General features: G+C 51.5%; 1 protein-coding gene across 2 annotated transcripts; it reads right to left on the bottom strand.

Annotated features, from left to right (window-relative positions):
* Positions 1 to 62,629: 62,629 nt before the first annotated feature.
* Positions 62,630 to 125,877, bottom strand: Fbln2 (fibulin 2). 2 transcript variants are annotated; one of them, XM_050160318.1, is made up of 18 exons: positions 125,782 to 125,877; positions 103,385 to 104,676; positions 85,736 to 85,847; positions 83,012 to 83,141; positions 80,991 to 81,171; positions 78,438 to 78,647; positions 77,850 to 77,963; positions 77,157 to 77,258; positions 75,198 to 75,338; positions 71,565 to 71,699; positions 70,212 to 70,349; positions 68,541 to 68,684; positions 68,299 to 68,427; positions 67,986 to 68,111; positions 66,310 to 66,426; positions 65,785 to 65,913; positions 64,579 to 64,702; positions 62,630 to 63,455 (listed from the first exon to the last, which is right to left on the bottom strand). In XM_050160318.1, exons 1-18 carry the CDS (start codon positions 125,817 to 125,819, stop codon positions 63,098 to 63,100), a joined length of 3,720 nt encoding a protein of 1,239 aa, XP_050016275.1. In that variant the 5' UTR covers positions 125,820 to 125,877; the 3' UTR covers positions 62,630 to 63,097. The 2 variants fall into 2 exon arrangements, with proteins under 2 accessions (XP_050016275.1, XP_050016276.1); XM_050160319.1 differs by lacking the exon at positions 75,198 to 75,338.
* Between the last annotated feature and the right edge of the window lie 16,883 nt (positions 125,878 to 142,760).

Here is a 142,760-nt window from a genome sequence, read left to right as displayed (position 1 = left end):
GGGAGGCGGGGAGGAGGCGGAAATCTTTTTTTTTCAATAAAAAATTATATTTAAAAAAAAAAAGAAATGAGGCATAGGCCCCAGATTGCAGAACCTGATGGCTGACAAGACAGATTACCAGACAACGGATAACTTGCGGGTGGAAGCAGAGAGGCACAGAGACGTGCTGTGACTTTGTTGCAGAGATATTTGGTCTCGCACGGTGGTTTGATAGCTAAAAGGTGTTTTCCAGAGTGGAATGAATTAGCAGACAGGAGATTCAGACAGAGAGGGTGACAAACAGAACAAGCAGGCAGAGGAGTCTGGGAAATGAGTTCCTGCTGACTGGGGAAGGTAGATCACTAAAGATGGAAGCCACGGAGAGACGTGGGCTTGCAGAGTCTCAGGCAATCCCTGGCCTCTACTCCCCACTCTGTGGTGTACAGATATGATAGTGGAGTTGGCTCCTGTGGGAAATGAAAGGTACTGAGTGAACCAGAGACTTCCTACCAGTGGGCAGCCACGGCACTTCCAGCTGCTGGAGGGCTGAAGGGAGGGAGCCATGCTCGGGACATGGAACCCTGATTCAAGGGCAGATAAGAGGTGCCACCCACAGTAGACTGTGCTCTCATACATCAGCGTAGACAGAAGTTTCTGTCCTTCCTGATCCTGCAGCTGTTCCATCCCAAAGAAACACACAGAGGCTTATATTAATTATAAACTGTTTGGCCTATTAGCTCAGGCTTATTACTAACTAGCTCTTACAATTTAAATTAACCCATGATTCTTATCTACATTTAGCCACGTGGCTTTCTCAGTGCAGCATTCTCATCTTGCTTCCTGTGTTTGGTAGGTGACTGCGTCTCTGCCTTTCTTCGCAGAATTCTCCTAGCTTGGTCACCCTGCCTACACTTCCTGCCTGGCTACTGGCCAATCAGAATTTTATTAAACCAATACAAGTCATAAATTTTCACAGTGTACAAGAGCATTCTCCCACAGCACATCAGTTATCAAGGTAATTCCACACAGACATGCCTGTTGACCAATCTGATCTAGGCAATCACTCAGTTGAGAGTCCCTTCTCAGGTGACTCTAGGCTGTGTCACCTTGACAAAACTAACCAGTAACATAAAAAGGAGTTCCAAGGTCATTGGGGTGGCCTTTGAGCTAGCTTAAGGGATCACAGATGTCACTCGTTGCTTGCCATAACCTCTCCAGTCATGGTCACAGACAACTGTCCTCACTCCAATACCACACCCAGGCATGGTAACAGTCAAGCCAAGAAGAAAGGAAGACCTTGATCCACACATACCCTTTTCTAGAGAAAATCACACCCAGGAGCCCCCAGAAGTCTTCCCCTTAAACCTTCTAGGACAACCAAAGTTACACACCTCTCCATGGGTCAGACTTGGTCAAGGGATGTGAGGCTCCTCAGATCAGCCAAATGCAATCTGAACCTGTCCCCTGAGTTAAGCACTACACTGTCACAACTAATTCTTGAAATAGGAAAGACCAAATATTTCTACTGTTAACATTCTAAATGTTTTTTTAAAAAAGCAACCTCCTTCCTCACATTGTGTCTCTGACCTTGTGTGTTTCTCTTATCAGTCTCAACTCCAGCAGTCAGATTTTTTTCTAGAGAATTAGCTCTATGGACCCCCAGTCACTCTTCTCAGGCACACATCTATCAGCTCTGCCTGCACATCTGGGCACTTGGCATGTGACCCCAGGGAGAGATGGTTGGGTGCCAGCACCCTGGACCCATACTTGATGGTTCCAAGTCACCAAGAGCCAGAATCCCACCAGGAAACAGAAACCACTGTAATGTAACCTATAGGGACTGGACCAGCTAGGTAAGGAAGAGCTGGAGACCAATTTCTCTTGGCAGTCAAGGGAAAGTTGCCTTGGGAGCTACCTTGTAGTAGTGGGCCCCAGAGAGGACAGGCCCTGCTTCCGGATGCATCATGGAGAAGGTGGGAGAGTGGCAAATATTCTAGGCAAAGAGCAGCAGAGCTCAGAAACAGAGAACGAGCATTCGCAGCACCGGAGTGAGAAGCGAGGCAGGGCAATGCTGTGCCTGCCACCTCCTCATGGCAGACTCTCAAGCTGGGCACGCTCTGAGATGAAGAGGAAAAGAAAAGCAGGAGAACCTGTGGTACATATGTATGTCCCCACACACAGGGGTGGGGAGGAGGGGAAGGAGAGCCTATGTGCCCCCACACAAAGGTAGAGAGTTCATGGTACATATGTGTCCACACAGAGGTGGAGAGGCTAGGCCTTGGCACGGCTGTCCACTTCCCGTGCCATGACCTCACTCTCTGTGCCTCAGCGCCTGGTCTCTGGGTGAAAGCCACAGACGCACCCAGCACAAAGGATCATGGTGAGGCTTGTGTGTTTGTAGCATTTTAAACACAATCACTCTCTGATTCAGGGCAACAGGCATCAACTGGTCTTCATTCCTAGTAAATGTTCTCAGCCTTACCCATGCAATGAGCCCTGTGCCAGGGCTGTGAGAACAGGAAGAAGCCTCTAAGTCTATGTATATATTATTTATACATGTACATTTCTATATCATACACGTGTATCACATATTATATACACATACAATATAGACATAATAGTTTGGTATATGTACATTATATATTATTATGTTAAAATATTATAAACATATAATGTATTATGCACATATATGCATGCATATAATATGTATTTAATATATGTGCATACTTTAAGCCAGGTATATATTATAATACCTTTGTCAGGTATTAACAACTCCTTGTCATGAGCCTGAGCCAAACAAATATAATTTGAAGTGATTTATTGAAAGAATTGAGAAGTGTTAACAAGCTAGAAGAAGCCAAGACCTGGCCATCCGAGGGAACCCAAACAGAATACCTCCCCTTTCTGTCTCCATTTGGGGCTTCCCCTTCTTCTGGAAAGTTGCATGGAGCACAGCCACTTAGGCCTATCTTCTGGAATCTGCACACATTGCTGAAATCAACACAAGGGATGAGAAAAGCTACTGGCTATCCACTCAATATAGACAATTTGTTACACGTGAATGAAAACCATCCCGAAAGATTATTGTCTAAGATCACAATAATGTCAGAAAATATGCAAATACAGATTACCTAGGAATCCCCAGAAGGTGTCAGAAACTCAGCCCTAGACCTAAGTGTACTGCAAGATGGTGGAAATTTTAGCAGTAGCCCAGTATGGAGACGTTTCATAATCATGGGTAGGTATAGTTAATGTTGCAAAGGTGTTTGTTGAACCCTAAATACGATTCTAAACAAAGGTCCAACAAATTTACCTAGTGATTCTGACAGACTAATTTTAAACTCTGTTTGGGAAGGAGGAGGAAGAGGAGAAGGAGAAGAAGATTAGAGCAATGTGATTAAGAAAAGCTGTAAAACACAAGATCAGCAAAACTCAGCTGTGCTTCCATACAGCACAGCGAGCAACTGGGGTGCAAGACAGCAGAGCTGGGGCTCCAGCACCAGACACTGCATTTCCATAGCATGTGCCAGGGTGGGGTTCTAGTGCCCTTACCTCCCAAATACAGGAATTCTAGAGACAATTCTGATTATAAAAGAACCAAAAAGAATAAGCCACAACAAGAACAGGTCACACAGAGATACCATGAACAGACGGTGTTGAAGCTCGCACCCTGGGAACTGCAAACCACTGGAAAAAGACAGCCTGTGGCCATAAAGCAAACCGGTGCTGTCACCATGGCAACAAAGCCAGCTGCTTCAATACAATCCAGATAAAAATATCTGGTTGTGTCTTTTGCACAAATTGACAAGCTGATTCTAAAATTCCTGAGAATGCCTAGTGCGATCCTGAAAAGGAACCAGTCTGGAAAGTTTTAAGACACATCTCCAGTGACAGGTGAGTGTGGGGCCCATACAGCAACCTGGGGCAGAATAGGAAAGCTCTGTATCTGTCACCAACGGGCTTCTAGCAAGGACACTGAGACAGTCTGGTGACAAAGGAGCATGCTCTTACAACTGCTCTTAGAACACTGCCATCCACACTGCAAACCAACAGACGTGGAACCAACTTCACATCACATATGAAAATGAAGTCAGAATGGAGCAACGCTGTAAGTGTGTGAGTTAAATAGAACCCCTAAGAAGAACATTCTAGAGAAGGGCTGTAATCTGGGGTTAGGAAAGAGCTGCTTGACCACAGGTTACCCAAGGATAACTTCAATAAATTAAACTTGATCAAAATCACAAACTTGTGCCTTTAAGATCTGAGCCACAAGCATTTACCTGATGGAGGGCTAGTATCTAAAACAGAGAACTCTCACAACTCCACAGAAAAGTAATGAAAAAACAACCAAAATAAAATGTAAAACAGTTTGAAGAGAAATTTCTCCAAGAAAGATAAACCAATGGCCAATAAACACATGCAAAGATACATGGCACGGCATTAGCCATGAATCCAAAGCACACCGAGACACAGCACACCCACAAGGGCAACTGTCATCCCAGACGGACAATAGCATGCGCTGCCCAGGATGTGGGAATAAGAACCTCACACTCTCCTTGCAGCAGCACGAAGCGGTACAGCCTCCACAGAAAGGCCAGGCAGCCCCTCAAAGCTTAAAGTTGCCACATGACCCAGCAAATGCACTACTTGCTACTCACTCCAGAGAACCAAAGACCTAGGCTCATACAAAAGCATGCACAGAAGTGTTCAGCACACCACTGTTCTCAACAACCAAAAGGTGCAAACAAGTCACATGTCCATCCCCTGATGAATGGTGGATTTACACAATGAAATGTTATGTAGATGTGATTGCTAGGGGCAATGAGGATTGTCACTAATAGCGGGGTTACTTTCAGAGAGAAAGTTCTCTATAGCTATAGCGATGCTTACAACATAAATGGGATTATACAATTCAAAATATGCTGAATGGAATGTGGAGTGTATCACCATAAAAAAAAAACAGAGAAAAAAAGATACGAATCTATGAATGAATAAAAGCCAAGAGCCAAGATGTGCCGGAAGACGAGCCAGGCTTGCCTTGCCAGTCACCAAGATGTCCTCTCTCACTCATCGAGTCTCAAGACAAGTACTGGGCTCCTTGCAAGCTTGATGCCACTACCATGCTACTGTGCATATCACTCAGTTAGTGAGGGGCCCCTTGAAAACACCACTGGTGACATTCCACAGATGTTTGCAGGTATCTCCACTCCCTGACCTACAAGGTGATAAATCATTCTGTCAGAGGTGCAGGGATATTAAAGCCCAGCCCCAGACATCTAACAGGCTAAGGACACCCAACATGCTGGGTGTAGGCAATATGCTGTAGCTAGCTGGTCCCAGAGCTGTCTCTGAGGTGCAGGGATATTAAAGCCCAGCCCCAGACATCTAACAGGCTAAGGACGTCCAACATGCAAGGCTGTAGCTAGCTGGTCCCAGAGCTGTCTCTAAGTGTGCTCCTTGGGCTCTCTGCTCTCTGGGAGACGCAGGGAAGGCAGCAGGGCCCTGGCCCCACTCGGAGTACCTGTGTCTTGGGTGTAGTGTGAGCTGCGGGCTTGCTTTTCGTCCCGCCCAGCTCCCGAACAGCTAGCTTATGCTCCGAAATAACAACACACGAACTGTATTCTTTTAAACACTGTTTGGCCCATTAGCTCTAGCCCTTACTGGCTAATTCTGATATCCCGATCAACCCATCTCTAATAAACTGTGTAGCACCGGTCTTACCGGGAAAGATTCAGCATGTCTGACCTGGCAGCATGCTTCATCGCGTGCGTCTGCCCGGGAGAGGGGAGCATGGCCTCTGTCTGAGGCATCTTACCTCACTTCCTCTTCCTCCCAGCATTCTGTTCTGTTTACTCCACCCACCTATGTTCTAAGCTATGAGGCCAAGCAGTTTGTTTATTACTTAACCAATGAAATCAACAGATTGATATATGACACTCCCACATCACTTGGGTTCTCCATAGGACTTTCTGCGAAGTGCTGCTGAGGTTATCACAGAGAGCTGGACAGTCAGGGTGGCTCTAGATACTGCAGGTGCATCTCCTAGGGGGACCATAAAAGAAGAGGGGTGCACCTGGATGTCTTAAAGACATGGAGTTGAGATCTGCATTTCTCTAACATGCTGAAGCCATGAGGGTTCACTTGACCTTTAAAATTCTAAGAGAAGATTCACTGGGTACTGGTAGCCATGGGATAGGTACCTAGACTAAAGGGCCATCGAGGTTCTTCTGGAGTTGGGGGCTGGCCCCTACAGGATGCCACCTTTGTCCTCCTGAGGGAGTGAGAGCAGTAGAGTTTGAATTCATGTCTATTTTTCAGACATACCTGGCCAAATGTTGTTCTACTTTGATGATGTCACAAAAGGACTTGAATCACTGGATTCTGCCAGTCACCTCGGGGTGATGGGATGCAGGAGCCATGGCCTTAGGCTGATTCCCAGGGCACTTTGTTGTGGAGACATCAGTTAGAGCACACACTTTGTACTTTTACCCCAGTCATATTTATTCTGACAGCTTAATGGACCTCCCACAGCGAACTGCCAGGACTTCTCCAATGCAGAGCCCTCCAAAAGACTGAAGTCCCACAGTCCTGGGTCCTAGGTCCTGAATCCCATGCTCTGCTCATGTTCTGTATTGGCAGTTCCCATCATGGGATCTCCAGAATGTTTCTTCACCTGATTACAACAACCTACAGCATCCTACTGAGAAGGGTGTTCTCAAAGACAGGCCTCTCAGCCCAGAGACTCAGCCCAGAGGTGCTCTGGCCAGGGGTCTACTAATGTCAGATGGCGGAGGTCTGCTCTGCAGGGCTTCGCTGTAAGGTTCATCACCTTTGGCTGTTTGTGGAGTCATTCTTTCACTGTCCAAAAGCCAGGCAGTTACAGGCTCTGGCACCAGACCTGTGTGAAGACAGAGGCCGCTCCACTTCACTTCAAGGCCCTGGGCACGTATTTAGCAAGCTAATCAGTACCATTTTGCTCTGATCTGGTGGAGTAAATCTTTCCTTTCTGACCTGAATTTAAGGTCCTGGAGGAAATACTTGGCGTGTTCTCAAACCACGAGCACTCAGAGCGGTGTTGATGACAGAGGACAACCACCCTGCCAGTCGGGTCTTGGTGGGGCTAGACCTCAGCTTTCAGCCTCTGACACCCCAGCACCTCCAGCCTCCCTGCACACTGTGGGGTTGACTCTGAGCACAGGAATCAGGCTGCTCACTTTCTCCATTCTGTCTGCCCACTGAGACCCAAGCTCCCGGCATACGTCAGCCCGGGGAAGGTGGCAGAGGGGCCTGCCTGGTGTGACTTTCCCACTGGCCACTTCAGCCCCACTCTGGGGGAAGAAGCAACTCTGAAGGTGCCAGGCTTGGCTCTCATTGGCCCTTCCACAGTGCCCTGAGGACTCAGGGTGACTCCAGATAAAACTTGCTGTATCCCTCTGGCCTGAAATGTCTCCACCAGCTCAGGGTCTGGGGTGCAGCCTAGTGGTAGAGCATGTGCCCGGCATAGCATGCATGAGGGCCTCTGTTCAGTACCTAACACCACAAGAAAGGGCAGAGAGAGGAAAGAAAAGAAAAGCCCCTCCACCCTTTTTAGAGGTGGAGATAACACCTCTGTGATATAGATTGTCACCGTCACAATTTTGCAGGCAGACCTTGGATGACTTACCAGCCAGTCTGCTCTCCCCATGCCTGACCACGAATACCCCAAACGCTGCTACCCTCAGGAGGGTCTGAGAGCTGCTGTCTCGTCTCCACACTCAGCTTTGTGAATAAATTTCTCTTTCTGTGATGGTTTGGCGCACATCCCCAGCCACACTTCACAAATGAGAAAGCTATAGCCCAGAGAGATGTGGCAGCTTCCCCAAGGACACACAGTGAAAGCGACGCAAAAGCAGCCTGGGTGCTGAGATCCACGGCCCATGCCGCTTTCTCTGCACCGGAAACCATCAGCTCACTGAGTGCTGGGCTTCCAGATGGCATGTCAGAGGCTGTGCAGGAACCGCTGTGTGAAGGAACTGCACACGTGAACACGAATGTGTTTGTGAATGTCTCCGTCTTTCTCCCTCTCTGTATGTTCCATATACCCTACAAAGATAAGTGATCAGTATTTACCACTGAAGAAGTAAATACAAACAACTTTGAAAACTAATACATGCTTTATAAATGAAATGAATAAATTATAGGAGTGGGTTCTAGATCTTTTCTTCCCCCTAAGGACCTATTATGTCCATCTTCTGTAGCTATGATAGAGCACTTGAAACTGGGTAACTTATAAAGAAGCTCACAGTTCTAAAGCTGCAAGTCCAAGAATGCAAGGCAACACCCGGTGGTGACCCTGTGCTGTGCTACACAACACAGCAGGAAGCAGAAAAACAGGTGAAGGCATTGAAAAGAACAAAGCCCAATGAGTAGCCTCCTCTCAAAACAAGCCATTATCATGGTTACTAACCCAGTCCTATGAGGATGTCATTAATCCCTCCCAAGCCACCGCCTCACAATGTCCCACCACCTCTCAACCCACTTACACACACCTTCAAAAGGACCATATTCAAACCACACTATGCTACCAAATGCTGGACCTCGCTGGTCAAAGGAACTGCTGTGGGGTACAGTGAGGAAGGCGAGGACACTGACTTCTGAGCCTCGGGGTCATTTCAGATGGTGTAAATGGGTGCAGGTGGGAGAACAGCGCATGGCCCTGTCACAAAGCGCTCTGGATTAAATTCAGAGCCTATTATTTATTGCCTTGCTGCATTGCCCCTCAACACACCTAGTCATTCATTCCCCTCATTTCTACTGGGACCCATAGCCTCAGGCAGTCCTTGGAGACCCAAAGGGCCACCCAGCCCTGGAGTAACCCATGGTGACAGATTCCAACTCAGGTAGTGGCTAGACAAAGAAAGAGTCTCCATCAGAGCCAGGCCATTGCAGTGGGGTCCATGTAGGCTTCCTGGAGGCGAGGACCCTTGCAAGAGCCTCCTGGGCAGCAACACCTTCAGCCGAGACAGGAGAGCCAGTGAGGCAAGCCGGCTGGGTTAGCAGCATGCACCCACTGTGTGGTGGGCACTACTTGATGTGCAGCCAGTGGGGAGGCAAGCCGGCTAGGTTAGCAGCGTGCACCCACTGTGTGGTGGGCTCTGCTTGAGGTGCTAAGAGCACTGCAGTGAACCAGTCAGACAGCAGCCTCTGAACTCACGAGGCTGACAGCCTGGTGGGGTGGGGGAGACAATAATCAGTAAAATATATGGTGGGTAAGAAGATGATGAGCTAACAAGAAAAACAAGCTGAAGCAGGGCAGGTGGGCAGCGAGTCCTGGAGGCTTTGGAGTGCATTCCCGAGGAGGGAGCGTCCATACCAGGAAGTGGAGGAGATCCATCTAGAGGCACAGACAGGGGGGGACAATACTCATGCGAGGGCCCGGGGTGATCATGGGATGTTGGGCACTCCGGGAGAAGCATTGTGGCCAGAAGGCGGGTGGACACTAACAGGTCCGGGCTGATGACGTATGCCTGTCGGCCATCGTGAGCACTGTGTCTTCTTCCTCACAGAAGTGGGAGCAGTGAGGATGCCGAGCAGAGGGGACAGCTGTGTGCTTTCGGACTGTGGAAGAAGGGACAGAGCAGGGAAGATGGACGAGGAAGCTGGGTCAGAAGCTCAGGTAGAGCTGCAGGCTGGGACCAAGAGCAGGGAGGCTCCTGTGTGCCTCGCTCACCCTTCCCCAACCTTCCTTTTGCCTGTGCCCAGGCAGTGTTAACTCACAAAACCCTGCCAGCTGCCCCCAGGAAAGGCCCAGGCTAGCGGAAAGAGACGTTCAGAGCCCGCCAACCCTGCAATTAGTGATAAGATGGATTCTTCCCCCTGACAGGCGCAGGAGATACAGGGCCTGTTATTACCAGGCTAATTACAGCGTCTAGGCTGAGGAGCGCCCTGCGAGAGGAACAACCTCGGCCTGTGTAGCGAGCGCGAGCGCTCGTGGCCCTCCTCCCTCTCGCTCTTCCACAGAGACATTCAGCAGGCCTGGAATCAGTACTCAGACTCTCTCGGGGGGCTCCAAGACCGCTTTTGCTTTCTTCAGAGCTTGATCTGGTTCCCTGTATCTTAAATGCCCAGCAGGCACCACGGGAAGGCTGAGTGACCCTGAATGTGGCCGTTCTTGCAAGGCCTCTGTTCCCTAGCCCCACACCAAGTCTGAATCCCACTGACACCTAGTGCTAGTGAAAAGCCATCAGCTTATTGGCTGTCCCCAGCACGTCTTGGTGCTTGATTAGGTGACATGTGTTATAGCCTCAGTTTCCCAGGGCTAAATTGATATTCCCCAGGCACACAACATGAAGCATCTACCCTCCTACTATGTGTTGACACTGAGAAACCACTAATGTGTGGCTCTTTTTACATCACAGAGGCCTTAGTGAAGGGAGGCCCATTGATGAGTGCCTACTGTGTGTTTCATTCTTAATAGGCACATGAAGATCTTCTTAGAACCCACCTTGATAAAGAGAAGGAGGTGCCTGTCCAAGTGTCACCACCATGCGTGTGTGTTACTAAAACCTAATGGACCATTGCTGAGTCAACTGTGTGAGCGTTGAGCAGGTGATAACTTTGGGTCCAAGTACTCATGAGACAGGCTGGGATGTTCAATAACTTTGACATAGCAGATAATCCTTTTCTTTTGTCCTGATCATTGCACAGGAAAATTCCCATTTGTTACTTGTCTGTCTCTGGCGCCCCCCCCCCCCCCCCCCCCCGCAATACTGGTCCCGCCACCTACTAACCAAGAAGATAACAGCGAGGCCCAGAGACAGAGGAGCTGGCTAGCAAACACCATCACAGCCTAGCTGCTTCTAAGATCTGCTAGTGCCACTTCTCACGCATCACAGGACGAGCTGCTGGGTGTTTGCATGCACGGCTGTGTGCGTTTTAAGACAGTTTATCAAGTCTGCATTTGCTAAGAAGAAGACGTGCTTAGAAGAAGGTTGAGCACAAAGCAAGGACGGCACAGGGCAGGCCAGGGACACATGGGTGGTGACGCCCAGATGATCTCTACAGCTCCAAGTCTGATGGTATTTCCTGAGCTGTCACCTGCTCCAGTCTCTGCCACTGAGGCTTGCCATGCCCCTGTAGGGCCCCCTCCTCGGCAAAAAGGGAAGCGCTGGCCACGGTGGGTGTCTGCGGACCTGGGTCCCTGCCAGGTGTCATGCTGAGTGAGATGTCAGTGTACTTGGCTCTGTGAGGCTGATGGGCTAATGAGGGGGCACCTGACAGCCCTGAAGACCTGACATGTCTATTCTCAGGAAACAGAACATCTGGTTCTTGGCCCAGCCTTCTCCTCACCATCTGCCAGCCCCCTCAATGGCCTGGCAGGGTCCACCTGACAGATCGCCCTCCTGATATCTTTATTATGGCTTTGAAAAGTCTCCATGGGGGCTCCTGACCCCATCCTCTCCTGGAGAAATGCTCCCCGAGGCACTGCGATGTCAGTCAGGTTAGGAGCATGATACCACCAATGCTTCCTGGGCAGACGCTCCCTGTCACTGAGCCTGCTCCATAAATAACAGCCAGGCTCCTGGAGAGGTCCCACTGGGCCAGGAGGTGCAGATGCTCACAGGACACAGCTCAGGGCGGCATCTCTCCATTTCCTGACAGAGGTCAGCCCCTGAGATGAGTTGCAGGAAGTAATGATTTCCGAAAACAAGCCCCAAGTCGATTCAAGCCGCGTGGGCTGGGCCTACCGTGATCTTCATTAGTCCCTAACTTGCCCTACTCAGACGCTCTCAAAATGACCACATACAAGCTATGGTTCACTTGCTCATTCCTTGAGTGCACATTCGTTTATAGAACAAATGACCCTGTTTGTCCAAGAAAAATCACGTCATGAAAGCAAGACTGGAGGAGGGCGTGTTAGAGAAAGCGCAAGTGTTGGCTCCACACCTGGATCAGAGCAGCAGCAGGAGCCACTCCTGATGTGCAGGGGTGAATACAGAATGGAACAAGGACCAGGAGGGAGAGGCCACTGGCACTTCTGTTACATTTTGAATGGCCTCGTCTGTAAAGTCCAGGATTACCTGGGCAAGATTCCAGCCTTTCCCCTACTCCACCCACACCCAGAAGCCCGAGTGGCAGAATGCTACCGCTGAGAGAGAGGCGTGGAGTGTTCTGAACTGGAGTGGCTGCACCGGCCCTGGCTATGGAACTCTGAGCATAGGCTAACCCACATACCCCAGGGTTCCCTTAGCAGCGGTGGCTGGAAAATCAGCCTGAGAAAGACTGCACCTGCACTGAGCATGTGCAGACCTTCCTCCTTGTCATTATCCACACAATGCGGCGTAACAGCCATTTAGCAGCATCTCTCCATGTCATTATCGCTACACAATGCAGGGAGCAGCACTTACCATAGCATGTGTACTGCAGCGGCATTGTAAGCAGTCTAGCATGCCCTTGAACAAAGGGGTGTGTGGCTTACAAGCAAAAGCCACACTACTTCACAGAAGTAGCAAGGTGGTTAAGTGGGCCTCATGCTGTGACGGTAAAAATCCAGGGTCCCAATAAAGGTGCTCGTTAACTGTCACCTCCCTGGTCCTTTTTATGTTATCACCCACAGTTTGCGTCTCCTTTGTGCAGATGGGGTCCAGAGACACAGTGGTGATCTCAGGACTGGAGCCAGAGCTGAGCTTCATCTTAGTCCCAGGGGTCAAAGACACCTCTCACGTTGCACAGGAAGCTGGCACTTGCCTGTGTAAAGGTTAGAAGTTCATTGGAGTAAGGGAGGTTGAGCATGTGCCACAACTTGCTGGCTGCAGGTAGCTGCTATAGCCCGTCATGCTTCCTGTAATCACAGGCTATCATTACTGACACCTTGCCCCCCGATGGCACATCACACACGCTGTGGGCATGCTAAGTTATATAACGCTGCGCAGGCAGCCTGGGTTCTGCATCTGCGCTCACCCAACTGCAGGTAAACTACTCTTTAAAAAACTGCTCTCTGCCCTGAGCACACGTGGACTTCTTGTCAGCACTCCCTGATCAATACAGCAGAGCCACAATCTGCCAGTCCTTTACCTCGCATTGCAAGCTCCGAGACACCTGGGCTTGCTAGCAAGCGTGTGGAAGGACCATCAGAGCTTCTGTGCAAAGACCTCTCATTATAGGAGGGGCCTGAGCAGCTGTGGGTTTGGAATCCCTGGAGGATCCTGAAGCCAACACTTCACAGACAGAGGGAATGACCATGCAATAAAAACATAGGAGGGGATCTGGAGAAGGGACTGCAGTTAAGAGCACTTGCTGCTCTCCAGAGGACCTGAGTTTCACAACTGCCTGTGACTCCAGCTCCAGGAAATCAGATGCACCCTTCTAGCCTCTGAAGTATACACACACACACACACACACACACACACACACACACACAGAGGGAGAGAGAGAGAGAGATAGAGAGAGATGCATACACCTAAATAAAATAAAAAAAATAAGGGCTAGAGAGAGGGCTAAGAGCACTTTCTGTTCTTACAGAGAACCCAGCGTTGGTTCCCAGCACCAACTTGGTAGCTTTCACCTGTCCATAACTCCAGTTCCAGGGGCTCTGACATCCTCCTTTGACCTCTGCAGGTACCAGGCACGCACATAATATGCTTACACACATACAGGCAAAACAATCAAGCACGCACATAGTTACTTACACACATGGAAGCAAAACACTCATACACACAAAAAAACTTTTAAAAATTATGAAATAAAATAACTATTTAAAAACGAAATGCTGTCAGAATGAATGAATGCATACGATGTTATACTCATGCTGCATTTGGGGAGACATTTCATTCATTGTTTTAAGTAGTGGCTGCTGCTCCCAGCGCTTTCAGCCTGCCCCTATGCTGTTTCTTCATTGGAGGACCTGTTGGCTTATATAGGATATTCTATAGTAGATCTGTGGTTTCCAAAATAATAGGGAAGTCAGTCACTTTTGCTCACTCCTGGCTCAAAACAAACAAACAACCCGGAATAGGTAGTTAGACAGAGCTGAGTCTCCTTTCCACAAGATGTCCCTATCTGTTCCTGGGTCCTCAAGCTTCCATAAGGGGCCATATATAAGGTGTTCTGAGGTGGCAGGCCTCCACACTCACTCACGGCTCCATCTGGGCTGTGCCTAGCATGATGGTGCCCATGCGGCATGTCCCATGTGGCAGGAAGAACACATAGGTCCTGCACTGGCAGTTTCCCTTCACAGAGAGTCAAACAACAAAACCCAGAGACCGTGTGAAGCAGAGCCAGGGAGACCCCTCTTAGATAGGGTGGTGAAGAAGACATTCGGAGCAGGCAGCAGCTGGGGCACAATCTGCTATGGCTTGCATCTGGACTGCCCGCAAAGGCCCTTGTGCTGAGGGTTTCATCCCCAGCTTGGTACCCTAGAAGGGAGAGAGACCTGTGAGAGGCGGGATCTAGTAGAAGAAGGTGAGGTCACAGGATATGCTCTGGGCGGAGTCTGGGAGGACACGGACCCTGGTGTCTTCCTCTCCTTTTCCTTCATCTGAGCCATTAGAAAAACAGGCTTTCCCCGCCATACACTGTCAGACCACAGGCCTAAAAGCAACTGAACCAACTGACCAGAAGCCTGAAACTCTAACATTGAAAGGCAAATGAAAACTCGTGTTGTGGGAAAGGAGCACAGGCAAAGGTCCTGAGGCTCCAAGAGAGACCAACATGGGAAGAGCCGAACATAGAAGTGGCAGCGGATGGGTGTTGGGATGATGGGCATTACTGGACACTGAGAGTCAAGTCAAGGTCTGTGCTGTGTGTCTTCCATTCAAAGAGACCCTTCCTTGCCTTATGTCTTCTCCCAAGTCTGGAGGAAGTTCCCTGGGCTGCCCAAGGAGGCGTCTTTTCTCACGCCAAACTGAAACTGCCTAAGGATTCACCCACCACACTCCTGGGCCTTGGCTTGATTCTAAAGTAATACCCCTGTCCCTACGGTGTCACACAGCCCCACTCCTGCTTATCGAGTATCACACAGACCCACCCCTGCCCTTACAGTGTCACACAGCACTGCCTCTGACCCTGTGATGTCACAGAGCACCGCCTCTGACCCTGTGATGTCACAGAGCACCGCCTCTGACCCTGTGATGTCACATAGACTGCCTCTGACCCTGTGATGTCACAGAGCTCCACCTCTGACCCTGTGATGTCACAGAGCTCCACCTCTGACCCTGTGATGTCACACAGCACGGCCTCTGCTCCTAGAGTACTGTTATTGGCTTAGTTGTGTCTTTGGAAGAGAGAATGGCACCTTGAGCAACCCCCAGTCTAAGTGCAGTGTGTAATAGACAAGAAAACAAATTTCAGTAGGAAATAAACATTGAGGCAACCTGAACCATCCTGACTCTAAAGGTACTCTGTGCAGCCAGCACCAGCAGTAGCAGAATACAGCACCCTGTGCTCCAGAACAGTCTACCCAATTACTGAACAAGAGGCTTTGTCTCCTACTTATCCATTTATTTTTGATACAATCTCACTATGTAGCACAGGCTGACCTCAAGCTCATAACCCTCCTGTCTCAGTCTATCAAATGCCACAGGCCTGTGTCACCATGTTTGGCTTTGCTGGATGACTTTTAAGCCAATTGGACACAGAGAGGATACCACCACGACATGAAGTGAGCAGCTTTGCCAACCACACACCTCCATCATGATGTGTTACGGAAAGTAAAGGGCCGGTGCTCTGTTGTGGGAAAGCCGCTTGATCATTCCAGCCACTTGGCAGCTCAGACCCAAAATAACCACACAGAAGCTGTATTAATTAAATCACTACTTGGCCCATTAGCTCTAGCTTCTTATTGGCTAGCTCTTACATATTAATTTAACTCATCTCCATTAATCTGTGTATCACCTCGTGGCTGTAGCTTTCAGGGTAAAGTTCTGTCCAGTGTCTGTCTCTGGCAGGGCTACATGGCTTCTAATGACTCTGCCCTTCTTTCTCCCAGCATTCAGTTTAGTTTTCCCTGCCTAGCTCTGTTCTACCCTATCAGGCCAAGCCAGTTTCTTTATTAACCAATGGTATCCACAGCATACAGAGGGAAATCCCACATCAGTGACCTAGGCTGCAACTTGCAAAACTTTCAAACATGTGAGCCAAATAATTCTTTTCTCATTTTAAGGTGATATGCTCAGTGATAGTGATCCAAGCTGAATGAATACACAGAGTTACTCTATAATCTGAAATGTTCAGCAAACTATAGGGTATGAAAAGAATTATAAAGTACGAGCTACATTCTGGGGAAAAAAAACCAACTTGATAGAAATAGTTGGGTATCCCTGGCATTAGCTTAGATGAAAATAAAATAAAACTTCAAAGAGAATATTAGAAATATATCTAAATAAAGTATATTTAAAGAACTAAAGAAGTGTATGACAATAATGAATAAATAGAAATGGATATTGATTAGGAGATATGAATTACTTTTTAAGAAAAAAAAAAACAAAATGAGGTTCTTTAGTTGGAAAATGTAGCAAATGAAACTGAAATGACTGTATGAGTTTAACAGCTGATTGGGACAACACATAAAAGAACCAGTCAGTATGGAGAGAGAACAGGAGAGCACTCCAGAACTGAGCACACAAAGACAGAGAGAAATGAACAGCATCTCAGAGGCCAGTGGGCATGTAGAAAGAGTCAATCAGTACAAACAGAAGAGGCTGAGAAAATGAGGACAAAATAGCCAAAAGAACCGAAGAACAAACACACTACATAACCAAAGAGCTCAGCCTCCCACTGGAAGTGGCCAAAGAGACCCACACAGATAGACATCATCAAACTCTTGTGACCTAAAGAGAAAAATCTTAATGCAACAAGAAGGGATTGTTCTGTATTCAGACAATGCTTGGCTTCTCCCCAGAAACAGGAGACCATGAGGGGCAGGAGCCACAGCCAAGTGATGGAAACAGAAAGCTGCCAGCCAAGACTTCTATATCCAGCAAAACTATCCTCCAACATTTAAGTCAAAATAGAAATACTCCCAGGTAAACATAAACCCAGAGAGCTCATGGCTGGCTGATTTGCCTTAGAAGAAGCTCTGTAAGGGGCCTTTTGGGCTAAAAGAAATGATTTCGGAAATTACTAACCCCCACAGGAAGCAATAAGAAAACAGCAAAAAGGTTAAAAAAAATTAATAACTTACGACAAATATGTAGTTCTTATTTCTTTTTTCACTTTCCTTTTAGTTCTGAGGGTAGAACCTGGACCTGTGCATGCTAGACAAGAGCTGCCACTGAGTCACCTCTCATTTCTTTCTTTAACACCATCAAAGAATATATTACTGTATAAAGCAATCATTAGGGCCATTGAGACACTTCATGGGTAAAGAAAGGCAGTTACCGCCCAGGCCTGATGGCCTGAGTTGGACCCCTAGAACAGTAGAAGGAGAGAATCATCTTCACAAAACTGCACCCTTGACCTCCACACATGTGTGCTTATACTCACACAAGTGCAGTACACATACAACATTACTATTGTTATATTATAATAATAACAATAATAAATTCACTACCATAACACTGTACTGTTTGTCTTAGGACATACACCAAATCATGAGTACAAAGTGTAATATATAGAGAAACTCTTATGTGAATTATATGGAAATATTAATGTAAAGGGGGAGAAAGAAACAAATCTCTGTGGGAACAAAGTTTGTGTTTTCCCAGAGTTAAGCTGAAGTGAATTGTGGTCATTTGAAGATGCATGCTGAAATTCATTAAGCAGCAATTAAGAAAACAACTTCAAGGGACTGGGGAGATGACTCTGTGGATAAATTACTTCCTAGACAAGTAGAATGACTGGAGTTTTTCTCCCCAGAACCCACATAAAAACCAGGCTGGCATGCCAGCTCTCTGTAATCCCCAAGTTTGGGAGGCAGAAACAAGAAGGCTGGTTCACTAGAGAAGCTAGAATTGGCAAACTGTGGGTTCAGAAAGAGACCTTGTCTCAGTGATACGGTGGAGAGCAATGGAGGAAGACATCTGACATCAGCTTCAGGCTTCCACACACATGTACTCCCACACCCACGCAAACACACATATATTCACGCACACACACACACACACACACACACATTCAGGAAAAGAAAGAAAAGCTTAAAATGGGAAAACTCAATAGAGACATTAAAATAGTACACCAACAAAAATAAAATAAAATAAAACAAACTGCCTAACACAAATGAAAGCCGTCAAGAAAAACGCAAACCAATGAGACTGAGGGGCTGGAGAGATGGCTCAGTGTCAACCTGTTCCTCTTGCAGAGGATGTGGCTTGGACTCTCAGCACTCACTTGGTGGCTCACAACCACTTTTCAGCACCACTTCCAAGGGATCCAAGCCCTCTTCTGACCTCCACAGTCACTGCATATATGTTGTACACAGACACACACGTAGGCAAGATATTAGCACACATTTAACTTTTTTAATTTCATGAAACTAGCAAAGTGGCAAACTTAACCCCAGATGCATTAGTAATTACACGGAATGAGAGTCTAAACGCCAGACACAAAGACTGTGGGACTGACAGGAAAAGAGAACCTCAAAAGAAGACACACAGGCTTTGGAGGACAGGGCCAGGAAAAAGCCACACTATAGGTGTAGAGCCACAAAGCAGAGAAGTTTCATCTTTGTATCAGAAAAAAATAAACTCTATGGCAATAAATGTTACCAGAGTGAAAAGTGAACATATCAGGATAACACAATCAGTGGCTACAGAAAAAGATACAATAATTACAAATGTGTAGACACTAAGCAAGAGCTTCAAGATATAAAAAGCAAAAATAAAAATGACAAAGTCAGAAGAAAAATAGACAATTTTACAATAATAGTTGGAGACAAAATAGCATTAGAAGCAAATAAAAACATTTTTGAAGACAGATGGGTCAGTCTTTCAGGAAGATATAGCAGCTATAAACATAGTTGCTTCTAACAGCCCAAAATACAAAGTGGGCACAAAGAGAGAAGGACAAGTCATCAATGGCCTGGGGACTAAGAGAATAACATCATAAACTAATAGACGTACAATAGCAGAAGACTCCTCCAAACAGCAAGGAATACCCCTCAGGAAAGAATTGTCAACTGGACGATAAACCAAATCTCAAAACATTCTGGAAACTGAAGTCTTACAACTTTTCTTTTCTAACCATGAAGAAATTAACAGCAGAGGGATCTGGGAAGTCCCCAACCACTCAGGAATTAAGCAGCACACTATCTTCTTGTCTTTCTAGGAACAGTTCTGGAGAACAATCGGCACAACTGTCAGCAACCTATGCCACCAAAGTAGGTGATTTAGAGAAAACAGACAAGTTACCAACAGACAACGGTGACCAGAGAAAACTGTAGTAGCATACACATAGCAACATCTGTGTCAACGTTACTAGTGATTCCAGCAGACATGTCCAACTTTTGATTCAGCAATGTCATATTGTCTACACAGCTCAGCCTCAGGATCCAGAAATCAAGTTTCAGTAAAACAAACCTCACAATGTTTTAAGCTGTTTGCGGTGTTGTGTTGGTCTGAGTTTATAGTTTCTCTTGGGCATGAGCAGCCCACAGCCAAGAGCTGGTAGAAGCTGTGGCTATCTTGGTTTCCCAAAACACATACTACAATGTCTGCCTGTGGTGAAGTTGAATACATTCCTCTGTAAGGCTCCACCCTCATCAGGGCTCCACCCTCAGCAAGGCTCCACCCTCAGCAAGGCTCCGCCCTCTGCAAGGCTCCGCCCTCTGCAAGGCTCCGCCCTCTGCAAGGCTCCGCCCTCTGCAAGGTTCCACCCTCTGCAAGGCTCCACCCTCAGCAAGGCTCCGCCCTCAGCAAGGCTCCACACTCTGCAAGGCTCCGCCCTCAGCAAGGCTCCGCCCTCAGCAAGGCTCCATCCTTACAGGACAGAAATGAGCAGCAAGTAAAGGGACTACGAAAGAGAAACTCTTCACACAGTACAAAATGGAGAAAAACCATTATACTCTCAAAGTGCAGGTGAACTGCTGCTTCATATTTAAAAAAAAATAGCATTAAGGCCCTGAAAGGTCAGACTAAACACCCCAGCTACAAACCTTAAGGTCCAAGGGACAGCATGGCGCTGAGTTCTATGGGTTTTCTTGTTGTTTCACCAATCTCAGACTGGGTAGTTCTGTTTTTGGTGCTATGAGAAAACAGTTTCACCAGAAAAACTTGGGGAGGAGAGAGTTTGTTTCAGCCTAAAGTTTACAGTTTATCATCAAGGAAAGCAAGGCAAGAACTCAGAGCAGGAGCCTGAAGCAGAAAGGTGGAAGACTACTTGCTGGCTCATTCAACTAGCTCTCTTATTCATCACAGGGCCACATACCCACGGATGGCGTTGCCCATAGTACCTGAGCCCTCCCACATCCATCAGCCTCACTTTAGAGGTAGAAAAAATTCTATGGCATTGCAGAATAGCAGTTCTCAATGAATGGGGATATTTAAGACAATTATTAAATACATGACAGAGAATTAAAAAAAAAACTTTAAGAGGATGAGAGAAATGGCTCAGCAGTTAAAAGCACTTGTTGCTCTTGTAGAGGACCTGGGTTCAGTTTCCAGCAATGGCTCACTACTATTGGTAATTTCAGTTCCAAGGGGATCTGACATGATCTTCTGACTTTCTTGGGCACCAGGCACACAGGTGATACACACACACACACATACATACACATGCACATATATACATGAAATAAAAATTTTAAAGCATATGAAGAAATAAGTTTTCTACACTACTCATAATGGGAAACTGTGAATACTAGTAGACTGTTAAATTGTGTCTGTACAATACACTATCTAGAGAAGCTACACACAAAAAGCTTAAGAACACAAAACAAAACCAAGATATAGTAAAGCACATTACAAAAAATATAATTCCAATAATTGTTCAAATGACCCAAAGGAATATAAGTTAAAAGAAATGGAGGAAAAAAAGAAAGTAGACAGAAAATGAGATGGCAGATTGTGCCTTTACCTATCAATAATAAATTATATCAACTATAAAGCATGGCATTGGGTGTAAGTTAAAAGATCTGCACAGTGAACACAAACACTGAACAACTGTATGCTTTCTACAAGAAACTCACTCCAATAGTAAGAATGCAGGTTGACTTAATACAAGATGTTGCAGGACAGGCGCTAGTTAGTTCCTGGCCACTTAGCCCCAAAAAACCTCTTGTTCATTCTGGCTGTCCAGAACCAAAATAACCACACAGAAACTGTATTAATTAAATCACTGCCTGGCTCATTAGCTCTAGCTTCTTATTGACTAATTCTTACATCTTAATTTGACCCATTTCTATTAATCTGCATATCACCACGAGGTTGTGGCCTACCAGCAAAGATTCAACACATCTACCTCTGGTCGTGGATCCATAGTGTCTCTTTCCACCCTTCTTTTTCCCAGCATTCATTCAGTTCTGTCTTCCCTGCCTACCTAAGTTCTGCCCTATCAATAGGCCAAGGCAGTTTCTTTATTCATTAATGGTAATCACAGCACACAGAGGGGACTCCCACATCAACAAGAGAATGAGGAAAATCCAGTACACAAAGATTGATAGAAAGGAAGTACCAAGCAAAAGACTTGTCACAGAACTATGCTAATCAAGACTATGGTGCACCGGTGACACACAGCATACAAAACAAAGCAATAGAATGGAGAACTCCAAAACAGACTGACTATGAATAAATGATCTCTGAAAAATAGGCAGATTCATCATCATCCCAACAAAGGTGCTAGACAGAGCAACTAGACCTAATTACAGATCTTATACAAAACTCAATCCAAAGCTGGCCTAGAATATAGCACTTTACTACCACAATGTCCTGGGTTCAATTCCAACACAACAAAAATTATAATAATCAACTCAAAGTTGGAAAATAGATCCGACAGTGAAGTGCCCACTGCACAGCATGAGACCTGATACTCATTTGATAACTAACTCTTTGGCCGCCAAGGCATGAGGACTGGAGTTCAAATACATAGAGCTCATGCAAGTGTGAGGGGGACACGTGTACCCACCTGTAATTCCAGTGCTCAGAAGGCAGGAATAGGAGAGCCTCAGAGCAAGCTGGGAAGCTATCTTAGTTGTATCAAACAGCTCTGAGTTGAGAGACCCAGCCTCAAAGTATAAAGTGGAGCAATTGAGAAAGACTCCTGATGTTGAACTTGGGCCCACATACTCCACACACATACACATACTAAAATAATAATTCATACTACTACTACTAATAAATTCAAAATAGGTGCCAAGTACACAAAGGTGAGCACCTCAGGTTCTACTCCTAGGTAGGCATGCCCATAGCAAAGCAGAGAAGGACACCCGACACCCTCTGCTGTAGGCAGTTGGCAGGCACCTTGTCTGATTACACTGTTGATCAGCCTGAGTGCCACAGTCAGGTGCTCTGGCTCTTGCCACCATCACCTCTCCCCGTGAAACAAATGGATCCTTCAGGCCCCTCACTATTTCTGGTGAGGCCCATGTCAGAGACCCTTATGAGTCAATAGAAACATCAATGCTATCGCCTGACAGAGGCGACACTTCTTTTGTAAGTGAACATAGGAGTGAACTTCCCATGTACACTGCTGTTTACACGCGACTGCCAACATGGGTCTCTCTGACACTGACATGATATATGTTTTGCTTGATGGCACTAACCGCAGTTAAATGGATTCTACACTACAGGACCCCATTGGGAAGAAATAACATTCTAAAGCACATTCTCACGAGAACGCTCCCACTCGTGAAAGTGGTAGTGATACCCAGCCTGAGCAACATCAGAGCAACCTGACACCTTCATATCATCCCAGCTCTCTAGCGCTGGATTGCCGAGAAGTGGAAACGGACAGTAAAGGACTCAAAAAAATAATAATTTTTAAAGGCTTGATGGATCAAGAGAACCCAGATGAACAGCTGAACAGACCTTGGAAGATACACAAGATAAGAATAAGCTTTGAAGGAAAAGCAAATAGCACTTTTGGAAATGAGAAGGTAAATGACAATGAAACTTCTCCCAGAACCCTTAGCAACAGGTCAAGTAGTGAGAAGAGCAATGAGCTTCAGATGGGCATCAGAGAGACTGCTTACCCAGGAGAACAAGGATCCAAATGTCTGAAATACTATCACAAGACTGAGAAATCAGAGGTCATGGGTTTAAAAAATAAAATAAAACCCATAATTAACATGGAGTAGAATGAAATGTAAGTCTAAAAACCAAGCAGGATAATGAAACAAACAGTTCTTTGAAAAGATAAAATGAATAAACTTTACCTAGATTAACCTGGAGAAGAGAAAAAAGTCCAGATAAAAATAGATATGGAAAAGGAGACATCATAAGAGATACCCAAGAATTCAAGGAGGCATCAAAGATAATCTTAGAAAAACTACACAAAACAAATTAGAAAACCTAGAATAAATGCACAGATTTATGGACACAAATGATCTCCCGAAATTGAAATAAGATATTTTTTTAAAAACCTGAACAGATGAATAACAATGAGCTTGAACAATAATAAAGTCTCCCATTGCAGAGAAGCCAATATCTAGATAGCTTCTCTGGTGAATTTTAGCAAACTTGGTGTGTGTGTGGGGAGGTCAGAGGTCAACATTTAGTGTCTTCATCAGTCACTCCCCATCTTGCTTTTTGAGACGGGATTTCCCACTGCCTGGAGCTCACCATTCAGCTAAACCACGAACTCCAGGGATCTGCCTGTCTCTGCCTCCCCATGTCTGGGGTTACAATTTCTTATGTGGGTGCCCTTGTACTTTCAGAGAGTGCTTTACTAATGGAACTATTATCCAGGTCCTCAACGAACTCTTAAAGAAGTAACATGATGCTTTTCAGAGCATTCTGTAGAATAGAAAGGAAGGAAGCCTTTTCAAGACTCCTTTTGCGAGGACAGTTAATCCCATTACCCAAACTGGAGGACACAACAACAGCAAAATACAACTATAGACCAATATCCCCGGTGAACAAAGACACAGAAATCTCTTTTTAAAAAAAATACTCATGGATCAAACTCAGTGGCTCATGCAGAGAATCACCCACGATCCAATAGGTTCCTTCACAGGGATGAAAACATGTTTCAACATAACATGCCATCTTAATAGGAGGACAAAAATGATTTGATGATCTGAACAAATGGAGGGAAAGCATCTGGCTTTTTATCACACCCTGTGTAATTAAAACCCCGACCAGAGTAGATGAAGGTAGGTTGGGTCTTAGCACAGAGAGGGGAATGAAGATGAACCCACTGCTGTCGTCATCAGGAAAGCCTGCATGTGTTTCCTCCAGCATCAGGAGCAAGAGCAGAGTGAGCTTGCCCTGCTCTTCCATAGACTACTGCAGGTTCTACCCTGGGCCGTGAGATAAGGTGAAGAAGAAAAGACTTGCAAACTGGAGGGAGCAATCAAATTAGTCATGGCAGATCAGGAAACAGAAGCCAAGCAGGGTGCGAACCTAACGACCTGTTCTCACTCCCTCCAGTGAGGCCCTTCCTCCATGGGGCTCCATATCCCAAAACAGCACCACCAGCTGGGAGCCAAGCATCCAAACACATGAGCCTGTGGGGAACCTTTGACATCCAAGCCCTAACCGTAGGGTTTAAAAATGAAAAATAAAAATGCTACTGGTGAAATGGCTCAGTGGTTAAGAGCACCTGATGCTCTTCCCGAGATCCTGCATCTGATTCCATGAGCCCACATAGCATCACAACTGCCTCTGCCCGTGACTCCAGCTCCAGGAAGATCCAGTGCCTGTGGCCTCCATGGGCTCCAGGATTCGTGGGCACACAGACACCATACATACACATAGTTTAAAAAAATAAGATACAAGAATTAAAAACAAAATCATATGTAGAGGTTAAGAACAGAAGGTAAGGCAACAATTCATCAGTATGATAACAAAAAATATAAAAGTGTATACACCTAACTGAGCCCCAACTACACAGCAGAAAAACTGACAGACTTGAAGATGAGAGCAGGCAACGGAGCCTACACAGCTGTAAATTACAACATGCTGCTTTCAGTAATGTCTCCGGCAACCAGGCAGGGGATCAAAAGGGAAGCAGTGGGGTGGAGAGGACTGTAAATTAAATAGACCCCATAACTCTCCAGAGCCCCACCCAGTGGCGGAATGTACAGGGGACATTCCATGAAAGACTGTGTGTGGCAAGCCAGAGGAGGCCAGCTCAAGACATTTGAACAGAGAGGAACAATGGGATGGAGTACGATGACATTCCAGTGAGGGAAACTGAGGAAGGGCACAGATGCGTGGGTATCAGACAACACTTCTTACTACGCAGCGAAGCAGAGAGGAAATTGGAAAAACACTTCGAACGAGTGAAAACGGAGATGTGATATACCAAACTTCTCAGATTCAGAAGGGAAAAACAAAAGACCAATTTGTTATACTCAGAAAAAGAAAAGGGGGCATCACTTTGTCCTCAGAGAAATAAAATGGAATACTTAAAGCGACTGTATGCCATCAACTAGACAGGCTACATGAAGCAGGTGAAAACTGGGGCAAGGGAAGAAACTGAGCCAGGTCAGAGAAGAGTACAAACATTCTCAAACAGAGGCTGTCGCTACTGTCCCCAGGCTACAGACAGGGCCTGGGAAACGAGGTCTTATCCAGGACCTGCCACAGCTAGACTGATAATTTTAATATGCTCTCCTTCTTTCCAGCCATAGGTCCCCGGATCCTTAAATGCTGCGATGGTTGGATGAGGCGGGATTTGGATCTAGTGGTGCAATGGCCGGCTGTGCTGGAGGCTGAGCTGTGAGGAAGGAAGGTGAGTGCCTCTCCAAGGCTGCTCTGTCCCTGTGGTCTTTTCCCAGCGCAGCTTCCCCGGGATGCTTAGCTGTTCCTAACATCCAGGATATTCCCAAACGGGGAGAGGCAGGCCTTGAGTTCAGGACCAAGGGACATTAGGGCAGGCAAGAAGTGGCTGCAGAACCATGTCCTGGGTGTCTTGCTTGAAAGGAAGTGGTGACATATTGCTCTCCCTGACACTTAAAAAAGAAGCTGGCCAAGAGCAAGGTTAAGTGACACAAGCCTGCTATGGGTGGTGTGTGTTTGTCACAGCCAAGTGCCTTTACCTGGAAGAAGATATCCCATACATAAAGCTGCTATTTGTGGCCATTGAACAGTAAGTAGCCATGGCTTCAGGGAGCAGCCAGGTGGCGGGACACCAGCTGGAGACTGACTTTACTCACACCTATTAAACTTTTGATTTCTGAACCCTGTGATCATAGCTCAGATCCAAAGAAAAATTAAATGAGAAAATAAATTTGAAATTAAGACAAGCGTAAAATAAATTAGAGCGATGCCCACTCCTCCAGCAGAAGTCTCAACTGTGGCGCCTGACTGACGGAGGCTGAGCAGCCACCAGCCGACCAGAGGCTGCTGCCCCTGAGGCACTGATTGTGGCAGTGGGCTGGATTCCTGGGCACTCAGCCCACTTCCCACCCTCCACCATTAGTCTGCTCCCAGCAGGTGCCAGGAACAGCTCACTCGGCCCATGGCACCCCCATCAACGCACAATGTCCTGCCTGTCCCCAGGGCCCAGCCAAGTCAGACCAGCCCATTGCCAGACACTCCTCTCAGACCCCAGGGCTCAAGGCTGGACCAAAAGTTAGGCCTGAAGATACGAGCTGCCTGGAGTTGGTGTGTGATATGCAGACCCCCTGAGGCTGCCAATCCACTGGGAGTCTGTTTTGCCATGGTCACCCCTAGGAAGAATGGTCAACATACTGCATCCTCCTTCTGTACAGTCACAGACCTCCGCACATACCCTATTGGCTTTGCCTGTGCAGCAGCCCAGTGAGGGGTCGCATGCTTCACCTCCCATGCTGCTTTCCAGATGAACGCATTCAGAGGCAAGTGAAGCAGCTTGCCTCTGTGGTATGCATTTAAAATGGTGGTCTGGATTTGAACCCAGGCCCCATATGCTAGAGGCCAGAGTCGAACACTACACATCCAGGTAAGGAACCACAGCTCTACCGCCTATGGTCTCAGTCCTTGGGCACTACAGTGAGCCCTAAAGCCCAGAGCGAGAAGAGCCATATAAATTCACATGAGATCCGCAGGAGGTGGGAGTCCTCAGGAAAGAACCCACCATCCTGGCATGTTCCCTGCCGTCTTCCCACCCGACCCCAGTCCCTGGTTCTGCTCACACCAGGCCTCACTCACATGGTTCCAGCTTCACCTAGAACACACACCTTCTTCTGTTGGAGACCACATGCCTCTCTTCCAACAGATGCTCACAGAGAGGGGGTCCTGTGGGCTGTAACTGTTTGGATCCAGGATGTCTACTGTGTGCCCCAGAGCTGAAGGGTGAGTCCCCAAGCAACAATTCTCAGAGGTGAATATTTGGGGAAGGGATTGGATCACTATTCTAATCCACGAATGGGCTCATAACCTGACGGGCTACCTACTGGGAGGTGAGGATCCTAGTTACTGTAGAATCTGAACCTAGTTGGAAGCAGTAAGAGGACAGAAGTCTCTACCTCTGAGACTCAGCCTACTCTGTCTTTCCTTCCTGTCCTGGTTATAGACACAAGATGCTGACCAGCCCTTCCATCCACAGATTCCCCAGAACACACCTCAGGATCACACCTTTTCCTCTTCTCCTGCAGGCAGGGGCGGGGCCGATGCAGCTGTGGGCAGAAAGGTCCCCAGGGAGTGCAGAGCTGGCACTTAAGCAAGTTCCAGATGGCCGCACTCTGGACAAGCCCAGCAGTAGCACCCATAGCCTCATCTGCTTGTCTCCCCAACTAGAGTGCTGCCCCAGGTCTGCCCTCTGCCTATTCTGCTTGCCTTAGGACATCCACGGCCCAGGGTTCAATTGGTACCAGACTTCAAGGGTCCTGGAACCCCAGGAGAAGCCTACTTTCACAGGAGCACAGTGAGAAACATGGAGGTACATGCTAAGGAGTAGAAACCCATAGCTGTGTGAAGAGACAGGGAAGCCAGGCCCAAGGGACCAGGACTGCACCAGGGCACAGACAATAGAAAGACAGCCTAAAGGAAGGAGCAATAACTTGGGCAGAGAAAGGGCTGACCAGAGTCAGGGAGGGTACCTATGACCCCAAAGAGCTCTGCCCTGACACCCCTCCCCCAGACAGGCCATAGGAGAGCAAGCAACAGTCAACACAGCAGCTGGGAACAACCTTCAGGGGTTCAGGATTGGAGTCAAATCCTTCTCGTTAGCTGTCTACCTTTGGGCACTGTCCTCTGCCTCAGTTTCTTCATCCACAAAATGGAGCTGAAAGGAAGTAAAATGTAATCACGGCAGAGCACTGGGTCTAACACATAGTAGGCCTCCTGCAAGTTCATGCTGGTTCTTATTTATGGAATTCCATGTTCTAGGACTGAATGAATGATTGGGGTGGGTGGAGCAGGCTGAGGCAAGCCCCTCAGGCAGATGGGGGCCCAGGAGTCTCAGGCTTTCTCTAGGAATGACCATTACAGCTTAAGTACTGAGTCTACTCACTCACCAGCTCCAACAAGATACCGAGCCAATCCATACCCAGTGTAGGTGGCTCAGCTGGTATTTGAATATGAGAGAGTAGGCCAATAAGATGAGGCCCTGTGCACATACACAGAATGTGTGTTCAGAACAGTATACACAGAGAGGTGCATGGTCATGGAATACATACACACACACGCAAGCACACATGCAGGCACAAAACCCAACCTCTCTCCAAGAGGAACAACCCAAAGTCCCATGTAGCCATGGCATAGTCTGATTCCTATGCTGTAGAGGCTATGTGTTTGTTGCCCTTTATACACATGACACACACACACATACACACACACACACACACACCAGGAGATGACAGTGGGACAGGGTCATGGAGCTCAGTGAAACTCCCATTAAAGAAAAGGAGAAATGGCAACCATCCAACAGCAAGTGGCACACAGTACAGGACAACCTTGTGGGTGCACAGAGGTTCCCACCCTGATAGCAAAGGCTACCCCCAGGTTCTACACGTGCCTTGAAGCCTGCATCCATGGCTTTGTTTAAGTTTTTCTTTCTTGAATGTTCTTCTATGGCCATGGTCAATGGATTAGGGCATGCTGCCCTCTTGGGGTGCTATGGGCTTCCTGGTCTGGATACATGAAGGCCAACAGGACAGTTTAAGCTTTGTTCAAAGATTCTCCTCAGAGCAGAATCACCATTTCTTTTCTGATGCAACTCACGACTCACCTAAGTTTCTCATCTATTTGCATCCGGTCTATTCTGCAAGCCATCAATTGTACCTATGGGTCTTTCCTTGACTGTCAAGCCCTGTGTGTTTCTTCCCTGTTTCCTTGCCTCCCTACCTCTTCCTCTCAATTTCTTCACGACAGTCCTAAGGCCACATCATGGAGGGAGATGCCTTGTTCTCACTGCAGACGGAGAGTCTTCAATTTCATTTCCTATTAAACCAGGCCCAGAAGGGACTGGCTTTTCCATCCCTAAGAACTCCTTCCCTGCTCTTTCTGTTTCTTCTTCGGACCAACTGTTACCCTGTCTAGCTCTGCTCTTCCCAACGGTGCTGACACTCAGCTCGCTCTCCGTCAGCCTTTCCTGGAGCTGCAGGCTCTGTGCCCTGTGCTCTGTCTCCAGTTCTCTTGGGCAACTCTTTTCCCAAACCTGCTACCACCTTCTAACACGGGCCACAACATTCCAAAGACTCCGCTCTCAGTTCCCCTCACACTGTGCTACCACACAGCATAGCTTGTAGAGGGACTTTTGGTAGACTCGCTTCTGAGTGAGCAAGGGAGCCGTCACTTCAGTAATAAACAGCCTCACACCTCCCACTCCTCGCGACACAGGCCTGTTTCTTAATCTTGTCACTTAGAGGTGGATTGGCCAAGGCGTCCTCCATGCAGTTACCCTGGGCCTGAGTTCCTCTTGTTTACATCACCTTGACACCATCCAGGCGGAGGTGGAGTCAGGCCACAGATGTGCAGGAGGGCACCTTTCCAGGACAGACTCAGGAGCAGCTGGCAGCAGCAGTACCACCGCTGTCCATGGTCATGTGACCAGATGTCATACCACGCATGAGCCCAAGTCCTACCTCTCTGCAGGGAGGCGTTCAGATCTCAGATTTAGGTCTAACCTCAGCCCCTGCTGTTTCTATCCTGAGACCTCCACCCAGGGGATGAGAGTCCAGGCACACCCAACCTCCAGCCCTCTAGTCCACCTTTGAGATTTCTTCAGCCACAGCAGAAAGGTCAAGTCCCTGCCCTGTGCCTGGCACAGCCTCTTCCCAACATACCTCACCTGGGACCAAGCACATCAGACCCGTGGCTGTGTGTCTAGCCTGGCACAGACCAGGGCCGAGTGTTAAAGAGACTCTGACAGGTACGCTGGCCAGGACCTGGATTCCCTGAAGCTGGTTGTTGTTTCTACACTTCTTACTGCTTGGAAGGTGTCCCAGGACCCTCTTGTCTTCTATTTCTCGTCCTTGCCCTGGCTATGGTTGTCACAACCATCTCTAGAAGAGAAGAACCTGGAACATCTCACATGTCACTCTAATGCTGTCTCCTGGGTATGACACAGCAGACCTGAGCCACACTGACAAGATACAGGGGCAAACCTGATAGGACTAGGAAGGTCGTTCAGCCCATGAGCACTTGGCCCAGGAGTAGTGGGGACCTTCTATTCTTGAGGAACAATCCTGAGGCACCCACCACACTTCTCTGAGGGGACCTGGCAGGTGCAAGCCCTCACTCCACACAGCAGTGACTAGCTCAGGAGTACCTTCATGGATCAACCTCCTCCCCAGTCCCGACTCTCCCTTACTTCTACTTCTGGCTCCTAAACAAACAGGCAGGTCGTAAGCCCTTGCTGCCAGGGACACTTTCCTGAGTGTAAAGCTTAGGAGTCCCCTGAATCTGACCTGCTCACAAGGACCTACATGCAAGTCAGTTACCACTACAAAGATCATAAGGCTGTGGGTCCCCAAAACCACTGACCTGCTCAATCCCAACTTGATACAGGGCCGTGGTTTGAAATGTCCTTCTCATCCAGAAGCTGCCAACCGTGGGAACTGTGCCATGTGTCTATCCCATGAGGAAAAAGGACCAGATCCTCTTGTCACCCAGGGCTCCAGACCCACAGTGTCCCCAGCTCAGCCTCCACTTCCTTCTCTCCTTACTGTCCCCACCAACACTCTAAGACAAGTTATGGTCTGATAGGCAGCTAAATTGCAGCCCTCGAAAGCTCAGCTAAGACTGTATCTGGAGACAGGATCTTTGTGGAGTAGCTGAACTAAAGCAAGGTCATTAGCACAGCCCCTCATGCTGGTGGTGTCTGAAGAGAGAGGAGGACAGCAGCTGCCAGCCACAGGGAGTGACCTCAGAAGATGCCATCTTGGAGGGCATCTTGGTTTCCGACGCCTGCCCCGTGGATCTCTGAGGAACAGGTCTCTGTGCTGTGGTGTCATATTAGCCTGAGTAAACGGCGCACTCTTCCATACTTTGTCCCCATCTCTGGGCCAGGCATGCAAGCCCTGCCATGCTCAGGGGTTTGTTTCTCACTGGCTTCCCTACTCAGCTGCAGAATAAGTGTCCGCCTCCCATGCATAGATGAGAAGTACCACACTCCCTCACAGGAGAGGTGAGATAACGTAGAGCCCACAGTGGGTCTAGAACAAAGGAATCCGCCCTAAGAGCCTTGCATCCAAAGGACATTCTGGCTGAGGGGCTGATTTGGAACCACCCTCCCAGGCTGCCTAGCCCCACATATTCAGCCCTATGTGGGGATCCTCAGAGCCATCCCAGGCCAGCCTGCAAAGAGCCCTGCTCAGCCACAGCTGTGCTGCCCAGCACAGCTTTTACCTCTACCAATGTGACTCAGATCAGACCCCTTTTATCCTGTCCTGTTGATTGAGAGACAAGGCGCTCACTGTGTCAGCAGGCCTATTCTGGGAGAATCCAGAAAACTTAATGGATATGCAAATTGATGCAAATGAACCAGTTTGAAGCAGAGAGCGTTTCCCTTGACACCCTTTGAGAGCTGTGCTAGTGAATAAGGGAAATGCTTGTGAGTGGCAAGGCGACCCGTTGGCATGGAAACAGGGCTGCCAAGATGCCTAGGAGACTTCAGTCAACCCCAGAACCAACTATGAGAAGCATCCCCTCTCAGCAATCCTGCTCACACTTGAGTCCCCACTTGACTGGAGAGGGCTCTGGACGCTGGAGATAAGCTTCGCCCCTGAGCCCTGAGTGCAGACTCATGACATGTGAGCCCTAGAAAGCTCAGCTGGGGAGCCCTGGAGGTCACATCCTTCCCAGTCTGGAGAACGTCTAAATTTCCGGGCCGCCATCACAGGAATTCAACCGGAAGGTACTGACTGCCCTTCCCATCCTTGGACAGGGACCAGTAGGGACAGGGACCTGGTCCAAGAGGTTTACTCCACCGCGTCCAGGCTAAGGCCAGCAAGAGTAAACTCCTAACAAGTATTCCCCTCTTCCCGAGAAAGGGCCCTTCTATTAACTCCATCCATATAGCTTGGTGGGCTATTTTTATTTGTGTTCTGGGTGAAATAAAACAAGTTAAAGCAGAGCATGAAATCTGAGGATTCCACCTTAAGGGGAAAAAAAATTCCCCCTTGCAATAACAATTCTCTAGAGCCGGTGCGCTACCCACTACCGCGTGAAGCCCTCCCCTCCAAGACAAGTCCGAACGCTTCGGCGTTATGAAAACTCGGAGGACTGCCATGCCACCGAAAATTTATGACCCCCAAATCATTCCTAAAAGACAGTGCACATTCCCCCCTGCGGACCACCTTCTAGTACAACCAGCTCCTCTCTAAGTGAGCCAACAGGACCACAGCTGCCACGTCAGACACATTCAGGCCGCCTGAGGCATCTGTTCTGTGGGGCCAGGAACATTCTGTCTGTGCACATCTGCCTAGCGACAGCGTTATAAAGCCCTGGAGTGTCCCCTTCCACCCCTTAGAAACCGCAGTCACCTCCACCCTCAAAGACACAGAGAAGATCTCGGTTCCAAACTCAAGCCCTCCAGCTCCCCACCTCCAGTGTGGGTGCTGAGGTGACTGCCCTCACACCGTCCTCTGTCCTCTGAGAACCGCCTTTGCCTTTGAAGACAATGAACCAGGGCACACCTCGGCTAAAAGGAAACTTCTAGAGTGCGTGACTCCCTGAGCTTTGGGGATGTGGCAGTGCAGGAAAACTCCTCGGTCCACGCAGGGGTGGAGCTCTAGACCGGCCCCCGAGTCTTCGCGAATCCGGGGGGGGGGGGGGGCTCTCACACAGCAGGCCTAAGGCATTCGAATCCAGATCCAACCTCGTCAAGCACCCGACTGCCCCAACCCGGGAACACATTCAAGACAGCCTATCTATCAACCCAAAAGGAAGGCCATTACAGCAGTCACGTCCTTTAGTGCCAACGTAGCTCCAGAGACAGAGTTCATGGTTTGGTCCCAGTTTTCTTACCCTCGGTCCCTCTGGCCGCCCCGCCCCCTCGCTGTAAACTGACTGCTACTCTTTGTCTCCTTTGGAAAGAGCCATTCCCAGGCCACGCCTATTTCTGGACCTTGCAGGTCCTCTTAGGGCCCATCCTTCCCTTCCTGGCTCCCCAAGCAACAGCTACATAACAGGCACTTCCCTGCCGGAGCTCCCTAGATGCCATAACCACCTGCCCCAGGCTTAAAGCGGCAACACCAGCGGAAATGGGGCCTGAGAGGTCACCCAGGCCAAAGGCAAAGCGCCAAAATGAGGGCTTTACCCTGCCTCAGTCCGACTTCTCAGTCCCTCTCCCCCATGTCTACAGCCTCCACCTGAGAAGCATGAGGGTGGGTCCCTGACCTCACCAAGCTCAGCTGCAGATAACCAGGCCACTGCCTCACAGACAGTCGGCCAAGGCTTGTGCCGGGTCCTCTTTCACACACATTCTCCAATTCACTCTGAGGCTCAGAGATGCTACATAACTTGCCCAAGGTCACACAGCAGGTAAGGAAGGATTCCAATGAGGTTTACCTCAGGTGAATTAGGGGTCACAATCCAGGCAACTCAGGGCCAGGTGGAGTGCACTGGCGGGGGAAAGGGGACACAGAGCATGCCCTCTATGCAAGAGAACCACTCCCCATCTCCGTCTGCCATTTACAGATGGAGACGCTGGGATGACCATGGTTTCTGGTTCTTCAAGAGAAGGTAGAGGGGCTGGGGTGTGGCTCTGTGATGGAGGGCTTGCCCAGTAGCCACAAAGCTCCAGGTGCCAGCCCAGAAGCAAAACAGACAGTGTAAAGCTGAACCTTAATAGGTAAAGCCACATACAGGAAGAAAACCTGCAGGTTGACTGGGCTCTAGGGCTGCCTGCTACATGGGGCTTGGGAGTCTTCGAATTTGAGAGGGTGAGCATGCAGCCCCCCACAGATGAGGAAACTGAGGCCCATGAAAACTGACTCCTGGCTGAGCCCCTCAGCAAAAACACATGAGAATAGCCAATGCATTCTCTCTTGGCTCCTAGCCCAGGTACACAGACTGTGGGGCAGCTTCAAAGGGATACCAAGGGCTGAGGCTCCCAGCCTCTCTGGGTGACTGCGACCAACTAATGTCTCGATGTATCCATCTGCAAAATGGGGAAGAACTTAAATGAGAAGGGTTCCCTCATGGGGACAATGAGGGATAATGAGTGTGAATAAATGAATGTCCCTAAAAGCGTAAGAGGCGTTCCCCCATTCCTGCACGGAGATGACTGGGCTGCCAGACTAGAATAGACCCCATGCCATAGCCTTCAGCTCTACAATGTGCCAAGGGACTTGATGCTCTGTGATTCTCTCCGAGGCTCCACCAGTGGCCAGAGACCGGGGCCAGTGGCATCTCAGGCTGTGCACTGCCAGCCCCCAACCCTCTGGGCTGCCACCACAGCATAAGCTCATTCCCTGTCCTTTTGAAGTTCAAAGAATGGGCCTCACCCCTCCAAAGCAGGCAGTAAATTAGGTAGGAGAAAAGAACCTGTCCATCCCGACTGAGTTATGGCAGCTGCGGCGAGACAGCCCTCACCCTCTAGGCCGGCAGCCCCACCCTCACCTGCCCCTTCTGCCCCTTTCCTGGACCTGCCCAGCCCCTCCATCCCCTGCCAGCCCAGGACCCTAGAGCATGTGGCTAAAGGCCCCACCGGACCCATCCTCCAACCCCATCTTTTACAGGATTGGTTGCTGGCTCCTTCATTCTCTATCGAGGAGTTAAGTCAGCACTCGCTTCCATAGCACTGGTGTTGTGGGGGTTCACTCCTGCACCCGGCTTTCTCTTCTCCCTCTGGGTCATAGGCCTCCACCCTAAGATGTTTCTGCATAGATGGGGAGAGAGCAACAATTGTCTCGGGGGCTCTCTGTGTCTCAGAGCTGTCTAGGGAGGTGGAGGGCTTGCAGGTGAGGATGCACACGCGTGCTTTATACATAGGTGCAGTAAGAAGGTCTGGGACAAGAGTGTGCACGTGTGGGCAGATGAGAAGTGTGGCTGCCTGTGATATCCGTGCAGAAGCAAGCAGCCTCTGAGGCAAAGGGAGGGAGGGAGCATCTGTGGGTGCACACACAGATGGACAGAGGTCAGTGTGTGGGTGCTACAGAAAGGAAATGTTCAGGAACTTCCAAGTGAGGGAGCATGAGAGATGGGGAGATGCTCAAAGCACTTGCTGTGCACTCAGGAGGACCTGAGTCCAGATCCCCAGCACCCACCACAGGAGTGCACACCTGTGATTCCAGCTCTAGGATCACAGATCTTCAGATCTTCCTAATCTCTTCCAGTCTAGCCCACTGGGGAGCTCTGAGTTTAGCGACAGACTTTGCTGAAAGAAATAGGAAGGTAGAAAGCAATAAAAGGCCCAGGACATCAACCTCTGGCCTCCACATATGTGCACATATATATTACATGTGCCCCTGCCTTCACGTGTGCACACATACTAACAGGACATAGAGAACAGGAGATGAAATGAAAGTTGCGGGAAAGAGTGTGGGTGCCATGTGTGTGCAGGAGCCGTGTGATGGGAGTTTTGTGAGACTCTGATTGGAAGGTCAGCTGGTATCAGGGCGTGAGAGTCCGTGTGTGGCAACGGTGTGCCAAAGATGGAAGACCGGTAGAGAGCTGGTCACCAGCATGACCAGCGTCTAGTGTTCATGTCTGAATGGGGCTACTGCCTGGACAGTGTCTCTAGACACCCCAGTGCCCAGACTCCAGTGAACCCTAGATGGGACTCGGTGGCATGGGTCTCATGGGCAGGCCAAATCTCTAGGGCATTGTTCCTCATTCTCAGCCGAGTGATTTCCAAGAAATAATAGGCAGGTGAATGGTTACCCTGCCCTGCCAGGCCCCTCCCAAGGCAATAATTGCGTTTCTGGTGGTACATTCTTAATCAGGGCCCCTCACCCAGGCCAGGAAGTGGTAAACTCAGGTTCAGACATTTTGAAACCATCTATCTGTCTGCTGCCCGCTGCTTGCAGCCTGCAACCTGGGACCAATCTCAGCTGTGGATAGCCAGGAAGGAATTTAAATCAAAAGCCAGTCTTTGGGGGCACCCCCTAGATAACCACTGTTCAGTGGCTACTCTGCAGAAATGCAGGGGAACCCCCTGCAGGGTCATCCCTCTCCATCTTCGCTCTGAACCTATTTCTTGCTCAGTAAATGGACCGATACTCCTACCTTCTGATGGAGGTTGAGCACTCAGGATGGTGGCTGTGAAATGCTGATCCCCGGGCCCATGGTGACTACAGTGTGGTCCAGGGTCAAGCTCTAGCCCCCCTAGTGAGAGGATGTTCCTGGAGACATCACCCTAGTAATCCGTCTGGCTGTTGTCCATGCAACAGCCATGCTTCTCTCTGCTATCAGGACTCTCGTTTTTCAGCACACAGTCCCAGCGGATGCCTGACACTAGGCACGCACAAATAGTGATGTTCCTCTTGTGATCATCTGTCTGTCGCTGGCTAAGGAGTGACCATGAGGGATTGTGCTGGAGGCTTCTGGGAACAGGTGTCTACCCAGATAACAGAAGAGTACTGAGAAAACCCCTTTGCACCCCATTCTTGCACTTCCTAGTTTGAGTCTATGTGGTGGTTGCTGCTTGGAAATCTTTTTGAGACCAAGAATCAAACCTAAAAAGGAACAGTAAACATGCTGAGGAAACTCCACCAGAGGATGGGAAATACTGGGTCCCTGGTGTCTTTGTTGAGCCCCCAAGCCCTCATATCCCATTCACTTCCTGATTCTGTAAGGTAAAAGTCAATGCCCTTGGTGCATGGGCTCCCACCGATTCCAAATAACACATTCAAGGACACGCCAGCATTCACCGGATGGTGGGACACAGAAATGCCCCCCCAAGTTTCTTACCAGTGTGCTGATAACGGGGGCAAGGGTAGCACTGTACCCTGGCACGGGAGGACAGATGCAAGCCAGGCTGTGGGTGTGAAGGGGTGAAGAAGGAGCCACCCACTCAGTATGGAGTCTGGACATTGAGGAATGTCTGTGCTGGAGGGTAAATTTGAGTGGGAGACAGGTTAGCAAGAGAGACTGGAGGTGGGGAGGCCAGGGAGGATGAAGAGGAGAGCCTCTGGGCCAGCTGAGGGGAAGAGAGGAGAGCCAAGAGCTGAGGAGCCGCAGAAGAAAATGAACAGTCCAAAGAGGACTGACGGGGCAGTGAGCAGCCATTGTCTCAACGCTCTACAGCCTCCCAGCGACACCCCCCATTCCTGCCGTCCATGTTCTAAGTGCCAGAGAAGCCTCAGATAACCCCCACCATGCCCCATCATTCTCTGAGTAAGACGCCAAACTTCCCAGCTGCCTTTGATGCCCTGAAGATCTGTGAGCACCCCACCACTGCCACCTCTCCAACCCTCCCCCCTGCAGAGTCTCAGCCGTTTGGCCTTCCCATACCAAGCCCACCTGAGTGCCTTTGCACCTGCTGTCCCCACTGTTGGAAATGCATTCCCTTCAAGAGTCCCCAAGTTCCACCCCTCATTCCTCAAGCCTGTTGGTGAGGTCTTGGCTGCTTTCCTTCACTCTGCCAAGTTTTTTTCCACGGCGTAGACACGAGGTCCATCATGCACATGTGTCCACTCAAGTACTCCATGAAGGCAAGACTCTGTCCTGGACACCTGTGTCCAGTAGCCTAAAGCAAGTGATTGGGGCTCACAGATTGAATGCATATATGATACTCCAAGGGCTGTAAGGACTGCCGAAAGTCCTGGGTCTCACAGTGAACCCAAACTCTGGACGATGCCCAGGTGGCAGCAATGTGTGACTTGGCTCTTGAGAAGTCTGTCCATGAATGGGGGAAAAAAAGGGGGGTTTAAGTTTTGCTTTCAGGTGCAGGACAGCTGAGTGTGTTGGAAGGGCAAGTCCAGGAGAAGGAACTGATAGAGTGGTCCAGAGGAGATGGATGAAGAAGGGGGTCCCGCTGTGGGATAGGTGGGCCTGCAGCACCCTTGGAGATGGGGATGGGTTGTAGGATTTACATAAGGTGTCCCTGGCACGGGTGAGGCACATGCAGACACAAGGGTCATCCAGAGAGGACTGGGGGGTGGGGGCATAGACTTCAGGAGCAGGAGCGATCACAGTGCAATTGGCCAACAGGCATCGAGAGCCACTCTACACCAAGAACTGAAGAAAATTCCACTTGTGACAGTCAAAAATCAGTGCCATGAAACACCCGTGTCTCTGGGAACAGTGACAATCACACCAGCTCTGGTGTCTCTCCTTTTATAATTTGTGGACAGTATGATGATCAAAGCCCAAACTGCAGATGGACTTTTAAAGCTGTGCCGACAGCGAGGTGTGACTGCGCATGCGCACANCCTCCCTCCCTCCCTCTCTCTCTCTCTCTCTCTCTCTCTCTCTCTCTCTCTCTCTCTCTCTCGCCAGACTCTACAAAAGCTGGGCTCAGGTGGCTCCAGCAGACTGTCAGGGTCATGGACTCCACACCGCCTCGCCTGACTCTGCTTTCTTCCTGGTGTTCCATGTTCTAAGACAGCTGCAGAGTTCCAGCCATCACATCCGCATCCTAGCTAGAAAGAACAGCAAATATGAAAACAAAGCTTTTAACAAAAAGATCCTACGAGAAGCCCTTCTAGCAACTTCTGCTTAGAACTCACTGGGCAGCACTGATCTGCCGCTTACAGCCGGAAGGCTGAGCAATGTAATCGTTTACCTGTGCATGTGGCAGCTCAGACCAAACCTGAGCCCCAGTCCTGAGATGCAGGAACTGGGCAGGGATGCAGGGAACACAGATGTCTGCCCGTACCCTGCAGGGCCCAGGCAGCCCAAGGAGAGTATCCATCTGATCTGTGCTTGGTCTTCAGTTTCCAGAGCAGGACCGGGCACACAGCTGCTTCAACAAATATTGATTGCTCCAGAGGAGCTATGCGCCTCTTGTATGGAAAGGGTGTCGTCATCCCTATTTGTGTGCAAACTAGACAGCCATGCAGCCACCCTGCTTATCATGTTCCCTCTCAGGGTAGGGACGGGATCATGGCCACACAGCAGATCAGGGCCAAGATGAGAACCTGGGTATTCAGAGATACATCTCAGAGGAAACCTGGTGGGGCCCAAAGGTGTCTCTGGCATGGGCCACTCTTTCCTGAGATACTGAAATCTCACCACTGACCGTGGACTTAGCCATGACTCACAGCGCTGCTGGAAGGCTGGGTAGATGAAGAGAATAATTAATAGCTTTCGACCAAATTCAGGGTGAAACTGGCAAACAATGAACTTGAGGCGGGAGGGGGTTTGTTTCCCACTAATAGTCCGTCTCTGTGGGTCACGGCATTGTCGGTGCGGCTTTCCCAGTGGACCATGAAGACCTGCACATGCCCAGAAGATGTAATCCCTTAATAAGTGCCCAAGAAGCCCCGTGCTGGCGCCCTGACAAGTTGCCACCCGAATCCCAAGAAGAGTTTCAGCCCCCAGAGAGGAATCAAAGTCCCCGTTATTAAAATGGGTTATTTATGGCTTACGGCAAGTCCTCCAGACCCCTGACAGCTCCGGAATGAGCTCAGAAATGAACGCTTTGATATTATCACGGTCAATCCATCTCCCAGGTTCCTTACTCCTTGTTCATGGTTTCTGTGTTTTTATTCCCCCGAAAGGCATGCAAGGAAGAGGAATTTCATTCAGAGCACAAATGAATAGTGGGGACCTCACTAGTTCCCTCCTCAAACTGCCCTCTGATCAGAACCCTCTCATGAAAGCACAGATGACGTCCTCCAGGGAAGGTGGCCAGGGGACAACTGGACAGCTCCAGGAGACCACCTCCTTTCTCAGAGGCTTAACAGGACAGGACCCTATCCACCTCCCAGCAGCCTGTCCCGACTGAGTTCCCTCCCAGAAGCCCTTGGGCCCAGTGTCTGCCACTGCACAGGGCTGTAGTCAAGAACACAGTGTCTGGCCCACTTCTTTTAGTGGTCAGATTCCTGTGTACTTCTTACTTGTCCACTGATGACAGGTGACCATAGGCCCTAGGAACCTCTGAACCTGAGGTCAGACTGGGTGTAGGGAGCCTCAGCAGGGGAATTCCAGGGTTGGGAGGTAGACTGAGGCACTTGGCTACACTGAAGCCTTGCAAACACTGTGGGATGGTGGCAGTCTGTCTACACTCAGGCTGCCCCTTCAGGCTGTGAACATTGACCAGGCCGTGCAAGAGTTTTGAGCCAACCACAAGGTGACCCTGGGCCTCAATTTCCCCACAGGATTGTTTGGACACAAAGGGTTCTAACTTGAAGAAAGAAGGTGTGAAGGCACTGGCACTTCCCCAGGAGCCTGTGTCTTTTGCTAGTGTTGCCTCCCAGTTGCCCCAGACTTCTCTTCCTCCCATGGAAAGCAAGATGGCCACCAGGTGTAGCACTCTCAGGAAGGGCCCTCACTGGTCTGTCTTAGTCACGTGATTGTCCCAAGTACCCAGTCACTAGGTCCAGCCAAGGCAGGCTCTTCTCTAACTGACCATGTTGGTCACATGTGCCCTGAAGCATGGAGTGACAATTCTCTTGTCTTCCCCTCATCTAAACAGTGATCTTCCCTCAGAAGACAAAGTGGGAGGCGATGTTGGGCTGCCTGATCCCAGCTTCAGGAGGCTGAGGAGGGGAATTGGACTTCTAGGCCTGACTGAGTTACAAAGTGAGACCCTGCCTCAGAAAAAAACAAAAGGGAGGGAGGAGGGTAAGAAGGAAGGGATGGAAGAAAGGGGAGAGGAAAGAGAGAGAGGAGGGAGGAAGAGGGGGGAAGAAAGTGAAGAGAAGGAAGGAGTGGGGGGAGGGAGGCAAAGTAGGTGTTGGTCAAATCCACTAGAGGCCCAGGACTTGCAACACGCTAGCACATACATGCACCTGACACCTGAGGCCGGGGGCATTCACCTCCTTTGAGGGATTAGGGTGGACCAGCCCCACTCACCTGTTGCCTTTCCATCCTCTTACAAGAACATGCTGTGTACTGCCTCAGGTCTCCATCTGGCCGTGTTACCACCAGTGCCAGCTGGATGGTGAACCATATGACCTCATGCATAGCTGCTCTAGGTAGCTCTTGAGGCTTAGTATTGGAGTCTATGCCAACAACAGGCTGAAGTTGGGGACTGCCCTACCCTTTCCTTTCCCACAGTCACCAACGTCACCCTGTCTTACACCTCACTCCTGTCTTGGCCAGCAGTATGTCCATCTTGCTTTTCATCCCCCTGGGTGGATGCTTATTGTCCGTGCGAGCTCCCACTTGGTGGGTCCTCCTTGCAATAGTGCCTGCTTCTACAACAGTCCCCAACCTTCTACTAAACATCTGGATACATGCATGCATGTGTGCACAGATGGGTGGGGTATGGATGCATGGCATGCATGGACAGGTGGATAGAGGTATTGGGTGCATGCATGAATGCATGGGTGGATTCACCAGTAGATCCATACACAGGTAGATAGGTGGGTGAATGAGTGCATATAGGTGGGTGGGTAGGTAGGAGTGATGGTGGAGAGACAGAAGATGAATCCATTAGTGGGTACATGACCATATCGATGGAAAACATGTCTTCCAAAGTAGCCCATTTCTCTCCCAGAGACTAGGACTGGAGAAAAGCCCTACTCAGCCAGAGCTACTCCCTCCTCCAGTCAGACCATATGCAGAGAGAATCCCAGCCACAGGCTTGCCCGCCTCTCCCAGTCACAACCATATTGCAGCAGCCCTACAAATGCTTGTGTCTGGGCCTCTGAAGCCAAGTAGTCCAATTCTTCCCAATGATCATCCCTCCCAATGGTTCTCCTTCCCAATGCTCCTCCCTCCTAGTGCTCCTCCCAATGCTCCTCCCTCCCAGTGCTCCTCCCTCCCAATGCTCCACCCTCCCAGTGCTCCTCCCTCCCAGTGCTCCACCCTCCCAGTGCTCCTCCCTCCCAGTGCTCCTCATTAAAGGATATCTCTTGCTCAGCTGCCCCCTCTAAAAACAACCACAGACAGCACCTGTCTTGTCTCTAGGGTGTAGCTGCAGCATTTAGGGGATCTAGAGATTCAAGGGTGGAAGTAGTGATCCGCTCCCTCCCAGTGGGCTCTGTGCCTTAGTAATAAAACCTGAGGGCATTTTCTTCTCTGGGCTACTGAGCACTCAGCACGGAGTCAATCTTCCCCTGCTTGCCATGTGCCACTTGCAGTGTCAAAGCCTACATTATTTCCATTTCTTTGTCTTCATAGGTTTCCTGCCAGTGTGACAAGGCCATTCCATGGCTTCAGATCATGCCCTTCTTAGACAAGCTGTCTTCTCCCAGCCTTGAGCACAGAAGAGGTTCAGCTTCCCTGGGAGGGGGACAGTTCAGTGACTCAGCCTCAGTTCCTTACCAGCCTCTACTTCTCTCCTCAACCTGGGCTTCAGCTCCCCACCGACCAGAAGTTTCCAGAGACTCAGCCGTATGCCCCAGTCCTCCAATCCAGTGAACCATTGACAGATGGAGAGAACCAAGTGTGTATTGTGCCTTATGAGTAAGAGTGAGGTCTCTGTAGATGGGCTTGCCCCAAGCTGTCTCGGAACACAGAAGACTAATTACAGCCATCACACGCCCGAGTTCCTAGTCAGAGCACAGCAGATTCCACACAAGGACTTTCCGCGCTAACCCATGAGTTCTGCGGCCTCTCAGGAGAGTAGTTTGCCTAGATGTAAATGGGAAAGGAAAAGTTCTCCTTCCTAGTCATGCAATCATCATGAAGTCAAAATGAAGTCACTAAATGGGCTCAGAAGACAGGACTCCAGTCCCCTGCTGCACACCGGACCCATGCCTCCATCCTTTACCACACGCATTCTTTAAAGTTTTTCCCGTTGTACAGCTGGGGAAACTGAGGTTCAGAGAGGGATGTGAGTCTGTCATTGCTCTGTTGACTAAGAGAGTAGCAGTGTCCACCCTCTGCTCTGCTTCCAAGTCCCTTCTGAGCTGCTTCCAAGTCCACAGGCAGCCCAATTTTCTTTTCCAGGAACCAGCCCTGGCTGCAAACAGCCATAGTGAAGGGAGCCTTCCTGCTAACTCTGCAGGAGAGACCACAGCTGACTGTCAGCCAATGCCCAGTCTGATCTTCCTCCTCACTCCATTCCCAATGGTATCATGCTGTGATGACCACTGGTAGGGTAAGGAAGAGCTGTGGGCAGGATGGGGTCACTAAAGCTGGGTTGCCTGGAAAACCTGGAAAGTCCAGGCACAAAGGACCAGGCTGTGTGGCTTGGAGGGAAGGGAAAAGAGGCCGGATTTGAGTGGAGGCTCCATCCTCCACCAGAAGGGCTCAGGGCAGTAGGTAAGGACAGTGGGTCTGTTGACTTCCCATGGGCTCCTAGCTGAGCAGGAGCTGGCCTGTGGGTTGATGTGCTGGGATGTGGAGCAGGAAGACAAGGGTGCTTCGGTTGCTGCCAAGAGGTATTGATTCCAGGCAGTAGGCACTTTGCTGGGGCCCAGCCAAGAGATGAGGTCATGAAGGACAGGACGGTGACTCCGGGGGTGGTGGTGTCCCAGCCGATGACGTGATTGCCAGCCATGAGGAGTCTGCCTGGAAGACAGAACCTCTCCTTCCTTCTCCTTGGCAGCCTCCTCTCCGTACCCCAGCATGTCAGGGAGAAGGCCCGTTGGGCCTGTCTTCAGGATGTGTGAACCTGGTGAGTGATCAACTCTTTGGGTTTCTAGGGGTACCCCACAGCTCCAAGAATGCCTCCAATATTGACTTTGGGCTGTTCCCACCGTGACTATTGGCAGCTCCCAAATACCACACATAGCTGCCTCAGTTTCCCCACCTTGTACTTAGGTATAGAAGGCAGCCTTCTTCCCAGCTCCACCTAGACTGTCTCTGTGTGAGTAGGCAGTGGCATGTTAGAGCCTGGCTTTGCCACAGAGGGGCTGTGTGTGAGGTATGTTGTCTTTCTGCTCTGTGTCTAGCTTCACCACGAGGTGGGAACTTCTCTACACAGGGCCTGACAGTTGGCAGGACCCTAGAGACAGGACTGGGATGTCATCTTGTCGTATGTCCTGTAGGTTCCAATTTGTCCTTCTAGATCCAAGTTTTAAGGCTCCATTTCCTGAGCCTCAGTTTCAACCGGGGATCCTATTGCTGGGAACCTAGAGGGATGCTGCTCAGGGTGAAGCTTGGCATGGGTCCTGGCACACAAGGGCACTGTTCCCTTCGTTGCTGTCAGCATCCCGGCAGACCCCACACCTGCCCCTTGCTCTGTTCAACCCAAGGCAACGTGGCCCCCATCCTCAAGAGTATGGGTACTGTATCAACAGAGAAGAGTCTCAGGGGACCAACTCCAGAGCCACGTGACCAGAGCAATGGGCACCCACCAGTGTTAGACCCCCTCCCAGCTACAGAACCACAAAGCCACGTGTATCCATAACTCTATCTCTACCTCTGCTCAGGGACAGAAGCGGGGCATCTGTGTTGCAGGGTGTGGTGTCTATACTCCAAGGCTTGGCATTTAGGCTACAGTGTTTGAGTCTACGCTCCAGCACTAAGCACCTACGTTATGGGGGTTGTATCTACGCTATACAGCTGGTGTCTACACTGTCTTTCTGGATGCCTGTACTGCAGGACTATACCACAATCTCAGCCAATGTGGGGAAGGGGTTGGTAGTCTTTGAGGCAAGAACGGAGAAGAGGAGGCCTGAGTAGGAACTGTGGCTTCAGGGAAGCCTCTGGGCCCCAGGAGAGAGATGCGTGGCCTGGAGGTCCATGGTGTTACTTCCATGGTCTCAGGTCCTACCACCACCCCCCTTCTGCCGGCATGTTCCACCTTCTCTTCCCTGCCTCCAACTTTGACACACCAGGCAAAGCTGCCACAGGGCCTTTGCACAAGCTGTGCTCTGGAACACCTTGATCCAAGGCTTGATTGCCCTCCTTTCGTCTCACAGGTCTCTGCTCTGTGCCTTCCCAGAAAGCCCCTGGCCAGTGAGTCACTGGCAACCTCTGGCGTCACCCTACTTCACTTCCTGCTTAGTGATGTGCTCAGAGCCCACACTAGAGTCTTACACAGAACGTGGACCTTAGAATGAGAGCTTAGCTCCCATGCAAACAACTGCCCCTTCCCACTCACCCAGGTGGCCCATGGCAGCCGATTCCCTACAGCCCAGGTTCCATGTAGAGCCTGCCCTCTAGAGTCTTCATAGAGCAAGGCTCCATCCACAGTTCAGGCATTCCTGGGTGCCCCTCCTGTGCCCCAGGCAGGCTGAAGATCAGTGGATTTCACGAGAAACAGAAGGAGCAGCCCGTGGCTAGGGAGGCTACCATCAAGGGGACTGCCATCCCCAGAAGGGGGGGGGGTCCCAGTGCTGCGTGGGGCCTTGCTCCTCAGTCTGTATAGCTTGTTTGCTGGTTTAGGGAACCTAGAACATGGCAGCTTGTACCAGTCCATTCCTCCCACCCCAGTCTACGCAGAAAGGCCTGGGGTTGCATTCTGTCAGAGTCCCATGCAGGCTCCAGCCCTGTCCTCCACTTCAGGTGGCACTGGACCTTCAATCTTGCATCTAGGAGTGACCTGTGATCAACCCTCCAAACACTAGGATGTAAGCAAAAGCGCCCCGCTGGCTTCCAGGAGTGTTTCTAGGGATATAACTGATACCTCCACTTGGCTCCTTTTCCTCTTGTCCTCCTTTGACCTGCTAATGTAGAACATGAAGGACTGAAAACCTGGCGGCCGCGTTGGGCATCCTCCTTGGTTTGGTAGAACCAGCAGCTAGAAGGAAGCCGGTTCCCTCTGCCCAGCTCGTGCTGGAAAGTTTTAATATGAGAAAGATAGCATTGCTGTCTTGTTTATGCCACTGGGACTCCCTTTCGCAGCCCAGCTCTCCACTGCATGGAGGGTTCCAAGAGATCCAAGTTAGATGTTGTCTTGCGTGCAGCCAGACAGTGACCCAGGGCAGAGCCAGGCAAAACTGGAGCACCTGTCTTGTCCTGTTCTGTTGAGTCACAAGGCCCTGTTCCCTTGGCTAGCCCCCTCCTCCTTCATGCCCATTAGGGTCCTGTGGCCATCACAAGGCCCAGGTTCAGCCAAAGGAATGGTCAGTCTGAGCAAAGCTCTGCCCCCCCCCCTTTGTCCTTTGTGTCTTACTGGCTAAGCTACTGACACAGACCCACCAAAACTGGGCACCCCTGACTCCTGATTCACCCTTCAATACAGCCTCAGAACAAAAGTTGTCAGGATGCTCTCTTCTTGCCACATGGTCACCCAGATGCTGCTCCAACCCTTTAGGGGCAAGGTTACCTACTCTGGTCCACCCAGTGCTGCTGAGCTGGCACAAGGAAGCTGGTCCACACTCCAGACTGGACTCAGCTTCCTGCCTTGGGCTCTTGGTTCAACTCTAGCCTGACCCCATCACCATCCCGGACCAAGACCAGGATTCCCTAAGGCTGGACTTCTCTCCTCTAGGCTCTGGGCACCTGCTGATGTGACTTCTGTATCCTGAGAGTGAGCTCCACCTCCATTTTTGGGGTGCCAAAGTTTGGTGGAGGGTTTCAGAGGCTCCCTTGTTCCCCAAAGGAAAGAAGAAGCCAATCGCTGAAACCTGGCTATGGCCATGCAGTGTTCCAGGCTCCTCATCCTCACCTGCTTTATTTCCTCACCAGGCTCCTGTGGGGTCAACCTAGCTTACAGATAAGGGCCCCGAGGCCTGGAAAAGCCAGAAGAGGGGCAACTGCCCAGCCTGGCTCGTCCCCCACCCCACCCCTGCCTCTCGGCCCTCCCAGCACTGTCCCGGTTGGGACAAGACTCCGACTTGCAGGAGAGATTAGGACTAAGGAGAAAGAACGCTGTCCTGGCCCCGCGCATGCCCTGAGTATTTAAATTCTTTTTCATAATTATCTCAGATAGTAATTACTGCAGAAGCAGATGCGCTTATCTCAGACAAGAAGCCACCTGCCTTCCCATTTTTGTCAAAAGTGGAAACTGACATTATTTTTGCGATTTGCTTCAATGGCTGTTTTCACTGTAAATACCACCTTCACCACAAGGAAAATAACCCTGGAGACATAGGGGGTGTCCAAGGCTTGGGGCTATTACACTAATCCAGCTGTGGGCCTTGCTCAAGGGCTGGAGGAGAGAGGGGAACAAGCTTCCGCAAAAAGTACGGCTGAGGTTCACTCCCAGGGGAAAGGTTGAGCACCCCTCTCTCACCACACCTCCCCTCCCCCTGCCCCAGGGCTGCTTCCCTCTGGAATCCACCCCCACACCCACCACAGACATCAGTGTCCTGGACCTTGAAAGAACTGGCTTCCATGAGAAGTTCTCATAGCTCTCAGGAGGATGTCCCTTCAAGGGTCTGGCACTCAGAGCTCTCTCTTCTCTCAGGGCCTCACACAGGAGATTTCAGTATCGGAAAGGGACAGCATGAGAACCTTCCACCAAGGGAAAGTCCTGCGCCTGGGCAGGATGATCTGCTTACAGGAATCAGATGGGACTCCCAGGCCTGGAGCTGGCGCCCTCTCTGGTCCCCGGTGTCCCCTCTGTCAAATGGGCAGCCCTGGAGGACCTTGACCACCTGTCCTAATGAGAACCTGATGAACAAATCATCCCTCCTGGCAAGCTTTCGGCATGAACATCTGAACATGGGTCACTTTCTGCTCTCAGCCCCAGGTCACAAATGACTTCACTATCGTAACTGCCAAGAGCTACAGCCTACATGCTGGGTACCTAGCGGGCACTGTGCAATAGTAGCATTGATCTCGCCCCCAAGTCCCACAGTATAGGTCCGTTCTCATCCCGGTGTTTCACTTGAGGAAAAGACTCAGACCAGACGAGTTGCCCACAGTCACAAAGCAAACCTGCGAAAGCGCTGTGACTTCCCGATTGCTCCCATTTCCCAGGTGGAGGGACCGAGGTTCGGAGAGATGCCCCTCGGGGGAAGTACAGGCGCAGCATCGAGTACAGAGGGTGCCCTGCGGTGTTCAGCCTGGCTTTTGGAAGAGTCCCGCTGGGCTACCACCTGTACCTTCTCACAGCTGTGTCTTCTGCTGCCCCCGTGTGATCAAAAAGGGTTGACCCGGCTTCCAGTTGTGAAAGCTGACGGTTTGCAAGAGTGTTGCTGGGTGTGCCTGCCGTGGTCAGAAGGCAAGTGTGCACGGGAGCACAGCCCTGCCTGCCCTGCAGTCCTTCTCAGTTACTACTGACTCCCCATAGGCAAACCACTTCCCATCCTTTGTCCTAGCAGATCTGTCTAGGACAGTCTTCCCTGACCTTTTATTTCTTTCTAACAGGGTCCCCCAGCCCTACCCATTGCTCATCTTCATAGTTGTCACCATTTAAGATCATGATGTGGATGTATCGGTTTTCCACGTGCAGAAATGAACCTGGTGTAGGTACCTCACAGTCGACTCTGGCTGGGATCTCTTCCTCCTACACGCCTCTGGACCGCAAACCTGAGCTGGTTCAGCTGCAGGCCCTCTTTCATACACAGTGTGTCAGGCAACGGGCCGCAAGCCCCGCATCCCGCCCTGCAGTCCTTACTCTGAAGGCACAGTTCACTAGCACACGCTTGCTGCGGGATGCTACCCGCCACACCTGCACTCGGGTAGGCAGCTTACAAAGGGGCGTGGACTGTACGGATCAGGGGGACAACCAGGTACACCAAGGATGGCTGTCTTTTCTGGGACAAAGAGAATGGCCTAGCACTGAATTTGCCTCCCAAATCAACCTAGTGGAGCTTTTCATTGGTCTTGTCTTCCCACAAGGAGAAGAGTTTGATCCAAATGTCTTTCGGGTCTCGTAAGCACCTGCCAGGACACAGTGCCACCTGCTCAGCGACCTGTTTTTCTGTGCACCAAATCGCCAGACCCAGCAGTCAACTGCGCTGTGGTGGTCGGGAACATGTATCTGGGAGTGCTCTAGGTTTCCCCGTTGCAACCCTGTGCGATCTCTACTCGTACCAATCTCGTCTCACAAGGCAGGAAACCAGTCACAAACTTGCTTAAGTCTCACAGCTGAGAAAGAGCAGAACCGAGAGATCGGAACCCTTGCTGGGCGGGGCAGTGAGCTGCAGGGTCCGCATCCTGCAATGTACTGAAACCCAGGGCGTGCCAGCCTTGTGTTCTGGAGCCGAGATCTGCTGTCAGCAGAGCGTGTGACCTCCGGGTGGAAAGTTTTAGGGCCTGCGCTTCAGCTCTCTGCGAACCAGCGCTGAGCACCCCAGCACCTGTGCGTTCTGCGGTTGCGCTCACTGAAGGGACAGCGATACTCGCAGCGCCCCCTGGCGGCGTCCCGCACCTTCGGCGGTGATGGCCTTGGAGACCGTCCTAGCTGTGCCAGTCAAAGGCGGGTGGCCACGCGAGGGACCAGCACTCGCCAGCTGAGCCTGGCCACCTGCTGTTGGAGGCCGAGCTCATTTATGAAAGTCCTTGCGTGCCTTCCCGGTGGCTCCGGGCCAGGCTGCAGGTTAACGCCCGGGGTCAGCAGAAATACTGCGGCCCCTCTCAGTCGGCCGTGCGCAGCTGTCCCGTCCTGGGTTGTGGGGCCCGAAGAGGGACCCGAGGATGTCCACCTGTGGCCACGCTGAGGACTGCGATGCGCACCCGCCGGGCCCACATCCTGTCCTCGTGGGCGCTAGCGAGTAGCGGCGCCCAGCCTGCTTATCACCATAGAGATGAGCCAGGAAAAGCCAGGGCCAGGGGAATGGAAAAGGGAGGAGTCCCGGCCCTAAGGCCACGTGAGTTGGGAGTATGCCCCTAGGTCGAGTGCCCTGGGGCCTGATCTTCCGGCTCCACTGCCTGTCCTCCAGAGCTTCACAAGTTGGTGACCCAAACAACACTTTGGGGAGGAGCTGGGGGAAAAGTACAGCCAGAATGACGCCCGCCCCCTTCCCACCCGCACCCCCCTCCTCAGCCACTGGTCCCTACATAGTCAGACCTCAGGCAGCTGGGGAGGAGATAGCCAAAGGCAGGCCCCCGGTCTAACAAAGGGCTGGATGCTGTCTAAGCTCGAGCCAAGCCTGTTTCCATGGTAACCCTTTTCTAGGATAAAGCAAAGGCTCCGTTCCCCCAACATGATGTTACTGGCTGTGAGAAGGGGAGCCCTGCATTAGAACGCGGACGGGGAAACTGAGTCTTGGGGAGAGATAGGAGCGCCCTGAAAATATCCCCCTTATCCCAGACACCCAGTTTTGCCCACCATAAGTCAGTCCATCACACCACAACACCTGTTTCCTAGAGCCCCCATTATTTCATACGGAGGACAGGAATACTGTTCGTAAGTGAACAGACTCTGAGAAAGCTACATTTCTCTAAGAAGACAAGAGTGCAAGGTGGTGGGGGAGTCTTCATAGAAAGACCTGGTGGTCTGCGAGGGCCTACCTGAGAAAGACATGGAGAAGCAGGGAGGGAGGGGCCTCGCGAACATCGAGAAACAGCATTTGGGGCGGAGGCAGTGGTCCCTGGCCACGACAGCAAGGGGGATATGAAGGCAAGGGGAGAGTGAGTTAGAGAGGTGCGCTCCAGGGAACCGTAGGACACCAAGGTGGGCCAAGGCTGCTTAGCAAGGGCTATGTCTACAGAAGCAAGACTCCTACAGAGGCTCAGCAGGAGGCACACTGGGGCACTGGAGGCAGGGCAAGAGAAGCAGGGCAGTGGTTAGGCCAGAGTAGTCAGGGCCACATACAAATGACCCACACGGTTGGATGGGTAGGAATAGGGAAGCTTGGGGGGGGGAGGAGCCAGGTTCTAGAGTGTTCTTAGGGTTTCATTCTGCAGGACTCACCAATGGTTGGAAAATGTTGAAAAAGAGGAAGGGGAGGTCAGGTCTAGAACGTTCTGGGGTCCAATAGATAGAATACAGGGGAGTGAGAGAGGAGCCTTATTTCCAGCACAAGCAACAGAGTGACCACTGGGCTAACTCTCCTCTGTCCTGTTCAAGCCTGAACTACCTGCCCACGCCTCTCATGGCCACGCAGTCCACCCCTCCACTTTGCTCTGGCCCCGACCTAACATGTTGACAAACACAGCTGTCTAATAGCTGGGAAAGACCTGCCTTTGTCAGAACCTCCTCTATGCCATGGCTGGTGCCAGCTATTGGGGCTCAGTTTACAGCCAGCACAGCCCCACCAGTCTCCCTTTCTCTTCCATTCAGAACCTCACATTACTCCTCCCTGCTGAGAGGCTTCAACTGTAGCATCCATGGCTGGAGCCACAAGTAGGATACTGTGCAAGGAACAGGCCAGCAAAGGGCACGCGGGCTGGAGGGGCTCCCCAAGAGGGCAGGATGTGAGTAGGCCAGGAGGGCATGGCTACTGAGACTGTGCCATTCACAGTAGAGAAAGAAGCTGGGGTCTCCAGCTGCACAACAGCCAGAATGGCCCAGACCTGGGCCATGGTACACTTTGTCTTCTCAGGGCTAGTGGGCTTTCCCCAGAAGTTCTTGGCCCCCATAGATGACAAGATGACCCTTGTTCTCTTTGAGCTTGACCTTTGGCGGCAGGTTGATGCCAAAAATCCTCAACCCCAGCTACTATCCCTCGGGCTCTGCCAGCCTCCAGCAGGGATGGCTCAGCTGGCCAAAGGGCGTCGTCCTGATGAACAGGCCTACGAGTGGGAGCTTCAGGCATAAACCCTGACCCTGATGGCAGAGCCCTCGAGCCAGCATGGAAGCCCTACAGTCCCTTCCTGTTCCCACCCTTCCTGTGCCTCGTGGAGTCCTGGAGTAGGGAGGGCAGCCTCAGAAGCCTTGACCTCAGCCAAGCAGAGCTGGCCTTGAGCTTCTGATCTGATAAAATGGACAGGAATGAGGATAAGGCTGTCTCTGACTGATCCACCAGGGCACAGAGAGCCTTGGAGGCAAGCCCAGTTTCTGGGGCCGGTGCCGAGTTAACAGCAGCTTCATGGGTAGAGAGAGGACACCTAGGCAACTCCTATCCAACTGCTCCATCAACCTTTTCCTCCAGAACCGGCTCACCCTGGACATTCTGGTGAACTCTGAAGAGTGGAAATGAGCCCCCTTTCTCCCAGACCGAGTATACCAGTGGAGCTGATTCACTTAGCATTTATCTGCACACTTTATGCCTGGTGCTGGTCTGGGCAGTGGGGACGGAGAGGGGAGCTATTGCAGGAACTGTGAAGGCCATGAGAAACACCAACTCTGTGGTGGTGGTGGTGGGAACGGGACAGAAGGTGTGGCAGATGGGCTCAGGAGGACCAGCCCCACCACAGCCTCTTAACAGCCCTAGTTAGGGTCCCTGAGTAGAATATGGAACCTCTCTAGACCTTGGTTTCTGTGTCTATAAAATGGAGACAGGCATAGAAAGGCATTGGCCACACATGTTCCTCCCAGCGCAGTCAACGTAGGTAGACCAGTCCTGCATCACTTCCAACCCCTGAGAGTGGCTGGGCAAGGGCCTGGGAGTCACAAAGGCCAAACATCACAGAGCTGTGGGTTGGGTGCCACCCACAAAGCTCCCCACACTTAGACACCCAGGTCCTCCAAGCACCCAGCGTAGGACAGGCCTCATTTACAGCCACTGCCCAGCACAGCTATTAGGACTGCCTGCTGTCACGTGGGTGGCCAGATCGACTCAGCAAATGTGACCTATGGTCAGCATCCCACACTGGCCACACACAGGAGTCACCTTCCCATAGGTGTACACCCCTGTGTGCATGTGTGTGCATGTGGGCTGGCGGCTGGGAACACCTAGCATTTCTTAAATGCCAATTACACAGAAATTACAGTTATCAGAGCACCAAGAGGCCCGTGGTGGGGCTCTAGTGGGCCTCTTAACCCATACAATGCTCTCCAGCAGCAAGTCTCAAGTCAATGTAATTTCTGTGTACATTGAGAGAAAATGGGGTATGGGAGTTCTAAGGTGCCTGGCAGCCACAGCCAAAGTGGCAGGGATGCCTTGCCTGTGGCAGGAGTGACAGGAAAAATGGCGTGTCCATTGGAGTTTGGGAACAAGTGAGGGGCGTCATGTGGGTTCGGCACACCCTTGTTTATGTACCCCCCTGGCCACCTCTCAGCTTACCCAGTCTGCACCTACCCAGCTGCTAGCAATCCCTCCCTTGACCGCTAGGTGTCATCAACACTCCCCCACTGCCTGGAGAGGGCACTACCATGATGTCAGGTTCCACACTGGATGAGCGAGACTTGAAGCATTGGGGTAGCACCCAGAGCCTTGCTGCTGGAGTCCTTGTGTACCCAGATATGGGTGTAAGAGCAAAGGGAAACCCTCCAGTGGGTAGTCCCAGTCCTTGAGTGTCAGATGGCAGAGCCAGAGACCACAGCTAAAGAAAGCCCTGGAAGCCAGGACTCAGTTCTTCTCAGATTTAGAAGCCAAGAACTCAGAGCTGTGGGTGCTCATGCTGGAGGCTCATTACCCTCTGCTTTAGCCCCCAGTGGGCCTAGCACTGGGCAGCTATTGTAACGCTAGGCTTCTAGCAATGATTAGCGGCAGCAAGCGGGTGCATGCTGGTGTCACGGCTCCTGGACGGGTCTCAGGTACCGGGCTCCTCAGCTCCTGCAGTGACTGATGTTACAGCGCTCAAACTTTGGGTTGCCCTAGATAACCTCCGTAGCGGCAAATGTTAGGGTGTCTGAGACCCTTAGCCCTGGAGGCTTAGCTGCACCTGGACTCTTCCAGCGATGGAAACCACAGCTTCCGCGTCTGCCTGGGATCTCTGCCTTCTCACCCCGTCCGTTTCCACTCTAGCTCATCCCTAGTTGTCTGGCCCCAGCCACTCTTTGAATTCCTCAGCAACCTGTGTGATTGGGATAGTAACACAGACTCCCTTTGGTGAATTCACTCAGATCTCAGCAAAGATCAAAGTGGATGTGTACCCCCCCCCCACATTATCCTGGAACAAGCTCCAAGATCCCCAGTAGGCACCTAAAATGGCAGATGGCCCGGAGTCCCATGGGTCTTGTGTTTTTCTTTTATATACATACCTACGATGGTTCATTTTATCAATGAGGCCTGGGGAGACATGCAGAAATAGCACAAGGCAGCAACAACACAGCGATCAGATGCTGTGCTGTGCTGTAACAAAGGCTATCTAACTTCTCTCTCCCCCTCCTCCCCACCCCACTCCCGTTGGCTCAGAGAAAACACTTCCTCCTCGTGTGAGGGAGCACTCACTTCCCTTCACCCGAGGGGAGCACATCTGGCTCCTGTCCCCTTGAGGAGAGCATGCCCAGATCCTCTTCCCACGAGGGGATGTACCAGTCACCTTTCTGCTGCTGTGGTAAAAACACCACGACCGAGGCAACTTCTAGAAGAAAGGGTTTACTGGGCTATGGTTTCAGAGGGATGAGGGTCCACTGTGGCAGGAAAATATGGCAGCACTCAACAGGTGTGGAGACAGGAGTGGAAAGCTGAGTGGTCCCATTTTCAACAAGATGCACAGAGCAGAGCCGGTGGACTCGGGATGCGGGGAGAAGCTGCATCCTCTCAGCTCTCCCTCAGTGCTGCACTTCCTCCAGCAAAGCCTAAACGTCCCCCAGACAGAGTCACCAACTAGGTACCAAGTCTTTAAATCAGCCTCTGGGGACATTTCCCAGCAAACACCACAGCCCCAGATGGGAGGCGCTCACGGCTTCTCTTCAGCACACCTGGGTTGCCAGCATCACTACTCTGGAGTCATTCTAGGCAAAGCAAGGGCCACTTTCCTGGGCAACCGTGGCCATAGCTGCAACCCTAACACTTGGGAAGTGGACACAGAAAGATCAAGAGCTCAAGACCAGTCCCAGCTACTCAGTGAGTTCAAGGTCAGCCTGAGCCACAGGAGACCTTTTCTCAAAACAACCAGGAATTAAAACTTGAAAAGCAAAACAAAACAAGAGTCATTTGAATGCCAGTACTGGGATAAGACAGTAGATTCTACAACCAAGATGGCAGTGACAGACAGCCGGAATGGCAGGGCAACTCATACCCTGAGGATAACAGAGAGTGAAAGCAAGACAGTGTGTCATTCAGTGTGGGAGAGGTCAAAGCCAGAGAATTATGAATTACTTATTTTAAATTTTTGTTATTTTTAAATCAATTTTCATTTTATGCATATGAATGTTTTGCCTACAATTATGTTTGCATACCATATGTATGCTGGGTGTCACCAGAGGCCAGAAAATCCCCCGGGACCAGAGTTGTGAGCCACTGTGTGGGTGTTGGAAACTGAGCCCTCTTCACTTGAGGCTCTGGAGCGCTTACCGATTCTCTTCACCTGAAGGACCTCTGCAAGTACAGTGAGCGCTCTTCCCCACTGAGCCGCCTCAAATGCCCCCACATTGATTAGTCCTGTGTGTGCATACACGTGTGTGTGTGTGTGTGTGTGTGTGTGTGTGGATGGGTGCCACCTGTGGAGGTCAGAGGTTAACCTGGTAAAGTCGGCTCTCTCTTTCCACCTTCTGGCATCAAACTCAGGCCACTTGGCAAGGGCCTTTACCCACTGAGCCGTCTCATCAATTCCTGGCTTATTTGTTTTTGGAACTTCCTCTCTGATGTTTTTTGGGTGGCTAACTGAAAGGCGAAAGCTCACACGAGGGGCTGTGGCAGCTGGGTCTCACTGGCAGCTCCGTAGTGACAGAAACAGGTCATACTTTCACGTGCGTATCAGTCGTCAGCGCACATGCGCGTTCTCACCGAGATGTCTGCTCATCGTCTGCTGTCGTGTGTTAGGAGCCCCTTCTATGCGTGACAGTTGTCCGTTATCAGCTTCGCTTTTGCAATTATTTTCTGCCAGCCTGTGGCTTCTCTTGTTTTCCTAGCTTTGGCCGTCCTCACAATGTGTGAATCCTTATATGGCCAAACTCTGCCTAGGTTGTGGTGGGTGAGGCGAGACTCGAGCCCCCAGCACGGAGCTTGAAGCACGGGGCTGCTTCTCTGGGTGGAGTGTGTTGCCCACAGACCAGGAAGTCCCAGGCCTTCACAGGGGTTGTTTTCCGGGAAGACTCTTGCATGTCGGGATCCATTAGTCCTAGGTGGGGCAGGGAAGTTGACTCTAGGGTGACTATGGACCCAGACACATGGCTTAAGGAAGGACAGCTAGCTCTGCTGGTCCCCTCAAGGACCATTGCCAGGCATCCCACTTAATCTCCAACTGTCCACATAGACCTCTGGCGTCAGCTCACACTAAAATTTTTCCAAAGTCACTTCGGGCCACGATGTGAGGCCTCAAAGCCTCCCCTGGCACTGAAAACACCTCTGCCCAAATCCACCTTTGCCATTACTTGTTGACTGGGTTGGGATGCAGCCACGAGAGGGCGCCCTTGCTCCACCGTGCGACAGAATCCGGCTGGAGCCCTCTCCTGTGAGCCCCATTTATAGCCCCCAGAAAACACTGCCCTGCCCACAGCAGGATGGCTCTGTATATACACAAAGATTTGTGGTGTCTCTGGGCCATCCTGTCTAAATCATGTGATCTCAAGAGGTCATCAAATTAGAAACTTTCAAGAGAACAGCTTGACTTAAGAAAATCAGGAGAAAAAGGAAGCCCGGAGCTTTCAGAGAAGTTCAAGGCCTAAAACCATAGGTACATTTTCTCACTGTTTATATGGTGCTCCAAACTTCTCTAAATGTCATGCCAAGAAGTCAGAGGCCTTCTGCTGCCTCTGCTGCAGGATGAACTCTGGTTAATAGTGTATCCTAGAGGCTTAGTTAAACACCCCAGGTATTCATGTGCCATGGACACCCCCCTCTGCCCACCCAGACCATCAGCAAGTTAGCTGTGTGTCCCCTTAGCATTTGAGAAGCACAGTGCCAGCATCTGCGTACCACTGTTATTGGAACAACCCTATGTACAGACACATGGAGCTTTGACACATGCAGACAGCATGCCCTCTTGCACGTGTGTCCTCTTTAGAGGAATCCTCACACAGGCTCCATGCTCTGTGGCAGAGTCTGCTGGTGGCATCTGGGACAGCCCAGGTAGCTTCAAGAGGGCCAAGGGGGAGAGAGCGCCCCTCAGAGGACTTGCAGCCAATAGCATTGGCCTGGATACACATTCATCACAAGCTTAAAATGCTGAGTGCCTAACTTTTCAAAAGCCATATATCCATTGGGGCCGGAGAGATGTTGGCTCCACAGTTAAGAACACTGACTGCTCTTCCAGGGGACCCACTGGCTGCTCACAGTTAACTTTAGCTCCAGTCCTAGGGGATCTGACAGCCTCTCTGGCCTCTCTAGACACAAGGATGCCCAAATGCACAGATATACAAGCAGACAAAACACCCATGCACACACATTGAAAACCCAATTAACTGAAAAACTACTAACTGCACGTTCAGGCCGTGTGCTTTCTCCTGTCTACCCTTAGATCAACTAAGACCTCCAAGCTTAAGGTCTCAGCCCCCTAAGTCCCCCTACCATGATGGGGACCCTTTAAGCCTCTGGTTGCTTTAATTGAGCTTCTGATCAAGTGGCTGTTACTCCACTATATATATGTGACAACAGAGGATGATGGGGAATCGTGGTTTGAACTAGAAATGTCACCAAAGGCTCATGTATTTAAGAGCTTGCTCTAATTTGGTGGCACTGTTTGGGGAGGTTGTGGAACCTTTTGGAGGCGGAGCCTTTGCAGGGGGTGGGAGGAGGAGTACATCACTGGTATGTTACTGGGGGCAGGGCTTTAAGGTTTTATAGCCTGGTCCTGCTTCCGGCTCTCCCTCTCTACCTCCTGACGACCAGGCTGTCCACACTCCTGGTGCCCTACCTTCCTCGTCATGACAGTCTCCTTAGGAACTGGAAGCCAAAGGATTTTTCTCTTCAAAGTTGTTTTTGGTCTTGGCATTTTATCATGGCAACAGAAAGGAGTAACTGATAGAGTGGAGAAAAAGAGAAAGAACCTGACGGTGAGAAACTTGACCAGCAGACTTCAGCCATGCAGCCACGGTGAGCGGCCACATGACAGCCTGTGTCCATGGCCTTCCTACCGAGGACCCCACAGCTCCAGCCCAATTATGAGGCTGACTCCTGACAAACCCAACGGGAGGCATCGTCTGATTTACTCCCAGTCCTCAAAGCTGCTGAGATCCAGCCAAGATCCTGCAGGGTCAGGTATGGTACCCTGAGAGGGGTCTGTGATGTTTTGTAACAGGCACGTGGTCTTCATCAATGTTCCCTAGCATAAGAGGTCTGAGCTAGCCTTGAACTCACTCTAGTTTAAGATGTCTTTAATCCTGATCCTTCTGCCTTCATCTCCCAGGTACTGAGATTATCGTGTGTAACACCTGATCACCATTCCCAATGGAGTTAGGGACCAATTCAATTCAACTCTTAAGGAGTTGACTTCATGGAGTAGAAGGAAACAGGAAGTAGTGAAAATCCTCTGGCAGGAGTTGGGTTGGTGTGGGCTAATTCCCTAACCTCAGAGGGAGAAAAGCTCCTGCCCTTGGAGCCTCAGCCGCCCCCCCCACCAGAAAAAAATGTCTGTGGCCACACAGTGAAGTTCATCATCAGAGTGGGCAAACCTAGAGGTGAGATGGAGAGAGGGAGGGGTCACAATCCAGTGGGGGACATTTCTAGATCTACGCAGAGGGGATGAACTGGTGCAGTACCCTCTGAGGTGACCCAATGAGCTCCAGCTGCTCACCAACCCGGAAGGGCCTCAGACAGCTGCGCTTTACTCCCAGTGTAGAGGACAGTCAAGTCAGGGACGGGAGAGAAACAACATGCAATCTTCCTCATAAGTGGAGTCCTTGGAAGGTGACCTCACAGAGAAGCTGAGAGCAAGACCCCGGAGGGCAGAGGAAGAACAGTCAAAGAGGGGTGCCATGTGATTGAGGGGAGGGGTTCTGGTGTATCATGGCACAGCACACAGGGGGACAGGGGGCAGGATAACTAATATGGGAGCCTGAAGAATCAGAATGTAGTCAGCTTGGAAGAACAATGAAAATCTAAGGTTGTAGATACCGTGGCACCCCTGTGTTTATCACTCCCAGGGGTAGTTTACATAAGATGCCTTCAAAGTCTCGGCCCCGGTCCCCAGTTGGTGGCACCGTTTGGGTAGGTTTAGGAGGTGTGGTCTTGCTGGAGGAAGTGTGTCACAGAAGGCAGACTTTGGGAGTTGAAAGCATAGTGCCGCTTTCTGATTCGCTTTCTCTTAGGGTTTGCCTGCAGTCTGCTGCGCAGACCGCCAAGCCTGCTGCTGGCCGTCACACTTCCCATCATGATGGACTGCTGTCTCTCAGGAACTGCAATCCCGAAGAAACTTTCCTTTTCTAAGTCACCTTGCTCTTGGTGTTATAACAACAACAGAAAAGTTACAAACACAAACCAAACCATCACACTGCTGTCTGGGTATGGAGCTCAGAAGCAGATGCACCTACAGGGCCCTATCTCTCCATTTCCAGCACTGGAAAGAGTAACTCACAATAGGACAAATATTATTTTAAGCCATCTAATCCTAGCTACTAAGGAGGCTGAGACAGAAGGATGTCAAGTCCAAAGCCTGTCTAGGCCACTTAGTGAAACCTGATCTGAGCATAAAAAAGAAAAGGCAGAAATAGCCTAATGCAGAATACTGGCCTTGCATGCACAAGGCCCTAGATTCATCCCATTTCTGCCTAAATAAATAAAGTGAAAAGCATGTGTGTGTGTATTTTTTTCTTTCTTTTCTTTCTTTCTTTATTGGTTTTTTGAGACAAGGTTTCTTGTTGTAGCCTCGGGCCATATGAAAGTCAAGATGTCCCCATGGGGCTCCTCGGGGACCAGGGAGAGTTAGCCATACCTGGAAGATGGGAGTCAGGGGAGCAATTCTGTGAGGACTGGAGATCTTGAACCACTATGAACGGTGGGAATCTGGCTCCTCCTGAAATGTAGTGGAGCAGGGGTATTTGACCAGCATGATGGGGAATGCTTCCACAAAAGGAGCTGCAGAATAGAAGCCACAGAGACTGCCCAGCAGCACAGCTGAGACCAGTTGCTGGCCAGTTTGCAGTCAAACGCTGCTAGGGCTCATCTTCCCCATCGGAAATACTGATGGATGCAGCTGAGACATTGCCCCCCAAAGAGTCCAGGAACCCTAATTCAGATCCAGGGGAAGTAGCCATGAGCTGGCAGGATGCCCCAGGCGGCAAGAGAACAGGGGCAGGTGCTGCCAGCTGGGGAGTGACCTATATCCCGGTGTCACTGATGTGCTTGTCAATGGGGCTCCATCTAGTCCTTTGTCTTGCAGATGATGTCACAGCAGAGCTGTGAGCTCTGGGACTCTGAAGGCCAAAGAACTGAGAAGGGAGTTGGGTAGGCCAGTAGCAGAGGAGCAACTTCTGCTACTCTCCTGGGGAGAGGGGGCAGTGAAAGGGAGGAGAAGAAGTCACTGGGTGATGACCTCCGCGAGAGCTGTGACCGTAGGATTTGCTTGGTTTATCTTCATTTTATTTTGTTAAGATTTATTTATTCTTTCTTATGTGTATGAATGTTTTATGAAGCACAATTAATAAAAACTACGAGAAATTGGGGTTCAACCTGAAGATCTGAAAAGCAAAGCCGCCAGTCACCGGCTCTTACCTCCACCTCAGTCTGAAATGGCGATCCTGCCTCCAGAAATCTCAGAATGAGACTGTTTCTTCCTGTTTAATAATCCTCTCTAGGGCTGGGATTAAAGACCTGTACCACTGGGATTAAAGGCATGCATGCCCAGTTTCTACAGCAACTAGTGTAGCTACTGGGATTAAAGGTGTGTGTCACCACTGCCTGGTCTGTAAGGCTGACCAGTTGGGCTGTTTAACTTTCTGTTAAAGCTTGCCTGAAGACCAGAGAGTTAATAAAAATGAAATGCCACTATACTGCTTTACCTGCATGTGTGCATGTGCACCACGTGTGTCTGGTGTCTACAGGGACAAGAGGGCATCAGATCCCCTGGAATTAGAGTTGCAGATAATTGTGAGCTGCCATATGAATCTCTTAACCACTAGGCCATCTTCCCAGCTCCCATGTTTACTGCTTTCCTTTAAAAAAATGTATTTAGAAAGTGAGTGTGTGTGCTCATGTGTGTGTGTGAGAGAGAGAGAGCACGTATGCACGCACATGCCAGAGCACGAGTGCAGAGGTCAGAGGACAGCTTGTGGGAGTCAGTTCTCTCCTTCCACCATGTGAGTCCTGGGAACCCAACTCAGGTCTATCAGGTTCCTTTACCCACTGAGCCATTTGCTGGCCCTCATGCCCAATTTTTGTTTTTAAAATTTCAACCACAGCTTAAAACCAGGAGAATTTATACCAAAATGTGGTTTCTTAAAAAACATCTTTAAAAAGAATGCCAGCCACTGGGGGCTATGTGCCACCATTCCCGCGGGCCACTTCTCCAGGTTCTACCCACTGCTCCCAGTAAGATTTTCTACACCCAGCCAGAGCTGGTGTCCCAAGCAACTGTGTGCATGGACACCCACACTGCTGTTACTACCTGTGACACACTCAGCCGTGCCTATGCTCTCTCCACCATCTGGTTTTCCTGTGTGGTACTAGAGAGTGAACCAACCAAGTGCTCTACCACTACACTACATCCTCAGCCCCCCCCACCCTTTTTTTTAACTCTGGGACAGAGCTACCACTAACTGTCAATCCTCTTGCCTCAGTGTCCCAAGTACTTGGGATTACAGATCTGCTTGACCCAGCTCAGTTTCCATCCCATAGTAATATACTGACTGCCGCTTGCCACATGTTAACTGTTCTAGACTGCTCACAGAAAGAAACCCTGTCTCAGGGGACACACAGTGGAGTTGGCATGCCCACTCTGACCCTCGCTGTAGACCTTAGGCACCGTCCCTCTGCTCTCAGGGCCCTGGTTTCCCACGTTCTCATAGGTGCCTCCTTGGCTGAAGCCTAACCGAGCTGAAATCACACAGGCTCAAAGAAATACGTATCTGTTTTAGCCCCACCCAAGTCCACTCAAGACCTGCTGCCATCATATCCAAGATGACAAGGCAAGCAGCTAGGGTCCACATCTGAGGAGGAGGGGGCAGCAGGAGGGAACGAGTGTGGGCAGGAGGAGAGGCTTGTAATGGAAAAAGGTCAGCTAACTGACCTTCGGATCTCACTCTAAGCTCATCACTAGGTTACGGGCCCTGTGATGTCCTGGTACTGATGTCAAACTCCAACATTTTTACAAAAGAAAGGAGACAAAGAGACTAAATAACCTTTTTGTGCTATTTGATCAATTTTAATAATGTATACATACTATTCTTATAATTAAACTATAGCAAAAAAAAAACTTGAGATGAATTCTTTCTTCTTTTTTTTTCTTTTTTCTTTTTTTTTTTACACAGGATTTCTCTATGCAGCCCCAGCTGGTAGAACTCCTAATATAGACCAGGCTGGCCTGGAACTCAGAGAGATCTTTCTGCCTCTGCCTCCCCACTGCTGGGATTAAAGGCCTGTGCCTGCCACTAGGCACAGATGGGTTTGTTTGTCGTTTTTTGAATTGAAAAAACACAGTGGGACCAGGAATAGAATATCAGCTTTAGCCAGAGTCACGGAGTGGAGTTCTGAAGCCCCTTGCGGCGGTTTCCAGTCTGCAGGCCATCATCCAGTCTTGGGTGACCTTGACCTGTACCCATTGCCTGCTGGGGAACATCTCCCTCCTTTCCAGGGCAAAGACCGGAGACCAACATATCAGCATGATTATGTTAGGTCACAAAGTCACAGTAAAGGCCACTCAGCAGTGGCACAGCTGCCCAGATGCCACCTGGAGGGACTGGCTCACGTGGCACCTCATGGGGCAAAGGTGGTAAAGAAGATGTACATCTTGACCAGGAAGGTAGTGACCGAGCCCTGCCGCCACAGCTTCATCTCGACATCCAGGGCAAAGTCCCGGGGCTCTAGGACAGACCTCTGCAGGGATACCACGCCAGTGTAGGCATTGGGTCTGCTTGTGACGAAGTAGCCCTCCTCATTACCCTTGGTGATGGTCAGAGAGATGGTGTCCCCAGCAAAGGCAGGAGCAGGGCCAATGCGGAAGATGTGAGCGGGTACCAGTAGGCCAGTCTGGAAATTGAGCTGGTAATACGTGATGCGGGCTGGCGAGGTCTGGCACTCGGCGATATCCTGGCATGTGGTGCGCTCACACTTCCTGTGAGGGGAGGACGTTTGGTCAGTGGCTGGGGACCCTCACTCCCATCCCAGAGATGGGACAGAACCCAGAAGCTGGCTCAGGAACCAGAGGACCAGAGGTCAAATGTGAGCTCTACCCTTAGGAGTCCAGATATCACTTTACCTCTGGGCCTCAGTTCCCACTAAGAGATGGTCTCCTGGTGGGGTGTGGTTGGCAGTGCCCAGCAAGGGTCCCAGCAGGCCTGTCAGCAGCTCTTTTTCATCCATGTTTGCTCCTTCCTTTCTTCCCCTCCCACTACACCCCACTTCCTGATACAACCTGAGTGCTGCCTGCTGGCAGGCACACTCCACCTGTCTCCTCTTGCAGGGATGGGTGTTGTCACCTCCAAGTTAAAGTCAGCTTAAATTCTGCATCTCCCTCACCTAGTGGCCTGCACTAAGGAGGCCAGATCCCAGGCAGCCCTTGAGAGGCTGAGGGGCGAGGAACTGAGGCCTCAGTCTACAACCTGGTGAGTGCCTGGCAGGATCCTACAAATGCAGCCAGCAGCCAGATGACAGGGTAGGGACAGGAACAGCTTGATGGTGTGCTCAGGAGGCCCCCACTGGGGGTTGTCTCATGAAGCTGCACCATGAGGCTGCTCTGGCTGCAGGTCCCCAGAACTCCCCGGGAGGTAATGAGTAGAACTATAGCAAGGGGTCAAACGCTGGGGGGGAGGGCAGGTAGACAGTAGGTGAGGTACGAGGGGTGTGTGTGCGTGCATGCATGTGTGCGTGTGTGTCTGTGTGTAAGGAGGTGAGGTTGGGAACTGAAGTTCCCAACAAATACTATGTCTGTGTTAAAGATTCTATAAGGTTAATTAACTGATTGACTTCATAAAACTGCTTCCATGAGCATGTTATTTGAGGCAACCTTAATTCATGTTCCTGGGCTGTGGCCATTCATACCTGGCTCCAGATTAAACTGACTTGTCTTGGAGGTGACAGCCCTCTATGTACCTAGACAGCTCTCTATTCCTCTATTCTCTTCCTAGTGCTTTACAGGAAGAGGCAGGAAGTGGCCACGGCAGGGACCACCTGCCATTGGGCCTGTGGCACAGGGGCCATGAAGGGCGCTGGGTCACACCAGAGCTGAAGGCACTCACGTTTCCGAGACACGGACATAGTTTGGTGGGCACTCGAAGCGCAGGCAGCGGAAACCGCCCTGGAGGTTATGGCACGTCTCAGATTCAGAGCAGTTGTGGGTGCCCAGTGCACACTCATCCAGGTCTGGGAGGGGAAAGTAGGGCTGATAAGAGAGTCCTCATGATGTAGAAACCCAGCCTGAACCACTCCCACCCGGCTGGAGGCCTGGGTCCCAGACACCATGTGGTCTAAGAGTGTGGCTCACTGTCCAGCCCCATCACCATCACACAGCGGCAGTGGGCCCTGACCATGCTGGCTTCTCAGGTTCTCAGAACAAAGTGCAAGGTGCCCACTGCACAGCAAGTGCCCCACTAATGGGGATGCAACCTGGTGCTGGACTAACTCCCAGGACCCACAGCCACCAACTGAAGGCAGAGTTGCCTACCTGTCCTCCCCATGCCTAAGGCACTCTTTCCCTCAAGACACACGGGGGCAGGAAGAGCTAACCACCGAGACCCACTGATCTGTTCACTGCACAAGGCCACCCAGGATTCAAGTCCAAAGCTTCTCTTGAGGAGGATTCAGGGCCCTTCCCACGGCCACCTTGCCTTGATGTCTTGGCAGGCCCAAAATTTTGTGGTCAGTGGCACTGGTTAGAATCATAGCTCAGGGATCCAGCTCAGAGGGAGAGTCAAAGTCACTCTGGTCCATCCCAGAACTATCTCCTCTGTAGCAAATCTGATAAACTGCTAAAGCTGGGGCTTTCTGTGTCCCCAGTGGCAGAGCCACCTCCCCTATCTCCTGACTCGCACTGTGGTGACAGGGGGCTGTCAACCTGCACTAGACAGTGCTGACCTCCCTTGGACTCCTTCCCTATATCCCGGCCTGTGGACCACACACTTTCCTGTTCCAACCTGCTGCTAGACAGTGTGATGGAAATTTGAGGACACCAACTTGGGTCTCTGAGGCTCGTAGACAGTTCCCTGTCTCTTCACACCAGGGCAGGGGACAGGTTCATGGCCAAGCCTGGGAGATTCTATGCTGGCATGAGTGGCTGGAAGCCCATCCTCTTCCTTACCCCAGGACTGGACATGGGACTATTGTCCCGAGCAGAGCTGTTCTGAGCACATGGGATTAGTGCAGCTCTCCAAGCACGAGGCAGTTTGCAGCGCCTAGTGTATGCACAGAGCTGTCCAAGGCCTGGTGGAGTGGAGGCTGTCACTTACCCTTGCAGGACCTCCCATTGGCCATCATAGTGTAGCCCTGCTCTGGGCATGCACACTGGTAGCTCCCAGGCACGTTGACACAGCGGAAGGTGCAGAGAATGCCAGCGCCCTGTGCACACTCGTCGATGTCTGCCAGGAAGGGTCAGCTGGTGAGCCTCAGCCAGCCATCCACCGGCACAGCCGGGAATCCCAGGGGCCCGTTTTACAAGGGAAGACAAGAAGGCTCTAATGGTGCGTGTGATCTTTTCAGAGCCACATAGACGATGGGGGCTAGAACTGGAGTGCACCTCACACAACAATGTGTGTTACTGATCATGACGGTACCAGCCCGACTTGGGTGATACACTCCTGTTGAGATCAGGGTCATCATCTCACTTTACAGCAGAGGAACCTTAGGTAAGAGTAGAGAGACCCAAGGTCCCACAGCAAAAACACTGTAAGCTGGGATATGAACTTAGACCTATCCCAGCACACAGGAAATGGGTCCCTTCTTCACAGAGTCCGTGGGGGAAGACAGGTGCCCACCTGTGCAGCTATGCCCATCCTCTGCCAGCTGGTAGCCCTGACGGCAGTAGCACTGATAGGAGCCGTAGATGTTGGCACATTCCTGGCTGCAGCGCCGGGCCTCACACTCATTCACATCTGTGGGGATACAGTCTCCATCACGGTGGAGCCTCCCAGCCCATATATTGGGCTGGGCTGGCTCACCCGTATCCTTGTTCAGACAGCCATTCCTTTCATCCACCCATTGGTGAGGGTGGGACCAGGCAAGGAACACAGCAAGAACAGGTCCTCTGGCCCCAGGACAAAGTCAAGGCAGAGCCTGGTGCTATCCTGCTGGGGACATACAACTGCTGGAGCAGATGGCTCTCGAGCCACCTGGGTGCACCATAGGCCAAGAGTTGACACCGCATGAAAGTGGGGGAGGGTGCAGGAGCTGGAGTGGGGGTGAATCAGGAAGGTTTGTTCATGACTTCCTCAGAGCATCTGCCCACTGAACATTTCAGAATAGACTGTGCCAGGCCCACACTGGACTTGGGGAGACAGCTATGAGCAAGGCAGACAATATCTTCTGGGAAAGCTAGCTCACATGGACAGAGGAGAGGAGAGGAGAAAGAGTGGTAGAAACGAGACGGCTAGCATGCCTAAGTATGTCAAGTGGCAAGGGGGAAACATCAGAGAAATGGGAAGGGGGTGCCTCACGGTGGTCCTGTGGTGGGCTGCAGCCTTATATAAAGTGGTCAGGGAGGATGTGATCAGCGGATCAGGGCCATGTGACCATCTGGGAAAGGGGTTCTTCAGGTAGAGGGCTCAGCATGTGCAAAGCCCCTGAAGTGGGAGCTGCTGGGTGTTTCTGAGGAACATCAAGGAGGCAAAGGTGGACAGGACAGAGGGAATGTAAAAGAGGGCAAGCCATGCCTGACGGTGTCTAACTCCTAAAATCCATGCCATTCACAAAGACATGTATCAATGTGTGGTTTGGTCCGCTCTGGGCAGCGGAATCCATGCGCAGTTCACCTCCACGTCTCCAGCACGCAGCAGTGGGAGCGCAGAGACGAATGTAGGAGCTGTGCCTAGGCAGAATGCTGAGACAGAGGCCCTGCCCGCGCCAAGCTGCTCACGCCCAACCTGGATGTGCTAAGCCCAGAGGACTGGGAGTCCCACCGAAGTCTCGGGAGATCTTTCTCATGTGGAAGAGAGTGAGGGAGACAGTGCAAAGAAAATGGGGCCAGAGATGCCATGACCCAGCTTCTCACTGAGCTTCCTCATGACTTCCTTCCCCAGCAGACCGAGCCAGCTGCACTAGGGGCATGTGTGGAGACAGTGTGCCATCATTTCCCCAGCTACAGGCCCATCACACTTGAGAAGACTTGACCCACAGCCATAGTCCATGCCCACACTTGGTTTAGGTCAGTGTGTACCTCAAGGCTTATGCCATCGGCAATGTGCAAGTAGCAGCTAATTCTACATTCATACTGAAATTCCTGAAAAGCCAGAAAAAATAGACTCTCCTAAACCTTATGGATTGGTGACATCATCCCTGGGAACCACGTGGCCATTGCTCCTTCACCTGAGCTCTCACGGTTGCCTTGTGGCATCTTGGCAGCAAACTCCCTGTGATCGCAGCAGGAGCAGAGCCTGTCTGTCCAAGTGGTATCTAGTGCCTGCGGTCAGAGGTCAGAAGTCAGGGTGGGAAGTACCTTCACAGTGCTTGCCATCTGCAGCCAAAATGAAGCCGGCAGCACAGGAGCAGCGGTAGGAGCCCGGTGTGTTCTCGCAAGTGTGCTGGCACAGGCGGCCCGGTGAGATCCAGCATTCGTTCACATCTGCAGGGGAGACAATGAGCAGCGGGCACAGAGTGGGCAACCGCACGGGAAGTGGTCCAGAAATAGAGGTACCCAGGGTAAAGGGTGAGAGGCAAGGAGGACAAGAGGGCTAGAACACGGAGGAAGGGGTGGCTTGAAGGCTGATATCCAGAAGTTCCAGGGGATCCCAGACCCCAGCATCCCTTACCGATGCAGGTCCTGCCGAATGCATCCCACTGGAAGCCGGGCTTGCAGTCACAGCGGTAGGATCCAGGGAGGTTGTGGCATAGCTGGCCCTCACCACAGCGGTGCACACCTGTTTCACACTCGTTCACATCTGTGGGGCAGGCAAGTAAGGCACCCTGAGGTCTGGACGGCTCCTCTACAGGGCCTCTTGGGCAGAGAGCTAGATGGGGAGGCTGCGTGGATTCAGGGAGGCTCCAACCTTACCCACACACTCAGAGCCATCCTCATTGGCATGGTAACCACGCCCGCAGACCAGGGGGTTCCTCTGACATGTGTAGGAACCCACTGTGTTGATGCAGCTGAATCCCGGGCGGCAGGGCTCCAGCAACGATGTGCATTCGTTGATGTCTGTAAAAGGGACAGGGTGCTGGAGAGCCTGTTTCACCCACTCCTATGCTTGTCTGACCAGTTCTGGGCCTTCAGCCTAGACCATCCCACCCCTGAACCCTGATATATGAGAGTCCCACCTCCAGAAGCCAGAGCCACTAGGCTGACTACATCTGTCCACATCTGTCCAGTGGAACAGCTAAAGCAAGGGGAAGGCAGGCAGCTGGGGTGACTGGAATGGCAGCTCTTGCTTTCCAAACAGTGCCTCCAGTACTGATAATACAGCGGCCTGCCAGCTGCTCCCCCAACTCTGCAGTGCTCTCTCTCTCTCTCTCTCTCACACACACACACACACACACACACACACACACACATATAGAGAGAGAGAGAGAGAGAGAGAGAGAGAGAGAGAGAGAGAGAGAGAGAGAGCGAGCGCTCCATTACCTGCCACACACTGTCCCTAATGTTTCTAGTGCTAGCTTATTTCATTCCTCAGGCCATTGGCCAGTGTTATCTCAAGGAGACTCTCCTGGCTGGTTATAGGTTGTTAATTATTTATCAGAGTACACATGAATTACTGATGTTCTTATGAACATGACTGCCTATTTGGTCTCCTCCCCACAAAACAGTTCAGCCTATGTTATGGCTGCCCTACCTAGAACCCTGGAACATAGGAGGCACTCAGAAACCATTGAGGAACTGCGTGGATATGTAAAATCCTCCCCTCCTTGCCAGCTCTGGCCTGGAGGGTGGTCCCAGGGCCTGCAGGATCCCAAGGATCCCATGTGCCCTGGGACATGGTGCTGGGAGACATTAAAGGCAACAAGCACTTGGGCAGGAAGGGATCCAGCAATGAGGCTGTCTGGGGGAACCCCAGAACCTCGATGAAGCTTCAGACAGGCAGAACCCCCTCTGCCATTTGGTCTCTTTGTGATGAGCCACTGTTGTCACATGGACTGCCTGTCACCTGACCAGTCCTGCCTCCTGCACACTGCTAGCCATTTGCCTCTCTCATCATCCCTTCTGCCATCTGTGTTCTGACAGGAGCCAGGTCAGCAGCTCTGTGGACGTGGTCTGTCCTGGCTGTTTGGGAGAAGTGAATGACATATCTCAGACCTTCTCAGGACATCGTGCAACAGTGTGACCAGCATCCGTCACACTGGATGTCCCTACCCTAAGCTCAGCATGGAGCTGATCTAGAAGAGCTCAGCTTCACTGAGCTTTGACAGTAAAGGTTCCCGTGGGTTTCACTACAGTCGGGAACCCTGTGGCATTGCATCATAGACCTTTCATAGCCCTTTCTTCCTGTCACCTGGGTCAAAAACACATGATCTGCATTCTTCCAGTGTGGTCCCACAAGACGGTAAACTGAGGCCTTGAGAGGAAGAGCTCCAGGGCAAGCAGAGCAGCTACCATTTTGCATATATCCTAACCACCCACACTCAAAGGATGAAGACATGGAGGCTTAGAGAAAGGAGCAGTCACTTAGAATCACCAGGCCTTTAAAACTCTCAGGACCCCAGGAACAACAGCCCACAGCCCGCTTACCCACGCAGTTGCCCTCCGGGTCCTGCAAGAAGCCATCCATGCAGCGCTGCCGGGCCTGGCAGTAGAAGGAGCCTTTGGTGTTCTGGCATGAGAAGCCTGGCTTGCAGTTGTGTGTGCCTGTCACACACTCATCCACATCTGTCATACAGAGGTCGGGCATCAGGGGTGGGATGCAGGTGCACCCCATCCACATATCCAGCAACCCTGTCACACGTCCCATCCTCATGCCCCGTAACCTCAGCAGTCACAGAGGTCTGCATCCCGGCAAGGCTGCAGAGCCAAGTCATCAGGGAGGCTCATGTTCCAGGAGTAAAAATGCCACAACCACATGCCCTGAGTTCCTCCATGGTCCCGAGCTTCTCCATGCCCTGAGCTCCTCCATGGTCCCGAGCTTCTCCATGCCCTGAGCTCCTCCATGGTCCCGAGCTTCTCCATGCCCCAAAGCTTTTCCATTCCCCGAGTTTCTCCATGCCCCGAGCTTCTCCATGCCCCAAGGTCCTCCATGGTCCTGAGCTTCTCCATGCCCTCAAGCTCCTCCATGGTCCTAAGCTTTTCCATGTCCCAAAGCTTCTCCATGCCCCAAAGCTTCTCCACATCTGAAGCTTCTTCATGCCCCGAGTTCCTCCATGGTCCCCAATACTATGCAAAGCACATGAGGTGATTTATGTCATCCTCACAGCAACACAAGATGTAGATCCTGTGACTAGCTCATCTTCCTGAGGGGGAAACTGAGGCACGGGCAAGGTTCCATTGCTATAGAATGTTAGGCACAGACAGAAAAATGTGAGATAGGAGCACAGGGCTCAAAGCTGGGGCCCTTGCTGCGCTCCTTCCTCCATATCAGAAGCCTCTATGCTTGCTGTTCCGTAGGCCAAAAACACCCTTCCAGGTAAGTGACCATCGCCTGGATCTCAACTGCATTCTCACTTTTATGGGGCCTTTATAGATCTGCACTAAAGACACACCCTTCCACCTCCCATGGCCATTCTGCCACCTCTAAAGTCCCCTCTTCCCCATACCAGAAGGTCACAGAAAGGTCACCTCACATCAGTGCTTCTGGTACCCAGAACCCCATCTGGCATTAAAAGAAGTTTGAGAAGTATTTAAGATGCTTTAAAAAAAAAAAAAACTCTTCTTTTATAAAGCTAGAATTTCCCAGTGAAAGGAACATGAGCAGTCTTCCATGTGCAAACGGGGAACTGAGGCACAGTGAGGGGAGAGACTGGCATAGAGGCCAGCAGGTGGTAGGAAGGCCAGGGGCAGATGGCAGGAATGTGGGGGTAGGGACATCCCTGGGGTGTGGTCAGCCTGGGGTGCACACGCATGTGAAGCTGGGCCTCAGCGCTTTCTCACCCGTGCACTCGCCGTCTGTGAGCTCGTAGCCTGGCTCACAGGTGAGAGACTTGTAGCACTGGAAGGAGCCCGGCGTGTTCACACAGTGCTCATCCCGGGTGCACGTGTGCAGGTCCGTCACACACTCGTTGATGTCTGTGTGAAGATCAAAGCAGCTGTCACGGCCAGCGGGGGCTCCAAGTACACAGGCCTAGCACAACCAGGTACCAGGAGGCAGAAAACCCCAGGCTCTGACCTCAGGTACTCACCATGCAGGGAGAAGCACGTGGCTGATGTCCCTTCCAAGTATCCCTTTCATTCAACAGAGATTTATCACACCCTCTACGTGCCAAGCAGGGCTCTCGGCAAGAGGGATGGGTGAGTGAGTGAGGCAGAAACACCCGCCCTTGGAGTGGCCACTTGGAGATGCTGGCATAGGCAATGAGGTTGCTCAAGAAGGCTATGGGGACCACAGCAGGAGGAGGGCAGGCTGAGGTGTAGACAGGGCAAGCAAGTTTAAGGTAGGGACGAGGAGCACTGTCAGAAGGACGCGTCTGAGCAAGAATGTGAAGAGGTGACAGCAGGAGCCACTCTGACAGTCCAGGCAGAAGGAACAGTTATATGACAGCCCAGGTGAGTTCAGGACCAGCCCAGAGGCAGGAGTGGCTGTGGAGGAGAGAAGAAAATGTGAACAGATGAAGTTAGGACAAGCAGAGGATGGGAGCCATAGAGGGCTCCTGGTATAGGAGTGAGGGCATCCTGGCTGGAGCTGAAGAGTTTAGGAGGAAATATAATTATCCCCAGAGGGATGGTGGCTGGTACCACTGGGTGTGGGAGAGGGCAGGAGCAACAAGACCCACTGATGGGCAGAGAACCAGGAAGTCAGTCAAGCTTTGGGGTCGAGCAGCTAGGTAGATGCCAGCACCTGGGAAGGAGTAGCCGGCTGGAGCAGGTGTGCAGAGGAAGGTCCCAGAATTCTCCGGGGCTAGAGACTGACCTCTAGGCTCACTGAAGGAGCTGAGGGGAGTGGTCTGGTGGCTGAGGTCACTTTAGGGAATGGGTACATGAGGAAGAGGCCACGGATGGACATAGGAATATTATAGGAACGAGCAGCTGGGAGGAGGGAACAGAGAACGGACACAAAAGGAAACAGAAGTCACCAACCTAGAATTGCCTCCAGGCCAAGGCTAAGGTCCCATGGAGGCTCTGCCCAGCCCTGCTTCTCCTGCCTGTACCTGGGAGGTAGTGGCACTAGGCACAGTCTAGTTGCTCAGTGCCACACTGGCCAGTGCTCATTCTGTGCCATGTTCCTGGGGCCACACAGTGGGTCAGTACAGCCCCTGACCTTCACGAGTGGCCAGTCGAATGGCTGGATCATGGCAGGCAGGAAAAGACACAGATGAAGGCATGTGAGGTGCCCAGGGCTCAGCTTAGAGGACTGCCCGCCCAGGACCAATGCCAGCTGCTTCTCGGGGTGCTAATGTTTGAGTTGAATCTATGAGGATAACTAGGGGACCAAGTAGGAAAGTGGGGGAGGGAAAGAGGCCCTTCCAGGGAGAGATGGCATGGCCAGGAATAGGGACAGGGAATTGACGGTTCTGGTCAGCCACCACAAAGACTTCTGACTTAGAGCTGGACTGGCCCAGGGACGCAGACACCCAGGACCCCAGAAGTTTCCCACAGCAGGGAGGCCTCATTATTGAACGACAACTACCACTCAAAGGATCACAGAGGTCAGAAAGTTACAAGAACTGATGAGACTTCTTGTGATACGGGGTGGCCATTTCACAGATGGGAACTCTCTCTGCAAAGGGATGCCACTGGACTGAGTTATGCAGTCAGCAAGGATGAAGTCAGGGCACGTGGTCCAAGCTACACCCTTTCTTCACCTCTTGCTTCCCGCTGCAGGGGGGCCCCAGAGCCAAGGTTGCACCATCTCAGCTCCCCACTGTTCAGTCCAGCTGGGACTTTCATAAGAGTAAAGCACGGGGTGGGGCGAGGGCTGTGTAGCAGAGGCCACACCCAGTCCCGTCCCCAGTTTCCAAGCCTCAGTGGCTTAGGAACCCTGCCAGAGCTCCTCCCAGGAACTAATGCATCTGACCTCCATGGTGACTTTCAGAGGCAGACATCATCATAGATCTCTTTCTTAGGGGGAAACTAAGGCTCAGAGGGGTTAGTGGATGTCAGCAAAGCCACACTTCATCTTAGCATGATCCTGTCCCTCCCCTGTCTGGGTTATTGCACCACAGTGGAGCAACTGGGGAACCCCCAAGCCCCCAAGCAATATTTGCATGGAGCAGGAGAGAGGGCTGACAGTTTTTGCAGAACACAGAGGGAAGAAATAGAGCCTGCTCATAAATCTTGCTGAATGGAATGTAACTTGGCTTCCTTATCCTCGGGCCCATCTTCCAGCTGCTAAGAACCCTGCAAGCACAGGTCTTAGCTGCTGAGCCAGGGAGTGGCAGATGGGAGGATATCCTACAAAGGGGCTCACATGTCCCCCAACAGGCACACACAGACCCAGCCCACCCAGGAGGAGCTGTCACCACTGGCAAGCACGTCAGAGGGTCATGTTGTACCACAGCTGCAGCCAGGCAAACATGTTGGCCAGCGCTGCTGCCCAGCAGCACAGAGGAGTAAGAGGATATGTCCAGGCTGGACATGGTCCCCAAGCACAGACAAGACAGACAGGACTCCGGCCGCAAGCCCTGAGCACTCTGCCCAGTTTGTACCACCACACCTTTGTCTCAGCTGCCTCCTTGCTGCTCTGTGCCCATTCCTGGAAACAGGGGTAGATTCCTCCTCTCCTGGGTGCCACTGGCAAGAATGACATCTCCTGTTGCCTGTGTCCCTGTCATAACACTGGCTAGGCTTCCTAACTTCCCCACTATTGCTGAGATGCCCAAGTCCAGGGCTTTTGTTTCCTCAGTGAGAATACCAGATGACCCAGACACAAGACAGCATGGAGCCCATCCTTGTCCACAGAACCCCAGAGTCCCCGCCTACATAGGTGTAGGGAGACAAGAGGCCCAGGCATGTGTGGGCTGACACAGGGCCCACACTCTCCCTGTCCACGGAGGGAAGACTCAGAGTAGAAAGTGCCATCTGTGTGGCTCAGGGCCACATGGCAAACGGATGCTGACCTGGGTCATCTGGACCCAGTACAGTTCACTTGCCTTTTGGGAGACTCCAGATAAATCTGTAGGCAATCTAAGAGTCTGAGGTGACAGGCTCTATGACCCAGGCTGTGTGCACACTGCATATGTCCCACAATCCTCCTGGTGTCAACAGCTTCCAATAGCTGAGAGAAGACAAGGTCCGGAGCCACTAGGGTCCTGCTTCCAGCCTAGGCCTCCCCACCTCCACACTGCTGCACAATCCTGCTGCCCACATCTGGCCTCTCTGTCCCTGACACACCAGGGAGCTACCACCCCATTCGTTTTCTGAGTCACAGGCATATCTGGGAACATAGCCACTGAGGACAAGCGGGACAAGACACTGGGACACAAGGGTGTGACACAGAGCGCAGCAGGCCGCTGTGTGGGAGCTCACATGCAAAGGACGGGTCCTTTAGCATGTGGCACGGTGTGGTAGACTGGCGTGGAGCAGAGCAGACAGCCGTGGCACGAGCGGCAGGCAGGGGCTCCAGCTTACCCACACACTTCCTATGTGCGTTGAGGATATAGCCCTCTGCACAGAGCACTGTGTGGTTGACACAGTAGAAGGATCCCAGGGTGTTCACACAGAACTGTTGCCAGCTACAATCGTGAGTGCCCATCAGGCACTCGTCTTGGTCTAATGGCAGCCACGGAAGGAAAAACAGAGGCTGTTAGAGACGCACGGCTGCCAGGGCCATCCGGGGACAGAGAGAGAAAACCAAAACAAAACCCTCAAAAACCCTATGTGTGCCTATCAGTATGACGGCTGAACCTTGGACCCAAGTTGAGTTTGTAAAACTCAAAGATGGTAGAGAGCTGACTCCTGCTGCCTAGTAAGAGCAGATGGAGTAAGACTCAGGAGAGGGCAAGCAACGGCCCACACCACACCACGGGCAGCCTGTGGTAATGCCCGAGTCTGCAGCCACCAAGGAATTACCAGCAGAAGAGTCTGCAAGTTCAAGGGCTTTGGGGTCCAGGCCGGCAGCATTCACAGAGGGGGGGGGGGGCTCCTGAGGCTGACAAGCTAGGCAGGTTTATGAAGTTCCATTACAAACCCAAATCTGAAAATGTTTTTAAAGTTCTCAGGCTGTCCCAGCAGAGAATTCCATGACTGTTCCTGAGAACAGATTGGGGCAGGCCTTCTCCTGTGTGGGCGCTACACGAACCCTCACAGATGCTCTTTTGTAACCTCTGACTTCTACCCCTCAGCCCTTCTGCTGGGGAGCTTCTGGGGGGAAGAGGTGTGTGGGAGAAAGTTAACACCGGCTAAGCTGCATGGCCGGCAGAGGCAGTATACTGGGCACCCTGTTCCCAGGTCCCTGGTGGGGATCAGATCTGAAGACTTCTGAACCACGACACCCTTCTCAGTCCCTAAAGCCCTGGGGAGAATCAGAGCCCACAGAAAGGTTGGTCAGTTGCCACATGCTGTACACCTTAGCTACCTTCTCTAGACTAACAGGATGACATCACTCATATACAGAGTCCCCAGGATGATTGGACATGGGATCTGAGTTTCAGAGAGGAATGGGGGCATCCTCTTGGACAGACTTGGTCATCATATGCAGACACTCAGACCATGTCTTCTGAGCCCTGGACTTGTAGCTCGCTCTTCTGCCTCTGTGCAGATGGGAGAGGTACGATCCTAGGACCGCTTAAGCTAGATCAGACAAAACTCACCGAGGAAGCCAACCAGCAAGTGTCAGAACTACTGCTCCCACTGTACACTGTGAGTTCTAGTACACAGTGAACCAGCTGAGACAGGACCTTACCTACACTGCTCAGTGGGGTAAAGGGCGTGGACTTTGTGACCATCATTCTCCATGTGCTTGTGAACGCCAGAGGAAGCTGTCACCATTGCCAACTCTCCCTCCATGACTGAAGTTCTTTCCACTTCATGTGTGAAGGGTGTGTTGTGTATGTTGGGGGGTGAGGGTGGATGCTGCCCCTGACACACTGACCCATCACTCCCTTCTCTTTCTCCACCTCGGGCTTGAGCATGGATGAACTCAGATCACTACGCAAGCTCAGCCAGACCAGCCCAGCCCTCAGGGAGCAGAGTCTGGGTTAGTATGGCCATGGGTCCTGGTAAGAACAGATGTTCTGAGCTTTCCCCTAATCAGGACGTCTGGGGAGCCTGTAGAGTTCCCAGGAATCTGTGTCCAGTGGGCCTCCAGGTGACACGGGACAAGTTCAGTTCTGAGAAACATCCTCTAAGAAGCAGCAGAGCAACCAGACAGGAGCTGGGATCTTGGACCTCTCCAGCACCATGGGAGGCCCATACCAGGAGCTCAGTGATACCAGAGGGAACCACCTACACTGCTCTGCTGGGTTCTCTGTCACAACAGCTGAATCTCATGATCAGTGTGCGTTTGATGTCGTGGTCACACCTTTCCTAAGCCCTCACCACAGGACAACCTGATCTGCAAAGGTTAGAGGGTGATCCCAAGGTACTCACCTTCACAGGACACACCGTCCGCCATGATGGCGTAGCCAGGGAAGCAGGAGCACATGGCTGTGCCTCCGACAACACGGCATACCTGCCGGCAGGGCCCATTGTCTGAGGGAAGATTCCTGTAGTCAGAATACATAGGCCTTGGCCCTGACCACACTGCTTATCCCCCCACTCTGATATGGGTTGAGGTCTCCACTGCAGGCCCAGGGAGGAAGATGTGAAAAGATGAGAACCCCATGCCTGTGGCTCTTCACAGGGACCCCAGGAAGTGGCTACAGTCCCAGGTGGCATTAGGAACAGCACTTTGGGTCTCTCCGACATTCCACTCAGAGGCCAAGCCTTTCCCCAAGGGCCAGGGAGGACAGTGAGGAACAAAAGGCCAAAGGCAGGAAGGGAAGACTTCCCAGAATTCCTGAATGAAGACTTGGCTTTCCAGAAATGAGACTGAGCAGGGGACCCACTTGTCCAGGGTCACACAGAGACCCAGAATCCCCTGATGTCACCTTCTCCTCTTCTCCCTCCTCCTCCTCCTCAGTCATCACCAGGCAGGTCCCACCCTTCTACAAAGCAGAGGTATCTGATGGCCTGGACCAGCTTGCATACACCAGCCCCAGAGCCCACCACACCACACAGCCCAGACTTGTACAGCTCAGGCCCTCCCGGCCCTCCCTGCAGAGAGCACATCCCTCCACTCACCTTTGCAGGTGTTAGGCTGTGGCACAGGCAGCGGGATGGTGTTGAGAGACACTTGGGCAGACTCAGGCCTTGGTGCAGACTCCCGCACAGTGTCCAACTGAGGGACGCCTCTATCTGTTATGAGCGGAGCATACAGTAGGGGGCAGGCTTACATCTTCTGTCTGGCCTTGGACACTCACAAGCAACCACACCAGGCACTGACAGATGACCTCACTGACCACTCCCCTTGTCCATTCATAGAGGAGGAAACTAAGGCTCTGGCTACAAACACACACACCTTGGGCAAGAGCTATCTCACAGTTACTGGGAGAAGACAAAAGAGGGAAAGAAGCAGCAGGTATCTAGACTAAAAAGCAGTTCCACTCCCATACAGTTGACAGGAAAAAAGGCACAGTGCTAGGGTCACAACTAGGGCCTGGAGAGGGTCTCTGAAGCGCAAGCCCAGCTTCAGGCAGTCTTCAGAGTCCCCAGAGCTAGGAGCCTCCTCTGGCTTCTGCCAGCATCAACCCAGAGTCAGGAGGAAGAGAGTCTAGCAAGGCCACCCTCCACTGGCAGGACAAGCCTGTACCTGGACTGCCTACAGCTCACCTGGGCGGCAGGTGCGGCCGTCGCCCTGCAGCTCGAATCCAGGAAAGCAGGCACAGCGGTAGGAGCCCACAGTGTTGATGCACAGATGCTGGCAAAGTTCCCCAGGGAGCAGCAAGCACTCATCCTGGTCATCTCCCGGCAGACTATTGGGAAGTTCCGTTTCTGTGCCCAGTGACAGGGCCTCCCGGCTTGCCACCTCTGCCTCTGAAACTGGGGTGGTTGGTCAGCACTTGGAACACAGCCAACTTGACCAATGGGTGGCTGAGCCCACAGGATCCAGGAAAGCAACAGACGCTCAATGGATGGTAATGATGGAGAAGTGAAGGAGGGGAGAGGGACGGAGGGATGGAGGGATGGAGGGATGGAGGAGGGACGGAGGAGGGACGGAGGAGGGACAGAGGGGGAATGGAGGGGATGGATGAGGGATGGGATGGATGGGGGATGGAGGTATAGATGGAGGGATGGAGGGATGGAGGAATGGAGGGATGGTGGATGGGTGAATGAACAATAGTGAACCCCTGTAATGGGTCTGAGTCTTCATCATCTGGGTCCCTTCAACAGGACAGACCATGCATAATTGAGGCTCTTGCTAAAGTGCTGAACTGGAGTCATAGAAAGAGTGCTGGCCTAGGTTGAGACAAATCAGGCTATGACGTCAGCACTAGGCTCTTTGTGTCCCCCAGGTCCTGGGACCCACAGTCTGCTCTGCAGAGGGTAGTAGTGAGAGAAAGGCGGCTGTTTCTGGGCTGCTCTGCACTGGCCTGATACCTCAGCCCTTGCCATCAGCCTCGGGCATCAAGAGAACAGGATGGCAGCATGAAGCTCTATGTCATAGGATATGTCATAGGCAGAGTGCCTGCACTGAGCTCCATCCTGAGAAGTCCTGGCCTGGTGTCCACAGCTGTTCTAGGACCTGGAAACAGTGACCAGAGGCAGACCAAGGCCCAGGGGTCCCTGAGCACACCAGCATGTACCTCCATGGACCAGCCCTGTTCATTGCCATCTGCGTGCCTTTTCTGACCATTCTCCCAGCAGAAAAGGGAGAGGATATGCCTGCGACCATTTCAAACAGGACTTGAAGCAGAACAGTCTGCTCCTACCACCAGCATCTCCCAGAGCCAAGAAGACTCCAGAAGCTCCTCAGTGGAGAAGACACAATGTTGTGTGGGTGGTTATGTTGAGGATGGATGGACCCTGGCCAGCAGTGTTGTCTACCCGGTTCCATGTGCACTGTCCTCTGAGTCTGGGTCTCCTCCTGACCTCTACCTTGAACCACTCTTTGGATATAGCTTGTTCTTCGTAAGTTATTTTTTCAACCAGCACCTCGGCTAAGCTGGCAAATGGCTGGGTGGGTAGATGGATGGGCAAGTAGAGGGACAGAAAAAAGGGAAGATGGATGAAAATGAATGAGTAGGTGGGTGTGGGGTGGGTAGGTGAAAGAACAGGTGAATGAGTGAGTTGGGGAGGTGGATCATGGATAGATTTGGGGACCAATGAGGAAGTGGAACAATAAATGCATAGACAGAGAATTAGGTGGATAAGAAAGATGGATGGATGTGGATGGATGGATGGATGGATGGATGGATGGGTGGATGGGTGGATGGGTGGGTGGATGGATGATAGGATGGATGGGTGGATGGATGGATGATAGGATGGATGGGTGGATGGATGGATGGGTGGATGGATGGATGGGTAGATGGATGGATGGATGGATGGATGGATGGATGGGTGGATGGATGGATGGATGGATGGATGGATGGGTGGATGGATGGATGATAGGATGGATGGGTGGATGGATGGATGGGTGGATGGATGGATGGGTAGATGGATGGATGGATGGATGGATGGATGGATGGGTGGATGGATGGATGGATGGATGGATGGATGGGTGGATGGATGGATGGATGGATGGATGGGTGGATGGATGGATGGGTGGATGGATGGATGGGTAGATGGATAGATGGGTGGATGGATGGATGGGTAGATGGATGGATGGGTGGATGGATGGATGGGTAGATGGATGGATGGGTAGATGGGTGGATGGGTAGATGGATGGATGGATGGATGGATGGGTGGATGGATGGGTGGATGGATGGATGGATGGATGATAGGATGGATGGATGATAGGATGGATGGGTGGATGGATGGATGGGTAGATGGATGGATGGGTAGATGGATGCATGGGTAGATGGATGCATGGATGGATGGATGGATGGATGGATGGATGGATGGATGGATGACAGATAAATGATAGACCGATGCACAGATGACCAGATGGAGACATAGATAAACAGACCTGAATGGTGCAATGGGGAAACAGTGGAAGGATGTGAATATGGCCAGAACAGCCAAGGTGTTGATGGTCATTGGTGATTGGTACAGAGAACTGGGTGGGACTGCCATGCCAGCACCAACAGGGTCAGAGTCTAGTCAATAGTCACAGAACCTCTGCAGAGCTCAAACCACATACAACAATGGACCACCCAGCCCAACCAATCTAAGAGCCCTAACCATCCTCCTCTAACTACCTCCATCTGGGAGAGTATCACCCACCTCTCCGTGGGGCAGCCTCAGGCTCTGGTGGCCGGCGGACCTCAGGCACTATGAGGGGTTCTTCGCCTTCACAGCAGGAGAGCATGACATGGTTGCAGGGATAGCCCAGGTTGGGGTTGGATTCGCACGACTGGCCCTCAGCCCGCACACGGAGTCCCAGGCCACAGCAGTCACAGCATTGCTGAGGAAGACAGAGCATCAGTACCTCAGAGCCTGCCTGTCTCCCCACGGTCTGTGTGCCTGTGACTCATTCAGGGTCCGTGGGCATAGCCTGGGGCAGGTTCTGGGGTGAATTAACATCGCCTAGTTCTTCTGTCTGTCTGTATGCTCTCCCAGGCTGGAAGGTGGCCTACATCCCAAGTCTGGAGAAGGTTAGGACTAATGTTAATTTTCTTTAATGGATGAATAGATGTCCCTTTGGAAAGAACTACAAATGAAGCCCAGCCCTGCTCACCATGCCCCACCCTTAGAAGCAGACCTGGATCCTCTCAGCTCAGCAAAGACAGCATTTCTCAAGGGCCCTTATAATCCCATCGACTTCAAAAAGTGCTCAGGACAGCGTCTGCTTGGGAGTGTACCCACCTTGCTCTCCCTGGTGCTCCTCCTCACAGTGTATATGTGACAGACCTCCTGGTGTCATGTCAGGTCACAAAGGGACCTGAAGCTAATATCCCGACAATGACAATTCAACAAAAAGACAGCGGTTGTATCCCTAAGGATATACAGACCCGCCCAGTGAGGACTGCCAACTGCCACAGGGAAACCAGATTTACATTGTCAAACTGTGGCAGTAGGCTGGGTGTGGTAACAGCACCAGCTGGTCAGCCTCCCTGGTACCCAGCCTGTGGCTGGGCAGCTCAGCATCTCAGAGTGAGCTCCAGCTTGGGGTGACCAATCACTTGCTTTGGCCACAGGGTAAAGGTGATCATGTTGCCCATTTTGAACCTAGGCTTCTAAAGGTCTTGCATGCCATGACAGTGTGAGTTTGGAGTATGCCTACTCCAGGGTCCAGGGCCAGTCTAGTGGCAGGCGTTGGGTCACTGAGGACATGTCCTTGAAGGAGAATGGAGGACACAGGTCTCTTCCATGTGAGCAACTGATTCTACCATGCTGCCATCTCACCAACGACAGCAGGGCCAAGCAGACAAACTGAACCAAAACTTTTCACTCTCTTATAATGGGGTGATCTCGGGCATGTCACACTGAGGGAGGCTCAGCAACACATGCTGTCCATCTCTTTCTGAACCAGGCCCAGGCAGCCCGTTGTGGGAGAGAAGGTTCCATTCCCGGAACAGAGACAGCTTAGCTGTGGGTCACCTGCATCACCTGGCTCCAGAGCAGCCAGCCAGTGATAGCCACACAGGCCCAGCTGAACATTTGCTGATGCCAGGCCAGCCACAAGCACAGCTGTGGCGAGTGATACCCCAGTCCTTCATCTGATACCGCAATACCCACTGCTGGAGACCATGTGACCACAAGTCCTAGGTGCTGGTACTGGGCCTCGCCCGCCCCAGGAGGGGTAATTCCTTGCCCCCGTTTTGTGCACGTGGAAACTGAGGCTGACAGAAGGGAAACTGACCTGGATTAAAGGTAACCACAGAAGCCGGACTCGAGACCTGCCTGCAGCAAGATCCTCTTCTAATCCCAGGCCATCCCCCCTTCTTTCCCTCCCTCCTGCTTCATTCCTGTCCCTGGTGCAGCTTGGCCCTGCCTGTCTCTAGTATCCAGCATACACATGCAAGGGAAACCAGCTTCTAGGCCATTCCATCGCTTGCAGCCACACCGATCCTGGGGCCACTGTGCACTCCAGCAAGACTTCCACCCGCAGGCCTCTTCAGGCACACCCTGCCACCCTCAACCAGACCTGCCTCAGAGAAAGCAAAGTCACCTGGGTTATTGGTGGAGCTGACCGCATACTTTGTGGATTTGTCGATCAATGCCACAACTGTTAGCTTTTCCTGGGCAGGCAGTGAGTCTGCCCCCCACCCCACCCCCAACAGTTGCGGAGGCAGGGGACTTGCCTTGTACAGGGAGATGCCACAGGTATCATTGTCTTCGGCTCCACAGGTCTCACCCTCCTTGGCCCCCACGACACCAGCCATGCAGCTTTTCTCCTTCAAGTAGGAGACACAACAGTGCCTCTGGGCTATCCTGAAATAGGGGGCTGCCTCAGTACCTGTCTTCCTGGAACCCTCCCCAGGAGGGTGACAGTCCCCACCTGAGGTCTACAGCGAGAGGGGCCAGTACCGGCAGCAGGACAGGCACAACCCCCACCAGGTCCAAGGCCTGGGACGCACTGGCCTCAGAGCTGTGTCCTTGACCTCTGAAGAGAGGCACTGGCATTCAGAGTTCCACTACCAATCCTGAGAAAGTTAGATTCAACCTCAGGAAGGGCAGGGTAGATCTGGAGGGGGGAGTGGTCACTACCTGCCCCTCTCTGTTGGTTGTTTTTTCCTCTTTACTCTTTGGGTGGCCCACCACCAAGCTCCCAAATAAATCACACAGAGGCTTATTCTCTTATAAAAGTCCGGCCTTCACTTGGCTTGTTTCTAGCCAGATTTTCTAACCTTAAATTATACCATCTACCTTTGACCTCTGGACTTTTACCTCTCTCTACTTCTGTATATCTCTTCTTTCCTTCTTACTCCATGTCTGACTGTGTGGCTGATCCCTTCTTTTCTCACTCCTTGATCTCTCTTGCTTCCTGATCCGGCTTTTTCTCCTATTTATTCTGTCTGTCTGGGAGCCCCGCCTATCCTTTCTCCTGCCTTGCTATTGGCTGTTCAGCTCTTTATTTGACCAACCAGGTGTTTTAGACAGGCACAGTAAAACAGATTCACAGAGTTAAACAAAAGCAACATAAAAGAATGCAACACATCTTTTCATCATTAAACAAATATCCCACAGAATAAACAAATGTAACACATCTTAATATTTCACAATACCTCTCCACATGGCTAATCCATGGATGAGGAGGCTGATAAGCCAGCAAAGCTTAGGTTATGGGAGGCGGGACTCAGCACTACATAGGAGGGACACATGCAGGGCTCAGCTGTCCAGTAGTGGAGCTATGGTTGATGTGAGGTCAGCTCCGTCTCAAGAGGGATGTAAGCATTATGGCTAAAAAGCTCAAGACACATGGGGTCTAAATTGTAAGTGTGCTCTGACCATTCAGTACCCCAAATGGGAATGGCACAAAGAAAAGGGAAGGGACAAGGTTAGCATTTAGATTTCTCTAAAGAAGGCAGAATGGGGTCAGAGAGGGTAGCGTACTGTTCTCTTTTATAAATTGTTGCTGCCTTTTATGCCACGGTTGTTGGAATCAACTGTAGCGAGCTGCATGGAATCACACCTGATGGAGATGTATAATCAACTCCTGAGATGGCTAAGGCCTGACCTGTGCTATGATCACGCAATGATTATCAGTTGCCTGCATATGTGTGAACTTATGGGCAGTGCCCACCTGGCAATCCGGGATTGGCAGCCCATGCCTACTTAAGGGCTGGGAGAGGTTTGCCCAGAGGGAGAGAGGAAGGAAAGAGAGAGAAAAAAGGAGAGAAGAGAGAGGGAGAGAGAGGGGAAGAGAGAGAGAAAGTAAATAAAGTCCTGGAATAAACTGCAGTGAGAAGAGCTCCGGTGGTCACGTCATCCTTGCAGGTCGAGGGCTGAACGCGACAATCAACAATTGCAACTCTGCCCCGCTATCAGCAGTGTTTATGCTACGAGAGCCAGCAGCCCGAGGGAAATCTGTTCCCTCAGACACACCGACTCTATCACAGCCACAAAGGGAACTTATCTAAATCTGTCACTCAGGATTCAAAGGCTGGGGTGGAATCCTGCTTCCCTGAGAGGCTGAATAGCAAGCAGCTCACCAAGCTCGCCTCCTCTCCTGTGTCTCCTCCTCAGCCTTAAAAACTGTCTCCACCTGGCTCCTCTCTACCACGTCCCATCAGCTAGTGGCTGACCAAACCTCCTGACTGCAGGTGAATGTGAGTTTTATTTAACCAAACACATCTTTGCATCATGAAATAAATGTTCCAGAGCATAAACAAAAGTAGCACACCTTAAAATAATATTCCACAACAGTGGCGTATGCTTTTAATCCCAGCGCTTGGGAGGCAAAGGCAGGCAGATTTCTGTGAATTTGAAGTCAGCCTGGTCTACATAGAGTTTTAGGTCAGCAGGCCTACATAGTGAGACTATCTCAGAAGAGGAGGAGGCAGAGTGAGCTGGACATTAGAAAACGGGGGTTCTAATCCTGGCCATACTACTGGTGGGCTGTGCAGCTCTAGGTGAATCACACAGCCTCTCTGAACTCCATCCTCCTTTTTGAAGAAATGAGTAGGCTGTTGAAAGATGAGAAGGGGAGTAAGAGCTGACTAATCCTGGCAGGGGAAGCAGAGCACACACATCTGAGCCACAGCACGGGTGGCAGATGAGGACAGAGAGTGGCCAGGCTCTGGAGCATTCAGGGTGGCTGAACTGGGAAGGGGTAGCTGCAGTAATCAGGGAGCCCCAGACACCCAAAGGTGATGATGTTCCTTTGAACTTGCTCTCAGTTGCACACCATTGTATTTACACACCAAGACAGCCACAGATCCATGTGGCCAACTGACACTCAGGACCAGATCATCTGACTCTCAAGACCAGTCTGTCTCCCCACATCAGCCTAGCCAGAAGGCTCACTTCATTCACTTTGGGTCCCGGGAAGGCAAGAACAGGTGCCCTCACTCCAGGCCGCTCACCTGCAGACATCGCTCTCAGCGCCGTTCTCGGGGATCTCCTGGCATTCATCATTGTCAATGGCCCACTGCTGGCCGGCTGCACAGCACGTCTCAATCAGGTCTTTGGTGGAGCCTGTGGGTTGCAATGCGGAGGTGTGGTTGGGTTTGGGGGCCACCAAGTGAAGTACACACTGTAGGCACTGGGCAAGGAAACCTCTTACCCCCAACCTTCAAACACCCCCTGCCCTGCACGTCCAGCCCTACCCTTCTAAGGAAGCACTAGGGAGACTCGGTCCTCCTGCAGGGTGGGCAGCCAATGACTGGTTCCAAGGGCATGGGAAGAGTGCGTGTGTTGCGTGCGTGCATGCGAGCTTGCGTGAGTGCGTGCGTGCGTGCGTGCGTGCGTGCGTGCGTGCGTGCGTGTGTGTGTGTGTGTGTGTGTGTGTGTGTGTGTGTATTTTGCAGGCTGCTTACTCCAGAGCCCACAGGATCAGACTGCACAGGCAGCAGCTGACCTGTGATTTGTCTAGCCCCTTTCCCAACCTCTAGACTGTTTCTGTCAAGACATGTCCCTAAACAAATCATTGCAGACATAAGAAGCCCTGAGTGGGGTTCTGCTTCTGAGGAACCTGACCCGAGCAGCCTAGATGGGACAGGAGATAAGAAAAGGGCTTCAGGGACTTGTGGGAGTTCACTAAAAGCTACCTTAAGTTGCTTTTCTCAGGGATTTGGTTGTACTGATGAAGTCTATCTAATACAAATTAATACTAATTAACAATTATTATAACACAATGATCAAAGCCAAAATTGATGTATTCAAATAATGGTTTTTCTTAATACAACAACAGGAAATTTAGAAAAAAAATGCCATTTAAAAGAGAAATCTAGAAATAAATCAGCAGTAATCAATCATGTTGTCCAACAAGAAGGGATTTGCTCTGTCTCTCTGTCTTTCTCTCTCTCCTCCTCCTCCTCATTAGACTGATGTTTTATTTTGCTGCATGTATATGCACACATGAGTGCAGAGCTCACGAAGGCCATAAGAGGGCATCAGATCCCCTAGAACTGGAGTTGCAGGTAGTCTTGGGCTACTGTGTGGGTGCTGGGTTGAACCTGTGTTCTCTGCTAGATCAGCAAGTGCATTAACCACTGTATTTGAAACACATACATACTGGAATAAGGTCCATGTATTCAGGACATGAACCCTCCAGCATGAGAACTATACCTTTAATACAGTTATAACCAAGGACCCAATCTGTTTATAGGGTTTGTCAAGGTGATTCTCAAATTCACACAAATATCCAGGCCTGGTGGCACTAGCCTGTGATCCAATATTTAGACAGTCTTACAGCAGGATTATTGTTCAAGATCAACAGGGGCAACATTGTGAGACTGTCTCAAAACAAACCCTAAAAACCAAGAGGAGCAGGGCCATGGCTCTCAACCAGGCTGACTCCATCCTTTTCCCTTTTCAGGGATCAAATCTCCTCAGAGAATGTCTCCCTGACTCTGTGTACCCCAACCCCATCACATCACCCCGCTTAGCCTCCATTTACAAAAGTGACTACATAAAAGTATACAAGACAAGCAGGGGAATACATGCCTGTAAACCAACCATGCTGGAAGCTGAGGCAGGGGGATTACAAATTTGAACCTGGGCTCCATAAAGAGATACACACACACATACACAGTGTACATACACATGTGTGTATGGCAGAGATGGCCCATAGGCTGGGAACCCAGCCTTTAAGACATACTGAGCCTTGGCTGGGGCATTTCATATCCAAATCCTAACACTTGGTCTTTCTTCTATAGGCGGGAATCTTCCCTCCGTAAGGCTTTTCTAAGAAAGCCTTGTGGGACAACCAGATTGCACCAGATCCTGGGGTCTTGGCCAGGCAACGTATGATGGATGCCTCAAGAGATAACAATGACAGCCACGACGTGCTGAGTGCCAGCAGCAAGCCAGGCATGGGGCCAAAAGACTCCAGCTGCTCTTACTCCCTCTGCCCAGAGGAAGTGGGAACTAGACGGCCCCGCCACACTTCCTCTCTTCCCTTTTCCTTCCAGGCAACTTGATCCAGCCAGTCCTGAAAGACCTATGAACACAGCTCCAGCATGCTAGGGGCCGCGTCAGCATGGACTTGGTGGTCTTCTCTTCTGGTTTCTTGGTCTCAGACCATTTTAGCTTGCACTTGGTAGACTTCCACTATCCACCTCCCCCCCCCCCCCCCCTTTCCCCCCCCCCCCCCCCCCCCCCCCCCCCCCCGCTTTTCCCACCCCAGTTTTCTCACTTCAAAGGCATCTGGAGCTGTGACCTCATGCTGTGAGATCAACCTATTTGGAACATAAGGGGAACTGGGTCTAATGTGGACTCAACGTCTAAGATTTGAGAGGCAAGGTCACAATGGGCCTGAGGAAGCTCCCACAGGCCTAGCTCCCTCCCTGACCCCAGACACCCTAGCGCCCCCCCCCGGGGGGGATTTCTTGAGCTCTCTGGCTTCTGGTCTGTGAAGAGTACACCAAGGCCTCTCCTCTTCCTCACACTCTGACTCTGGTGATATCTTCTGATCCATGAGCTTCCTATGTCACCTTGCCTTCGCCCCTCCCCCACACTTCTGTACCTAGCCTCGTCATAGGAATTTGTGCCCAACCAGCAGTAGACTTGCTTCAGGTTGCCCCTGGCTTCCCAAGGCTGGGATGGTTGCCTCCTTTTGATGCCTAAACTGCTGCTTTACAGGACCTTTTTGTGTCAGCGAAGTCCCTGAGTGTCCTGAGGACCCTCTAGGTCAAATACGTCCCCTCCACCAGGGCCACCCACCTGTCTTATCGGTCTGCCTAACTCCTGACCCTCTGCTTCCATCTGTCCTCCAATCACTTTCAGGATGGTACCCAGGTGACTGTCCACACACAGGGATCAGATGAGGACTTCTTCGTGACTGTGAGGTCCCACGGACGATCCTGCCTCTTTCTCCATATTTTCCCTTCTCTGCTCTCTCTGCTCACTCATTCCTTGCTGTCTCAGGTTCATTTCTTCCCAGGGCCTTTGCTCTTGCTATGCTGTCTGCCCAGAATCTTCCACCCCTCCCCCTGCCTTGCCCCACCTCTACTCAACCAGGCCAACTCCTTTCCCCTCTTCAGGGATCACTTTTCCTCAGAGAGGGTGCCCATGGCTTCTGTGTACCTCAATTCTACCACATCACCTCACTTACCCTCTCTCACACTGCACTGACCTTAAATAACTCTGAGTCACCTTAGGGAGCCCTGGAGTTCCATGGAAAGCCATTACAGGACAAAGTGCCACTCCCTGGTGGGACAGTCAAGGCCTACAAAGCAGTTCTCACCTTCTGCCGAGTCACTTGGGCCTCTGCTTGTTGCTGTCTTCATTGGTGATTATCTATGCTAGGAGCACCCTCCTCCTTCCTGTCCACGGGGGGAATGTCCACCCATCAGTACTTAAGAAGCCCATCCAATATGACTTCCTGCCCCTCCAAATGGCCAGCACACACCTGCCCCGGGGAAGGTCAGTTGGCTCCCACTTCTGGCTACACACAGGGACACACACACTGCACCATAATATCCCTGCCGAGTGACACACTTAGCCCAACACACCCTTGGAGAGTCCTGTGTCCAAGACTGGGCCTGAGTCACCTCAGTTCCCCAGTGGGCAACAGAGGGCCCAGCATGGACCAACAACAACACAAATTCTGCTTCCAGGTGGGGCGTTCATGCTCTTAGCAGCCATCAGCATTTAAAGCTCACACCAGCCTATGATGTCTGATGTCTGCACGTGTCGTAAAGGGGCCGCTCAGAGATGCCCTTGTCCTCCAGCACACATGGTGTGATGTGTTGCACCCTGCTGAATGAACTAAGCCAGCACAGCACAGCCACAGAATCAATGCCTGATGGAAGGCTGGGCCACTGCCCGTTCTGTGATGCTGTCTGCCCTTCTGCCTCTTCTGGAATGGCTACGCCTCCCTATTCCTCCCAAGGATGGCCAGGGCACCCTCACCTCCTGGTGAACAGTGACTGGCCTGGCTCTGGACCACTCTGCTATGGTCTTTGGAATATTGGGCTTCGGGGTCCTCCCAGCTAGAGAGTACGGTTGTTCCCTGACCCACCTACTCAGTCAAACCTCACCTCTCACACCCCTGGGTGGTAGAGCAAGAGAGAGATTCGGAAAACCCGCCCTGCCACCTGCTGAAAGGGAAGATGTGCAAACTCATTTTGCAGAAATTTTGTTATTAGGAAAACAAGAAATAGATGCCCCAGGGTCCCAGGCCACTGAACAGTCTATGCTAGAAATGTCTGCAGAAACATGGTCCCTATGCAGCAACAAGTCACCAATGATGACCAAAACCATGTGACATGTTCATATCCCACAAGCATGACATGGGGAAAGACACTGGCCACAGGATAAGGTAACAGGACTAGAAAATCCCATAGTGAATACTGAGGCTCAGGGATGATATAACACAATCTAGACACACAGACCACAGACAGCAAGCACATGCCTCCACTCAGATTCAAAGACAGACGCATGGTGGGCACCAGGGGTGGGGCTGAGTGTTCAACAGGGGCAGAGTTTCAGAAGTTGGAGATCTCACTCCAGTGTGACTTCATTTAATGCTGTTCAGCTGCATGCTCCATACTTGGAAATTTCGTGCTATTAAAAAAAAAAAAAAAAACAAATGCATTGCAATACAATATAGAACTGCAAGCTGGAACTCCCCCTTCCAGGAATCTCCCATGCTGACAGGCACCACCATGAACCCAGACAGGAGGGTCCCAGACGCATGATGCATTTGTGACAGCAAAGATTCCAGGAATACCTAACAATCAGAGATGAAACAGTGAAGCGGCTCCCGGCCAATCACACACAGGTGTCAGAGAGCCCGAGGCAGACGTGTAGATGAAATGAAGTCATTCCTGAACGTGTTTTAGTCCGAGTTCAGGAGCTATATAAACTGCCGTCCGTCTTTTTAAAGGATTACACAGAGATGCACCTGGCATCTGAGTGGAAACCCAAGCCCCAGCACCAGATGGTGTCGTGGGGAGGAGCCCAGCCTTCTGTATATTGCAGGCAGGTATTAGCCATTCCAGTGCCCTTCCCTTGTAAATAGATTCAGGGATTCCGGAGGCTACAACCTCCTTTGATCACAGAACAATGGCTCTCCCAAACAATCCAGCCCAGACATCAAGACCTCCTAGACAGTCCCCTTTCCCTGACATGAAAGCCCCCGCCCCCCTCCCCCGCCCCCCCCCCCCAGCATTCTGGTTTTGAACCGCAGCAGCGCATTTTTCTCTCCTGGCAGGAAGGTAGCAGTGGGAGGCCCCACCAGAGCCCTGCCCAACAAGATGTTTGCTTTGAGGGCCTCAACACACAGCCCAGAGAATGACACAGCATCGTGGGTCCCACCAGCCTTGAGGGACATGGTGACATTTCCTGTACAACCCAGGGTGAGCCTTTCTGGGCCACCCAGGAGCCTTGAGCATTTTTATGAGGCCTGTTAAGTAGACAAATCAGAAAAGGTCCTGACCTCAGCTCTGCCTTCTACCCCAGGTTCATGGGACTGTGCAGAGGAGTAATAGGGACCAGACGGAACCATTGGGATGGGGTTCCACCTAAGCCCACCCAGCCTTTGTTCTCTATATCTACATAGGTTCTTCCCAGACCTATTAGCACACATATGCCATGCACCCCTGCCTTCCGTCATGCTCACCCATGCCTGGCTGGTCCCGCTGTATGCTGATCAGAGTCTGAGTCCAGCAGCAACTGCGGAACTGCAGCCTGCACCTGTGGCACATCCCTTGGCTCTCAGTGGAGGGTCTTGCCACTCTGCCATGTTTATGAACAGCTAGACAGAGGCTCAACCTATCGTATACCACACACACTCAGAGGCAAAAGAGAATGAAAAGGGGCATCCACAAGGAAAGGTTCTCAGCACTACAATTCTCATGAATGCGACTTCAAACCAAGAGGAGATGCTGCTCTATCCTGGGGCCAAGGACGAAAGATAGCTGGCACTGGGATGAACCAGAGATGAGAGTGGTGCGAAGCCACCTGCCACACACACACACACACACACACACACACACACACACACATAAATCAAGCACATGTAAACTTTGGGGTGCTCTGGAAAATGATCAAAAACCATCAATCAATGCTATAAGCCCTCCACCTAGGTGTGCAGTTAATACACAGGGACGCCTCTTGCTTTCCAGAGACAGAGGGATGCACCCAGCAGCACAGACCTAAATGCCTATCAGTATCAGAGCAGATCAGCAAGCTATGATTCATTCCCACAGCAGAATGGCACTGAGACATTCTGCTTGCCATCTCAACAGGAGCAGCAATTAACACTAACAAACGCAATTTAACTGCTACACACAAGAATGTGAATAGGACCCAATGTATTCTTCCAAAAGAGCCAGACACAAGTGGGATCATTCCATTCTACAAAACAAACACAAGAATAGGTGATGTGGGATTCCCCTCTGTATGCTGTGAATACCATTGGCTAATAAAGAAAGTGTCTTAGGCCTGCACTAGGCAGAACTTAAGTAGGCGGGGAAAACTAAACTGAATGCTGGGGGAAAACTAAACTGAATGCTGGGGGAAGAAGGCGGAGTCAGAAGAAGCCATGGAGCCTCTGCCAGAGACAGATGCACCGAAACTTTGCTGGTAGGCCACAACCTCGTGGTGATGCACAGATTAATAAAAATGGGTTAAATTAAGATGTAAGAGTTAGTTAATAAGAAGCTAGAGCTAATGGGCCAAGCAGTGATTTAATTAATACAGTTACTGTGTGGTTATTTCGGGAGTTTGGGCAGCGGGGTGATGGGGAAACAAATGGGCTCATACAACAAATAGGCCAGGGAATTGGCAAGTCAGAACAATGATTTTAATGGGGCCATGGGGGAGTGAGAACTAACAACATGGAGGTATCACCAGGGAACACTGGTCTCGCTGGCTGAAGGGCCACGTGTGTGCACAGGTGTGACCTCTCTGTGCTGTCCACTGAGACCCGAAGCACTGCTGTCTGCACATTAAGCTCCAACAGGACATTTGATGAAGGCCTGTTCCATTGTGCTACATTAAAAGACACTTGAGACTGTGTGTATTGGGCTTCAGGGGAGTTTGGGAATAACAAACCCAGGGAATACAAATGCCACGGTAAACCAGATGCTGGTTAATCATCCTTGATTGCATATTACCTTTACAAAACAAGTTTTACAGCCCACCTTGGGAACAATTAGAGAGAGCAGAATATTAGATGCCATTAGGGAATTAACTGGGTTAGATGTAGCATCGATTTTTTTGGTGTTTTAAGATACAGGGTCAAGATTGAATGTTTCCAACATGCATGTGTCTATATGCTGGCCCTCTCATCCACTGACTCTACAGCTGTGAACTCAACCAACTCAATATAGGAAAATATTTCCAAAAGACCTGTATCGGCATTGAGCAAAAGTGCACAGACATCCTTCTGGTGTCTGTTCTCCAGACAGTGCAATGTAGCTGCTATGAACACATTGCATTCACCCTACCTCAGAATAACCAGCAACCTGCAAGAATTAAAGTAGGATGCACACAGGATCTGGTCATGGGTTTTACATAGAGACTTAAGCATCCTTCAACTTTGGTACCCAAGATGAAGGCAGGAGGTCCCTGGAATCAATTTCCTGAAGATACTGTGTGTTAAGTCTGTGAGTATCTAAGTTAGGGTTTCTATTGCTGCAACCGACAACATGACCAGAAGCAGGTTGGGGGAGGAAAGGGCTTATTTGACTTACACTTCCAGATCATAGTCCACCATTAAAGGAAGTCAGAGCAATAACTCAAGCAGGGCAGGAACCTGGAGGCAGGAGATGATGCAGAGTCCAGGGAGGGTTGGTGCTTACTGGCTTGCTCAGTTGGTTTCTTATATAAGAACCCAGGACCACCAGCTCAGGGACGGTACCATTTACCATGGGCTGGGCCCTCCCCCATCAATCACTAAATAAGAAAATGCCCTACAACTGAATCTTATGAAAACATTTTTTTTCAGTTGAGGTTTCCTCCTTTCGAATGACTCTAGCTTGTGTCAAGTTGACATAAAACTAGCCACAACACAGTGTGTGTGTGTGTGTGTTGGTGTGTTGGTGATGATGCTTCCTCTAGGCATAACAACACTATTGCTACCTTGAAATCAAAGCTGCAGTGATTGTCCACACAATGCCCTTTTAAGGCTGGGACTCCTAGTATTCCTTCATGGGAGTGAGATACGAACCCTGCCCACTCCCCAAAGATGTACCAATAGTCAACAACAGATCTTAGGGGATGCACATTAAGTTGTGTTCATGTTCTTGTAACCCCAACTAAACCCCTGGGTTCACCAAGGACTTGTGTGGAATCATTTGGTCTGTCATTATGGTCTTAACTGGGGTGAACAGACATTTGTTCATGCCTCCCCAGGAAATGCTAACACAAATGTAAGTATATGTGTACCCATGTGTCTCTGTGAGTATCAAATGAGTCTACCCTGGATGGTAATGGTCCCACAAACAGTCCTAGCAGCCCACCATGGGTTGAGTGAGAGATGGCCTGCATCCATGGTCAAGTGCATGTGCCCAGAGACCTAAAGACATTCCACTAGGCCTTATTTCTTCTTTTCCTCCTCCTCCTCCTTATTCTCCTCCTCCATCCTCCCTCCTCCTCTTCTTCTTTTGGTTTTTCAAGACATGGTTTTTCTGTGTGGCCCTGGCTGCCCTGGAACTCACTCTGTAGACCACTAACAGAGAACTAACAGAGATCCTACTTCTGCCTTCCAAGTGCTGGGATTAAAGGCATGCGCCACCATTATGCCACCAGGCCTCACTTCTTAAAAGTTCCATCTTTCACAGCATTGAAGTGGGAACAAGGGCTGTGAAATAATGCTTTTGCACACTCATGTTGGTTCAATAAAATGCTAACTGGCCAGTAGCAAGGCAGGAAGCATGGGCAGGGCAACCAGACTAAGAAAATTCTAGGAAGAGGAAAGGCAGAGAGTCAATCACCAGCCAGGCGCAGAGAAAGCAAGATGAGAATGCCTTACTGAGAAAAGGTACCAAGCCATGTGGCTAAACATAGACAAGAATTATGGTAAATTTAATTTGTTAATTTAAGTTGTAAGAGCTAGTTAGTAACAAGCCTGAGCTAATAGGCCTAACAGTTTATAATTAAAATAAGCCTCTGTGTATTTATTTGGAACTGAATGGCTGTGGGACCAGGCAGGACAGAGACTTCTGTCTACAAACAAGCCTTTCCACATGAGCCTCTAGGAAACAGTCCAGATCCAAACTGTCAGACACCCAGCTTCAGACTCCCACAGATCACATGGCCTCTCCCCAGGTGTCTACACCTCACACCAAAACCTCCAGCATACAACCGAAGACCATCTCTATCAGGAAGTGGCACAAGAGGGTTCCTTATCCCTTGCCAACTGCACTTACTTGACCACCCTCCCCAGATACTGCCCTCTCCTCATTCTTCCAAGCTGGCCTTCTACCTTGCTCAGCCCTGTTCTTTGCTCAGCAGGGAGACAGCCTGGAGGGGTAGAAGCCTGGAATATCAACAACATGCTGGCCTGACTGTTTCAGATCCTCAAGCTACAGCCAGAGCTGATGCGGGTTTCCTAATGGCAGCTGAACTGCCACCGTTCCTGAGCCACAGGATCCTATTAGTCCCTCAGAGCCAATCAGTCTCCTTCATGAAAGCACTTCCCATGGGCTGTGGCTCAGCTGGGAGGGTCTTCACAGGGAAGGGAGCCCTAGCTAGGAGTCAGGACTCATGATTCCATCTCAGAGCTCCCTGGGCCTTTGGCAGGCTCCTTGCCTATCCCTAGCCTCTTCAGAGTTCTGGTTGTATGCCTGGGCATGTGAAGGAGCAGGGCAGTCTACACTCCCAGAAGTAAGGTCAGGCCCACTGCACACTTTCTTGGTGCTTTAAACTATTTGAATAAACTGCCAGTATTCGCATGTTGGGAGCTTCTAGGTGAAATTCCAGATCCCAGGATTCTGAAGAAAACCAAAAGTGACCACGCTCAGCCTCTCCTTTCTCTGTTGGAAACAACAGAACCAGCATCTTCTATACAAGTGGAATCTGACCTTCCACCAGCCCGGCATCTGTAACTGCTTCCGGGCCAGGAGCCTCCCAAAGGTCTAGTGGACCCCCAAGCACTGAGCCACAGCCGGACCCCATCCCTGCAGGGTAGGCCTCACCTCTGTTGGCTGCGGACTCCCAGGCATCCAACACCATCCAGGAGCTTGGCCCATCCCATCCCAAGCTCAGTGGCTCTCTAAGCATGAGCAGGACAGTCAGACCCTGCGCTCAGCTTCCCACACTCCACCACCTACATCCCAGAGACTCTGCTCTCTGGCCCCTGGACTGAATGACGCAAAGAGGTCCAGGCCAGAGGCCAGAGAAGAGCCGACAGTCTGCCAGCTACACACCAGCCCTGCTCTGCCCAATGGGCCCAGTGCCCTGTAATCATTCCAGAGCCTCCATCTGGACAATAGAGGCACATTTGCCTGTACAGTGTAGTTGGGCACTCAGGGGGATGCCATGCAGGGCTAGGAAGTACCAGGGCAAAAGGCCAAGTGGGTAGTCAGCACATTTCTCTGTTTCGTTGGCCTTGGAACCTCGGATAGTTCCCTTAACCTCCCTGGGCCTCGATCACCCATCTATAGAATGGGTATAATGACGGTGAACCCCTGAGGGTATCTCAAGGAACGAAAAGATCCATGCATAGCCAGAGTTGAATCCAGCACCTGACACATAACTCACCCGCTTGCTCACCCTTAATGGAATGTCACCTCACAGACAGGCAACACTATGGGTAGAAAGGACTAGAGGCTGGGCGTTTGTTCATGGCTGGCAAAGGCGTGCCAGCGGAGTACAGAGTGGATGGCAGGCAGGGAGGAGCACTCAGCTGCACATCTGGAGGCAGCTGGAATGACAAACACATGGATGGGGCAGGAAGTGAGCAGCTAAACACTCCAGCCCATCCCCAGCAGGCCCGGCCCTTGGCTCTTTGGCAGGAGGGACGGGCTTCTGACGAGCAGAAAGGACACAGATCTGTCCAAACAAAAGCACAAATCCACGCTCCTTGCACTCCCCAGAGCACAGCAACCCCTGCAGGGAAAGTAGGGAGCACGCCACATTGCACACACAGCAGAGCTCTGCAGCCACTCTGAGCCCTAACAGGGCTTCCTACATCTTCCAGATGCAGAACTGAGGCTCAGAGAGGGTGACTCCTTTGCCTGTGGTCACACAGCCAGGAGGAGCAGGGGCTGGAATCCACTCTCTGAGAGTCATACTGGGCTCCTTCCCAGTGTAACTTGGCACCGAGCTGGGAAGCACTGTGTGCCCATAGGGGCGAGGGCCTTGCAGAGTCCTGAAAAGTCTTCCAGTGGCAGGCAAAGGATGGCAGAAGGACTGCTGTAAGGCTCTTGTACAGGGCAACGAAGTAATTTGCCTGAATGTTATACAGTGAGAAAGATCTGAGTCATCCAAGCCTGGATCCTCCCAGCAGGCCGGGCGGCATGAGCTCATCCTCTGCCCTTGTGCAGATCATGGGGAAATGCTTTTGTTGTGGGGAGCAAATAAGATGGGGCCCTGAAGCTCCTGCCACGGTGTTGAGGGCTGGCACGCAGGGGTAGAGAGGCCCCTCACTCACTCTCTTGCTCATTCCTCAGGGCCTGCTGAGGACTCTGCAGCCGCTCTCCTGGGGTCAAACTCCTGACAGAGCTGGCTATGCAGAGCATCAAAGCAGCAGCGTCACCGGTGCTGAGCCTGCACACAGGACCACTGTGCGCTCTTCATCTTTGGTTAGGACTGGAGCACACCAGTTGAGGACGAGAAACCTTGTGGAGCGGAGATGAGTCAGGGTGGGTCAGAGATGAGACCATGGGGATCAAAAACAAGACCAGATGGAGCGGAGACAAGACCATGGGTGATGGAGGTGGGTCTTGTATCTTATCTGTTGCTTTCATTGGTTAATAATAAAGAAACTGCCTCGGCCCTCATAGGACAGAAAATTAGGTAGGTGGAGTAAACAGAAGAGAATGCTGGGAAAAAGAAGCTTAGTTGGGAGTCGCCATGATTCTCCTGCTCCAGACAGACGCAGGTTAAGATCCTCCCTGGTAAGCCAGCTCGTGGGCTACATAGAATATTAGAAATGGGTTAGAACAATATGTAAGAGCTAGCCAATAAGAAGCTGGAACTAGCCGGGCCAGGCAGTGTTTAAAAAAAATACAGTTTCCGTGTAATTATTTCGGGGCATAACCTAGCCATGCGGGCGGCCGGCCGGGTGCTGGGGACGCAGCCCTGCCGCTCCTACTACAACACATGGGGATCAGACCAGGCAGAGCAGAAATTAGACCCTATGGGTCGGAGGAGAAGTGAAGAATACCAGAAGCACCGGCAGCAGCATGGCTTGGGAGAGTGGCAGAGAGGCAACCCCACGGCCCTGGAGGTGGCACATGGTCGGGAAACCCAGTGGAGAGGTTCCTGAGCATCCTAGACCATCAGGAACCCACACATCAGTGGGCAGAAGGGAGGGAGCAGTCATAAGTCGAGGAAGCAGCTGGGACAGGCTGTGGAGTCCACACATGCTGAGAATAATCTGGAATTAGGTTTAGATGATTTCTGCATAACTGTGAATATATTAAAAGCCACTGAACTGTGCCTTCAAATGCAGGGGACTTCTGGCTATAAATATGATCTCAATAAATCTGCTTTTAAAGAAAGACATTAAAGAAACAGAAGATTTAGAGAAAGCTGGTCCCCATGGAGTTGGCAGCCCTGAGAGACACCATGAGAACATCCCACTCATAAAGATGACATAATATTTAGAGAAACTTTGATCCCCATGGTCTTGTTCCCCCAGGCATGGCGGTATACATCAGTTTGTACTGTCAACCTGACACAACCTAAGTCACCTGTGAAGAGGGAATTTCAATTGATCAGACTGGCCTGAGGCCCTGTCTGAGAGAAATTGTATTGATTGATGATTGATGTGGAAGGGCCCAATTAAAGAAACCCCTCCCCCCCCCCAGTGGTCCTTGGCTTCAGACCGTGAGGACAACTTTAAATGTAACCGGTGCCCATAGGGAGGATAGTGCCTAGGAAACCCATATGAGCTACCTGTGAGTCCCCCATGGGAACTAGAGCCCACTCTTCCCACGGCCACCATCTCTGCGTGACCTTCAGAGAAGCCCCTTGACCTGGGAAGACAGTTTCCCCATTGTGTCGACCAGACTGCATCACTCCAGGGTTCAAACAGTGGCCCAGAGAAACAGACCCAAATCCAACTGCCAACCACTGGCGGTGACATCATAGCTGAGATGGAGGGCTAGCAGCCACCTCTGCCCAGTGGGAAGGGCTGCCTCTCTGTCTGCCCAGCGGCTGGCCTGTGGTACGTGAGCCCAGCATGGTCACACCTGCCTATCATTCAACAACACCAGGCAGAAGTGCAGTTTCCCAGAGGCCTTCTCACTTCTAATGACCACGAGTATGCTCTGTAGAGAAGCTGACAGGTAGACCAATGAGGGCCAGGATGGCAGGTTCGCAGAACAGAAGCAGGGCACCTCTGACAACACTGCCCAGTTGTCCCTACGGATCCTAAGGGCACTGGATCCAGGAGGCCCTGGCACAGCCCCCAAACAGCAGGTGTTCCAGTCCCATATATGAGCCAGCCTGGACTCTGCACAGCCACCGTATGCTCTAGATCTTCTCCAGACTACAGTCACACATCACTGTGCTGTGTGGACTGATGTTTAGGGCATAAGGACCAAACTGCATGGTCCACGCAGCTTCAATTCTTGTATCAAATGTTTTGTAACCAGTGCTGGTGGAAACACAGACCATAGGGTCCTCTGCATCTCCAAAGCTCTGACAGGAAGGGTCAGCACACTCGCTACAGCTGAGCTGTAGACAGGGCCTTGCTGAGGACAGCAGAGGCTGCAGAAGCTGGGGAAAGCCCCGGGCTCCTCCCAGCACCACAACCACCCAGCAGCCCTGGCATGTCCTATGTCTAGGCCCTAGGAGGAGCTGGCAGTGGGTGGGGGGAATGGAATCAGAGGGTTCCCAAGTTCCTGCGGGGAACAACTTTATACACAGCCCTTCATCCTCATGACCCTGTGGGCTCAGACAGGCCCAGATCTTTTTGGTGAGTGGAGTGCTGAGGAGAGATGAGCCTGCACATGCCCGGCTGCACTCTGCCACTAAGCCACACCCCGTGCTATTTTGCTATCACCTTTTCTTCTGAGGACAGGGTCTCAATCATTGCCCTGGCTGGCCCTGGTCTTGCAGCCCCACTGTCCCAGACTCCTAAGTAACGGATTATATCTATGCCTCACCAGACATGGTTCTGGGCCCAGATCTGCATCCTAGGACAGGCATGGTGCCCTGGGTTTGTCTTCTGCCCCTGCGCCAACAGCTCTTCCTCGTATCAGCTAGAGGGTCTCCTCTTAGATTTCATTCCTACTGGCTGCAGGAACTTTACAGACACCCCCCTTCACGGGGCCCCTCCTAACACTAAGCACAGGCAGTCTCCCCTCCAGTCTCCCTGACCCACAAGAGATGGGCCCAGGGTACCACTACCTCATTCCAGCCTTCTCTCACTATATCCATAGGCCAAAAAGAAGGCAGATCTCTCTGGAACCTCCTGGGCCTTGGTGGGAGCAAAAGGGCTTAATCGTCACTGAGTTTATATACTAGTGCCCAGAGGATGGTGCCTGTGACAGGTAGGAGCCTGCACCTGTACTTGAGTGCCAGATAGACAGCTGCCCTGCAGAATGAGGCAGCCCCAAGGAAGGGAGCCCTTCCTGCCCAGCTTTCTGACAGCCTCTTCAAGGCCAAGCCACCTCCTGCTGTTTCTGCAGCTCCCTCTGCTATGCCAGTCCAGTAGAATCAGGACCCTCCCAAAGCCCCTTGAGTGACAGCAGAAGCAGACGTCAGAGCCCCTCTCCACGCCCCAGAGAGGCAGGCATGTGGCTTCCATTTAGGCCACATCTGGACACGCTCAGGCAGGGACAGCCCAGCTGAGGCCGTGGAGATCCCTGGTACAATTCTGACTCCCAGGCAGGACCCCCGCCCCAGTTAGGCCCAGACAGTGGATAGAAACCACCTTCTCCAGGCCCCAGAGCTGCCATGGCAACAGGGCTAGGGTCATTTCCGGGCTGCTTCTCAGTGAGCCCAGAAGGTTGAGTAGGGCAAAGCTGTCTCTCCCAGCTTCTCCCCCACCCATAGCCCCAAACTCCCCTCCAATAGCAGCCTGGAGACTCTAAGTTTCAGACCCCACTTTTCTCAGAGGCTTGGCAGGCCACCAAAGCCCCACCCACAAGGCCTGCTGTCACCCACCCTCACCAGCTGCATGCCCCGCTGGCTGCCTTTATCTGCTCAATGCACTCCAGTCTGCTAGGCCCCCGAAGGGACGGCTGAGCCCGCCTTGTTCCCTAACACTGCCCCTGACAGAGGCTGGGCCCCACAAATGCTGAGGAGGAGAGAGCTGTGGCTGAAGGGCAGACGAGAGTAGAGTCAGTCACATCTCATGCTCTGGGAGCACTCAGCTCCATGCCGTAGACAACCACAGAGGAGCTCGCGGCGGCCTCAGAACGGCCCTGAAGTAGGGCTTCTACACTGCCTGCGGATGGAGAAACTGAGGCACAAAGGGCCAAGCCATTTGCCTATGGAGGACTCTGGGTCCTGTTTTAAACCTCCTCTTCCTCAGCTGAAGCTGCAGGGCTCTCGTGGCCCTGCTGACTATAAACTGGGCCTTTCCGTGAGTTGGGCCCCTGTTAGGATGGCCCTGCAGTAGGTGAAGGTACTTCAGGCCTAGTTCCAGCAACTTTCATCAACGCCATAGCCCAAACACAGCTGAGAAAACCCAGCATGGAGATCCACCAGGTGAACAAAGCTGCTCCCAGATCCCTTGGAGTCACCGGGGAAGCCAGGGATTTTCCTATCCTGGAAACCCAGAGGCTGCAGGCCAAGGGCACTGAGCTCTCCCACACACATGCACTTCATTAGACCTTCCCTGCCCCCTGTACTTCCAGGCTCAGGGCGGAGAACAACCTGGGCCCCAGGCCCAGTCAGTCACAGGCCTCCTCTATAGCCACACCTCCCTAGCAGGCTGGGAGCAGGGAGCCATGGGGATGGGAAGCCGACTGGAAGCAGAGATGCTGGTGGTATGAGGACCATAGGCCTGGAGCCATCCTAGTCATAAAAGACACACTTTGTGGCCCACTCATAGCCACAGAGCCTGGAACAACAGGAAAGGATCATGGTCACAAGATGACTGCCTCAGAGCCCCTCACCCACTCTGTCTGAAAACCCTCCCAGGCCCTTCCCTGACATCCATCCCTCAAACCCAAGACCCAGAGCCACACCAGCCCACACCTGCTTTCCCCGGACCATTGGGGCCCTGCTCACAGACAACCCTGCAGCATAGGACTGAACAAGACACAGGCTCTGGCCGTGGGGAAACCACATAATTTCCCAGGCACTATTGTAAGGAAAACAGGAGAAAATAGAGTTGGTGGGTTGGAGGGAGACAAGACTCAACTGTTCAGGAAAGACTTCCTGAAGGAGGTGCTGTCTGAGCTTAGCAAATGCTGAGAATAGTCGGGAGATCAGATTCTCAGGGAGACAGTGAGTCAACAGAGTTGAAGAAGAATGAGGAAGAGAGGTTGGCAGTGGTCTCCCGCCAGTTCCAACCATCATCCAATGTTTACAGAGCGCCAGCTGTGCACAGGAGGTACTGGAGCCCTTGGGCTCAGCCCCAAATCTGACTGGTATAATGCTAAACATCAGAAAATAAGCAAGGACCGAAGTGATGATGCCTCTAATGTCAGCTTTGACTGAGAGAGGTCAAAGCTGCAGGAAGGCAGGCGGGTGGCAGAGAGGGCACCCTGAGGAGGCGATCTGTCACAGAGAAAAGGACTAGGTCATCCAGACACCTAGGAAAGCATCTCAGACAGAAGCTGTGGCAAGTGCAAAGTCCCAGGACCAGAGGCTGCCTGCCCAAGACTGTGAGAATGGGCCTGAGCTAACTATGAGAGTGAGGGGCTCAGGGGAGGAAGTCTCTGGGCAGCTGAGAAAGACATGTGGACACCACGGGGACTTTAGCGTCTACTTTGTATAAGGTGTGAGCCACTGCGGGGCTGACGCATTAACCAGACTCATGGCTGGAAGGAGCAGCAGAGTTAGAGCCACGATAGAACATGTCCCCTCTGCCACCAGCCCACTGCTGGGCTTCTATAGGAGGACACTCACGGACAGTTGACCAGACCTGCTGAGCCTTGTGATCCCTGCTAAGACACCCTTGGACTCTAGTAGGCAGGACCATACTCTATTCTGATGAAGAAAACCTTCTGTGCCCTCAGCCAGAGCCCACCAGGGACTCTGTACCTCCTAAAAAATGACCCCTCTGTACCCCTCGGCCAAGCCTATGAAAGGGCAGCTGCTGAGATCCCTTGCCAATGTCTTTCTGTCTTAGGCCTGCAAGAAAGCACCATGGAAATCTCCACCAACCCATTCCACTTTGTCTCAGGCCTGAGAGAGGGCAGCTGAAATGAACCCATAGGCAGTGACAGTTCCTTCCAGGCTCAGTTGTCCTGCAGGGACACAGGAAAGGGTCTTACCATCAGGACCACCTCTGGGGACAGAATGTACTGAGTTAGGGTCTGTGTCCTCTTCTGCCCGGGATCGAGGTCGCAATTGCGAGTGGTGGGGTATTTCTTCAGGCACCTCTGGGGAGGATGTGACTTGGGCTCTGTCAGGCGGCTGTGTGGAAAGGGTGGGGTAGCTGCTGGACTTCACTGGGTCCTCGGGAGAGCTGTCTGTGGCCAGAGATGGAATGAGACCAGCCATGCCTGACTTAGGCAGGGGAGCAGCACCCTCCTGCCCTGCACTGGGAGGAGTAGCCTGGGCATCAGGAATAAGGTTCTCCTCTGGTCCTGCCTTGGCTTCAGCCTCCTTCTCCTGGACAGGGAGGTCAGGTCCAGCTGGGGATGCTGTTGGCAAGCTGTCCGGCCTCCCGGGGTCACCTGCTGCTGGTGGCTCAGTGACCGACATCTCCTCCACTTCATCCTCCTCTTCCTCATCAATGTCCTGGGTCACTCTCCTGGCTTTGGCCTGCATGGGTCCTGGGGGACCCAGGGCAGCAGCTGCTGTGGGTCTGGGGAGGGCAGCTGGCCAGGGAGTTGCTCGGATGGAGGATGGTGGCAGATTCCCGCCTCCTAGAGCAGCTGGGGGGCCCTCTGCACCTGCTGGGACCTCATTCACAGTGGCCATGGTGGCTTCTGCCTCAGCCACCTCCTGGTCGTAACTGTAGGGGTCTTCATACTGTCGCTCAGCGTCACCATCCTCTGCATCTGAGAAGTTCCCATGGCAACCAGGGAGCTGGTAGCAAATGAGCTCACCGCCAACATCAGGGCAGTGGCAGGCCCGGCAGGATGAGAGATGGACAGTGTGGCCAGCTGCATACTTACGGCCAGAGTGGACACAGCCCACCTGGCCACACTGGGGACAACTGTCCGCTACCACCACAGCCTCGATGCAGTTGGGTGGCAGTTCAGGGCACAGCATAAACTGGCAGCTGATCTTGCCACCACCCTGCGGGCAGGAGCACTCGGTGCTACCAAAGTCCACGAAATAGGACTGGCCGGCTGGCACACGGCCGTCCACGAAACCTCCCTGCACACAGTCATAGTACTGGTAGCCTTCACAGGCACAGCCCTGCTGAACACAGGTGGCGCAGCAGGCTCCTGGCTCCAGGGCTTCCTCAATGCAGTTCTCCAGTACTGGACACTCCACGCCTGTGCAGTCCTGCCACGGGACAGCCATGCCTGGGCTTAGAGTCAGTGCCGTGACCAGGGCCAAGGCCAGCCACGCTCCTGCAGACTCCTGGAGCAGCATCATGTCTCGAGAGGCCCTGGAAGGATGGAGAGGAAGCCGGTCACGCCAAGGACACACAGAGATGAGGTGCACACCCCAGCATGTGCACACACAGCACACAGCCATCTCCACCTCCAGGCACGCCCCTCTGCCCACACTCACGCAGCCTTTGGGCCTGGTCTCTCGCACACACAGACAGCCACATGCAGGGAAGATACAGGAACATGAGCATGTGTCATTCAGGTGCCACAGATGCTGAAGTAGGTCAGCAATTTGGCCCTACATCTGTGTTCTCAAGGTGACTTGAGTCCTCTGCATCATCTAATCCACAGACACACACACACACATACTAAGGTAAAGGCAAGTAAGTACACATGAGTACATGCTCACTCAGTCCAGCACTGTGACCTCACCCTGCCCAGTCACCCTGACACACCCATGGGTCATCCTGCACACGTATTCCCATGCCCACATCTACATACATGCCCACGTCTACATACATGCACACGTCTACATACATGCCCATGTCTACATACAGCCACCAGAACAGTTTTCCTCCTCCAAACACTTGACTGAGTTCCCAGCCATGTCTGCCAGTCAGGGGGTTTGGTGAGGGGCACAGGGCAGGAGCAGGCCCCCTCTAGGCTCCGGCACAGCCACCCAACAGGGTGTATACTGCATCCCCAGCCATAAACTCCAGAGTTCATGATCATCTCTCCCATGAGACCCTGAAATTTCAAGGTCAACCTTGGACGTTCTCCATTTTCTCACAGCACCTTGCTATCTCTGTCCTGCCCATCTCCAAGATCAGCTCTCTTCTGCTCTGCTGCCCCAAGCCACACCTGCCCTGCCTGATTCCCAGATTAACCATCACCCCATCGTGCCTCCCCGACCTTCCCTGGGATGCCAGAGTGATCCAGGGGTCTAGCTTCCATCACCAGGAAGAAGCAGCCAAAACCCACACCATGCCCAGCATTGGTTAGGTTCCCCCGACCAATCATAAATGCTCCCAGGAGCCTCCCCTTTCCTGCTCCCTGCTCTCCTCAAAGTCTTCCACAGCCACTCAAGTCCTCACTCCTGCAAAAGTTACAGATCCGCACAGGCACAGTGACTCAACATCGGGTCAGCCCCTGGACAGCACAATCCCCTGAAGTCACAAACAGGGATTCTCATACCATCCGTTTTGATGGTACCTGTTTGGTGTGTGTGTGTGTGTGTGTGTGTGCGCGCGCACATCTGCGTGTGGGGGGGTTATGTATGCATTTGTTCCTGGTGGGTCACATGTTGCATATGTGCATATGTATGAGTGTGCCTGTGTGCATATGTGTGATTTCAAAGAACAACCTTGGGTTTCATCCTCAGAAGCATTGTCCACCTTCTTTAAGACAGGGTTCCTCACTGGCCTGGAGCTGGACAATTAGGGTCAACTAGCTGGCCAGTGAGCTCCAGGGCTCCTTCTGTCTCCCCAGAGCTGTGATTACAGGGACAGAGCATCATGCCCGGCATTTTACATAGGTTCTGGGGATTGAGCCCTGATGACCACCTCACTGATTGGGCAAGCCCAGCCCTGTTTTATATCTTTTAGAAAATACAACAAAGCATAGTTCCTGGGTCTCAATATTTGTCGATTTGTTTTAGGGGGAGGTTTTTTGTGTGTGTGTGTGTTTGTTTGGAGACAGGTCTCACATTGTAGTGATGACTGGCTTGAACTTGAGAGAATTCTCCTTCCTCAGCCTCCCAAGTACTAGGGTAAACAGGTCTATACCACCATACGCAAGTCTCGCTTTAAACACTAAGAAGATGGATGGTAACTTCTTGAAGGTCTGGGGTGAGAAAGAGGAGCAGAGAGGGTACTGAGCTTTCTGGAGAACGGATGTGCCTGGGATACCCAGCTCCTGCTCAACCCAGGCCGGGTAAGTATGGCCTGTGGGCATGGCCTGAGCCCTAAAGGAAGAATGAAAGAATGGCAGGTGGTCACCACCAGTTGCGGCTACCAGCTGGCAGGAATCTGTGCTGGGTACGTCCAGGGACTCGTGTTTCGTCAGCCAGTAAGATGGGCTAGCTGACGGCCCTGGGGAAAACGGTACCTGCTCACCTGTTCCAGGCACTTGTGGCTCTGTAAGGCAGTAAATAGAGAATCTGGGGAGGGGCTGGTCGCGAAGCCTGCTATCCTGAGGACTCAGGAAAGACATCTGACAGGAGGTGGCGTCTGACAGACTTGAGGAGGCAAAGTGCTTTGGGCTAGGGACCGCAAGTGCATAGGCTTGAGGCAGGAGCAGCAGGACACAGGGAGGGACTCGGGTAGGAGGGAGGATGGGGGCTGGGAACAGGTGAGCAAGGAGACAGTAAGGAGAGCAGAGCAGTGTGTTTTCCCGGGTGAGGGACGTGGTAGGCCTGCAGCCCAGGGGCCTGACAACCATGTGGACTACCTGTGTCGAGTACAGCAGAAGACAGAGAGAACAAGAAGTGCGGGCTGGCCCAGGAGAAGGAGGGTGGGAAGAGGTGCTTGCTGTGAAGATCAAGTCCACAGAGTATGCAGACAGACAGACTCTGGTCAGGCAGGGGAAAGAGGAGGGGTTTCGGAAGCCTAGAAGAGGAAGCCACAGATGGAGTCCATGGATGTGCTGGAGACGTGAAGTCCTGTTGGGACGGGGAAGGGTTTGGGAAGCCAGGAACCATGCCATAAAAATAACCCTGAAAGAGAGAGCCTGTGTCCATGCCAGGCACGGAATCGGGGATCTCTGGAGCCCCGGGAGCTCATGCCAGCTGATTCTGTCCTCACCTGCTGCAGGATAATTGCCACACTGTGAACCCCGAGATTACATTATTTACTGCAAAAACCTGTTTCTATCTCTGGTGTGTCTCAGCTCTAGCACACACCTCTAATCCAGGAGCTTTCTGCTTGAATAATGTAAACAGGATTAAATAAAGTCAACGATAGGTCAAGAGGCAGAGCCAGCAATCAGTCGACAAGAGTTGAACTGTTAAGTGATTATTAAGAAAAAATAATAATCAGGAAGTAGTTATTAAGAAAAAAGACCATATGGAGTAAGAGGGAATCAGGAGAACAGATAGAGAGATGCACAGGAAGTAGAAGGGAGGGACATTCAGTTGGAGGAGTTTGGTTTGAGATGGTGTAGGGAAGGCGGGAGGTTTCAGGGACGTAGATAAAAAGGAAGGTGAGCTGGGTGCTTGCTCTGCCTCTCTGAGACAGCAGGCTTTCACCCCCAGCATCTGGCTTCTCGGTCTTTATTGGTAGAATTGAGCGATTGATACTTTGGTAAAAAAAAAAAAAAAAAAAAAAAAAAAAACACTCATCCTTTCAGAGGTGACAGTAGGAAGGGGAAGGAAGATCTAAGCAGCCTCCAGTCTCCACAAACCTCCAGTGAACCCCACAGGCCTTCAGGGCCCTTCACTACCCTTCCCAGTTGTCTCTTAACATGCATGGATGAAGTTGCCCAGACTAAGGTCACAACTACACCTAGCCAGGGTCTCCCAGAGTTTCCCCTGGGAGCCCCACTCTCCAGAAGTGAGGGGGCAGATAGGACACATGCTAGAATAGCATCGTGTGAGGACAACTCCATCCAGTATGTTCTGGAGCTGCCCGCACTACAGAGCTCCGCATGCAGCTGACACATACTTCCCACCCAGGAAGCACTGGCGTGGTCTGCGGGTTGGTGGTGGGGTCACTGTGGGAGTTACTGTCTGGCTGTCCATCCCCAGATGTGCCGCTCTGTGCCAGGGAGGCTGGACTCTGCTGAGACCTCACCTTGGTTCTCCAGCTTCCTGTCCAGTCAAAGGGAGGGACAGAGAGGCTGGGGTGTCCACTCCTTGCTTGTTTCCCTCTGTCCCTCTGGGAGACCATGGCAGTTCACCTTTCCCCATGGCCACAGTTCCTCTTCCCTCACCACTCCTCCTGTCACAGACACGGCTGGCTTCCGTGACTGCCCCTTGTCATCCAGACCCAGGAGACCACCGATCCCTTTCTGCCCTGCCTGCAGCCTGAGAGGCACGCCCCTTGATGGACCCCACAGCGTGGAAAGCAGAGACCTGGTGCACCTTCAAAATGGAAGGCTAAGTGGGAAGAGCAGGGAAGAGAACAGGAGCACAGTCACTGAGCCCGTGTGAAAGCAAGCATGTTCCTGAGACAGGGGACACACGCTCAGGAAGCTGAGGGCTGGGCCAGTCTTGCTTGTTTCCCAAGCGCGAGGACCTGAGTTTGATCCCCAAGGCCCATCTAAGAATCTGGACACAGCCACACATGCCTGTAATCCCAGCTCTGGGGAAGAGGAGACAGGAAGATCCCTGGGGCCATGTCAGCTGACTCTGTGAGCTCCAGGTTCAGAGAGAGACTGTGTCTCAAGTGGGGCAAGGAAGAGAAAGACACTCATCACTGACCTATGGCCTCCATACACATGTGCACTTGCAAATATGCACATACACATACCACATGCAATCACAAAACTTAACTTTTAGAAAACACATGACTTGACCTCACATGGACAGGGCCTTGGGGGTAGAGACTCATTCAGCAAAGTTCTCTCTCCAAGGGTACCCATTAGAGATCCCGTCTCCACAACCTCACACAAATCCCTTGGTGAGCAGGATGCCCAGAGGAGCAGGTCTCTGGCATATCAGCCACAGGTGCTCTAGGATGTTGCTTAGACTTCTGCTGGTCTCTGTGACTGGCCACACTTGAGTCCTCACTGTTCCAGACCCTCTACAAACCACGGTCCTCCAGTGAAGTGATTGACAAGTTAACCTCCACATTGTTGCACGGCTCTGAGCTGGCAAGGGCATTGGAAGGCCAGAGTGACCCCAGGAAGACATTCTATTGTCACCATTGTAAAAACTGGGGTCTGTCCAGATGAGAGCAGTGACCACATTATAGCAGTGCCCAGCAATCCCCCTTATTCTCTGGCAAAGGATTCCTGGATCCCTGGGGATGCCTGAGACCTCAAACATTTCCAAATCCTGCAATCCTGACTTAGATCAAAGTGCCCAGCCAGCAAACTTCTCCTTTCTTACCCCTCCCCTCCAATAAGCACTTCCTGCCTCTCTTTGGCATAGGGATCACCACCATCAGTGCTTCTGTGCTTTGGGGCCATGACTAAGTGGCACAGGACCGCTTAAAGGCAAGTTCCATATCAATGCCACACCCTGTTAAGTGACTAGCAGGAGGGTAGTGAACACAGCATGGATCCACTGGGCAGAGCGGCTCAGGTCCCAGGCAGGAAGGCACTAGAGGTCATCATTCACCCCAGAGTGCACACCTCCTCAAACCTGTGATGTCTAGTCCTGAGATTTGCTACTTGATATTTGGGGGCCACTGTTGGCTGTAGACAATTAAGCTGTGGGAGATGAAGCTTTCAACAAGTCTTCTGCATGTTACACAGTAAGATGGGTCCTTTGCTTCTCCAATTCTCTAAGAACTTCCGGTTCTGACAAGAAGAGACCTGCTAGAACTAAGAAATAAAAACCCGGGCCATGCGGTCACACTGGGATTTCAGACAGCGATGAACACTAGCTTAGCATGAGTACACCCCTGTGATATTTAGGACATAGTCACTGGGTGGGTTTCTGAAGCCCTGTTTTAACTGGCAACCTGCACTGGACGGGCAGCTCTGGAGGAAAGTCTCAGCCTGGCGCTGTATGCCTTACAGCTTCTCAAGCATTTGGAATGAATCTCCTCTAAATGACGGGCAGCTACAGAAAACCCTGGGGCTTGCAAACAGCTGGGCTGACAGCAGGGGAATAAACACAGAGCCCTTCTCTCTGGCCAGGCAGAACATGCGCAATCAGTTCCACCCGGCCAGGGTACCACCCTCAAGGCTGCCAGACCCATCCCCTCATCCAACCAGAGGACAGCACAAGCCAATAGCCAGTTCATGTGCACACAGCTCCACCCATGGGACCTTGTGTTTATGGCACCAAACCGAACACACTGCCCTTGACTGATTCAGCCCCACCCCCCACCCCCCACCCCCAGCTCTCTGTAAGACCTGAGAGCTCCTGGTCTTGATTCCACAAGGACTTGGGCTTCTCCTTTGTTTGAGACACAGTCTGGCCATGTAGCCCTGGATAGCCTGAAACTCACTGTGTAGACCAGGACAGCCTTAAACTTCAGGATAATCCTTCCTCTACTTTACCCTCTACTCAGTAGCCACTGTGTCTGGCACTAGTCACCCTCAGTGTGTCAGTCTCTTCAGATTCAACAAACAGCCTACAGCTCCTCAAGACCCTCAGTGGTAAGAGATGTGTCCCCTGTCCTCACTGGCCTCAAGTCTGGGATATGGGCACGTGTACAGGCCTCAGGAGGCCAGAGCTCCTGGGTACGGGGAGAGAAGAGAGGAACTAGGGTCTCAGCCTCAGCACAGCACTAGGGCTACCAATGGACCTGGCAGGGCAAAGGCCTAGGAACCCAGCCCTCACCCCACCAAAGACCAGGAAGAGCTACCGTCCATCATGTCAAGATGAGAAAACACCTGCCAGCCAACAGTGAGAAGCTGGAGAAGGTACAGGTGTGGATCATTAGCAGTCAACACCTCCCAACTGGGGTCTCCAGGTGAAAAGAAACTGGAGCCATGCAGTGCCTAGCACACACAGACACGCAGAGAGACAAAAGCAAACACATGACACACACACAGACTCACACATACAGAGACGTACAGAATATGTGCACACACACAGACATACCACACACACACAGAGACACACAAATCCACACACAGACCACAAATATAGAGACACAAGGAATGCATGCACACATACAGACATACACACACACAAATGCACAGAGAAACACACACATAGACACAGATACACAGAGATACACACACACAAATACACAGACATACAGACACATACACAGACACAGACACACAGTGAGACAAACTCACATGCACACTAACAATTGGCTTGATTCTAAAATTGTTCAGAACCTACCTTTAATGCATAGATTATCCTGGGTTCACCAAAGGCCCAGAAAGACAAAGCCATGTTCATTAAGTTAATCCCACATGCCCACACTCACCACGGCATGCCACCCACTGGTCAAGAGGCCAATAAAGACAACCAGATGATGGAATGCCACCAGCCTCAGCAAGGACATTCTGGGACAGACCACCATGCAAATGCCCCTTAAGGACATGATGTCCAGTAACAAAACATGCTAGTCCAAATGGACACTCACTGAAGAGTCCACTTACACTTACACAATCAGGGCACTGTGATGGAGAAGTGGACACACCTTTGGTAGAAGAGGACAGAGGAGGACGAAGAGGCGACATTCCAACTGAGACTTACCCAGGAAAAACATGTGTAGTCATCCAAGCTCTGGGGAATGGCAACAGGCAGGGGAAATGCACGTGAAAGGGCCCTGGGGCATGAATAGAGAGCAACTGGTGGGTGCCAGGACACAGAGGGGCGCTGGTACTGAATGGCCAGAACTTCTGCTCAGGATTAGAGTCTAGAGCTAGAAATGGAGACAACTGCACAACACTGTAGCGGCTCTTAATGACACTGAGCCACACACTCAAAACTGATACATTGTGTGCGTATTTTACAAAGAAAAAAAAAAAAAAAACCTCACACATGCAGTTCAAACCAAAAGCCAAAAGAGAGTGATCAGATCACAGAGAGGGGACAGGTAAGACCTGACAGGAAACAAGTGCTGCCCCTGAAACCTGCCTTCAGTAGTAAGCTTCCTGGCAGCCAGTGCCAAAAGGGAAATTAGAGGGTGACCCGGTGCTCCTCGTCTGATAAGAGGAAGTCATTAGATCACTGGGAAAATAAGCTTGTTCTTGGCACCAGCCCCCAGTCAGGAGCTCAGCAGCTGACCAGCTTCATCCTCATTTGAGCTGCTCAGAGCAGACAATGCCGACACCAGGCTGCGAGTGTCTAGACATGTTTATTTTATTTAGCTATAATTCACAGATGAGGAAACTGAGGCTAGATGGGATAAGTGATCTGTCCAAGGACCCACAAACATAAAGAGTGATAAAGGGATATGAACCCAGACCTGAATGGGGACAGGAACTCAAGTCCTTCAGTTCAGCAAGTGCCTCCTCACCCCATCTCCCATCAGCCCCTGCTGAGTACCAAGATGGGACAGTGAACATGACCAACAGAAGTCCCCCTGTCAGGGAAACAGGGAAAATGTGATTTAAGATCACAAGTTCAAGGTTAACCTGGGCTACATAGTGACATGAGTATCGTGTGTGTGTGTGTGTGTGTGTGAGAGAGAGAGAGAGAGAGAGAGAGAGAGAGAGAGAGAGAGAGAGAGAGAGAGAGACACTCTTCTGGAACCAATAACCTAATGTAGAAAAAAACACATGGAAGAAATCAGTAATCCAATCTGCAGTCTGGGCATTGTAACAGTGAGCTGGAAACACCCTTGGTAAAAGAGGAGCAAGGAGGCTGAGGGGGTGACATTTCAACTGAAATTTACCCAGCAAAAATATCCAAAGGTCTGGAGAATGGCAATGGGCAGAGGAAATGCAGATGCAAAAGCCCTTGGGCATGAACCAGTCTGGCACACCGCGGGTACCATGGAAGAGAGACAGCAGGAGCTGGGAGTAGACAACAAGAAAGAAGGTGGTCAGGGGACAAGGGAGAGGAGCGGAAGGGAAGGAGACCTTAATTACACCGGTCCAGTGAGTGCACTGGGAGCTTGGCAGACACCGGCACGCACTGTTCTGCCTAACTGGGTAACAGCATGCTTGAAATTCAAAGAGAAGCTTCCAAGGTCTGAAGACAATCCTAGTCCTAGAAAGCGGAAAACCAAGTAGACGTGTCCAACCTCCAGCCTGCAGGCCACATGGTTCCACATGGTTCCAGCAGATCTGTGAAGGCAGCCCACACAATTGTAGGTGACAATGGCCAAAGGCTGGACATCCCTCTTTAAAGAATGAGGCGGGAGGCAGAACTAAGAACCATGTCTCCCCATGGCCAATCCCCTGGAGGAAGGGTCCACAGAGCCACAGTGCCTTCCAGGGACAGCCGTGTCCTCTTGATACATGAAGGTGGTGCTGCCAAGGACCTGCCCTCCCGCCTTACCCTGACACTGATGCATGTTTCGTACATGTGCTTTTCCTCGGTAAGGTGTTTTTCAAAAGAAAAAGAACCACGTCATTCAGAAAAAGGCAACAAAAGGAAGAGGGGAAGGGATGTAAAGCCACACACGACTGCCAACCATCATGGAGTCTGGTTTCTCTCCGAAGCTCTACTTCCTTTGTGCCCCGTGACCTGGTCAGAACACAGCATGGTGTGATTGCCACAAATCAAGTCTGGCTGTGCAGGGAAAAGAATTAGTTGGGACTCAGAGAAGGGTCTGGAGTCCTCTGGGGCACAGTACTTGGGCAAGGGGCAGGCCAGGAAGAATGATTCAGGCTAAAGACAGTGGGTGAAAAGGACGGGGACACCCACCCCAATTACCCTGGAAAGAGAAGGGAAATTCTGAATCCAAATGCAAGTCATGAATTCAAACTAGTGACCCAGAGCCAGGCGTGATGGCACATGCCTATGGCTCAAGCTACTTGAGAGGCTGAGGCAGGAGGATTGCTGGAGGCCAGGCATTTCAGGATAGTCTGGGCTACATAATAATAAAAGAAGTTTTAAAAACAAAAACGAGCCAACAAAACAAAACAATCTGGATGTGTTTGCTTGGCCCCATGTGGGATTTAGGGTGCTGGGCAGCTTCTCACTCACTCTCCAGCCCCTGGACTATTCTTCAATGGAGTGAGCTCATGAGAATGTTGGAAAAACAAACTCTCATTGGAACAGCCAGGCTTCACCCTCCCTTTCCACCCCTCCCTAAGAAAGAAAAGAATAAAATGCTGCCAAGTGTTGGGTGAGGGCTGAACCTTGGGTTCATAGGTATGAACTGCTAATCTCATAACCAGGACAAGCAGGTGAAAAATTACACAGCTTAAACGCCCAGCACTCTTAATTAACATTGGAGAAAAGAAAATGTTGCTTTTGGCTCCGGGGTGCTCCATCTTCGCCTTCCCCAGTTATTAGCCTCCAAAGCGGAAGCAGTCCCAGGGTGGAGCAGTGAAAAGGGCTTGCCTGGGCCAAGGCTGATCTCAGCACTCCTACCTGGAGCCCCATCCAGACTATGATGAAGCACCCTTGACCTCTCTGAGCTAGCTCAAGGGCCAGGCTGCCTGAGCTGTCTCCCAGAATCCCCTTAGCCGGCTCTGCAAACCTCTGTGGGACACAAAGGATGGATCTGACCTGCACACTGCCCATCTAAGAACAGCTCCTAAATTGCCCTCTAGGGCCCACGGCACGCAACTCAGCACTTCCATTTCCTTTGCAACAGTGACGGATATCAAGTCAGTCAGAGCCCACAGGACCCAGCTCAGGGGACACAGTGGGAACGAACTCTCTCTACCACCCTGTATGAGGCATCAAGGGTCCCTGAAGTCACTCTGTCCTCAGAAGGAGACTGAAGACACTGGAGCAAGTTTGGCTCAAAGGAAGGAAGGGAGGAGGGAGGAGCGGAGAGGGAGAGGGAGGGAAGAAAGGAAGAAGAAAGGAAGGGAGGGAAGGAGGGAGGGAGGGAGGGAGGGAGGGAGGGAGGGAGGGAGGGAAAAAGAGAAAGAGGCATGGGCACAGCTGCTGGGCACCTCCACTAGCTACACCTAAAGCTAACTGAAAAGCCAAACTTGTAATGAGCTAACCCAAGCTAACTTGGACCAGGCTGTCCCTGGAACCCAAGTCTTAACATACAGGCATATTCTGTGGAGACAGGGACTGGCCAGTCCCTGCCCCTCCCCCATAAAATGAAAACCTCAAGGATCACTTTGTAAGCACACATCCTTCTTCCCCACCCATCTCTCCCAAGCTGTCTCCCTCTGGGGCCCTCCAAAGAACCAATTCCCACCAAACTGAAAGATTCTTCCTGATTCCCTTCTTATCATTACCCCAACCTGAGATACCTTTCCTCTGAAACTGCAGCCTCTAATCCCATTCCATGATTAAGATCAAGTCTAGAGGGTTAGGAAGTGGATAAAAGGAGAGGAAGTAGCTAGGTAGTGGGTAGATGGAGGCATGGAGGAGTGACTGGGTGGAGGGAGGGAGGGAGGGAGGGATGGGTGGATGGATGGATGGATGGGTGGATGGAAAGTGGATGAACAGGTGGATATATGGTTAGTAGGCGGGCGAATGGGTGGGTGTATGGATATATGAGTGGAAGGGTAGATGGGTAGATGGGCATATGGGAAGGTGGCTGGGTGGTTGGGTAAACGGATAAGTGAATGACTGGACAGGTAGATAGGTAAATGTATAGGTGGAAAGATGGTTTGATGGGGAGATGAATGTGTCAGTGGATGGGTAAGAATTAGAAGGAAGATGGATGGGTGAAAAGGTGGGTTAATGGACACATGAACTTAGAAAATGGCTAAGTAAGTAGGTACTGGTGAGAAGAGCGTGGGGAGCTGGGTAGATGGGTTGTTGGTGGATGGAGGGCAGATGGCTGGGAAGGTAGACTGATGGGGGTATCAGTAAGTTGGTGGGTGGCAGTTGAGCGGATGAGTAGATGGAGGACAGAGTGGGTAGTGGCTGGGTGGGTGAGGAGACGGAGGACGAAGGTGGGTGGAAGGTGGGGGCATCAGCACAGGATGAATGGAGTCACGGGCCAGTAGACAGTGACTGTATGAAGAGTCAGGCTTGCCCATGAAAGTCACAGACCAAGGGAAGTCGTGAGTCAGAGTTCTTCATTTCCACCATACAGCCCCGACCAAGCCCCAGGGCTCCACAGCTGGCCAGCACCTCAGACAGCTCCCTGCCCTGGGGACCAGAACCAGAGAGCAGGCCCTGGAGTCCGACTAGCCTGGTGGAGATCCTAGCAGAGTGAGTTCCCCTGCTGTGTGTCCACAGGTGAGAGGCTGTACCTCTCTGAACTCAGTCTCCTGCCTGTTGCATGAGAACACCAGTGTCCTCACAGGAGACTGAGAATGAAACGAAAAGCCTTTTGACAGAGGCCAGCGTGAGGCAGCACAGACAGGGCCCCTCAAAATTTCCATCCTATTAAAAGATTGTTTTAAAAATTGCTCCAGGCCTTGAAAGTGGAATGTGCCTCCCCCTCCTCCCATTATAAAACCAAGAAAATCCTAAAATCTAAAGCAGACACAGACAGCACAAGGGAAGACCTCGCTGCCCACTCTCCACTGTGGCATCGGACGCCAGAAGCCACACAAGGCTGGAAATCAGTGCGGTTCACCATTCTGGCAGGCAAGAGTCAAAAGCAAATTCAAACATCCCTAGATGCAGAAAACGAGCAATAAAATCCAACACTTTGGGATTCAAATCTCTGAGAATGGCTAGCCCATCTCTTTGTAGACAACGAGGTGACCTTTGGGGGATAGGGCTGGAGGGAGCAGTGGCCATAAACACGGCCCCATAGTCTCTCACAGCGGTTTTGTCTTTCCTTCTTCCTCAAGGCCTTTCTGGGGTAAACATGAAGATTCTTTTCCAGGGTCACGTGTGCATATATAGCCACACATGTGATGGCCTCCCCTCACCTGGCCACTTCCCACCTCTCCTAAGTACGAACCAGCTCTCCCACCCTGGCTGTGGAGCATAGCCACTCCCCCAACCCCAACTTGCCCCGCTTCCCTCTGCCAGACCATACAGCCTTCAGGGTCCTTCAGTGACTGACTGGCACTCTGCACCCATCTTCCCCAGCTGCCATCACAGCTGGATGGAGATGTCAGCCAAGGGAGAGGGCAGCTGGCCTCTTCAACTCCCAAGGGCCTTTGCCAAGCAACAATTTATTGGCACAAACCTGGAATTTGTGTATTTCTCAAGACTGCCAGAGAACAGGTGGTATGCGAAAACCAGCAAGATCTGGTCCCAGCCATGGTACAACCACCAGACCAAGAGTCTGAGAAACCCCACCCCACCTTGCACCCTACCGACACAGTCAGCAATCATGGCTGAAGCAGAGACAAAGGATCAAGACCAAGCAGGGTGCTCCTGACGATAGGGCTGAAAATCAAATCCATGGGTGCTGGGCAGTTCGAAAGCAGGTGACCCAGGGCCCCAGCAATACTCTCCCCTGCAGAAGAATCCAGCCACTGCAACCTCTCTGCAACCCGAAGAACGCAATCATCTTAACTGTAGAAGACTGCCTAAGGGACCCAGGAACAGAGGGTGTGTGTGTGTGTGTGTGTGTGTGTGTGTGTGTGTGTGAGAGAGAGAGAGAGAGAGAGAGAGAGAGAGAGAGAGAGAGAGAGCCTGTATTGGGTGTAGGAATGTGTACTTTGTGTGAGAACACTGCTTGAACATAACTGTTTTTGTTAGTGCCAATGAGTGTGCATGTCTGTATATAGGAAAGAATGGGGGATACCTCCATGGCTAAGTGCACTTGCTATTCTTCCAGAAGATTCAAGTTTCATTCCTAACATCCACATCAGGTAACTCACAAACCTGTAACACCAGATCTGACACCTCTGGAGTTACATGCATGGACACAGGAACACAATAATTAATAGTAATAATAACTCTTAGAAGGAGGGAGTGTGTATATGGATGCATGTGACTATGGATGTGTGTTCCTGTGTTTTCTTGTGTGCATATGCCTATGTGCATGTCAGGGACTGGAGTGTATTGGCAAGTTGTTCTTTACAAGACATTCTATGTACCAAGACTGCCTGCCCTGATGCCCTGATCCCTGGGTCTCAGGAGGACCTCTCCTTCCTCACTGACCACCTGCCCTGATGCCCTGATCCCTGGGTCTCAGGAGGACCTCTCCTTCCTCACTGCATCCTCTCTTCACCTCCCTGACTCACCTCACTGTCCTGGGATCCATTCTCAGAATAGGGTTAGACCCATGGGAATAGCAAGGAGGGTACTCAAGGGTTCTCTGATGTGTTTCCCAGTGGAGAAAACCCTAAAACCACAACTTTCTGAATTTCTTTTTTTTATTTATTAAAGATTTCTGTCTCTTCCCCACCGCCTCCCCTTTCCCTCCCCCTCCCCCTCCCTTGTCAGCCCAAAGAGCAATCAGGGTTCTCTGCCCTGTGGGAAGTCCAAGGACCACCCACCTCCATCCAGGTCTAGTAAGGTGAGCATCCAAACTGCCTAGGCTCCCACAAAGCCAATACGTGCAGTAGGATCAAAACCCATTGCCATTGTTCTTGAGGTCTCAGTAGTCCTCATTGTCCGCTATGTTCAGCGAGACCGGTTTTAACCCAGGCTTTTTCAGACCCAGGCCAGCTGGCCTTGGTGAGTTCCCGATAGAACATCTCCATTGTCTCAGTGTGTGGATGCACCCCTCGCAGTCCTGAGTTCTTTGCTCGTGCTCTCTCTCCTTCTGCTCCTGATTTGGACCTTGAGATTTTTCTGAATTTCTTGAATGCTCCCTTAGATAAAAGTCAAGACTGGAGCTGAGTGGTGGTGGCACACGCCTTTAATCCCAGCACTCGGGAGGCAGAAGCAGGCGGATCTCTGAGTTTGAGGCCAGCCTGGTCTACAAGAGCTAGTTCCAAGACAGACTCCAAAGCTACAGAGAAACTCTGTCTCAAAAATAAAAAAAGAAAGTCAGGGCTGGACATTCAGGCTGGGGGAGTCACAGGTAAGGGAGGATGGACTCTGGGGGCACCAAGAGCTGGGAAGCAGGACCACAGGCCAAAAGTCAACTTGGCAAAGACACCTCAGCAACCAAAGGAGTGACAGGTGCCAAGAGAGAAGCTGCCACTGTGTGCTGCTCACATGCCCAGCGTGTGTTTCGGGAGGGGTGCACGGATTGTGACCTCCTTCCATCTCCATCTGCCTCTGGGAGGGGACTGTCACTCAACCACTCCCCAGATGGAGACTCAGGCTGGAAGAGATAACGTGTGGCTAAGGCCAAAGGCAAGTGACCAGCCAGTCTTCATCCTCACACTCCGATACACAGCCTGGCCCTCCTCACACCCCAGAGCTTCTTTCCACATGCAAGCCATCCTTGCACAAGCAAAAGCAGGTCCCAAAGGTGCTGTCCTCACCTCAGAGATGAGCCACCTGAGGCCCAAAGGGAAGAGAGACCTGGGGGGATCGGGTCTGCCTCAAGCAATGTCCTCTCACAGGTGCAGCATGAGTGCTCAGTGCCCCAGCCCCCACCTCCTGAGGCTCCCACCATCCCCTTGGCCTCTGCCCAGTGCTGGGGTGGCACCATTTCCTCACCAGCTGGAAGACGTGGGTGGAGACCCTAGCCAAGGACAATACAGTCAGGCTCCCACCCCAAGGAAGGAAACAACCTCCCCTAGACCTGCACTTTCTCTGCAGCAATCAGCCTGCATGCAGAGGCATTTCTGAACCCTTTCCAAGTTACAGTAATTTCGAGGACAATGGCTGTAAATGACGCACAGCCTGACCCTCAAGGCACCCTGGAAAAGGACATGCCAAAAGGAGGCCTGTAGCACCTCACCACCGAGAACATGGAGGTGGACAGAGCTGACTCCAGTCCATTCTTCTTCCTTAGTGTGACTGCAAGCAGGCACAGACCCTCTCAGAGCCTTGATCTACCTGTCCTGTCACCTCAAGAGTTCTGGCTTTGTCCTTCCTGTGTTTAGAGTTTCTGAAGTGCCTGTCCCTGGTCCGTTTCTCAAAACTGAGAGTTCTCTATTCCCAAGGTTCTACCTCCCTCTCGTGATCAATCCACTCGCCAAGAGGAAGCATGCTTTTTCAAGGCCCCAGTGTCTCTCATTCTCCCTTTCCATCAAAATGGTGCCCCCCCCCACATGCCCAGGAAGCTTCCCAGCTCCCCTGAGGTTCGGCTGAATGTAGCTGCCTCCTGGCTCAGCTTCGGAGGCCTCTGAACTCCCGTCACTCCAGACTGTGTACCTAAATTGTGAGTGCCGCACCCCAGAGCCCTCGAGACTGCCACGAGAGATATCCAACTCCCTCTGTGCACCTTCCCCAGCAAGGAAGCCTGGGGAGCAAACTTAGGAGCCCCAACTCCAGCAAGCACCTCCATGGATATTCCCACAAAGTGCCCACTAGATTCTCAACTGTCTCTAAGTGTGGCCACAGTTTCCACTGCTCCCATTGAGCCCCCGTCCCAGTCTCCACTCACCTCTTCAGTATACAGAGTATTCTGTACATTAAACTGAATTTCCCCACTGCCAGGTTCGAGCCTTTTGGGAGGGTATAACATACAGAGGGGCTTTCAGGCCTCGGGAGGAGAGCTGGACCACTGTGAACCCAGATGATACAAGGATCCTAATCAATGGATCTATCATCAGGGGACCCCTGGGTCTTGTACCAGCCTCCACTTTCCCCCACTCTACTTCTATACAGCAGGGATCTCAGCACCTCCACCTTCAGTTGAACCCAGAGTCTCATCACTTCTCATTTTCAACCTGACCATTTTGGTCCTAGCTCCAACTTCCAATTGTAGTAGTAGGCAGGCGATAACCTGATTGGGGGGAGGGGGGATAGCCCTGATGTCACCTCCAGCCTGCTGTCCTGATTGCAGCCATGGGGATCTTTCATTTCAACCAGACCACCCTAAGCCATCAGAATCCCCTAGCAGTGCGGCACCTCCAGTGGCCATCCTTTCCCATCTGCACGACTATCCACCTTGATAAGTTATGGGGTGGGGAGGGGTCTCATCCTATAGCTGGTTCTGGTCACTTGTTCCTGACATATCTCTGTGTTAATGTCTCTCCTGGTATCAGTACCCAGGGTGGGGTCCCTAATGTTAAGCCCACCCTCAGACCCTGTTCTAGGCAACCTCCTATGCTCCTCTGCTCACATGGATATGTGCACCACCTGCCTCTGGTCTGCATCTCCCACCAGGTCAAGCTCTGTGATGTGGAGGATGTGGCCTGGACCACTGCATGATCCTCAGGACTCAGTGGTACTCGGTGAACACCTGCTGGATGAAGGTCTTCTCTGACAAAGCTGAGAATGGAAGGAAACTGAGGCTCGGAGGCTGAGTGAGCCAATAGGCCTAAATAAGTGCGATATTTGGATAGAAGAGCTGTGAACCTCCTATGAGGCCAAACAGGCTCTTTCTGCACCAGCTTCTTCCCATGCGAGAGTGGGGTCTGAGCCGGTCCCCTGAGTTGGGCTATGTACCTAAGATCAAATGAGGACACATGCTCCCAATGAAATGCCAAATGCCCATTCCAGACAGCCCCCGGGGGACTAACCAGGAGTGCACACCCCAGGAAAGGAGAGAGGAAAGGAGAGGGAGAGAGGAGGGAGGGAGAGAGGGGAGGGATTTCCTTTTGCTCACTGGCTGGACTTTGCAAAGCGTGACTTTGGCACCATATAATGTAATCTCTGTGGAAACTTTCCCAGGTCGTGCCAGGGAGAAGTCGGTCTGTTCCACGAGGTCATGAGCAGAGGGATATGGACACCAGCCCTCACTCACAAGCAAACACCCGTTCGCTGATGGCTTTCAGCTCTGTGTGATGTTCAGAGGTTTATTATCCGTGTCACTCGGGGTGGCTCTCATGGTTAAACACACTAACCACACGCTCAACTACTAGTCAACACCCCAGTCTCTCCTGCATGTTCTGAGCCCACCTCGCCAACAAGGCTCAAAACTCCAGATACAACAAGGCACACAGTAGGGTGTCTCACCTCTCTTGCACTGACATCCCATGCCTTTCCCCTCAGGGTAGTGGCTGCTCCACACACAGGCCCCTGTATGTGTATTCTGATCTTACGCAAGGCAGCATGGCAACACAAGAGGCAGTTCTTCGTTATTATCTTCCAGCAAACCTTCTAGATCTTTCCACATAGCCTTCCCTCTGTTTCATCTCACGGGAAGCTTGGTGTGCCCACTAGGCCTGACTCTGAGGAGGCTCAGCGGCCATAAGGCACCATTCTGCGGAGGCACAAAGCCTCTGGAACCCAAACACTTCCCAAGCATCTTTACAGGAACCTGCATCTTGGGGATTCCTGATCTAAAACTTTCAGGAACTTCCAGGGCATATTGGCACACTTCTTTAATTGGAACACTAAGGAGGCAGAGGCAGGCACATCTCTGGGAGTTCAAGGTCAACCTGGTCTACATAGTGAGTTGAGGCCAGACAGAGCTACATAGTAAGACTTTGTTTCAGAAAGCAAAATAAAACAAACAAACAAACAAAAAACTCCCAGGAAATTCCAAACTGTTGCGCACCTCACACCTCCTCTGTCCCTACAACCTCCTCCCCACAAAAGCTCCTCCTCTTCCCTTTTTCTGCTTCACAGGCATCAGGGGGACTCTTACCCTAGGCCCCTTTCACTAACTGTTACCATGGCTACCACATTTCAGTTTAGAGAGTCCTCCTCAAAGATCCTTCTGCTCAACCCCTAAGCCTAGGCGAAAAGGTAAGATCTAGGCCAGCCCCGCTATATATCAAGACTGCCCCACACATGTGCACAGGCGCGTGCACACACACACACACACACACACACACACACACACACAGCTGCATGGGAATACACACAGCACATGTTTCACCCACCCCTGCCCCCAGGAGCTCTACACCCACACCTGGCCGGGACAAAACGTTAGCCAGTCGCCCCATCTCCACTTCCTCACTACATGCTCACAAGTGCTAGAAGATTCCAGACATCTCTACCATACAAAAGAGAAGGCTGAAGCCCAGGAAAGGGTGAGGCCCAGGCGGGCAGGGGGCAGCCTGGCTCTAGACCTGCTAAGGGAGGCCAGTGGCTGCTCCCTCCCCATGTTCCATGAGCCACGGACAGGCAGCCACAGGTCACAGGTGTGCTCAGCACACCTGAAATCAGCCACATACAGAGGACGAGTATGGAAGGCCACAGAAATTTCAGCTTAGAATAACACATTGGTCACCACACCCTGCGCTACCCATCCGGCAGCCTGCAGGAACGTGAGCGTGGCTTGCCTGGTATCCTGAGTCCCCGCTCTGTGTGACATCTCATTCGCCGAGGCCAGCTGGGGGAATACTAAGAAGAATGGCTCGGAGCCTAGCTTCTAACTCTACAGTGCCAGGCCAGCAGACGTCCGAGGGGAGGCAGCTGAGCAGTGCCACGGGTGTGCCCAAACTTTGTGCTCTCCACCTGGTGGCCACAGGAATCACAGCGAAGGGGACTGTCACACTCATCAGATAGGGTCCTGTGGGCCAGGCTGTGTGTAACCTCACCCCTGAGCTCCGTCCACCATGATCCTAAGGAGCAGTTCCCTCTCCTTAGTCATGCGGGAACATTTGTCAGGCTCCTACTGTGTGTCAGCACGGGTGAGACTTGGGAAGCTCCAGAGTCACCGATGGCAAGGTCCCCTTTCTCAGGGTTCAGTGCTGGAAGGGCAGAGAGCTTTGTCTGTTCCAGCCTTGCTTGCTGAACTCTCTCTGAGCCCCCCCTTCTCTGTGTGTCAATCAGAACCAATATGGCCTCAGAGAGTGCCTCTCAGGATCTAAGAAGAAATGAATGCTATGTGAGGCCTACCTCAGGTCTGGCAGGAGCTCTGAACTCCCTCCAGTGGGGACACCAGGCCATCACCCCCACAGACCAGCACCAACTGTCTACCCCATCACAAGGATCCCCTGTAGACCCGAGCCATGGACACTCCCACCTCTAGTGACCAAGGTCCTGGATGGTGGAAGACTCACTGAAGGCTTCCTGCCATGGCAGAGCCTGGGACCACCCTCAAGGTAGTCAAGGGATCACATGCAAAGGGTCCCAGAGAAAACAGGCCCCTAAAGGTCAGACAGGAGCCCATAAGGAAGGCCTGGTGGGGACTGCACCCAAAGGTGCACATGGCCCGTCCCTAAGGATAGCAGACAATCAGCACTGGTTGAAGCAAGCCACAAAAGCATATGAATCCTGAGCCACCGGAGCTTGTGTTTTTCAAGAAAAGACGGAAATCCAGGCTTTTCTGTGAAAGCTGCCAGTTAGTAAATGCTGGCAGCTAATTCGATTTTTAAAAACAATAATAGCATGTTGAGAGCCAAGCAAAACATGCAGAGCCAGTCATGGCTGGGGCTGGCCGGTCTGTGTCTCAAGACAGAGGCTTTCCACATATTAGATGGTGGGGTGGGCGGGAAGTCAAGGAGTACCTGCCCTTGGCAACACCTTCCATCCTGCCTTTTCTCTTGGGGGTCCTGCACCCCCCCACCCTTGGCACCTCAGGAAGGTGAGGCCCTGAGCTCCCGTCATTCCTTCACAAATATGCATCAGCTACAGCCAGTGCCAAGCCCAGGGAGCCCTCTGCTGCCGCCAAAGCCATCCAGCCTCTCCTGGGGGGCCTAGTTCACCACCCTCTGAGCAACATTCACTCACACCACAGACTCCTTTGTGTCTCTCTGAACTGTCCCAGGACACCCGCCAGCTCAGATCAACTTCTGACTGGCCTGAGTGCCCATCATCACAAAGCAGATGGGCAAGATCTCAGGACAGCAGGGGAGGAAGACATGACACCGTTGCCTAGGAAACGAGGGTGATGGAGAGAACCAAAGGGCTGTGAGGAGCCAGGCCCACCCCTGAAGACTGAGCCCCTTCTGGGCCCCCCACAGCCACCCGGGCCACAGTAAGTGTGAGCCAACAATAACACGAGCAGACACCCTCCTTTCCCACTCAGCTAAGGCCCCCACTTACCAGGAGAACCACAGATGCTAGGGACTATGATGCTGTCTGTGCACCTGAATGTGGGGACCCTCTGTGTCCTCAGGCCGGCGTGGGAGATGTGTGTGAAACAGTGGATGGCGCTAAGCATGCCACAACAACCGGTGTTGGACCAAACTTGATATGGGTGTTGGAAGCACAAGTGTGTAACACGTCACATTTGCGTGTCTGAGGGATGCCTGAACGGCAGGCTGGTGTGCGTGAAAGCACAGCATGCAGAGGGATGGATGCGGGAGGGGAGAGTTGAGTTTGCACAGCCCCTGCGTGAGAGATTCTGGACTAGGGGTTGGGGTGGTGGCCTGTGCCTCTGCAGAGCTTGCAGTAACTTCTGTTAGTGTAAGTGTGAGTGTGTGTGTGGCAGTGTGTGACTGCAGGTGGGGTGGTGCCAGACTGAGAGGCCCAGTCTTCCCTGCTCTGGTGGTGGTGGGGGGTGATCCTGGGAGACCCCGAGGGACAAGGCTGGGGGTTGGAAGGCCAGAGGGATGCAGCCAGGGGTCAAGGCAAGATGACCGACCAGGAGGGAGCGCGGCGTGGACACCCAGGGCCCCCTACTCACCCGGTGCTCTGTGCTGTGCTGCGCCGCCGTCTGTCCATCCGTGGACCCGCCGTCGGTGAATCCAGAGCCCGGGTTGCGCGCGGCGCGGGGCGGGGAAGAGCGGGACTAGCCAGGCCTTGAGGCCCCGCCCCACAGGTCCCGCCTCAGGGCGGGGCCTCGGCTTTTGCCAAGAGATCTTCGTCCAGCCCCTGGCTCAACCCGCGCCGGGCTTTCTTGTCCCGGTCTCTGAGCCCCCTCTCGGCACCCCGTCTCGGCAGCACGTTTCTGCATCCTGGCTACACTTTGACTCTTAGATGTCTCAGCACTGCGCCGCTCCTTCAACTTCTTCTGGACCCAACTCCCTCGAGCATGCTGTGATGCCCAGAGGTGCCCAGGCACAAAGCTGCCCAGAGGCAGGCCTGCAGAAACTAGGCAAGGGTGCACCCACACCTCAGTTCTCCACAGTCTAGGTCACCCTGCCCTTTTTCCAGCCTAGTTGTGTTGCATGTACATGGTATACCTTGGCCAGTACCCTTGACCCCTGTAGGTAGAGAGATGTGGAGAACCCTATTATCCACAGCATAGGGCGCAACAGGCGGTCAACACACGTCAAGTAATAAACTCCAAACATACCATTCCTGGGTCCTTGTCTCCCCACCCCTCAAACGAGGCAGGTATCCTGGTTGCCACTGTCCACTCTGAGCAAGCCCAGGGTCTATGCATGATAGGAAGCTGACAGTGAGCCTCACCCAGCCTGCCTCAGCTTCCATCTGAACTTGACAGGCCTTCTTCCGCGGGTCCTTTGCAGAAAGGCCTCTCTCAGGCAGGGCCTTTGCATGTGCTGTTACACTCTGCCTGAAAACTTCTCTCCCAGGAGCCCAGGGCTGGCTCTTTCTCCCTTTGAGATATAGCTACAACATCCTCACTTCCCTTCCCTGAGACCCCATCAGAGCCACTGTGTCCTGCTACTTGGCTCTATTCTCTCCCTGGCTACCTTTCTGAGATTAATTTATGAATGATAAATCATAACTTAGCTGCTAAGAATTCTAACACATGCAGCTGTGTGAACTTGGGCAAGTCACTTCGCTCTGAGCTTTGACTGACCTCCTCAACTGTAAATTGAACAAAAAGATATCAAAGCCTACAGCAGGAGTTGAGCTGAAATCCCAAAGGGGTGTGCTCAACCATCTTATGAGAATACACAGCAGATGGCCAAAAGCAAGAATGCAGCAAGTGTGGACTCTTTCCCCACCACAGGTCCGAGATCCCGTGTTCAGGGAGGAGAGACAAACAGGCAAAATTCAGGCTCAGGCTGCAGACAAGGAGCCAGGGCCTGGCTGTCTTTCCTCCAGATAAAGCAGAGGTTGTTTCCCACCTCGGTCATTTGAGCCAGAGATGTGGCTCGCCTAGAGCCTGCCAGGACTCTTATCTGCAGGCTAAGTCTGCATCACCCATCAGGAATTTGGGGCCGGGGCTTGGCTGACACAGAGTTGAAGGAAGTTATAGGCTGATAAGGCCCAGACAGAGTGTCACAGGGGGCAGAGGTGTTATTCACACCAGTGCCAATCTCTTGGCCTCCCCGGGCACTGAGGCGCCGCAGACAGGAGACGCGGGGCTCACCTACACCACCTAGACAACCGGGCTTGGAAGGAAAGGCTCATAATCTTTGAGGGAGGGGGCTGCATCTATACCTGGTGGCCTCAGGAAGGCCTCTGCCCCTCTATGAAGGCACAGGACACCATCTAAGGGTTTGGGAAGGTAGCCTTCGAGGCTAGACAGCCTAGTCTTAAAGTCCTTTCTGAGTGGCCTTCAGTCAGCTCCAGGGTTCCCATGTTAGATTGTGTAGAAGATACTGGAAGCAATGGCTCGACATGCTAAACCCTTGGCTTTATTTTTGTTGTTACTATATTCATGACAAACCACCCTGGGCTGTTTGTGCGAGAAAGGGTGTAATGTCAGTGGGACTCAAACTTGGAGGGAAAAGAGCACCCACAGGGACCCAAATCTTGCTACCATCCTGGTGCAGGCAGCAAGGAGCCAGGACTCCTATTGGAAGCTGTCCTCCTGCCTCTGGGGACTGATGTGATTCTCAGCCTCCAACAGTGGCTTTCCGATGCTCCCACCCATGCCGCACCTCCTCCTCTCCTGCTCTTCCTTTACCATTGTAGCCACAGTGAGGGAGCACCAGTCCATTGGTTCCCCAGCGGCCCAGGAAAAGAGGACAGGAGGAGTCAGAGTCACCAAGACCCTCCAGTGGAGAGTGCTGTCTCTCCAGGCCAGAAAGGGCTCTGCTAAGGCTTGAATACCCTTCGAGTGTCCCCAGGCTCCTGAGGCCTAAGTGTGCCCAAGGCTCCTGGAGACAGGGGTGATTGGGAGAGTGAACATGTTGCAGTGATAGAATCTTCAGGAAGCGGGCCTTGTGGAGCGTGGTTAGGTGGGGGCTCCACCCTCAGATGGGATTAATGAGTCTCTCTCAGACCCAGTTCAGTGAGCCGTTGTTGTAAAGACCCAGCCTGCCCACCCCACCCCCTCTGACTTCCCGTCTCGACATGTGATCTGTCCCTCTCACAGAGTTTCCACCATGAGGTGGTGCAGCCCAGGGGCCCTCCCCAGGATGCTGGCCCCGTAATTGCAGCTCTCCCAGAGTCTGAGCTAAATAAGACTCTTTTCTTCATACAGCAGCCAAAACTGAATGAAGATAACTTTCAAAGATGACAGCCAGTGACTTTCAGAAGTCAGCCCACCCATGGGGGGGGGGCATCACCCTCCATCCTGTTGTCCCACAGAGACACTGGGCAGCACCACTCCAGACAGCTGTGTTTGCCAATGAACAGGATACGCTGGTACTTTCTGTCTTTATCTGAAATACAAATGTCTGCACTGCCTAAGTCTACTGCCAGTGGGTGGAGTAGAGCATCCGAGTTCTCAGTAATTCCCAGGTACCTGAGAGGTTATAGCACAGCTGGGCAGAATGCCTTCCTAACATCGTCCCTTCCCAGAGGGTGAAGTGTCTGCAAGAAAAAGGAAAAAGGCCATCTGGAGCCCCCAAGGCTTCCCCGGCCTTCTAGATGGTAGTACACCCGCACCTGGAATTCCTGCCTGTGCATGTCCTTCCTACACCCTGCCACCTCCCCAGAGTCGCTGCACCACCACCCTACACATTTTGGACCCCAGGGAGACCTGGGACAAGAACTAGCAGTTGACATGAGCAAGGCATTGGATACATAGAAACACAGTCAATGGCTAGGGTCAGGCTCAGGCCCTCTTTGATCTGGATCCCCTCCTCTCTAGCCCTTCACCCACTCACACCCCCATCTTCAAGGCTGGAACTGTGGTCTTGACCAGTGAGAAGCTGGCTTGCCCGCCTGGGGACATCTCCACCTCTCTGCCTTCCAGCTCACCATGAATTTGTTCCATTCACCCAACTTCTTCCTACCTGTGGCAGGAACTAGACACCTCTAGTTTGGTTAGAATTTACCCATTGTAAGTTCAGATGGGCAGGTGAGCCTGGCTAAGGACTGCGTTTCCTGCTGCCACAGCCATAAACATTCTGGACCCCTGGAGAGGAGCAGGAATGATATGACCAACTTTAAGAAAGGACAAGCCTGCCCTTTCCTTTCACTTCCCGCTGGCTGGATACAGGTCATGCCCTGTTCAATTGGAAGGAACCCTTGGGTATCACAAGCTGCCTTACCTACCCTGGTGCTTCACTTGGAAATGCACCAGAGCACAGGTCCCTTTGTTACAGCAGTCTGACCTGTACTTAGCTAACCTCTCTGCTAGGAAGCCCAGATGTGCAATGCTGTAACTGTGGAGGAGTGGGGGTGTGCGGATCCTACAAGACCTATGCAGTCCACAATTTAGTTCAACAGTTACACCCCCAGGTAGCGGGGCCTTTGCAGAACTTTCCTGTCTCTATTCTGGGTCTACACGATGCATTGGGACTGGGAGGATTCCCCACTTCTTGGCTGGACACCTGGCCCAGGTGTGGCCTGCTGGAGAAGTCTATTCCCAGCTTTAGTGGTTGGATCAGGGAAGGGAGGTAACTAAGTGAGGGTCAGAATGTGTGGAGCCCAAAGAGGACACTTGCTTCTGCTCCTTGATGGAAACTGAGCTTGTGGCCATGGTCTTACATGTAAGACCTGCCAAGAATAAACAGAGACCAGCTCGAAGCAGCACAGGAACACAGGAGCTCTTCCTGATAGTAGACGCTTAAGCACTTTCTGCTCAACCCAGAGCTATCCCATAGCAGGCTTACACTATAGGGGCCAGGAAATACTTGCTTCGGGAAGCTCCTGCCAGTCCGAGTTGCAATTTTGAACTAGCTGTTTCAGTTGAGGCTTTGGCCAATTTGACCAAGAGTTTCTTGTTCACAAATTCTCCTGAAAAAAAAAAAAGTTTGGCTGTAAACTTGATTCAGTGAAGCAAAATGGCCTACCATGTGCAGCCCCCACAGCCCACCCAATACACTTCTCAGGCCCCTCCCCACAATGCCCAGATATTCATCACTGGTCCAGCTTTACAGTTGAAGAAGCTAAGGCTCCATAATAAGGCAGGGTCCTATGCAACCAGCATGCTCTGCCCTCCCTCCAAGCACCATGAAGAAAAACCAAGTGCTCCTTTGCAAAATATGCTGAGGGTCTGAAAGCACATGGAACCCCTGGGGAGGTGGGGAGTCATTACTCTGCCATGAGTTCCCTGCACGTTCCAAGAAAGCTGCCGGCCTGACGCCTCCGTCTGGGAATGGTCGGCTTCTGCCTCTGTGGTCCAGCTCAGTACTGATTCATCCCCCCTTCCCTCTGCCTGGTGTGATGAAATTTCTGGCACTTCAGAAGTGCTGGTCACCAGGGACAAGACTTGACCCAGCCTGGCCATTCAGGCCAGCTCTCCTGGCTTGGGGTAGGGTGCTGAACTTAGAATGAAGATCTCACCATGGGAATACCCAGAGCCCCCCACCTTTCCAGAACAGCCCAGAGAGGGAAGAGACTTGCCAAAGGCCCAATAACAGGCAGATCAGAGAGAGAAACAATAGTCCTGAGCAGCTTCTATCTATTCTAAGCCTTGGTTTTTTTCACCTATGAAATCCTAGAGTCTGGCTCTGATTTTAATAAATACATTGGAAAATATAAAACAAACTGTCTATACCGGCAAATGTCTTCTCAGAAGAATCTGCTTCAGTCACTTCTGTTTTATGCAAATGTATATATGATGAAAGAATAAATGCATGTAGGAATGTATCACTATATGTAAGTATGAGGATCTGCCTCAGTGAGTGCATGTATGCATATGTGTGTGGATAAATGTGTGAGCCTGAGCATGTGGATGCCTCAGAACACTCTGCTTACTGTCTCTCCGTGAGCTGCCCCAGCTTTTTTCTGTGTCTCCCAAACACCCACAGCTGCGGTCAGCGTCTCTTCAGAAGTCCCTTCCATTCTGCCCAGTTTGTTGATACAGTTCTGACCATTTCTAAATGGTTTTATTATTTTAAAAAAATCATTTGAAGAGTATCTTTGGATTTAGATTTGGGCACCTGTCCACCTCCAAGAAGTTGCAGTGGCACAGGGCACAATGCATCTCTAGATGCTTTTGATGCTTGTGCTGACAGACCCCTGAAGGGCACACTATTTCCTCTGCCACACCAAGAGCTGACTGGCACCGGGTGCCCAGCCTCCTGGCTACCCTCACTCTGGTAAAGGTGCCTCAGCATGTACAATAGACTCTTTCTGAAATTCTTTGCATAGAAAAGGGTTCACTCTTTTTGCTACAAACACTCCTATATTTTGGTCATGTGGTTTTTTTATGTAGGGATTTTTTCTTTCAGTTGATGAAGGTGGACCCACCAATATTTTTTTCTGAGGCAATGAATGATTCTCAACCTTCCTAATGCTACAACCCATCTAACACAGCTCCTCATGCTGTGGTGATCCCCACCCATAACATTATTTTCTACTTTATAACCGCAATTTTACTACTATTATGAATTGTAATGTAAATATCTGATCTGCAAGATATCTGGTAGATGACCCATGTAAAAAGGTTGCTTGACACCCAAAGGGGTCGCGACCCATAGGTCGAAAACCACTGCTCTAAGACTTCAGGCTCGGGAATTCTTGGAATGACTTCTTCCCTTCTAAGACAGACACAGCCACTGCCTCCTCATTCATATATTCATCCATCCATCTATTAATTGCCCTTAAGCCTGACCCCAGCCTCACCAGCCCCATTCTGCATACTGGCGTTGGTCCCTTAGCATGCTGCCTGGGGATGAGAGGAGGGAATCGCCAGGAATATGAGAAAACAGAGAGACTTCTGCAAACAACCTCCATCTGCCTGTAAGGATACCCCACCTACTTTTGCGAATTCATTAGTTCGGGTCATAACCACCTGAAGATTATGGTGGCCACAAGAGCACATCCCCCCAGAGGTGATGGACCCCCTCTACTCCCACGCTTGCAGTTGAGCTGAGGCCCCTGTGTGTTGCTGTCAGGCAATGAGAGCACAGCAGCACTAACACAGGGACACCAGGAACCGGCAGGGAGTTTCCTTGGGCCTGGCCAGCTTGGCCAGAGTCTCCTGAAACTGAGCCCCATTCCCAGCCTTCCTGAGCTCCCAGTCTCCCATTCCCAGTCTCCAATCTCAGCACGTGTCAGAGCTGTGCAGCCGGCAGCACCTCGCCTGCTCCCCAAGGCTCACGGGCTCTGAACCACCTCATCCAAGTGGCCAGATCTCTTCAAGTTCCACAAGTCAAACTAACTCAGTTGCAGGACCAGCAGCTCATAGAGCCCATGCTGCAACACGGGCATCTCATGTCTCAGTCTAGCACCCTGGAGCTTAAACAGCATGTCCCCACTTCACAGGTGACAAAACTGAGGCTCTGGAATCTCAGGCTCCTTAGTCCTAGGCCAACCCGGCAAGGTATGTTTTCTCAGCTCTAACAGCCCTGGGAAGCACAGCAAGGCATGAGAGAGCTGCAAACCCCCTTCCATGGGTAGGGAGAGTGAGAGTCCTCAGGCCCTCTATCCAACTGAACCCAGAGGAAGGAGTCAGATGGAGCTGGGAGTGCCACAGTCCCACATATGCTACAGCAACTTCAGTGGGAGACAGCCTCTTCACACAGACTCTGTTGGGGGAGACTCTGGCTGGGGGTGCAGACTGCCCTCTAGTCCTTTGCATCGGCCTGCTCCTTCTCAGTCTGGGCTTCACGACTGTTTCCTCCTGAATGGACTCCATGACCCAAGTTCATGTCCCTGACCCAGGGCTATACCAGGGACTGAGCAGAACAGGCTTCTGGCATGGGCTATACAGCCCATAAGGATTCTCTTCCACACTGTCACCTTTAGGCTTCTCCTTCTCCAGGTCTCCTCACCCCCTCAAGGAAGCAAGGGCACCAATTCTGCCTCCTCCAGGGTCAGGGTGAGGAATGAATGAGCAACTAGAAGAGGAGCTGCAGAAGGTGCCCTAGGCAATCGCTAGGTGCAGTGGAAAGGAGATGAAGGCCAGTCATTTGGAGGGAGGGTTGAAAAAAGAGGATGAAGGCAACCTGTACACTGTAGAAAGAGTTTATGATAATTCAGAGAACCAAGGGAACTGTGGGAAGAGGCTGGTTCAAGAGAACAGGCAGAGATGACGTACAGGCTTCAGACCAGGGCAGCTTCTGGGCAAGAAGGCGGATAGGGAAGGTGCTGATGAGAGAGACGGTGCACAGCAGGGTGATGCTGGGAGCTGGGAGGAGCAGGGGTGGACTCCTCAGGTGGAGAGCAGCCATCCCTGATGAGTCGGGAAGGGGCTGGATAGACCTTCCACAAATCACAGAGCACTTGACTCAAACATACTTACGCCAAAGGGGAAAGGAGGTTCCGTACTAAAATAGAAGGGTGGACTTCAAGCACAGCTGGATCCAGAGTGACTTTCTCTACTCTCATCTCTCGTCTTTGATTTTCCTCCAAGGCCACTCCTTCTGGTGACAAAATCGGCCCTTAAGGCACCAAGCACAGTCCTAGGCTTAAGGTGGCTATCCACACCTGAACCAATCACTCCCATGGGAATGGGCTGTGTTGATTAGCTCAGTCCAAGACTATTGCCCTCCCAAAAACCTGAGGCAGGGAGGTGGAGCGGGAATGAGCCTCCAAGGGCTAGCCGCTTGGCAGGAATCCACGAATGGCCCTGACTGAGCCGCCAATCAGCAGCCTGGCTTTGAAGTCAGCACCTTCTCTGATTCTCACTCTGCAGGACGTGTATTTAACACACATTTTAGAAGTATGTTCTCTGTAAAATTCCCAACAGGTACAAAGAGCTTCACCAAGTTCCCCAGTGACCAGTTACCAGCCGGAGAATTTTACTCTTTAGCAAACCAGCCAATCAGAACTCAAGGGATTGCATCTCCCAGGGTCACTGGCCCCCCTGGCTTGACCAGAGCAGAACTTGGTGGGTCTGGTAATAAAGCCAGTTGCCTGTGGTTAATGACTAATAAGACAATCAGGTTACACCCATCACAAAAATGTGGGCACCAGGAGAGAGAATGACTTGGGCTTTGGAAGTTTGATTGAAGTTACATGATCATAGAGGAAGGGGTTCCTGTGGCAGGCAGCCATATCCCACCCAGATCTCCTCTCCCAGGGCCTCCAGATGGATGACTGTTTCCTGAATGGAGCTCCTCTCTCTGGATGCATCCCTAATCTAGCTTTCAGGCTGTTCCTAAACTCACTATAGAAACGTATACTGTAAGTGTCCGTCATGGCGCTGAAAATAAGATATGTCCATGTGAACACCGGTGGTTCCCCTGGTCTCTTTTCAACACCTCATACTATTCTACAACCCAGCTATAACATGCGGAATGAGTCTCTTGGTTGAGGGCAATTAGTTGCTTTGTTTCCTCGGTCCTGCTACAATCCTGCCACAACAGTTTTGTGGCTGTCTCCCTGTGACATCATAGGAGTCCTCTAGGGCAGCCATCCAGGACAACGGGGCTGAGTCATGGAGTTTACACTAGCTGGAATTCACTAGCCCAGGCCAGGCTGCTGCTTGCGAGTGTCCCTACCCATGTGCGACCTCGCTAGCTGCTGCCTCCCAGCCCCTTGGCTGACATGTGCCCATGCAGTAGGTGTTAAATGGTGTCTCCGGGTGGTTCTCATTCACATGGCCCTCTGAGAAGGCTGAGCCTCTGCCATCTGCTTTTCCTCTTGTGTAAAGTTTCTGCTCGTGTCCTTTGCCTTAAAATGCTGTTTGCTTTTCTGTGATTGCTCTTTCCCAAGCACAATCTAGCCATGTGGCTCCTTGCCCTGAAGCCCTCCCATGGCTCCCCTGAGTCCAGAAGCAGAGCCCACACCCAGCAGCCTGGCCGGCAAGGCCTTGTGGTGGTTTGGTTCCAATTGTGTCTCCATTCCCTGTAGGAGATGCTTCCTGACTCTTTCCTCTCCCCCTCCCCTCCTCCTCCCAGGTCTTTAGGGTTCTTCCATATGTCTGCCATTTCTTTCTCTCTGCCACCTTTCAGGCTGGGTGGGGCTCATGCTGTACCACACAACAGGAACAGCCAACCCACAACCCCACCTAGCCGGCTACTCCCTCAGTTTCCGGGTGTCAGCCGTAACATCCCTTACTCTTGGGAGCCTTCTACTCTGCTCTCCTGTCCCCACTTCCCCTCAGCCACCCCAAACACCTCAGAGCCACATCCCAGAGCACTGTCTCCAGGCTGTATTATCTCAGGCTTCTCCCAGAGGCAGCAAACTTCCTTCGAGCCAAGGTCATGACCCTTTGGTAGACCTGTATCTACACAGGGCCGCCTCCACATTTTCCCAAAGCCCTCCAAAGATGGGCATGACCGGAGGGACACAGAGCTGGTGAAGAGGGACCTATTCCTGCACAGGTCCCAGGAAGGATTTGGAAGCCACCAGGAACCCAAAGGACAGTACAGGAGGGGAGGGTTCTGGGCTTGGACTCAGGAAACTAGCGCTGGTTCTGTCTGTGCTGGTGACACATTGATCTTGTTATTTTGTCCTCCTTGCCTCAGTTTCCCCTATAACTCGGAAACTTCTGGCCTCTTTCTTATCACAGACAGTTCCCCCAATAGCCAGCTTGAGGCCCAACCCACAATTCAGAGGGAACAGGCAGACCCTGGAGCAGACAAAGGGGCCTTGTTCCCCCAGCTCTTTGCCGGAACCCCCCTACCTTCCAGCTTGGCTCCAGCTGAACAAAACCAGATGCCAACATGTGGGAGGAGGCAGAGGGCGGGCAGCATCCCAGGACCCCTCTCAAGGTCTGGGCTCCAGCCAGAAACACCAGATGCCATGGGATCTAAGGAGAGCCCCCCCACTTCCCCATAGCCTCAGTGGCACCAGGCCCTTGTCTGAGTCTCTGTCTGTCTCCCCTAGGGCAAGGGAGCCCGGTAAACCCTGCTCCCTCTCATCTCATGCAAGGCACATCCAAGTCTCCAGAAAGGCAATGCTAGGTGGCCCCTTTGCTGATGAGAAGCCGGAACCCTTGGAGATCATGGTCCCCAGCCCACAGGCTCAGCTCCAAGTGACTTGAGGCATCCAGATGATACCACCTTATTTCCCACGCCAGACCCTCCCCTGACTTCCTCTGAGAGGACTGCACAAGTGAGCCTCATATCATAGGAGTTCAGCTGACTGGAGTCCTTCTGCCCCACCCCACGGATACAAATCCGAGCAGGCAAAAAGACAATCCCCATTGTTGGCAGTCCCTGCCCAAAGCCCAGGAACTGCGGCCCAGAGGCTGCAGCTCAAAGCCCGAGAGCTGTAGAGTTCCAAGGTGTAGAAGCCAGAGACGTGGGTTTCCAGGTGCTCAGACTGGAGGCTTATTGCCTGGACATGAAGCCCCACAGCCCAGCACTGGGCAACCGCGGTATCCCTTAGCTCCTGAACAGGCCTTGGGCATTGGAGCTGGGCCTTTGGTGGCAGTATGTCATAGCTCTCTGGCCCAGAGTATCTGAGACTCGAACCCTTGGGGCGCTGCAGCTCCCTGGAACTCTTAGCTCAGATAGGCTCTCTGCTCCTCTCTCCCTTGTGCTGTCCCTTGTCCCCTGCTGTCTCTACAGCCTTTCTTCCTGGCTGGCAGTACCCAGCATTCTTTGACACACTTTATACTGTACTGGTCTAGGGCCCTCGTGTCCCTCAGCTGAGGCCCAGGTGAGCTTAGTAAGTAAAAAAGGGGTGTGATCAGGTTGTCAGTACAATTTTCCATGCCAACAAAGGACTGTGTTTGCACCAACCACAGACTTCTTGCTGGATATCACAAGAAGTGTTTCCCCTACCCCCACTCCCGGGCACCATGAGGATCAGAGCATCTGAGTACCAGAGAAGGGACTAACAACTGTGAGCTATGCCTCTGTAAATTGGCCCATCTCTCAACTTAGCTTATTTAAAGGAAAAATACGCACTAAAAGGGTGTTTGGAGTAGAGGCCTGCTATTCACATTAGTAGCACTTACTAGATCTAACAAAAGAAAAAGTAATGAATTAAATAAGAAAATAGTATCTAACAACTAAAGAGGGGGTGGTACCTCTGATTTGCCTCACAGGAACAGAGGCCACATGACACTTGTGGTACAACTTCAAGGCAGAAATGAGTCTAAGCTCCCATCTTCCACTTAGTCCCCAGGGATCAGTTAAGTGGCCAGCTGTGGCTTCCTAGGCCTACGGCAAACCAGCTGGCAGAAGGTCTCCTGCAGAGTCCGGCCCACGGGCAGAACTGCCACCCACCAACTGCGCGAAAGCAGTGAGGGAACCTCTGGGTTTAATCTGGGCAAAGCAGACGAGGGCAGCAGGGGGCATGGAACACATCACATACACGCATGTGAAAGCTGAGGGCATGCCTGCTTACAACTGAAGGGGTGGAATGGAAACCAGAAAGTGGGCATTAAATGGAACCAACAAGGGTGCTCTCCCACTGCTTCGGGCCTTCAAAGGGGACAATCACCAGGAAAAAAAATGGTTTGGCAGCGCTGGTGAGATTGCTCAGTGGGTAAGGGCATTTGCTGCCAAGTCTGACGAGTTCCATCCCAGAGACACACATGGAAAGAAAGCAGCACCATGACGGAACTTCAAGGAGTCTGACGTAAATGACGAAGCGTGTACAAGTGTGTGTTCTGTAAAATTCTACAACAGAAGAATTTTCTGAGCTGTTATTCGGTGTGGAGCTCCTGCCTAGGGTGCTTGGGACCTGGGTCCCATCACCAGGAGTGGGTATCCCCAGAGCCACTTGGGTGGGGAGTAGGGTGGCAGGTTCTGTCCAGAGTCTGGGTACCAGACACAGGCAATTGCTCAGCCATGAGGAAGTTGTTGGTAGACAATTAGGCCTATGGAGTTAGCAAGGGCCAAGGTACTACACACAGCTGCACACGACTGCATGTCTCTGTTCCCTTTGTCCTCAGTCCCAAAGCCAGGGGTCACCTGCAGCCTCATGTACGATTTACCCCTTGATATAGATGGCTTCTTGCCTACCTGCCTGTGGGCAGGTCATCCCAAGGATGCTGGTAGATAGTTACTAAAAAACCTGGGCTTTCTGGGATGTATCTGGGTGTACCCTACAGGGTCACTGTCCAGTCACATTGAACTCCCAGCAGTGATGGCATCTCCCTTATCCTGTCTCATCTTTGCCCCGCTGCCCACTCCCAACTTCTGTGTCCCTCTTGGGACAAGAGGAAATGATGAATGGTTTCTACCTGCATATGGGTATCAGGAGAAGGATGCCAGTGCTGGGTCTAACCAGAGTGCATGGTGAGGCTGTGGGCAAATGCCCAGTCTTAACTGAGTCTTAGTATGGGAAGTCCTTCTGTCTATGTGTTGTTTTTATTGGTTAACAAATAAATCTGTTTCGGCCAGTGGCTTAGCAGAATTGAGCTGGATGGGAAAATTAAACTGAATGCTGGGTGAAAGAAGTAGAATCAGTGAGAAGCCATGTAGCTTCCCGCAGAAGACGGATGTGCTGGAACCTTGCCGGTAAGCTACAGCCATGTGGTGATACACAGATTAATAGCAATGGGTTAATTTAAGATATAAGAGTAAGCCAGAAATATGCTTAAGTTATTGGCCAAACAGTATTTTAAATAATACCGTTTCTGTGTGATTATTTCTGGGCTGAGCAGCTGGGAACGAACAAGCGGCCTCTGCCAACAGAGTCTCGCCTAGCTGATCAGGGTACTGAGGGACAGCTCATTCTCAGGATTTAGTGGCCTGGACCCCACAATCAAGACAGAGGAGCATCTTAAAACTTACTTTCTAATAGTGACCAGACACAGCCTGCAGCCCCCTGGAGACTGAGTGCCTGCAAAGAGGGGAAATAGGCCCCTTTTATCAGTGACTGTCCTCCAAGCCAGACAAACGCTACCATGGGGAGTTCAGCAGAGCCCCTTAGGAAAGATCATCCCAGCTGGATTTGTCACAGTTTACACCCCTCATGGAGAGGTGGCAGAGAGCTGGAGATTTTTGCCTGAGTCTCCAGCTGCTCCCCACCACCTGGCAACACTGCAGGCAGCACATGACCTGTGGGAGGGGCTAGAGTATTGTGAGGCAGAAAAAGACTGGGGGAGGGGCTCCATCTATGGCTATAGCGAAGCCCTCATCCCTGCTGATAAGGCTTTCCAGGTACAGCCAGTTAGGGGAGGAATGCCCACATCCATATGGGTGACCCTTACCTATACTCTGCATGGTAGTACAATAAACACACTGGTTCTAAGCTTTGGCAGAATTACGACTTTGGGGGAAGGCTGACTTCCCCTGGGAAGGAATTTTAGCAACAGCCATCATCTCCCTGGGATGTCATCTCATGCTGTGATCACAGCTGGCCTTCAGGCCTGCAGACAAGAGGAGTGGGAGAGCTGTCAGGCCAGAGTTCCTTCAGGTCAAATGGTTGCACTATAGGGGGTCTGGCCTGGGCTGCCTGGGCTGTTCCTGGGCACGGGGGTCACAGAAGCAGCAGCAACTGTGCTGAGGGTAAGATGGTTCTTCCAGTGCCAAATGTCCCAAGCCAATCCCCAGCAGAGAAGGTGTCCTCCATAGCAAGCGCTTTGGAAAGAATGCACTACATGGGTGCTTCTTCAAGGGCGTTTGCATCACTGATAGCCAGCCACTGCAGTCAGGGAGGTCGAGAGGCCAGGAGAGTCAGTTTGGCCTGGTGGCAATCTCTCACCTCAGAAAAAGACAGGCCATGCTTCTCCTCCCCGTCCCTGTGTCTGGTACCACAGGCCACATGGTGCCAGATAGGAAGGGGCAGGGGCATCTCAACTGTCAGTGGCTAAGCTGGGCTTTTCATGTTTGAGCACTGGGAATTCCCAGAGATGAGACTAGAAAACATGGGTCATCAGAACCTGAGCTATAGGACAGCACCGAACAGACAGAAAAAGAGTCTCTGTTCTTCATCCTTCAGAGTCCAGACTGCTCAATACACACCCATGGCACATATATTTGCACCTGAGCTGCCTAGAGAAAGCACAGAAGGATATTGGGAGATTTTGTGGCGAAGGAAGTCAGGCTGTGGCCCGTCCCCATCCATGAAAGGCTCTGCTCCTCTTCAAGCAGGGATTCTCTTCCCTCAGTGACACTGAGATCAGCAGTCTCACCACCCTGGATCACGACTGCCTACCCCAACATACCCAAGCTTAAGCCCACAGGTACCCATGGAACTCTGTCCTGGCTTGTGGACATGCGCCCAAGCTTGGGGACTACATCCAACTGAGATGACGGAGGTGTCTGAGAAGCGGATCCCAGTCGAGTGTGGGAGAAGGGGGATTGAGCAATATGTGCTCCTAGCCAAAATAAAAGATCAGCCACCCTTACCAGACAGAAATTGGAAACACTCCTAAACAGACAACCACATTAATCCAGTCCCTTCTCAAGAGACAGCAAAGGCAGGTGGGTAGATAGTGCGTCTCCCGAGCCAGGCAGCCCAAAAGCGCCAGATATGTGGCTCAGTGAAAGAAGGACATGGATCTAGCATAAGGCTAAGCAGTTGGGACCGGAACTGGGTCTCTTAACCCAGCAACAACACTTGTAACTTGAGCTCTTAAGGGATTAGACACCCTGTTCTGGTTTTCTGGGACACACGTGCATGCATGCATTTGTTCTCTCTCTCTCTCTCTCTCTCTCTCTCTCTCTCTCTCTCTCTCTCTCTCTCTCTCTCTCACACACACACACACACACACACACACACACACACACACACACACACACAAAGTTTTTAAACAGTATTTCTGTGTAACCCTGGCTGTCCAGGAACTCACTCTGAAGACCAAACTGGCCTCAGAAGTCCACCTGCCTCTGCCTCCCAAGTGTTAAGCTTAAAGGCATGTATCCAACATCCAACATTTTCTTTCTTTCTTTCTTTCTTTCTTTCTTTCTTTCTTTCTTTCTTTCTTTCTTTCTTTCTTTCTTTCATAGGATCTCACTATGTAGCTCTGGCTGGACTGGAACTCATTATGTACACCAGATCCATCTCCTTCTGCTCCTCCTCCTGAGCAGTGGGATTAGAGGCACAACCATGTGTTAAAGAAAATAAATCTTACCTGGACAGTCGTGGTACACGCCTTTAACCCCAGCACTTGAGAGGCAGAGGCAGGTGGATTTCTGTGAGTTCAAGCCCAGCCTGGTCTACAAGAACTAGTTCCAGGACAGGCTCCAAAGCTACAGAGAAACTCTGTCTCAAAAAATAAAAAAAAGAAAGAAAGAAAAGAAAGAAAGAAAGAAAGAAAGAAAGAAAGAAAGAAAGAAAGAAAGAAAGAAAGAAAGGAAATCTTAAGGGTGTATGTGTGGAGAGATGGCTCTACACTCAAGAGTACTGGCTGCTCTTGCAGAGGACCTAAGTTAGATTCCGCAGTGGTTTGAAGGAGAATAGTCCCCATAGGCTCATATATTTCCCATAGGCTCTTGTGTTTGAGTGCTTATGGTGGACCTGTTCAGAAAGGATTAGGAGTGTTAGGTCCCAAAGTCAGGACAAATTACTATCTGAGGTGCCCATTAACCTGTCAAAGCCAACACTGATGGTCAGGTTCTGTCTGCATTCCTAGTCCCTACCTGTTACAGTGTATGACTGCCATACCTGCCCCTCTACCCTATACTTTTCCAGTCCAGTGGCTGGGCTGCCCTTCCCCGTGGAGTCCAGCCATGTTGGTCATGCCAGTCTCTTGGCCCAGGTTGCCCCTCTCAGTTAGCAGCTCATTGCTTGCTCTCCCTCCCCTTCTTTCCTCACATGGTTCAGCTCAGTCTGGTCATGTTCACTTTGGACTCTCCCAGATGTTCCTGCCTCTGACTACGTTCTCCCTTTTATTTATAATAAACCTTCTCTTCCACGGCACCAAGAGCAGTCATGTCCTTTCTTTCATTCAAGGAAGTGTGGATTTACTGAAGAAGGTGAGTCACCGGGGGATGGACTTTGAGGTTTCACTATTCCACACTATTCCCAGTTAGCTTTCTGGTGCCTCATGGCTATGTTTCGATAGGTAAGCCCTCAACTATAGCTCCAGCTCCATGCCTGCTTGCCTGCTGCCATATCCTCTGTCTTGATGGCCATGAACTTCAACCCTCGGAAACTGTAAGCCCCAAATAGATTCACATTGGTCACAATATTTTATCTGAGCAATAGAAAAGTAACCAAGACGGATTGCAGAACCCACTTGACAGCTCACGATCATCTAAATTCTTAGGGGATCCAGCACCTCCTTCTAGTCTTCATGGACACTCCATGCATGTGGTGCACAGACATGCTACAGGCAACACCTATACACATAAAATAATAAAATATTAAGAAGGAGGAAGAGGAGGAGAAGGAAAAGGAGGAGGAGAAGGAGGAGGAGAAGGAAGAGGAGGAGGAGGAGGAGGAGGAGAAGGAGGAAAAGGATGAGGAAGAGAAGGAGAAGGAGGAAGAGGAGGAGGAGGAGGAGGAGGAGGAGGAGGAGAAGAAGAAGAAGAAGAAGAAGAAGAAGAAGAAGAAGAAGAAGAAGAAGAAGAAGAAGAAGAAGAAGAAGAAGAAGAAGAAGAAGAAGAAGAGGAA

Source organism: Alexandromys fortis, unplaced genomic scaffold, assembly GCF_014885135.2.
Source record: "Alexandromys fortis isolate MF-2015 unplaced genomic scaffold, M_Fortis_MF-2015_v1.1 scaffold_111, whole genome shotgun sequence".
NCBI lineage: Eukaryota > Metazoa > Chordata > Mammalia > Rodentia > Cricetidae > Alexandromys > Alexandromys fortis.
The sequence above is the reverse complement of the archived record's forward strand: the minus strand, read 5'-3'. Positions and strand labels throughout refer to the sequence as shown.

Excerpts from the sequence above, each read along its gene's own strand:
- Fbln2 (XM_050160318.1), bottom strand. The coding sequence starts at position 125,819 with ATGGACAGACGGCGGCGCAGCACAGCACAGAGCACCGG. Across the intron at positions 104,677-125,781 it reads AGCACAGCACAGAGCACCGG|GGCCTCTCGAGACATGATGC; the intron begins GTGAGTAGGGGG and ends CCATCCTTCCAG. Across the intron at positions 63,456-64,578 it reads TATGTCCGTGTCTCGGAAAC|GAAGTGTGAGCGCACCACAT; the intron begins GTGAGTGCCTTC and ends CTCCCCTCACAG.